We start from the raw sequence: 121,896 nt of genomic DNA, 5'->3' as shown, positions 1-121,896 counted from the left end.
TAGAATGTTTTACTCACTTTGCTCGTATTTGAGATTATCAATGCAATTATCTTGATTAGTTAGGAATTATACTTTGTTCAGCTTATCACTATGTTTATAATTAATCATGGATTTCATCTTTGCTTTGATCCTCTATGGCTATCAAGATTTTGAAGAGGTTGAACATACTAGTGTCAACAAAGTATTAGGACCCTGCTATGGAGGCCGATGGGGAGAGCCTGAATCCCCATCGTTGAATCAATTAGCCTTGTGCAATAGAAAAACTTGGAGAAACTGCAAGATGTTGACACCTCAATCGACACAAATTTTTTTCTCATGGAGGTAATGTGGCAAATGTTGTTCATTCAACACGTTACCATCATTCTCATGTCGTTGACGTGTTGCTCCCTCACATTGTCCAAGCTCCCTCTCTCCAACTAATCATGCTTGTATAAACATATACGGGTGTAGTATGTATTCATCCTTCTAAGTTAGAGACCCTAATAATTATAATTATTTAAACGAGCAAGCTCACGACTTAAAATTTCTTTCGTTCCAGAGGAGTAGAAGGCAAAGCCTTGCAGGTCGAGAAGCTATGGGGAACTCACGCTTGCAGAAAAATAAGCCTCACAAGACGCGCTTCTCGTCCAAATCCTCTCGCAACCTCCACAAGGAAAACGCAGGTGCTCTGTGTGCGCGTGTTTGTTTGTTTAAACCTTCTGTTTAGCTATTCACAGCATTCAACACGCTGTTTTTCTGTGAAAATGCTGCTGCTTTCCTGTCGCCGTAGCCAGATGCTGCGTTTATGGCATCTGGCTACGTCAGAGACATTAATTTTGGCCACTTTTCTTTGCCATTTCGTGGCTAAGTTCATGTATGTGATGTGCACATTACTTCCTTATTAATGATTCTGGTTTCGTGTGTTAATTTTCCTCAAAATTGGCCATCAGCATCTGCTGGCGGTGTGAGCAGGAGTCATCATGCCCCAATGGCACAGAAAGCACGTGTGGCGAGATTGCACCATAGCAAAAATGTGAGATTTTATCTCTTAATTGATGCCACCTCTGCATCCATAGTACTAGATGAGGACTCTCACTATGAAATTAATCAAATAGTTTAGTTTATTACACGTTGTTGTAATCAAATAGTTTAGTTTATTACACGTTGTTGTAATCGATATGTTAGTTTAAAGGTCAGCCATTCTAATCAAATGTTACACTACTAGCTAAATCAGTTAGTTTGTTAATTTGAATTGTAGCTGCCAGTTATGAAGACAAGCAGAAACAGTTTAGGTTATAGCAAAGTGGCTAGTAGAACCATATGTAAACACTAGCATTAACAAAGCGGAAACCATTTCTGTCCTCTGAACTATGCACTCTTGGATAGCTGTAGCAATAAAATCTTAGTTATTTTGCAGGTTCGGGACCAAAAAAGAGCAGCACTTTTGGCTGCGAAACGTTTGGGTGCAGAATCAAATCTTCCTCCATTTGTACTTGTAAGTGCTTGTGTATTTATTTATTTTTGTTTCCAAAGTGATGAAAATTTATTGTATTATCCTCCCACCAAGAGATTGTCCAAGTAGAGGGTATCTCACGGGAGGAGAGGATATGTAGAGTATGTACCATGGGAGTGTCATGTGCATGCACCTGGACATGCACATCCGAGACCTAATCCTTGAAATGTAGCAGTTAAAACAGATCATCTAGGGCTGGAGCAAGGCACAGAAGGACAACAGAAGAGACCCCAGGGATTAGAACTTGGGTGGCTAGGAGTGAGAACCCTTCTGGGCTGGTCAGCAGCTTTTAGTGGATTGTGTCTATTAAAGCTGGCCGACAGCAGTCGGCCAGGATGAACAAGTGTCCAATATGCCTATAAAAGGCTCAACCACGAGTTCTTTTGGTTCTCTCTTACCTTTGGGTGTTAGGTCATAGACTAGGACATAGATTAGGTGTTGCTACCTCTTTGCATAGTTGATCTCTATGGCGGCGTAGCTTAATGTGAGAAAGAAAGTGATATATTCGTCTACAAAAGGCGCAAAATGACCTATGAGACCGAAAGGATTACATCATTTCCAAAATGACCTATGAGATTGAAAAGATTACGTCATTTCCATGGAATACATCATCATGGGTACTAAAATGAAAGAAAATGACAAAGCTAAAATGCTAAAGCTGAGATGCTAGGGGTGATCCATGTACAAAGAGCAGAAGGCTCGCTTATCATCCTAAGATATCCTGCATGGGGCGCCGCAACATGGCACTCAGAGTGGTAAAGCTGAGCCGGCGTGAGGAAGTCCTGTGATGGTGTAAGATGATGGCCCTGATCCTCCTATGGTGGTGCAGGCATGGGGGGAACTTTGGGTCAAGGTTGTCGACCTTTGCATAGCTCGGTGGCTCTGTCTAGTGTCACTCCTTTGGGTTGGGCTCCTACATCAACTTGGGTTCAGGTAGGGTGGGTGGGTTTGCCCTTAGAGCTCGGGTCTAGAAGAAATCAATGAGCTTTGCGTTGGTCCTCGGGTAGGTGTCACTGGTCTGGGCCACAATAGTGACTACCTATGTTTGTGAATCTCTAGAGGGAAGAGCCCCAAACCCGTCTCGGAAGAGGGAATGGAACCTCCCCTTGATCTCATAGTGTACTGGACATCGGCATATGTAGTGCTCCTCCATCTTAGCCTCGGTATGGCAAAGTTGACACATCCTATCCTCTAGTGCAGCTGTCCTTGGCCCATATCTGGTTGTCTCCACTCTCAACTGGTGGGATAAGGTGCGGATTTGGCCAATCGCACATCTCACTCCAAATGATAGATGTGTGTCCTTCCTAATGACCTTGTTCAACTCTGTGCGGCTGAGATCAAAGGAGGGTGCCTCTATGTTGTAGTGAAACGGGGGAGTGCTTCCATCTACATGCCATGTATACTAAACCAAGTGCTCACCTGCACATACTAGCAGTGTGTCTCCACCTAGTGCCACCTGTCTCCTCGAGGACTCCAAAGTGAGCCAGGGGTATTTGTCTTGTGGGAGCTCCCATAACTTGTGCTAGTATGTCATTGTCTGGAGTAGAGCCTTTGTCACTATCGGTGTAGCCCCCATCTCCGCCTGGACAATCTCGTGTGGCACTGATGGCTTACTCCTAATCATGGGCACCAAGGGCCTGAGAGAGAGATATTAAACGTCTACTAAAGACCCAATGGGCCTATGAGACCAAAGTGGTACAATAATGTCCATGGCATATCTCATCATGGAATGGAAAATAAAACAGAATGAAAACTTAAATATAGGTATCTCACTGGGGTGATACAAAACTGTCCATGGAAACTTGTCATGGAAAACTAAGAACATAAAAACATGGGAGCAACATCAGCTCCGAGTAGATGGTATACCACTCTCCAAAATGTCAAGCATGGGGTTGATGAGTATGGCCGAGAGGTCTCCCTCAGCTATCTTACGTCTACTAAAGACCCAATGGGTGTTAGATATCATCCCCTAGTTGCTGGCTTCCTATTTGGTGTCCTATTTTAGCCTCTAGGGCTGACCATGTTAGTCTGAGGGGCTGGTCACCCCTCACATGTGAGGGGCTGGTCACCCCTCACATGTATTTTACCCATATTTATTCCCCATTTATGGTCTTGGGTATTTTTCCTAGTCGTGGAGATATTTATCACCAGTCGGTTGCCTTCATGTAGAGGTATATATAGCCGGCATGCCTCCCTCATATTTTATTGCTTGCCTGGCTTGTCTAGCTGCAGTCCCTCACTTACAAGGTTCTCTCCTCTTGCTTGGGACATGTATTCCTTTTGGTGATGATATTGAGGGCAAGTTCTCACTTGTGTTTCCCACTATTGTTATATGCTGATGATATTGTGTTGATCTCTGACTCTCCTGAGGGTATGCAGCGTCATCTGGATGCTTTACATGAGTTTGCACATGATAGTGGATTGTCTGTCAACCTTGGCAAAACCAAGGTTATGGTGTTTAACACCACGCCACAGTGGGTTAGGCGATCCGCTTCCACATTTACATATGGGCAGGAGATTGTGGAGTATACAGATGCATATACATATCTTGGGGTAGTATTCAGTGGGCCAGTGTTTTCGATGAGGAGAGCAGCAGAGACTAGATTGACTAGAGCACATGCAGCCCTGGGTGGTTTGGAGAGGATGTGTTCGCAGGTTCAGTTTCAGGAACCTCGAACGAAACTCTGGCTTTTTGACACTCTAGTGACATCAGCTATGCTTTATGGAGTGCAGATATGGGGACCTTCAGTGGGCCATCACAGCGCAGGCGGGTGGAGAGGTATGGAGAGGCCTTTGGTATCTATGATTGCTAGGCTTATTAGAGCCAAGGCTGTGGTACCTCATGAGATTATTCGAGCAGAGCTGGCGGCTGCCCCTCTGGTGATTGAGGCTCTTACGAGATCAGTCTCCTACATACATGGCTTGTGGGATCTCCCCCGAGACAGATATGCACGCCTCGCCCTGGAGTCCTCCCGACAGTTAGCTTTACAGGGAGACACGGCTTGTTGGTATGGACAGATGACATCTTGGTTCCAGGCACATGGTTTTAGCATGGACAGATTGCCTCCCTTCCAGTATTCTCTGGAGGCACCCTCTCTCACTCTTACACGGACAGAGATTACCAGACTCATCCGTCAGGATTTAGTTCAGCTGGACATTAGGAGGACATGGATACAACCGACTGAGGAGCTGGGCACGAAGATGGCTTTCTACAGAGAGCATTTTCTTCAGCTCACAATAGATGGTTTTGTGATCAGACCCAGTTACATGGATGTACACTTGTCTCATGCAGTACGATGTGCTATTGGTCAGATTTGCACATCCTCACACTAGCTTGAGATTGAGATTGGCCGATATAGAGGTATACCAGCTGAGGCCAGGATATGCCGAGTATGCCATGGGGAGCCAGAGACAGAGCTGCATTATATATGCCATTGTACTGCATACTATGAGATACGTGGTCGTTTCCACTGTTTATTCAGAGAGGGTTTTGGACCACTTTCCAGAGTCATGAGGTACCAGGACCAGAGGTGTTTGGGATTGTTCTTGCTTGAGCTGCGGAGACATAGAGATAGCCTGCTTAGGCGCACAGAGAGCCAGACTCAGAGGCACATTACAGACTTCTTTAGTCCGGCCATCACTGCGCCAGATGGACCACAGCAGCAGGACATGGATACCGCCCACACCAGGGGTACACTGATTGATCGTGCGATTGAGCTTGGGCGGTCCAGACGCCCACGACTACGGAGGAGGGCATCCCAGCATAGACGGAGGTTGCAGCGGCGGCAGATTCGGATTATTCTTGCGAGGCATGCAAGACACCCAGTCAGGGTGCTGACCACAGAGGATATTGAGGAGATCCGCCAGTGTTCGATGCGGCACATATTATGAGATGGAGGTACCTCCATAGTGTACCTTCCAGTTCCAGTTTCATTTTCTAGGTGCCAATAGTATCATCTTTATTTTTCATTTTTCTGGGGGTTTTTTTTTTTAAAATCCAGACATTGTATCAGATCCACCATGATGTAACTTTTGGTCTCATAGGTCATTATGGCCTTTTGAAGACGTTAATATAACATTTCATTTCATTTCATTTCATTTCTCTCTCTCTCTCTCTCTCTCTCTCTCTCTCCCCCTCGTGTTTCCACTTTCCCTTCTTCCGCTGCATATTCTATCATGGTATCAGAGCGACGGTGATTTTTAGCGTTGGATGCTCCCTCCTATACCTCTTCATATCTGCGTTTTTCTGCCCATGGATAGATTTGCATTTTTGTGTTCATGCGTTGAAGCTTGCGTTTCTTCAAGGGCTGATTGATACCCATTCAGTGGGCTGCAGTTTCCTCTCTTCAGGGCGTCAGATTTCAGCCTTCTTGGCAGCCTGACAAGGGTGCTTTTTCTCGACAGCATACCTGTTCTTCTTGGTGGCACCTTCCAGGGGTTCTCAAGCGTTTTTTTTTCAAGTCTGGACAGCAACATAGCTGTCCCAAACAGGCTGCATTTTTTGCCTGTTTGGGCTTGCTTTCCTAGCCCTGATCTCGGAGCTCTCTGGGCTCCCTTTTGCCTATCCTTTCTGGTTATCTTACTCCCCTGATTGTTCTGTGCAGCAGTTCTTGGTTTGAGGCTTTACCGTTTCCATATTCAACCGTTTATACCTCTGCGTTTTCAGATTTGCAGCCATGGTTGCTACGTTTTTCTGAATGGATTTCATGTGAAAGGATCACACCGCAAAAGGGCAAAACACCCTCCTTGTTCTGCAAATACTGCAAAGAACACAAGCTTGGACAAAATAAACTCTGCTCAGGATCTCTAAAAATATCACTGCTCTCCTCCAAATAACTGTAAACTCCTGTCAAAGAAGAAAGTCTCCACATATACAACACAGCTCCCGAAACTGATCCTCAAGTGAAGTAGCTGGAGAAAGGCTCCCTCTGAGTGTAGAAAACTCCTGTGGGAAGCAAAACGCAACCAAAACACTGCTATCCAGCAAAAAATAGCACTCCACCGCCAACAAAAGGCAAGGAACATGTAGAAACCGGGAAACCGTGTAGGCCAGGAACAAAACACACGTATAGATGCTCCAAAATCAGCAAAACGCTGACTGAAAACTGAAATTCAGAATCCTCCTCAAGTACCAAACTGCCTCCAAAGCCACAATCCAATCAAGAAACCCCCTCTGCAAGTGATCTGTGTCCACTGGAGAAGAAAACGCAGCCAAACAAGGGCTACAAACCTGAAAATTCAAGCCAACCAGTGTCCACACCTCCTATGAGGAAAAATGCTGAAGAGAAGGTACCTTTGGGTCCAACAGATGAAGTCCAAGTGAAGCTTTATTTGTTGCTGATTCTTGGGATCTGGTTCTACTTCTGGAACAGTCTTCTGCTAGCTGTGATACTTTTGAGGACTTTGTTACCACTGCAGTCTATATTCCTGCTTCCCTTCCTCATTGTGAGGAGTCTACCTCTGCCTCTCTTTGTGATGCTTCTGAGGATGCCCCTCCCCCTGCCAGTTCTGCTGGCTTGTTGTTTTGGAGGATGGTTTTTTGGACCACCCGGTGGGATGCTTTGGATCTTTGGTTGCTAACCGTGCTTGGGGCACAGTGGTACTTTTAGAGTTTTTTGGATTTGGATGAGAATCAGGTTGGACTTATATCAGTCCGACAATATTTTTTTTCAAAGGGGGATGTGGAGTCCTTTCATCTTGCGATGCCCACCTCAGTGGCGTGTACTTATGTACAGCATTGGGCAACTCATGTTATGGAGTTTGAGCAAATGGACCCCATCTTTTCTACAGAGTCTTTACATCTTGTGATGTCGACCTTTTCAGAGGATGCTTTTATATAACATTTGGCTACTCTTGGTACAGAGTTGGAGCAGATTGACTCTATTTCTTTTGAGGGTTCCAGTGAGGAGTAGTTTGCTTCTCCCAAGATTGATTATATAATCTGATCTTGGTTGGTTATGAGGTTTTTCATACCTTCTCCAGGCTGGATACACGACATTCGACTTCGGGGAGTGTTCTTACACTTGGGTTTGGAACCATTATTTGGAGCAGCACGTCACAGCCTATATGGTTGTTTTCTTCCAGAGGAGCGGTGTACCTGGCAGCTTGTTCTGTTGCTTTTGTAGCTGAGTTGCTGAGGAGATTGCTTGTGGAGGTTTCTTGGTACCTGTTTTTGCAGTCTTTCATCTTTGATCGAGGACGGCGTCTAGCTTTTTGGAGTTTGCTCAGCATCCGGTGCTGAGAGGGGGTGTAGATATCATCCCCTACTTGCTGGCTTCCTATTTGGTGTCCTATTTTAGCCTCTAGGGCTGACCATGTTAGTCTGAGGGGCTGGTCACCCCTCACATGTATTTTACCCATATTTATTCCCCATTTATGGTCTTGGGTATTTTTCCCAGTCGTGGAGATATTTATCACCAGTCGGCTGCCTTCATGCAGAGGTATATATAGCCGGCATGCCTCCCTCATATTTTATTGCTTGCCTAGCTTGTCTAGCTGCAGTCCCTCACTTACAAGGTTCTCCCCTCTTGCTCGGGACATGTATTCCTTTTGGTGATGGTATTGAGAGCAGGTTCTCACCTGTGTTTCCTCTCCATCTCTCTCTCTCTCTCTCTCTCTCTCTCTCTCTCTCTCTCTCTCGTGTTTCCACTTTCCCTTCTTCCGCTGCCAATGAGGCCAAAGTGATACAATAATGGCCATGGCATATCTCATCATGGAATGGAAAATAAAACAGAAAGAAAACATAAACATAGCTATCTCACTTGGGTGATCACTGATACAAAACTGTCCATGGAAACTCATCATGGAAATACTAAGAACATAGAAACATGAGAGCAGCATCAGCTTCGAGTAGATGGTATACCACTCTCCAAAATATCAAGCATGGGGCTAATGAGTATGGCCGAGAGGTCTTCCTCAAGTATGTCACATGGAAAGGTAGCTCTGTAACTATTTGGTCCTCCATGCTCTTTTCACACGATAGAACTCATGCCTGGACACATGGAAACACTTGGAAAAAAGCACGTGTTTGGGTCAGAAAGCAGGAAAAAGTAAAAGTGAAACTTTGTTGACCAAAAAGCCAAGGGCACCATTGGAAAGAGCTCCTTGAACTGAGTCAAAAAGCGCCGACGGCGGTGGCAAGCAGCTCTTGGCGGCGGCGCTTCTTCACAAGGGGTGGAAAGGTGGTGGTTGGTGCTGCAAAAGGTTGTAGAAGTAGCACACAAGAGGGTTGATGATGTTCTTGCTTTTCCCAAGGAGTTCTCCACGTGTTTCTTCTATGAGTCTCCAAGATTTCTTCAATGCTCCACCAAGAGGGTGCTTGGTTCTTTAAATACTTGAGGGGAGACCTGCTTTTACCATGCTTTGCTTTTTGTTTTTACCACTTGCCTTTTGCTTTTATTTTAATAATAATCAAAGTTCTTGGTTCTAACTTCAGGGCCGTGCTTTTTGGCCCTGGAGCTGCTTTTTGAAAAAGCCAGAGCTGCTGCTTGTCGCCTAGAGTTGCTGCTTGTCGCCTAGAACCGCCGTTGCCGCCTGCCGCCGGTGTCGCCGCCGCCTAGGGCTATTTTTGCCCATGCTGCCGCCTGCTGCCCCAGAGCCGCCTACCGCCGTCGGCATCTCTGCCGCTCCAAAAACAGAGTTTTTGCCTCCTGTTTTGCTGGACTTTTTGTCACATGTTGGTAGCTCCCATTAAAGAACCGCCACCTCTATTAGTGAAAGGATTGGATTGGGAAGAGAGAGTTTTTCTGTGGATACTTGAGAACATCAGTTGGATTCTTTGGATTTTGGTACTAACTTGGTATAAGCCTCTTGTGGGTCATTCTCGTGGTGAGCTCAGCATTAGTTATCTTGTGCCTCGACATTGACCCCGGCCTGATCTCGATATCGACACCTTTGTTTGATATTGTATTCATTTGTTGTATTGGTCTTGGCTTGGAAAAGCCCGTGGATTGTTCTTGAAATAAATTCCTGAAGAGGGGGTGGGGCCTGTTCCCCGCTCAGTGTGGTGTATTGTGTAAATCCCCAATTCCCATCTCTCTCTCCCCCTTCTCTTTCTCTATCTCTCGTATACATGGTTGCATCTGTCAACACTACACGCTTCATTGGGCTTACAGTGGTATCAGAGCAGGATTTCTCTTGAAGAAATCTTTTCTGGGGTGACACAACCATGTTGAGAGTTGAGGGAGACCAAGGGCCTCAAGAAGGGAATAACTTTGAAGACAACCCAGGACATCCAGAAGAGATCCAAGGCCATTAGTCTGTCTCTCATGAGACCGCAGTCATGACATCAGCCGAATATCGAGAATTTCAAAAGTTCAAAAGGTATCTTCAAGATGAAGAGTTCCTAGCGTGGAGAGCCAAAAAGGAACAAGACTACAGAAGAGCTCAGATGTTCAAAGATTTTATCAAAGATAAGACTATCGAAGCTGAAGGTGTGGAAGCCGCCAAAGCCTACCTACGAGGTAAAGGGGTTTCCTTTAAAGAAGAACCTAGAGTCACCCGATCCATCACTTATGGAGGACAGAGAGAAGCTTCCCCCAGACCCATTTCATCACATATAGCTTCTTCCGATCAAGCAAAAGAGAAGAAGGCAAAGGAACCTTCAACTGGCAAAGCAGACTTCAAGCCAGGAGAGAAAAGCGTAAAGTTTGATACCTTTGACGGAAAGCGGGACACTCAGAAAGCCCTATCCTTCATCAAACAGTTTGATGCCGCCTTTGGAGGAGAAGACTTCTCCGAAAAGTCCAAACTACGCACGGTTCATATGCATTTGAAAGATGCTGCCTTGAATTGGTGGCTAAAGGTAGTCCACGAAGGGATAGAGCCTACCTCATGGGCTGATTTCAAAACCATGTTTAACAAGAAGTTCCTTCCCGCTATCTTTGAGGCAAATGTACAGAAGGAATGGGATGAGGTAAAGCAAAAAGCGGGAGAAAGTGTGGCAACATATCTTAATAATTTTTCAGTCGTCTTATTGAAGTTTACCTCATATACTCCTATCCCACCATTGATGGAAATGCGAAAGTTTTTCAATGGATTGCAACCAAAGCTTTATCAAGCAGTCTATATGTTGGGACCTAAAACCTTGGAAGAAGCCCAAGACAAAGCTTTGCAAGCTGAAGCTCTATATATGCCTTGGATGGTGGATAAATCAAAGAATCAAAATTGAGACTCATCTCAAAGGAAGAAGTTTAGAGACCGATCCCCATCAAGAACTGAGTCACAAGAAAAGAACAATAGGAGTGAGGACAAACCTCCACCCTTTTGAAGAAAATTGTCTCTCAAGCAACTCGAAGAATATACCAAAGAAGGAAAGTGTTTCCAATGTGGAAAGAAGGGACACTTGGCTGCCAATTTTTGTCCCAATCTGACAGATCAAGAAGCTAAAGAGACTAGAAGATCATTAGATTGACATCCTGCCATGAAGTTTTTTGGAGCAATTTTGTATCATGAAGGCTATGTAATAGCTTATGACAGTTTTAGATGAGGATCTCTAGAACTATAATGGAACATATTTTTGTGACTTTTTGTTATCAAGAAAGATTTAAGAGGGAGGGATTGTATCTCTGAGCCCTCTTCATTGTATATATAGAATTGGAATTGATCTTATAATGGTTATTTGGACATGCTCTAGTTTGGGTGGCAACGATGCCAGAAAGCCCAAGGAACAAGATTTGTATATGGCAACGATGCTAGATATATTGGACTTCGCATTTGGACGGTCATTGTGACCAGATGGCCCAGATGACTGTATTGGATTTCGCGGTCGAGCGGACATTGCGACTAGATGGCCCTGATGACTTTGGATTTCATAGTCGGGCGGTCAATGCGACCAGATGGCCCAGATGACTATTGATGAACTCTCGGGCGGTCCCAGTGACCAGATGGCATTGAGGAAAAGTCTGAGCGGTCCTAGTGACCAGATGGCTAAAAACGGGTTCGATGAAACCAGACAGGACAATCCATGAACAGGAGGATCATTACTTGTGCATTGCATACTGATGTATGTTTGAATTTCTTTGACTTTGTGTGCTGTTTTTGATGCGTGGACAATGCTTGGATTTATGGCATGTGATAGTCCACTGGGCTCCAGACTACCTGGCTAGTACCTGGAATACCCAGTAGACGCGAATGATGCATACTTGTTTGTTGACTAGCTTGTGTCTAGTTTTTATAGAAGGTGAGTATACATTTATTTTCTAACCCCTGCTTCACACTATGAAGAACATGTACCATCAAGAACAAGGACATCAGTCAAAGAAAGGCATAAAGATGTTACCAAAGGAGCAGAAGACACCACACATGAGGAAAGACGAGATGCACAAGAGCACCAGATGGGGCTAGTACCATATCTATGCCACAATTGAGGACAACGGTGATATAAGAGGGAGGGAATGTAACTCTTTGGTCCTCCATGCTCTTTTCACACGATAGAACTCATGCCCAGACACATGGACAGGATGGACACATGGAAACAGGGTTCCTAAAGTTGGAATTGGAAAAAAGCACTTGTCTGGGTCAAAAAGCAGGAAAAAGTAAAAGTCAAACTTTGTTGACCAAAAAGATTAGGGCACCATTGGAAAGAGCTCGTTGAATTGAGTCAAAAAGCTATAAGCCGCTTTTTCAAAAAGCAGCTCCAGGGCCAAAAAGCAAGGCCCTAAAGTTAGAACCGAGAACTTTGATTATTATTAAAATAAAAGCAAAAGCCAAGTGGTAAAAACAAAAAGCAAAGCATGGTAAAAGCAGGCCTCCCCTCAAGTATTTAAAGAACCAAGCACCCTCTTTGTGGAGCATTGAAGAAATCTTGGAGACTCATAGAAGAAACACGTAGAGAACTCCTGCCTCCTGCCGCTTGCCGCCGGCGTTGCCCAGAACTGCTGCCTGCCGCCGCCGGTGTCGCCGCCGAGGGCTATTTTCGCCAGTGCCGCCCGCTGCCCCAGAGCCGCTTGCCACCCACCGGCATCTCCACCACTCCAAAAACAGAGTTTTTGCCTCCTGCTTGCTAGACTTTCTGTCACATGTTGGTAGCTTCCGTTTAAAGAACCGCCACCTCTATTAGTGAAAGGATTGGATTGGGAAGAGAGTTTTTTTGTGGATACTTGAGAACATCAGTTGGATTCTTTGGATTTTGGTACTAGCTGGTATAAGCCTCTTGTGGGTCATCCTCGTGGTGAGCTCGGCATCAGTTATCTTGTGCCTCGACATCGACCCCGACTTGATCTCGACATCGACACCTTTGTTTGATATTGTATTCATTTGTTGTATTGGTCTTGGCTTGGAAAAGCCCGTGGATTGTTCCTGAAATAAATTCCTTCTCTATCTCTCTCGTATACGTGGTTGCATCTGTCATTGCATTGTAGCAAACTCTACCTGGATAATCTGGTGTGGGACTGATGGTTTGCTGTGGATCATACGAAAGAACATCATGACTTGGGGCCTCTCAACTCGCTGCCAATCCTCATCGGATAAATTTGGCCCCTAGAAGGCTGCTCCATACATCAAGGCTGGTGTGACGAGGGTGTCAAAAAGCCAGCCCTTCGTCCTGGGCTCTTGGAAATGTGCCTGGAAGCACTGCCGCTCAAGTAAACTCAAGGCTACAGAACCCCCTGTCACTTTGGCATGTGCTGCGGGAAGCATGGTGAAGCGTGGGCCATTGAAAGTGACACCAAGGTAGACATAGCATGAGACAAACTCCACAAGATCCCCTCTATATGTGAAGCTTAATCTGGATGTGAAGGGGTGGGAGGTATTGGAGACCATTACCTTGGTTTTACCAAGGTTAACAGAGAGATCCCGCTGAGTACAAAAGTCCTGTAAGGCATCCAACTGTCTCTGAAGCCCCTTGGCTGAGTCTGAGAGGAGGACGATGTCATCTGCATAAAGTAGTATGGGGATCAATATGCTTGCCAGTGTGGGACGAGCCCCTCCCCCCCCCCCCCCCCCCCGCCCCCCCCCGCCTAATCGGTCAATGAAGCTCGAGATCTCATTAATGTAGAGGCCGAAAAGAGTGGGTGATAGAGGGCACCTTATTTCACCCCAATAGTGCTGGAAATCTCCTCTGATGTACCTCCTGGGGCTCCCGGTGACGGACTCATAGAGGGCGATGATGCTCCAAACCATGTCAGATGGGACTCCTATCTCCTGTAGACGGTGTAGGAAGCGGGCTCGGGGTACAATATTGTCACATGCACTCTGCACTGTAGTGCATGGTGACAAGATGGCTCGTCATCATTAGTGCAACATTGTATAATATAAGCACCCTTTAGGATGATATTTGTTGTATGCTGTGACCCCATTGTAATCTTCAGTCTAGGATATGTCAGGCACGAGCTACGTAGGTCATTCCTCAGCCATAGTAAGTCAGTTAGTCAGTTGAAGTCCCTTAACCCACTTGGAGAGAATCATTCATGCATGTAGAGTCAGTAGAAACCTTAGGGTTTGCAATAGAAAGCATTCTGCATATTGCATATCATTCATCCCATATGCACGTAGATCACATAGACCGTTGCAGAAGCCTTGAAATGTCATCTGGTATTTTTAGGATATTTATTAGCATATTTTACAGCATTATTTCAGCATTTAAATAGCATTATTGAGCTTATACAAGTCGTGTAGCAAGTTGGCTACAGCCGGCAGCTTCACAGCTAACCAACCAGACTTGTGAGCATATAAATAGCCTTGCTATTGCATCATTCTAATCATCCATGATCAAGCGTTGCAATCCTCAGCCCTGCAGCATCATCGCTTACATTCGCAGCAACGCATCAGCAAAATGCAGCATCCCTTGCAGCCGGCTAGCCTCAGAGCTTCATCAACCTTGCGTTTTTGGCATACACAGCAGCCGGCGAGCATTCATGCTTCATCCTCCTCGTGTTTTCAGCAGCTAGCAGCATTCAGCCCGCATACAACTCATCGTTTTGCTTCAGCCACTTTGGTGAAGGTAAAACTCAGCATTCTCATTCATTCATGGTTCATAACACAGCCTAGAAACAGTCCCAAACAGTCCATATCTCAGCCTTGGATTTGGAGCCTTGTCTCATTCCATTGGGAAGAGTGCATAGGCTCGAGATCGGTTATTATTGGTGCTTCTATAGCCGTGTATAGTTCAGCCCGACTCTTGGTCCTCCGAGATCTTGTGTTTGGCTTATCGTCAATCCAAAGTCATTCTCTTCAAAAAGTAATAAAGCAAATACTATTCCGGTAATGGGATAGGGGGCCCTTCAGCGGGTAATTCGGGACCCCATATGGTGTACAGTTTCTCTCTCTCTCTCTCTCTCTCTCTCTCTCTCTAAATCTCTTAAAGTTTGAAGTCATAAAAGTGGATTGCTAAACTCGCGAAACTCAGGATACAGAAGGTGGTGTGAGACTTGTGTGATAGGATCCTTAATTACGAATACTTCCACTGCATGTTACATCGGTATCAGATTAAGCTTGTCTACACACACCGCATCCTAGCCTGAGGGCATCCTTGGATGGTTAGATTGTGTTCTGGCACGACCACCGACTTCAGCATCATGTCTACAGAGGAGAGTACACATCCACAGGAAGACGTCTCCCCTGAAGGAGACCTTGCTCTTCCACCTACTCTTGATACCATTGCTCTACTACGAGCTCAGAACCAATTTCTCATGGAGCGTCTCCAACTCTTGGAGGCAACAATAGCAAAACCCACATCTCCAGTTACCTCCGACTTTGTCTGTCACGTGCATCCCGCACTTGGATGCCACGTAGACATTTCTGTACAGAAGGTGCAGGACCTGGGATGGTGAACTGGTCCCATGTGAGCCCAGTCCGGGACGAGTCAGCCAGGGATCCATCTCAGTCGTCCGAGGTCAGGTGTGCATTGTCCTGCACATGAGTCCAAGGTCAGGTGTGCATTGTCCTGCACATGAAGGAGTGCCAGTCCGCGCTGTGAGTCTCCCTCTGGAATGATGTCAGATGTGCTGTGTATCTGGTTTGCAACTGGATGCCAGGCCTCTGTAGGCATGTAGGTTTGCATGTAGAGATGGGGCCAGCCATAGGGCTACCCCAGTGTGAGGATTTGCACTTGCACTTGTAGAATGGGCATGGGGGAGGTGTAGAACCACCCCGAAGGGGCCAGGAGGGCCCACATTGTGCCCACCAGCCATGGCTTGGGCTGGAAGGGTAGTCGGCCAGCCCTAGGGCTGCTGGACAGGCAGCCGACAGGGTTAGAAACCCTGCCCAGCCAGTCGGCCAGGTGTGGGGGGCAGTCCCACACCCATGCGTAGCATGCCCAGCAGCCAGGGTGCTGCCCAGAAGCATGCGCAGAATGGCCAGATTATTGCATAAGTGTGAAAGCAGCAGTTATTAAAGTGTGAAAGTATTTTATTAAAATACTCAGTCGTGGAGCTTTCTGAAGCCAGCCGACTGCATGAAGGGAGGGGTATAAAAGCCCAGCCAAGATCTCATTGAATCCATCTCATAATTCACCAAGTGCTCCAAGCAACCAAGGGCCAGGACAGCCAAGAACATTGCTAAAGCAAAGGGGTGAAGGACTGAAGGTCAAGGGCAGGTTTTCCAGCCAAGAAAAGGTCAAGTTTCAGATTTTACATCATTCTAATAAAGCAAATACACCATCCGTGGTGGGGGCCTTACAGAGGGTAATTGGGACCCAATACTGTGTCCTTCTCCATCTCCCCTTTCTCTCTCTATTTTCTGCACATCGTCTTTCAGTTTGTGCGTTAATTCCGTCGCGAAAAGAGTGCTGATTTCTGAGTTTTGAAGTACCGATCCTTCTCCGAAGCTTCCGCATATTACAGTGGTATCAGAGCTCACTTCAAGGACAAAGATTCAGCAAGAAAACCAGAAAATTTTTTCGCTCGTGTGGTTGGTTTTTAGACACCGGTGGACTACCCCTTTCGGAGTGACTCCTGTCCCTCGAAGGACGGTTGGTTTTTAGCCTCCAGAAGCCTCCGGAAGTCTCCCACACAGATAGTGGATGGTCAGATTGCGTTCCGGAAAGGAATTGCATTTTCCCGCTATGGCGAACTTTGGCGACGAGAGAGAACCAGAACCATGGGACCAGAGTGCACTAGGCAGCCCAGCTAGGGCACCCGGCTTGAGTGTACAAGACATGTTCCAGCAGATGATGCGAGCAATCGCAGACCAGACAACCAAGTTGGATGAGCAGAAGGCGTGGATTTTGGCTCTGGAGGAGCGTTCTCGCTCTCCAGCGTCGCGTTTTCCATCTCCTCCTCCCTCTCCTTCCGTATCCCAGATACCAGATCCTCGTCACAGGGACCCTCTCGCAGGGTCACAGCCGCAGTCAAGCTCCTTGCTTGAGATGCAGATGCGCGCATTGGAGATTCGACAACGCGAAGATGACGCCATGCGACGAGTGGAACACGAGCGTTACCTCAGAGCTTTGGACGCCAGATTGACACCGGCGGCGCCCTCGAATCATTTTCCCGAGAAAATGAATTTCAGTAAGTATAATGGTAAACTCGATCCCACTACTCTGTATTCATGGTTACATCAATTTGAAGCTTACTTTGCCGCAGTTAGGAAATCAGATATTGACAAAGTGATCTTAGCCAGTTGGTACTTGGAAGGTGAGGCCATTCCTTGGTGGACTCAGTGGGCTCATGCCCACACCAGATCAGGTATGGCAGCTTATGGGTGGGACGAGTTCGTCCGTGACCTTAAGCAGCGGTTTTTACCGCCCCACTACCTTGAGCGACTCGAAGACGAGTTCAGGGGTGCGCGTCAGAATGCGCAACCAGTCCTTCAGTTTGCCAATAGAATTTCGACCTTGTGTCTACAATTAGGCTTATCTGATGCGGACAAGAAAGGGCAGTTTTTGTATGGCCTGGACACGCACATCCAATGGGAGGTGCGTATGTTTAGACCAGCCACCTTTGAGGACGCACTCTCGCTTGCGCAGAGTGCAGAAATGAAACACAATGGTGGCAAGCCCAAGACTTCCCAGCCGGCTTCTCCCAAGGCTAACGCCTCGGGGGGCAAAAGCCAGAACCAGACGGGGTCTTCCCCAGGATAGAGCCCGGGAGCCTCTGGCTCCAAGAACTCGAACAATGCGTCTAAGCTTACTCCAGACCAAAAAGCGGAGGCAGGCAAGACAGGTGGCAAGTTGAGTGCTGAGGAGCTTTCTCAGTACAGGAAGGAGGGTAGATGTTACTTTTGTCACACAAAAGGACATACTTCTCGGGATTGTCCGAAGAAGCCTCCAAAGGCCGCTGCCGCCTCAACAGCTTCCGTAGTGAGCACAGCTCCCCCATAGATCCCAGCGGCTACCCCTACTTCTTCAACCCCCGGTGCTTCAGTTGGAGCAATTATTAGCCGGGAGCTCGAAGATAAGCAGAAGGGCGCCCATGACCAGGAGTATGAGCGCAACGAATTGCTCAAGTCCTTTGGCTACATAGGTGGCCAGAGAGTCGTCGTCTTGTTTGACAGCGGCAGCACGGAGGATGTGATCACGGAAGAGGCCGCTAGGCGTGCCCGTTTCGAGCTAACTCCGGTGGACAAACAAGTTGAGGGTTTTAGCACAGGTATGACAACGAGCGTCAAGTATGAAGCTCTAGGTGCTAAATTAGTGATTCAGGGCATAGAGTTTGTGCGTGACTTTATGGTTGCCCCTCTTGTAGGAGCAGACATAATTTTGGGTATCCAGTGGTTTCACAAGTTTCTTCATGATGTCAAGTGGGACAAGCACACGTTCCAGATTGATCGGAATGTGTCAAACACCCCGGTGACCATTAAGTGTGAGCCAGGTATTCCAAACTTTCCGCTCATAAGCCACTTTGCAGGCTAAGCGAGCAGTCAGGAAAGGCGCACAGTGTGCGATGATTTACATCCAGACAGCCCAGACGGTGGCCAGTGCTTCCGAGAAGTACTCGGTTCTCCATGAAAAGTTCCAGAAGATTTTTCTTCGGGACAGTCTCCCTCCCCAGCTTCCCCCGTCCAGACCGGAGGATCACAAGATTGACCTTCTCCCAGGCTGGGAACCCCCGAGCAAGTTTCCGTATCGCCTTTCTAAGGCAATGGAATCGGAGTTGGACCGCCAACTCCAAGAATTGTTGCAAGCTGGCTTCATCCGCCCCAGCGTGTCGCCATTTGCAGCACCGATCTTATTTGTCAAGAAGAAAGATGGGTCTTCTCGGTTGTGTGTCGATTATCGTGCACTCAACAAGTTGACTATCAAGAGCAGATTCCCGATGCCTCGAATTGACTATATTCTCGAGAGGCTGAATGGAGCTAAGGTGTTCTCTAAATTGGATTTAAAGAGTGGGTACCACCAGGTTCGGATTGTTGAGGGGGACATCCCCAAGACAGCTTTCCGTACAGAACGGGCCCACTATGAATTTGTGGTTATGCCATTTGGATTGACGAACGCCCCAGCTACATTTAACCGCATGATGATGCGTATTTTCCGGGAGTTGATTGGAGTGTGTGTGTTCATATTTTTGGACGACATACTCATATTTACAGCTACAGTTGAGCAGCATGACATTGATGTGGAGAAAGTCCTTAAGTTGCTGGAAAGCAACGAGCTCTATGTCAATGAAAAGAAGTCAGAATTTTATCTGTTCCAGGTACATTACTTGGGATATATAATCAGTGCCGAAGGCATTCGACTTGATCCGGCTAAAGTGGCCGAGATTGTTAACTGGGAAGTACCTCAGACTGCTTATGACATTAGATCATTTGTGGGTATATGCCAGGCATATTCCACCCACATTGACAAGTTTTCTGATCTCTCGGCTGATCTCACCGATCTGCTAAAGGGAGTGAAAACAAGGAGGCAAAAGATTGGAATGACTCCACGAGCGTTGGAGGCATTCCAGAACCTCAAGGTGGCTTTATCAGAAGCGCCTTGTTTAGCCCTTGCCTCGTGGGACGAACCATTTCAGGTGATCACCGATGCGAGTAACATCGCAATTGGAGGTGTATTGCAACAGAATGGTCACCCAGTAGCTTACATGTCTCGTAAGTTACTGCCCGCCGAAAAGAACTACTCAGTCTATGATCGTGAACTCCTAGCAGTCATTCAGGCCTTGAAACATTGGAAACATTTCCTGTATGGCCGTGACTTCGAGGTCCGCACTGACCATCAGGCATTGCGCTGGATTCAGACGATGCCAAGTGCACAGTGGAGTGATCGACAACACCGCTGGAGTCAGATATTCCAGCAGTTCGGTGGCATGATTGAGTACCTTCCAGGAAAGGCCAATCCAGTGGCCGATGCTTTGAGCAGGAAGGGACAAGTATCTACGATTCAGACCACTAGACTAGACCTTGTTGGTACAGGACTAGAAGACATGAAGCACACGTACGCGGATTCCGAGGAATTCGGTACACAGTGGGAACAGGCATTGGATGCCACAGGACCATGCCATTTTCTGATACGCGATGGTTGGCTTTACTACAAAGGCCGACTGTGTGTCATGAAATCATTCCGGGCAGCTCTTCTCCATGATGCCCATGACGCCATTACAGGTGGTCATAGGGGCATGAATTCGACTCTGGAGAAATTAGAACGGCAATACTATTGGCCAAAGATGAGGCGTGATGTGTTTACATATGTACAACGCTGTGACATTTGTCAAAAGGTGAAAGCTCCTCGTGGAAAGAAGATAGGGTTGTTACAGCCTTTGCCGATTCCTGAGGATCCTTTCCAAGACATTTCAATGGACTTTGTCACAAATCTGCCTCCCAGTCCGAATAAGCGTAATACACAGTGTTTGACTATTGTTGACAGGTTCAGCAAATTTGTGATGCTTATTCCTTGTAGGGCCAATGTGACCGCCGAGGATGTTGCCCAGCTATTCATTCGGCATTGGTACCCGATTGGTGGGATTCCTAGGACCATAGTGTCAGACCGAGATGCCAAGTTTACCAGTCATTTTTGGAGGGCATTGTTTGATAATTTTGGTACTAAGTTGAATTTTTGGTACTAAGTTGAATTTTTCCAGTGCATTCCACCCACAGACAGATGGCCAGACAGAGATATACAACCAGTTGGCCTTTGATGTGCTGAAGTGTTATGTCCACGATCAGCAAGGTAAGTGGGAATCGTTTTTGCCTTTAGTTCAAGCTGTTTTGAATGACTCTTTTTCTTCAGCTATTGGCAGGACTCCATATGAGGCAGCGTTTGGAAGGCCTTTCCAGTCGTTGTTAACCAGGACTTCGTCTTCAGTACCGGAGGCGAACAGAGTGACGGAGTCTTACCAGGAGATCCTAGAGTCCGTTAAAGACAGATTGGCTAAAGCGCAAGAGGCCTACACTCGACAGGCCAATAAAGACCGAAGGGACATGAAGTTCTCGGAAGGAGATTGGGTATATCTTTGGATTATGAAGCAAAGATTAAAGCAGGTGGGCAAGCGATGCCCAAAGTTGTCTTTCAGGAGCTTCGGACCATTCCCCATCCGGAAAAAGATTAATGAGGTGTCTATGCAGTTAAAGCTTCCTCCGAGTTGGACTATGCACGATGTATTTCATGTCAGTTGGTTAAAGCCATATGCAGGTCCACCCCCTTCAGAGGTCAAAGACGAAGCGGAACCAGACATCATTGATGAAGCAGAAGTAATGGTTCCAGAACAGATCCTTCTGCACCGTTTCAAGCATGGCTCAGGCAGAAGACTACGACAGTTCCTCACGAAGTTTCAGGACCGAGGAACTCATGAAGCGGTATGGCTCGACAAAGAATTTTTCGAAGACTATCCGGCATTATTGACGGATTATTTGGAGGCTATGCAGCTTCCGTCAAGTTAAGCAGAAGGGGATGTCACGTGCATCCCGCACTTGGATGCCACGTAGACATTTCTGTACAGAAGGTGCAGGACCTGGGATGGTGAACTGGTCCCATGTGAGCCCAGTCCGGGACGAGTCAGCCAGGGATCCATCTCAGTCGTCCGAGGTCAGGTGTGCATTGTCCTGCACATGAGTCCAAGGTCAGGTGTGCATTGTCCTGCACATGAAGGAGTGCCAGTCCGCGCTGTGAGTCTCCCTCTGGAATGATGTCAGATGTGCTGTGTATCTGGTTTGCAACTGGATGCCAGGCCTCTGTAGGCATGTAGGTTTGCATGTAGAGATGGGGCCAGCCATAGGGCTACCCCAGTGTGAGGATTTGCACTTGCACTTGTAGAATGGGCATGGGGGAGGTGTAGAACCACCCCGAAGGGGCCAGGAGGGCCCACATTGTGCCCACTAGCCATGGCTTGGGCTGGAAGGGTAGTCGGCCAGCCCTAGGGCTGCTGGACAGGCAGCCGACAGGGTTAGAAACCCTGCCCAGCCAGTCGGCCAGGTGTGGGGGGCAGTCCCACACCCATGCGTAGCATGCCCAGCAGCCAGGGTGCTGCCCAGAAGCATGCGCAGAATGGCCAGATTATTGCATAAGTTTGAAAGCAGCAGTTATCAAAGTGTGAAAGTATTTTATTAAAATACTCAGTCGTGGAGCTTTCTGAAGCCAGCCGACTGCATGAAGGGAGGGGTATAAAAGCCCAGCCAAGATCTCATTGAATCCATCTCATAATTCACCAAGTGCTCCAAGCAACCAAGGGCCAGGACAGCCAAGAACATTGCTAAAGCAAAGGGGTGAAGGACTGAAGGTCAAGGGCAGGTTTTCCAGCCAAGAAAAGGTCAAGTACTTTGTATTTGTTTCAGATTTTACATCATTCTAATAAAGCAAATACACCATCCGTGGTGGGGGCCCTACAGAGGGTAATTGGGACCCAATACTGTGTCCTTCTCCATCTCCCCTTTCTCTCTCTATTTTCTGCACATCGTCTTTCAGTTTGTGCGTTAATTCCGTCGCGAAAAGAGTGCTGATTTCTGAGTTTTGAAGTACCGATCCTTCTTCAAAGCTTCCGCACATTGTCACTCTCTTCTTTCGGATGGAACAACAAGGACGAGAGGATGAGGCCAGTTGTGGCGAGAAGAAAAAGCAGATAGATGAGACTATGAGGAAGCCCAATGCAAGATCGACGAAGACCGGCGTCAGGCTGAACTCGCCGCTCGGGAGCACCAACGAGAGCTCGATCGAGAGTGCATGTTACTCGAACACCAAAGGGAAAAAGAGGCCATACATCTGAGGTATCAGCACCTCTCTTCAGTTTCCCCAGCCATAGGTGCCACCAGCCAGTAACCCGCGACATCGACTTCAGCTGTGTCCCTTGCTCTATGATTTTTGAGCCTTGTACTTGCCCTCTTAATCTCAACTATGAACCAAATATTAGGATCTAATCCACGAATAAATTGATCCATCTTGGCCTGCTCAGATAACCCTAACTGTTGTACTAAAGTTATAACCTTGCCGGAAAACTGAAGCACAGGTGACCCGTTCTGTCTGAGTCCATAGAACTCATGTGCCAAGCTAGTCAAATACTGGGGAGGGAGAAATCTGGTCTTTAGGTCATGGATAAATGTATCCCAGCTAAAAGTTGTGACACCTGTGGTCTAGTCTGTATGAAGACTAGACCAATGCTGTCACCAAGTGACTGCCTCACCCGTAAGGTGGAGAGCTGCTATGTGGACTCTATCTTGAAAGCAAGGTGGCTAGTTATTTTCTCCCTCTTCCTGCATGAAGAAAACTGATGTGCAGAGAGGTGTATGTACGGGAGGTGACTGAGGTGAGTGCGCAGAGAGAAGGGTGCTGATTAATGTATTTGTTAAACAACGTTATCTTCAAACGTCAAACGTTGCCCCCCTTTTTCTTTTTCTTTTTTAAAAAGGGACCTAAGTTTACACTGTCTACTTGTCGCTTATTAAAAACGGGACCCAACTCTATAATAAAAATGTTGCCCAGCTTGTAAAAAGGGGTGCTACCAATTGTAAGGTTTATGAAAATAAAGGGGGCACGTTGAAACGTGGCGCGCATCATGGAAACGGTGAAATGGCGTTTCTCTACTCTTTCGTGGCGTTCCTGCCATCGAGGTTTTCCTCACGTTTGCAAGGTGGGAAACGTGCACACCAGCCAAGAAGCGGGGAAACGGCGTTTCCCCGCTTCCAGCCCACGTTTCCTGCAACCAAGTTGTGCATCCTTCCTCGACGATACTGAGAATTTGTCGGAGATGGGATTCAAAAAGGACAGCTACCCCTCCTAATGCTCCTGATGTGCAGTTCTCGCCTTGGAAAGTTGACTCCCATTCATACTCGGCTATGTATGGTAAGCCCCTCTTAGGGCTCTGATGAGTCTATAGAAAATGACATCCTTGCATGTGAGAATCTTGCTCAAACCTCTTGGATTCAACCACAGGGTGCCATTCAGTTCCATATTGGTAATCTTAGGTGTTGGGTCTTATAGACTCCGTGTCCCTATTTGGGATGGCGCTCAGTGATAATGACCCTACCATCTCTATAGATAACCCATTTTCCCGCTCTACGGGCTTCATGAATTGTCACCATCGCCTCACACGTGTGTGCCACTTGTGCCAGGGTGAGATCATCCCCCATGTACACTTGTGCGCCCTTGAGGGCAGCCCGTCTGTCTAAGAAAGCGTGTCTGCTGGTGGCATCAGGGAATCTGATGATGAGTGGCCGCTCTTGTGTCATATCTTTGCTTGCCCTGCAGAGAGGGGGGGGGTGACCTGTTGGGACTCACTCACACACACACAACAGGGTTTCTTGTAGATTAGGGTCAGCTGCATAAACAAGCAGCTCACACAAAGAGAGAAAGAAAGAAAGAAAGAAAGAAAGGTCTTCCAAAAGACTGAACTCGGCCTATGAGACAAATTAGTGTACTTGTGTGGGGTATCCTCTGTCATGAGAGAGAGAGAGAGAGAGAGAGAGAGAGAGAGAGAGAGAGAAAGAGAGAGAGACAAAATGTGTGGTGATCACAAATGCAAGTCAACCCTTGCATGTGAGTCACATCCATATAATATAGAAGTACAAAAGTTATATGGATAGAGTGTCCTTTCACACTTGATATCCAAGGGGAAAAACCACATGGGAAAAAATGCCCTTGGTTAAGCCCTGGTCACACGTAGCACTACTATAAGTGAACATATGCCTACAAATCCCCCCTGTAGTGGAAGTGTGAACCTGTACAAGGTAGCAGATCACTCTCTGTATGAGAGTAAGTCCAAAGCTTTGCGGAAAGCTTCAAACTTCTCTCGAGGTAAAGCCTTTGTGAACAGATTTGCAACATTATCCTGTGTAGGGCAGTAAGATAAATTGATCTCCCCTGCATGTAACCTCTCTCTCGCACATGGTACGTGCATGAAATACAGGATTTCGTGCCACGGCCATAGCACTCTGGCTATCAGTGAGAATGGTGGTGGGTGTCTGCTGCTGACTCTCACGAAGATCAATCAATAATCTCCTCAACCATACACAATCTACTGTAGTTGTGAAGATTGCCCTGTACTAAGTCTCGCAAGTAGATGTGGCAACAGTGGGTGCTTTTTGCTCAACCAAGATATGCATGAATTGCCAAGAAAAAAACAATTCCCACTGGTGGATTGCCTGGAATCATAATCATTAGCCCAATCTGAATCATTGTATGCATAAAGCTGCAAGCTGCCCCCCTTGGGATAGAACAAACCAAGATCTAGGGTATCCTGAAGATAACGGAAAATGTGTTTGACTGCTAATGCTTTGTGTCTGGGCTGTGCATAAATTTGCTCAACAAAGACACCCCAAAAGATATGTTAGGCCTTGTGTTACACAAGTAAATGAGGCATCCCACTGCCTGGCTGTAAATGCCGGCCTCAAAAGGCTCACCAATATCATCAATAGTAAGCCGTACACCTGGTTCTACTGGAGTAGAAATTGGCTTACATTCTTCCATGTGAAACCTTTTTAGCAAACTGTTTATGTACTTAGTTTGCTGCATAACAATGCCATCATCTCTATGTATAAACTATAGGCTTAAATCTGACATATCAAATTCAGCTTTCAAATTAGCCTTGAAATCTGAAATTTGTTCTTTTCTAGTCCCTGTTATGAGCATGTCATCTACATACAAGATGACTATGAGAATATCAGCACCAGTTTTCTTGATATACAATGTTCTTTTAGCTAGACTATTCACATGACCTTGGCTGGTTAGATGAGCATGTATTTTATCATACCAAGCTCTTGGAGCTTGCTTTAACCCATACAATGCTTTGTGTAACTTGCATACTTTATGTTCCTCACCAGGAACTACAAAGCCAATGGGCTGATTTACATATACTTCCTCCTGTAAATCCCCATTTAAGAATGCAGTTTTGATGTCCAACTGATGCACTTTCCATCCTTTATGTGCAACCAAGGCAATCATTGATCGGATTGTAGTCATTCTTGAAGTAGGAGCAAAAATCTCCTCATAATCTATTCCCTTTTTCTGAGAATAGCCTTTAGCCACAAGTCTTGCTTTGTACTTGTCAACGGTACCGTTAGACTTCCTTTTGACTTTGTACACCCACTTAATTCCAATGACATTCTTGCGCTTTCGGCAAGTCCATAAGATCCCAAGTATTGTTCTTCATGATAGAAGAGATTTCATCCTGCATGGCTTGCACCTAGTGCTCAGTCTCCTGTGCTTCTTCATAAGAAGGCTCTTCTGAATCAAAGAGACCACCCATGGCTAATGCAGACTCCCCATGATGCATATTCAATGCATGGCTGGAACTAGCCCTTGTTCTACCTGTCGGTGGAGTTGCAAGTTTGCTATCTTGCAAAGTTTTCAGCAACCATCTTGGCATTGACTTGGCTGTGTCTATGGCTGTTTTCTCTTCCTTGACAAGCCTTTGTATCGTGTTTCGGAAGTGACTATTTCCATAACCCTTTGAAGGTCTTTCACCAAACACTTCCCATCTTCAAATTCAACCTTTAAACCTTGGTCGTTTATGTTAGAATACGCAGCGGAGATGATGACCAAATCTGGGAACACGAGAGCAAACGCAATGCAGAAAAACAGCACAAGAGAGAGAGAGAGAGATGTAGGCGTGTAACTCTGCTCTATATACACAAAGAAGATCCCGATTCTGCTTCCAAGTCAAAGAGGCATCACACTGCTCACAAGGATCAACACCTGTTACGGTGGAAAGCCAAATCCTGGAAACCTGTTGAAGACCACGCAAGGCCTTCTGAAACTTGTTAACCACCCCCTCTGAATCCGGAACCACAAAGCCTGGAGAGTGCGCAACATCCACCTCCTTTTGCAAGTAATCAATTGCCACCTGCCTGGCTTTCCAAGAGGTCCCCGTGGAAAGAACATCCTATCTACAGGAGTTTCTTTGTCCCAAATACTACGAGACATCAGAGCATAAGTTACCTATTCAGTTTCCTCTGACTGACGAACACAAGAACCACCAACATCAGTATTGGAAAGTTCCTGCCAACTGCTGCCATCAACTGGCAAGCTATCCACCATCTGGTCCCGGAAAGCCTGCACCTGCAGCATATCCACACTTAAGTGGCCACTAGACTGCCACTCATCACAAAATTGAGGACCTGGGAGAGAGAGTGTCATGTGCACAGTGTGTATCTACCGTGTGCTATACGCACGCAAGACTAGCTTCGAGGTTTGGGGGAAGCTTGGAGCTAGACAGGCTGATTGGCGAGCTGAGTTAGGGATAGACTAAGGCGGGCACCCAAGTATGGACGGGCGGGCGCCCAAGTGTGGACGCCCGATGACCGGCCAAGAGCCTATAAAAGGGTGGCCAAGGTTAGTCATAAGGATATAGAGAGTCTCGCGAGTTTGTGAGAGCTCTATGGTCTTGGAGCCTGGATCTAGTGCAGACGTGCAACTGCTTTACGCAGCTGAGGCCGGCAGCAATCTCGAGGCCCGCGAGGGTAGCTTCGTGGCAGTATGGGACGTCACGAGGAGGAGATTGGTCGGTACGTCAACCTAGTTAGCTCAGCTCGTGGATCGGTGGGGACAGCCAAGACTGTGGGCTTGCCCACGGCTGTCATGGTTGGGAGGTGAGTCAGGCCTGCACCCCCTTGTTGTTTGTTTGTTTGTTTGTTTGTTTGCAGGATTCGAGTCTAGTACCAGGAACGATCACGAGGAGATCCGGTGGGGATTTGACAGTGGTATCAGAGCATGCCTCGTGATCGAGCAAGTCGGTAGGTAGAGAAGATGAGGTCGAAGAAAGGTATGTGTTCAAAAAGCTTGCTGTTTTTTTTGTGCATACTGTTGTTTTCAGATTTAGTATGTGCTTTTTTCATCAAAGAAACCCATGATGATGGCGATGGTGGTCTAAGAAGGGTCGATTTGCTTTGCAAGAAGTAGGCTGAAGATTCGTTTGTGTAGTCACATGAACCGTTGGGAGAAATCAGGAAAAAAAGCACATTGCTTTTGGCTCGAGAGAGAGAGAAAGCACAAGAGGCGGTTGTGGCAGTGTTGGTCGAACCGGGCGAGGCTGGTGGGCAGGTGTTTAGCAGTCGTGCCTGTGCAGGTGGAAAGGCTGGCAGCCGGCCAGGTGTACGAAGGCGGCCCTGCTGGCGGGCGCCTAGGGCTATGTAGGCAGGCGCCTAGGCCTGCGTAGCCAGGCGGCCAGACGCCTGGGCCTATGCAGTCAGGCGGCCAAGCCTGGGTGCAAGCCAGCGCAGGCCGTCCTGGACGCCTGAGCATAGGCGGCACCAGCAGGACCGCGAGGTTGTAGCGAGGTGGCCGACGGCGCTAAATCCAGGAGGGAAGAGAAAAAAAAAACCCAAGAAAGCCTTCGCCGATTTGAGGCGCTTTTGGTTTTTTTTGATTAATTTTTTTTGTAAAGGTTTAAGGGTCCCCTCCAAGGTTTAAAAGGTGTTTTATTTTTATATTTTTATATTTTTATTAAGAAAATAGCATATATATATATATATATATATATATATATATATATATATATATATATATATATAAAACACAAAAGCAAAAGCTCAAGTAGCTTTTGGGGCTAGTTATATAAACCCCTTAAGTGGGCTTCTTGCCACACATCTCTCAAGTTTTCAAGCTCTCAAGCTCTCAAGTTCCCTTGCACTTTTATTGTGCAAAGATCGAATTTTCTCTCCACTTGTCCTCTTCACGATGTTGATCCAAGAATCGGAGTTGGAGCCCCTTGTCGAACGCGAAGGCTTGCCGGCTACGGAAGATACCGATGCCGATCTTTTTGACGATTATGTGGCAAAATCAGATTTCCAAGAGTTCAAAGTAGCTCTCGAAGCTTCTTCGGGTCGGAACGTCAGGCACAAATCGCAACTCAGATGCAAGCTTTGCAGAACTCCATCGCTCTCTTGACCACTACCCTCTCTCCTCTATCGGGTATGGATACCTTGGCCTCTGCTTAGGCCGCGAGCAAAAGCAGCGTATCAAGGAGATCGTGGACACATGGCTCTACATAAGTGGCAGGTCCATTTTCAGTTTCATCCATATGATGATGGAAAAAAGATCCAGCTAGCAGCAGGTTTCCTCTCCGGCAAAGCTTTGAAGGAACTCAACCCTAAGCCAATGACTTGGGCACAATTCAAAGACGTCTTCAAGAAGGAATTCCTCAAGAAAGAGGATAATTATGATGTTGTTGCCCGGTTTTCAGCTTTCACCATGACCTCACAGTACCTCACTTATGAGGTCTATCTCCAGAAGTTTAGGGACTTGCAGATGAAAGCCACAAAGATGGATCCCACTACTCTTTTGGGGTTCTTCGTAGCTGGTTTACCAGACTCATACCGTTTACAGGTTAAGAATAACAAATGCAAAACATTGGACGAAGCCATTCATTCAACTCGTATCTATGATGATACAATGGTTTCTTCCAAGTCTAAACCCGTTACCGAGCAAGGGAACAAGTATAAAAGAAAGTTCTCCGCACCTATGGCTAACACGACAGAAGGAAAGTCTTCGGACCAACCTTCGAAGAATTCAAGTTCGACACCAGCGAAGAAGAAACGACTCCTTAGGGCTTTAAAGCTCAAGAAGGAAGGACGTTGTTTTATCTGCGAAGAAAAAGGACACATGCGTAACGAGTGCCCAAAGCAAAAGGGTGCAAAGACCAACGTAGGACCCAAGCCAAAGGCAGCTAACCAGTTGTCTTTGACAGGTACGTCAATTACTGTACTTTCTCGCCCTAGTACTTGTTCTGATTGTCTGTTCAACTCTAAAGTATTTGGCTTGCATGATCTTCTCCGTGTTTATGGAGAAGTGAATGGCCATAAGATTCACATTCTTCTAGACCCTGGCAGCTCACATAATTTTGTTAACTACAAACTTGTGCAGAAATTGAGTCTTGATACGACACACAACGATCATACCTATGAGGTACGCCTACCTGCGGGAAGGCAAGTATGGGATCGAAAGGTGGAGATGCTTCCAATCCAGATTCAGGACTACAAAGATACTTTGGAATGCTATGTTATGCACCTAGAAAATGTAGACTTGTTATTAGGGATTGAGTGGTTTAAGACTCTTCAAGTCCAGATAGATTGGTCTAGTCATATTTTTTTTTTCAGCATAGGGACATCCAGTATAGTATTTTAGGTGATTGTATACATCTCTCTCAGGAACCTCTTGTAAATACAATTGATTTTGGAAATATAATGGATTCTTCTTTGTATACCGCTTTCCACTGTGTATTGATTCCACTTTCTTCATTTCTCATACCTTCCATGGATGTTAATGAAGTAAGTGTGTTTGAAAGCAAAGAATTACAGAAGATACTTGATTCGTTTCAAGACGTATTTCCTAAGGAACTGCATCGGGTTTACCACCTGAACGGGCAGTAGATCATCGTATTGACTTGATTCCTGGTGCTCATCGTGTCAGTATTCCACCTTACATTAAGAGCCAAGCTAAGGAAGATGAGTTGGTTAAACAACTCGAAGATGATTTGAGGAGGGGCCAGATCCGTCCAAGTAAATCACCTTGGGGTGCACCTGTGTTGCTTAGGAGAAAGAAGGACAACACCTGGAGAATGTGTATAGATTACAAGCGATTGAACAAGCTGACAATTAAGAACCGTTATCCTCTCCCTAGATCAGATGACCTGATTGACCGGTTAGGAGGAGCGAAATATTTCACGAAGATAGGCTATCACTAGATACGTATTCATGAAAGGCATGTCGAAAGAACCGCCTTTCGGACTAGGTATGGCCATTACGAGTTTCTCGTATTACCTTTTGGGTTAACCACTTTCCAGCAAATGATGAACGATCTTTTTCGTGAACATTTGGGGAAATTTGTGGTGGTGTTCGTGGATGATATTTTGATATATATTCGTACTCTTGAGGATCATGTTAGACACCTCACGATTGTCTTATCTATTTTAAGACAGAATCGACTATATGCTAAATTAAGTAAATGTGAGTTCTTTATGATAGAAATCATTTACTTGGGACACAAGATCACTAGAGATGGATTGAGCATTGACTATGACCGAGTTCAGAAGGTTCTGGATTGGCCTATACCGCGAACAGTGAAACAACTTCGTTCTTTTCTCGGTTTTGTAGTTTTCTGTACGGGAGTACTCTCAGCTCACACTACCGATGACCGACTTATTGAAACGTCGTGGACGTAAGTCAAATCAGCCTATCACTTGGAATAACGATTTGGATATGGCCTTCAGACTTTTGAAAGATAAAGTCAAGGAAGCACCTATCTTAGCATTACTCGATCCTAGTCGGCCTTATGTTCTTGAAATTGATGCCAGTGACTATGCCATCAGGGCTACTCTATTTCAAGATGGTAGACCGGTTGCTTTTGAAAGTAAAAAGCTAGACGACACTCAATCTCGTTGGCCAACCCTTGAGAAGGAGCTTTATGCTGTGATTCATGCTCTCAAGGTTTGGAGACATTATTTATATGGCTCCAAGTTTGTGGTATTGACTGATCATCAGTCAATCAAGTATGTGTGTGATGCGGATGATTTGAGAGGAAGGAAAGCTCGTTGGGCTGAGTTAATGCAAGATTTTGATTTTTGAGATCCGTTATCGAAAAGGGTCCATGAATAGTGTTGCAGATGCGCTTAGTCGAATTAGAGAGGTGAATACTTTGTCGTTCACCGAGATTTCTACTGACTTATTTCAGTCATTGAGAGGGCTTTGCAGGACTGATAGTTATTTTGGTCCATTTTGGTAGAAGATCCAGGACGGGAGCTCATTGATTGACCAAGACTCAATGACCGAGCAGTCTACCATTCAGGCCGCAGGAGGCCAGTGGATGATTACATTTGTTCAGCACGAACGTGAAAAGATTCTTGGATTTCGTGAAAGAAGATTGCGTAATATGCTTATCACGTCAGAGAGATTACCCTGGCTTTCTAGTGAGCTCAGGAGTGAGCTCTTAGAGGAAGGGGAGTATGTCGTGCACAGTGTGTATCTACCGTGTGCTACACGCACGCAAGACTAGCTTCGAGGTTTGGGGAAGCTTGGAGCTAGGTAGGCTGATTGGCGAGCTGAGTTAGGGATAGACTAACGGGCGGGTACCCAAGTATGGACGGGCGGGCGCCCAAGTGTGGACGCCCGATGACCGGCCAAGAGTCTATAAAAGGGTGGCCAAGGTTAGTCATAAGGATATAGAGAGTGTCACGAGTTTGTGAGAGCTCTATGGTCTTGGAGCCTGGATCTAGTACAGACGTGCACCTGCTAAGTGCTTTACGCAGCCGAGGCCGGTAGCAATCTCGAGGCCCGCGAGGGTAGCTTCGTGGCGGTATGGGACGTCACGAGGAGGAGATTGGTCGGTACGTCAACCTAGTTAGCTCAGCTCGTGGCTCGGTGGGGACAGCCAAGACTGTGGGCTTGCCCATGGTTGTCATGGTTGGGAGGTGAGTCAGGCCTGCACTCCCTTGTTGTTTGTTTGTTTGTTTGCAGGATTTGAGTCTAGTACCAGGAACGATCACGAGGAGATTCGGTGGGGATTTGACAGAGAGTGCTGAAAGCTTGTAAACTCCATTCTCCACTCCGCCTTCCCAAACTACCTGACCTGTTGCCTTGTCCCGGAGAGCAACAAAATGCTCATTAAACTCCACCCGTACGTCAGTCTTGCAAACCTGATGCACTGACAACAGATGAAAACCAAGTGACGGAACATACAACACCTGGGAGGAATGCTTCCCCCCTCTGCCATCGGGAACTATCTCCAACCTGCCCTCACTGTGAATTGGGATAGTGGATGTATCCCCAGTAAGAATGTGACGAGAATACCTGCAGAGATCTTGTAAATCTGAACGGGAAGGAGTCATGTGCCTGGAAGCACCACTGTCTAGAACCCACTCCCGAGTATGTGTAGCGGCAAGTCCTCCAACCTCCTCCCCGCCTGAAGAAAATGAAACATCGGTGTCCATCACCTCCAGGTGCACAAATGCTGGAGTCTTTACGATTGCTGCTGAGGATTCTTCACCCTTCTCGGTCTTCGGCTTGGGACACTGCCTCCAATAGTGGCCTTTCTCGCCACAATCTTTACAGGTCCTCTCTGCCTTCAGTTTCTCGCGGTCTGCGTCAGACTTCTTCTCAGAAGACTTCTCCGATGAAGTCTTCCTTTGCCCATGTTACGGCCTTTTGACCGTTGGCTAGTTAAGGCCTCCGAACCTCCACCCTGAGAGGAGGGTTCGAGAATCTTTCCCTATGGTCCAAGACCATGGGCACAAGCTCTTCCCAAGTAATGGTGCTGAGCCTACCACTGGTAATCAAAGATGAGTAGAATGCTGAGTACTGAGCAAATGCGACAGCAACGTTATGGCTATGTCCTCTGATGATATCTCCTTCCCAGCCTGGAGAACTTCCTGCTGAAGAGCCTGAAGCTTGTTAATATGCTCCCGCATTGTCGACGACTTTGCAGGGCTCATAACCCGCATCTGTACTTCCAAGGAAATCCTCTTCATGGGTGATACCCTGTTGTAAAGAGAAGCCAAATGCTGCCATATACCTGTGGCCAGCGTCATATGCTTTACATGATTGATTACTTGCGGTGTGCAGTTGAGGAAGATAAATGAACGGACCTTGGCGTTGACACGATCCCACAATTGTGCCTGTCTCTCCCGGTCCTTTCGGGTTGACGGTAACTCCCCTTCCTCTACTTCCGGCCGTGGAACCCCAACAACGATGAAATCAGCCAGGTCGTAAGACTCCAGAACAGATTCCATCATAACCTTCCATATGCCGTAGTTGTTCCTGTCCAACTAACGGTCCACCGGGAACGTGGGGAGTGTAGGGATCTTCACATGCCTCTCAACCATCTCTAACAAATCTGCCATTGCGGGGATGTACTATGAAAAAGGGTGGGTGGGTGGGAACAAAGAAGAACTTACACCTGCAAGTGGCTGTCCATCAAATCAGCCCGCTGTCCTCTTGCTTCTCCTCTTCCCGAACAGTCCCTAACAGTCCACCAATTAGCAACACAATAGTCCCCCTCTTGACCCTTATCCTTGGCTGTAAATGCCTTGTCTCCACCACGGTTGCTAGATAGGTTTGCTCTTGTTTGCTCTTCCTGTGCAAGAGTAAACCCACCAGCTCTTCAAAAATGACGGGATCAGCACCTCCTCTCATAGAGAGTTTGAGAGAGGTGTGAAAGCCCAAGTAGGAAATTGGTGAAGAATGAAGAGTGTTGGTGACTAGGTGTTTGTCTGGGATAACGTCATCAATGTTGAGGAATTGTTCCTGCAAATCTTTCACTTTGGTGAGATGCTTTGACATGGAGTCACCCTCATCCATAGAAAGAAGATCCAATTGCCTCTTCAAGTAGGCAACTCTTGCCTCGTTGCGTACGTGATATATTGCTTCCAATGTGTGCCATGCAAGCTTCAATGTCTTGCAAGACCGAATGTGTGGAATAATAGACCTTTTCACTGAAAGGGCTATCAAGGACATGGCCTGTGCATCCTTGGAGTCCCATCTCTTCTGCTCGTGTGGGAGCAGGTTCTACTTCAGGAACTCTTTGAGCACCTCCCCTTTGGCGTTGCTGGCTGTATGGTAAGTGTGTTGTCACCACACACAATGCCCCAAAGCCCTTTGGCTACCAGCAAATTACGGATCATGAAGCTCCAAAGGGAGTAGTTTGATCCATCCAACTTGTCCTCTTGGGTGAGCACGCCAAATACATCAATAGCATTTTGAGCCATGTAGACAAAATACACCTGCAAGGAAACCAAGCACCAATGTGCACTGCCAGGCAACCAAATGTCCTGTGCAAATTTTTGCCTGTAACTTGAAGCAAGTATAAACCTACAAAATTGTCCAAGTACACTCAATGTGTATACATATGTGACAAATCACTGCTGTAATCTCCTATTACATGCTCCAAACTGAAAAGCCCCAATTTTTATGCATTGCAACTGCTTCAATATGCAGTCAATTGCCCAATTTTCACAAAAGCCCCAAATTTCTGCAATTGGAAGAGGCTCAATTTGCTGATTTTGACCTCAATTTGAAAACCCCCCAAATTCTAAGCAAAGAAAAATGTTCAATTTTGGCAATTCTTCATCAAATTGAGAAGGGTTCGTGACCATAGCCTTCAAGTGTCCATGCAAAGGGGAATTTTGCCAAACCCTCAAAATTCTCCGTGTCCTGCACCCTAATGCTACCCTGCACTTGAATTTTGCAATGAAGCAATAAATTCACAAAAGTCCCATGGGCTGAAGCAAAAATCGATTACCTGTGTAGCTATTTCCCCCTAGTTGCTGCCTTGGGGACCTAAGCAGGGTGGCTGGGGTGATCGAGGCGGAGGGCACGCGTGCAGCGCGGACAGCAAAGAGGGCGAAGGTGGTGCAGCTGGGCACGCATGGCAGCACAAAGGGCGAAGCGGCACGGACAGTACAGATGGTGAAAAGCAGCGAGGCAGAGGGCGTGCATGCAGCACGCACAGCACAGAGGGTGAACACTAGCGCAGCTGGGAACATGTGACAACACAGGGCAGCGCAATGGGCAGGCACGCGTGCCAGCAAGGGGCGTGGGCACTGATGGGCAACGGGCGTGGGCACTGATGGGCAACAAGTGCTAATGCCAGCAGCGCGAAGTGCGAGCAGAGCAAGGTGCACAGGGTAAGGGAAGTGGAGGGCACACGTGCGGCGCGGACAGCAAAGAGGGCGAAGGCGGCACAGCTGGGCACGTGTGGCATCACAAAGGGCAAAGCGGCGTGGACAGCACCGATGGCGAACAGCAGCGAGGCAGAGGGTGCACATGCAGCGTGCACAATACAGAGGGCGAACACCAGCACAGCTGGGCATTCGCGACACCACAGAGGGCAGCGCAATGGGCAGGCACGCGCGGCAACAAGGGGCACGGGCAGTGATGGGAAACAAGTGCTAATGCCAATAGGGCAAGGTGCATAGGTTCCCGCCAGAGAGAGAGAGAGAGAGAGAGAGAGAGAGAGAGAGAGAGAGAGATTAACGTCTCTAAGAGGCCATAATGGCCTATGAGACCAAAACTGAGAGTACATCCGAAGTTGGTGTCTCATCAAAGAGAACAACCAAATGAAATTGAAAAGTACAATAAACTAACTGTTTTACAGTTATAAGAACTGTAAGTAAGACTCCTAGATGATACTGAGGAGAAAATACTGGAAAATGTATATCAAGTAGATCCAGGTATGCTGATTAGTTGAAGTGCTGCCCTCTCCTCAGATCAAATATCTCCACCGTGGGGCTGTCTAGAATGGAGAGGTCATAGAAGCGAGGTAGGTGCCTCTGATGCCGAGCAATAATGGCCCAATGGAGGAGGTATCAGTGGGTGTGTGGACAGGTCTGCTGGTGCTGGTGTTGGTGCTGAAGAAATCTATCAGGATCCTCTATCTAGGTACATCATGGCTCGGTCTCCTGCCTGCCAAGAGGGTGTCTCTGTGTCTCCTGACCTCAAGTAGGAACAATCCTAGGCATCTCTGATCCTCAAAACTCCATGACCCTGCGTAACGGCCCAAAACCCTCTCGGAAGAGGCAGTGATATCTCCCTTGGATCTCATAATAGACTGTACATTGGCAAATGTAGTGCTCCTCTATCTCTGCCTCCTGGTAGCGTAGCTAACAAATGCGGTCTCAATCCGCAGTTGGTGTGATGAGGTCCGGATCTGTCCAATGGCACAACGTATCCCATGTGATAGGTGTACATCCATGTACGCCGGGATTGGTGCGGCACCCAGCTCAGTCGGAACAATCTCATGTGGTACTGATGATTTGCTCCGAATCATGCGGGCAATCATCATAATCAGTGGTATCTCCATATGCCTCCATCCCTCATCAGCCCCTCTCTGAGATCTGTGATGTATGCTGGGCCCCCAAATTGGAGCTCTGTATAGGAGGGTCGGTGTGACAAGTGTGTCAAATAGCCACGATTTGGTGCGCTGTAACACACGGAAGCTCTGGGGGTCTTCTTTCAGCCCTAAAGACTACTGAGAACATGCTGATGCAAAAACGCAGACAGAAGGGAGAGTAGAGAGAGAGAGATATGCTGGAAATTCAGTATATTCATATGGTACAAAAAGGTACCTACAATCCACAGCCAAAGGCTGCCTTCTTGAAAAGGTGTAAATCACCAAAAGAGTCCTAAACTTGGACCCATTCCCTAGTGGAATGAATGACTCTATCCTTGAGCACATGTGCCCTTTTATAGCCCCTTTGGACACTTGGAGAATTGGCCGATTGCTGTCGGCCAGCTGACTGGACATTAAATTGAATATATTGATGCTCCTGCAGGCAGCTGGCAGTATCCTTGGTACAACCGACTCTCATGTGTGCAGCCGACAGCTCCTGTCTTGCAGCCGACAGCCCCTTCATGCACGACAGCATCCTCTTCATGTCCTTCTCCTAGTCCACTACTACCACATCTGCACTTTATGCTCCAACTTCTGGTTCTTATCATCTTTTTCTGGCTGCCCCCTTCTGGACTAGCATCAGGATATGTCCATGGGCAAACATGCACATGACATCCCCCTCTACTAAACTTGATGACGGGATTCCAACCTGTTCTTGGATGACTGTCATCATCCCATTCTTTTCCTGAAGTCCCTCTGTCATCCATCCATCTCTGGCAACCCTTTTCACTGAAAACCCGGCCCGGTCTCCAAAACCACTGTGACTCTGAATAATATCTATGCATCTGTTCCTTCCAGTCCCCGATCCCTTCCTGCCCTGACTCTGAACACTGTCTTGGTCTTCATTCCTGAGAAATGAGTCTGGCACTCTCACATCACCCCTTGGAGGATAATCCTCCCTTGGGACCGTTGCCCGAGAACATATCAGGCTCACAGGATTGCCATCCCCTTTGGCTTTGTGGAAGACCACCAACAAACCTCCTTGGAGCTCTTCCCGATCTTGTGTTCCTTGCCTTGGGCTTCGTACCAGTGCACTTTCCTATACCTTGGACCTGTACACCATCATATAGGACTGAATCAATGTTTAGCTTTGCTGAGCCGGATACTCTGATACCAATGTAACACACGGAAGCTCTAGGGGTCTTCTTTCAGCCCTAAACACTACTGAGAACATGCTGATGCAAAAGCAGACAGAAGGGAGGGTAGAGAGAGAGAGATATGCTGGAAATTCAGTATATTCATATGGTACAAAAAGGTACCTACAATCTACAGCCAAAGGCTGCCTTCTTGAAAAGGTGTAAATCACCAAAACAGTCCTAAACTTGGACCCATTCCCTAGTGGAATGAATGACTCTATCCTTGAGCACATGTGCCCTTTTATAGCCCCTTTGGACACTTGGAGAACTGGCCGACTGCTGTTGGCCAGCTGACTGGACATTAAATCGAATATATTGATGCTCTTGCAGAGCTGACAGTATCCCTGGTACAACCAACTCTCCTATGTGCAACCGACAGCTCCTGTCTTACAGCCGACAGCCCCTTCATGCACGACAGCATCCTCTTCATGTCCTTCTCCTAGTCCACTACTACCACATCTGCACTTTATGCTCCAACTTTTGGTTCTTATCATCTTTTTCTGGCTGCCCCCTTCTGGACTAGCATTAGGATATGTCCATGGGCAAACATGCACATGACACGCGGCTCCTGAAACTGTATGTGTGCACATTGCCTCTCAAGTGCCCCCAAGGCTGCATGCCCTCGAGCTAATCTAGCTGTTGCTTCCTCCTTTAGGGAGAAACGCGGTCCTGTGAAAGTAACTCCCAAGTAGACATATGACTTGGCGTACTCAACCGGCTCCCCTCAGAAAGTGAACTAAGGCTCTGATCTCATCACCTATGCCTGTGTAGTGTTAAACACCATAACGTTGGTTTTCCCAAGGTTCACTGTCAGATCTCTATCCACACAGAATGCCTGTAATGCATTGTCTCTGTAATCCCTCCGGAGAGTCTGAGATTAGAACAATATCATCAGCATATAACAAGATGGGTATCAACACCCCTGTCAGGCATGCCCCTAGGCCTCCCAATCTGTCTACATAATCAGAGACCACATCAATGTATAGTCCAAAGAGGGTGGGTGATAGCGGGCATCCCTGCTTCACCCCTATTGTGTTGGTCACCATATCGGATAGTCCACCTGGAGCTCGAACTCTGCCTGTCATCACAGACTCATACAAAGCATATATCCCCCACTACATATCCTCAGGTACCTCAATATCATGCAATCTGTGCATAAGCCTGGCACGTGGTACGGTATCGAAGGCTTTGCGGAAGTCCACAAAGCAGCAGTATATCCTTCTCTTCTGTGTCCTGCCCTCTTCAATAAGTGCCCGAAGTGTCAGTATGTGATCCAAGGTAGTAAATCCTCTCTTGAAGCCGGTTTGTCGCTGTGCTCGATGACCATGTCTCTCTGCCCAGCGGCTCATCTATAGAGCCATATAGTTTGGCAAAGTAATGACCAATCATGATCGTCCTGTAGTTGCCTGGTACCATGGGGTCCCCACTCTTAAAGAGTGGTACAATGATATGCTCTGTCCAGCTTACCGGGAAACCCTCACAAATGGCACGATTAAACACATGTACAATCAGCGGAGCCAAAGTATCACGCGCATAGGAGAAGTGCTCTCCAACTAGCCCATCATGATCTTGTGTCTTTCCATTATGTAACCTGTCTATCGCATCTAGCATCATCTGCATAGTAAAAAAGGTGCTGCTAGCTGGTCTATCTCCTAGTGGAGGGGGGTTGTCTTGGTGCATCATACAGTTCTCTAGCATAAGCATGCCATGCCTCAGGAGTCAGGTGCAGTAATTGGAGTACCAGGCTGTCTCTCCTGAAACATCTTCCATGCCCTCTTGCTGTCCTTCCCCAAGAAGAGTTGGTAGATCCCCTCCTCTAACTTAGCCAGGTAGGCTCGTTTCTTCCTGCGCACAAGGTGTCCAAAGATCATCCTGTCCCATCTGTGTGTGAGAGTCCCAATGGCAATCTCACGCTGTAGCTGTGCTTGTGTCTTGCGACACTCACCATACCAACTGTTTTGTGGGGCAGTGCTGCTGGGGGGGGGAGGGGGGGTGTTAGAAGCCATCTCCTGTCTACTTTTATACACCAAGGCCTTTGTTGTGGGTGTGTCCGCCCTTATGAGGTGTTTTATCATTTTTCCTCACTCCCCGTATTTTTTTCCTATTTTTCTCCATTCAGCAGTCGTGTGGCTGGCCGAGTGCCCAGACAGTAGTCGTGGAGTATTTTACTGCTGGCCGACTTGGTGTATGCAGTCGTGGACTTCTGTACTGCTGGCCGACTGCTGATGCAGTCGTGGAGTGCTTTTACAGGAGGCCGACTGCTCACATGGGGCATATAAATAGGCCCCATGCCCCCACCACTTTCTCATTCAGTCATTTGCAGGATCTTGTGTATAGAGAAGAGTTCACACACCTATCTCTCTGTGTTTCTTGTGCTGTCTATTTTCTGCATTCTACTTGCTCTTGTCTACCCAAGTTTGGTTATCATTTCCGCTGCATATTTTGACATGGAATCAGAGCCCTAGGCTCGTGATAGATCTTGGGAGTTTTTCTGAGCAAGAGGGGGAGCGTTAGGTTGCTGATTGGTGGACTGCTTTGGACTGAATGGGAAGAGAAGTTGCAAGAGGAAGGCGGGCTCCTGAAAGGGTGGGTGGGTGGGAAAAAAAAATCTGTAAAATCTGCAAGTGGTTGCCCTTTACGAGAAAGAGCCACATCTGAAGTGACCGATTTATCTGTACAATAACTGCTTATTTCTGTGTTCTACTTCACGATGAGAGTAAACTTGACTGCTGGAGTCAAGCCATGAGGAAACGCGAACACATAGACACTCTTACACAAACACACATGAAGACAAGGCAGGAGGAGGATCAGAAGCAGCAGATGCGGAAAAGAATCAACGGCTGTGCCTCTCGATGAGGAAAAAAGCGTTGGTCTCTATGATCCAAGTGCAAGTCTTTTCCTTGATCTGACCATGTGACTTACGGGTTCGGTCGGATCAGTTCAGTTAGTTAAGGTTCTTGACTACATTAGAATAAAAATATCTTGGAGTCAAAGAGGTCGTGGTAATTGGCAAAGGCAGCATAATGATACTCAAGGGTGTTTTTACTGTGGTAAGCCTGGACATGTGTGACAGATTGCTATAAGAAGAAAAGTGACATGCAAAATGGAAAAGTGCAGCAAAACAACTATGCATCCTCTAGCAGAAATAATGAGGATAATGAGAGGTTGTTTGTTATGCAACACGTGGTTAATGCTATTTTTGTTGAAATGATGCAGAAAGTTTGTGAAGCATTCAATTTGGAAAGCAAACAAAACATGTATTTCCACATGACATAAATGTGAGCAGGAATGTACTAGATGTTGTGCATTCAAATGTATGGAGTCCTGCAAAAAGACTATGTCTATGGGTGGCTGCAGGTACTACGTAACATTCATTGATGACCACATGAGGAAAGTGTGGATGTATTTCATGAAGGAGAAGAGTGAAGTATTCACTCATTCTCATTTTCAGAATTTCAGAGTGATGGCTGAAAAACAAACAAGAAAGCATGTGAAGTGCCTAAGATCAGATGGAGGGGGGTAATACTTCAATGAGTTCTTTGAATTGTGAAAGAACGGCATTCAGAGAAAATTTACATGTAGATACACTCCGGAGCAAAATGGAGTTGCTAAGTGGAAAAACAGGCACATTGCAGAGATAGCACGAGCATTGATGGCAGAGAAGAATATGGCGCATAGATATTGGGATGAGGTTGTGTCTACAGCAGTTGATATCATGAACAAGACTCCTATTGCAACCATACATGATGTAACGCCAGAGGAGAATTTTACTAGCAAGAAACCTGATTCGTCTCACTTGAAAGTTTTTGGATGTATTGCATATGTGCATGTGCCAGATGAGTTGCGTACTAAGCTGGATCCAAAAGCAAAAAAATGTGTATTTATTAGGTATTTCCTTGAGCAAAAGGGATATAGATGCTATAATCCTACTAGACACATGAATTGAGGGTAAGAAGGGATGTTGTATTTGATGAGATGAGTAGCTAGTATGCTACTAAAAAAGATGTTGGGGCTGATATGTAAGTGGAAATGTGGTTGCATAGAATGCAAGTCAGCAATCACAATCATTGATTGGACCAGGAGAGTCCTCATCCAGCGGTTATGTTGATAGACCATGGAGTGGAAGGCTGCATCATAATACCAATCTTGAAAATGTAGTTGGTACATCACATAAAGGTAAAGAGAAAGTGGTTGAGCCCCTTCGTATGGCTGATATTTTTGCAGGGCATTCTCTTGTTGGGGGGAGGTTTTTTGGCGAGCTTATTGAGGCAAGCACTCCTGAGCACAGGCAAGCTTGTACACTAAGATAATAAAAAGGGTGAGCTTCTATACCATACCCTTTTTAATATACGCGAGCGTGCATCTGCACACACACACACACATATTAAAGAAACTATAATGCATATAATTTGTTCATAATAAAAAGGGTGAGCTTATATACCATACCCTTTTTAATATACGCTAGCATGCAACTGCACACACACACACACACATATTAAAGAAACTATAATGCATATAATTTGTTCATAAGAATGTGTTAAATATATGACTGAAATTAGAGAAAGGGCTTTTTGTACAAGAAGCCTAACTTGAACTGAAGAAAATGCATTCATGTTTATGGAAGTTACAAAAAGGGCTTTTTTGTACAAGAAGCCCAACTTGAATCGATGAGCATGTCTTCAATAAGGAAAAAGGACTTTATGTATACGAAGAATGAATTGATCGAGTAAATTGATTTTTGCAGCCATATGGGAGTTGCAAAAAGTTTGTTTCTCCATGAAGCCTATGGGAGTTGCAAAATTTTTGTTTCTCCATGAAGCCTAAGGATAGGACCAGGCCAGGCTTTGTCAATGCAGAAGACAATTCAGACTGTCTCAATATAGGCTGGTGAATGTACATATGCACCTGCTCATCCAACCCAAAAACCCTCAAAAATACAAAGTATAAATGTTTACATGATGCGAGATATGGCTGGTTCTTGGACACCCTATTTTAAAAATCTGGACATGAACATGTTGGTTTCTCACAAATCTGAATCTCATACTGACCACCACTTTCTGCACCACATCCTATAGTTTCGATGTGAAAACTTTCATGCACACCTTTCTTTATGACCTGCTCCATTTTGACACTTGCATCCATCTGCATTGCACGGTTGATCCTTTGATGTGCTGCCTTGGACACCTTTGACCTATAATGGGTACATGGAGCATTTTGCATTGGTAATTGAACTTCTATGGTAGCTGTTGAACTAGTTCCTGTAGTTGAAATATCAACAACAGCGGGGGGAGGGATGGTCTCCAACTTGAAGCCAGCCAAATATTTAACTTTTTCGCCTCTTCCTGTGTGAGATTAGTGCCTTTCAGAATAGGCCAACTTTGTGGGTTGGCATTGGAAAAATGTTTTTGTCAACTTTCGAGGTGTGTGTACAATCTGTATTGCAAAACCGCATCATCTGTGATTTTGTGCACATACCATCATGATACTTATTCGTTTGCAAAGAAACTAGGGGATGCACATGCCTTCCTTGAATCAACAATTGGCTCATTGCACTTTCGGCCATCTTTCCTCCACCCAAGACATTTCACACGACTCCCAAGTGGAGTTCTTCGAATCACCCAATAGGTTTGATTCACCTCCCTCTCTACCACAAGTTGACCATCCTTTATCACAAGAATCCTAGTACTTGTGGAGGTAGAGTTTGCTATTGTGTCTTCATTAGCAGCACAATTTGGAGTATCATAAATCAACCTCCTAGCTTTTTTGCCACACAAGCTCTTGTTGTATAGTTATACTCTGTACGGTGACTGCTATCCTCTTCAATATCAAATCACTGTTTTAGGGCTCCTTTAGTAGAGATGGTTGAGAAGCACGTGAAGATTCCGACTCTCCCCACGTTCCCAGTGGATTGTCAGTTGGACGGGTCCAATTACGGCATCTGGAAGGTCATGATGGAGTCTGTACTGGAGTCATATGACCTTGCTGATTTCATCATCATCGGGGTTCCACGGCCGAAAGCAAAGGAAGGGGAGTTACTGTCGATGAGGAAGGACCGAGAGGCACAGGCACACGTGTGGGATCGTGTCAACGCCAGGGTCCGGTCATTTATTTTCCTCAACTGCACACCACAAGTGATCAATCATGTAAAGCACATGATGCTGGTGAGAGGCATATGGGAGCTCTTGGCTTCTCTTTACAACAAGATATCACCCATGAAACGGATCTCCTTGGAAGTGCAGATGCGGGTTATGAACCCTGCAAAGTCCTCGACGATGTGGGAACACATTAACAAGCTGCAGGCCCTTCAGCAGGAAGTCCTACAAGCTAGGAAAGAGATATCATCTGAAGACATGGCCATCACTTTGCTGTCCCACTTGCCTTCTCAGTATTCTGCTTTCTATTTCTCGTTGATTACGAGTGGCAGGCTCAGCACCATTACCTGGGAGGAGCTTGTGCCAATGGTCTTGGACCAGGAGGAACGTTTCACGAACCCTCCTCACAGCGGCGGTTCGGAGGCCTTAACTGGCCAACGGTCGAAAGGCCGGAATAACAACAAGGGCAAAGGGAAGGCTTCACCGGAGAAGTCTTTTGAGAAGAAGCCTGACTCAGAACGAGAGAAGCTGAAGGCCGAAAGATTCTGCAATGATTGTGGCGAGAAAGGCCACTACTGGAGGAAGCGTCCTAAGCGGACAGGGAAGAGTGATGATTCCTCAGCCTCAGCTGCTAAGACTCCAGCATTTGTGCACTTAGAGATGGTGGACTCCGACGCTTCATCATCTTCGAGCGAGGAGGCAGTTGGCTTCACCGCGCGAAGGATATCCGGGAATGGATTCTTGACAGTGGTGCTTCCAAGCACATGACTCCATCCTGTGACTTCTTTCTGGATCTGAAACGGTAGTCAGGTTGCATCTTTATTGGCGACAATTCCACTATTCTGATACACAGTGAGGGCCGGATGGAGATTATTCCCGACGGCAAGGGGGGCAAGCATGCTTCCCGTGTTCTTTATGTCCCTGCTCTGGGTTTTCATCTTCTGTCAGTGCATGAAGTATGCAAGATTGGCTTTCGGGTGGAATTTGAGGAGCATTCAGTTGCTCTACGGGACCGTGAGACTGGCCAAGTTGTTTGGGAAGGCGGTGTGGAGAATGGTATCTACAAGCTCTCTGCACTCTCCTCGTTGACAGGTCAGGTCGGAGATTTGTGGCACTTTCGTTTTGGCCACTTAAATGTGGATGCATTGAGGCGAGCTTTCCGAGACTAGATGGTGGTTGGCTTGCCAGATGTTGGTAGTAGGCAAGGGCGCTGCAGTTCTTGCATATGTGGTAAGCAGCACACGGAATCCTTTCCGAAGCAGGCTTCTAGGCGGGCTTCGAAACCATTGGAGTTGATTCACACTGACTTGTGTGGATTCACACTGACTTGTGTGGACCTCAACAGACACCATCTTTGGGAGGATCTCTCTACTTTATGCTGCTTGTTGATGATTGTACCAGATTCACGTGGGTCTACTTTCTTTCCCAGAAGGACCAAGCTTTTGCTCGGTTCAAGGATTGGCACGTGATGGTGGAGAAAGAGTCTGGATTTCAGGTCAAGACTCTCAGGGCTGATAAAGCAGGTGAATTCTCCTCGACTGTATTTCTCAGATTTTGTGCAGATCATGGCATCAAAAGGGAACTGGCCAATACTGGATTGCCTTCGGAGAATGGAGTTGTCGAACGCAAGAATAGGACTGTGGTGGAGATGGCGAGGACCATGCTGGAGCATCGTGATCTTCCTCGTCCACTTTGGGGAGAGGCTGTGGCAACGGCTGTCCATACCCTCAACTGATACCGGCCTAGTGCCTACCATAAAATCCTGAAAAGAGGGAATGAGACTGGGCTGAGCCATAACATAGTCCACTGTACTAGCACCATGCCGATGTGGAAAGCTAGTGAAACCGCCCGATGTCGGGAATCTCTGTAGGCCATTCAGGATGGCCAATCCATGTGCAGTCCCCATGTCTATCAAATACCGCCCATACATTGTATGTTCCTCATCCTGTGAGAGAGAGAGAGAGAGAGAGAGAGATTAAGCGTCTACTAAAGACCCAATGGGCCTACGAGACCAAAGTGATACAATAATGTACATGGCATATCTCATCATGGAATGGAAAATAAAACAGAAACAAAACATAAACATAGCTATCTCACTGGGGTGATGCAAAACTGTCCATGGAAACTCATCATGGAATAAGGAACATAGAAACATGATGGCAGCATCAGCTCCTAGTAGATGGTAGACCTCTCTCCAAAATATCAAGCATGGGGCTAATGAGTATGGCTGAGAGGTCTCTCTCAGCTATGTCACGTGGAAAGGTAGCTTGATGACGGTGGAGCATGTCCTGGATTTGGAGCGGATGAGGGGATCGTGGTCGTCGACGGCCGGGGGTGTCGGGCACGCTGGACTATGGAGGCAACTCCTCTTGGGCGAGGGGGGTCCGGAGCAGCTCGAGGTGAGAGAGAGAGAGAGAGTTTTGGTTGTGTGCCTTATATTCTCTCTTTAAAAAAATTCAAGCAATTCTAGTATATTATTTTTCTTAGAATGCTGTTTAAGATTAAAGGTAGGCCTGATGAGAATACTCCTACGTTTTTGTTTGTGATTGCTATTGGATCTCTATTTACATTTCTCATTAAATCATTTCTACTTTTTAATTTAATTTAGGCACTTATTTCACTTTCACCAAGGACAGACTTGAGGAAGGCAAAAATCGGTTTGTTGGAACAAATCAAGTCAGAAAACAGGTCTGATAATATATTGGAAATTGAGGACGTCAGCATTCAAGAGGGTGCAAAGAGCATGATGACCACACACTTATGTCACCGGCACAAGCTGAGATTAATGGTAATAAGTCCTTTTATCCCAGAATTTCTGTTGTGGTTGTATATACTTGTAAATGCTTATCGTTGCGTTGTCTGTGTGCTTATGAAGGTCATTGAAGCAAGCCACGAAGATCTTGAAGGTTGTTTGGTAGCTGCAAAGGTAATAAGATGAGAGCTTTACCCTACTCATAGTGTGACATTATATTCTTTTCTTCTTGTAATACAAGATTTTAGCCATACATCTCTCTGCTTCTTAAGTGAAAGGTTTCAACCCTACTATCATAGCATTTGTTATCATGCTGAGGTTGGAAGAAAAGAAAGCAGGAGGAAAAACATCAACCTTTTGGTGCCATCCTTTGAACAGGGTTGCATATGCACCTGATGGGTTTTATTTTCTAAGACAACTGCTATAGTGGACGAATTTTTGATTGAGAGATCACAAGTGAGGATCATTATCAGTGGTGGCTGTGACATGGACTCGATCAGGTGTTCTATAGTAAGGGAGCTATAGAGGAAATGGGGTTGGTGCCTCCCTTATGGGATATATTTGTCCGAGTTTATACAAGCTTCAGAGGTCTTGATACATCCCACCATTAAGCCTGTAAGTCCCTCGTTTAGCAGACACTTGCTGTCAAGCAATTCAGAGGAAACATAAAGACATTGTCATCTAGCTCACTGCCCAACCATAGAGTCAATCAGGTTCACCCTCGAGCATGGAGGTTGGAGGCATCAGAGGCACGGCTCCACGTGCAAAGCCTTGGCATCCCATACCACGAGGACACACCCCTCTGTTGTATGTATGGAGTAGTCTTACGGGTCGGGTCTGGAGTCCAGGTTTGAGGAGCTCTCCCTCAAACTAACTCCAAAGTCACTTATATAGGCCTCCTATAAACCAGGAGCCATAAATAACCCATGTCTCTAAAATACTCCTAACCTCCCCTTTTGGAAGCCAAACTCCCAATCTGTGGTAAACCTAACCTAAAGTTAGACTTGTTAATTACTTGGGATGTAGCAGAGCCTGGATCCAAATGATAAAAATTACAAAGAATTTGGTGTAGATTGTTTCTGTCAATTTTGCCAGGCAATCACCAAAGCTGCCATCCTTGATGCTTGAACAAGAGAGTCCACCGAGAAACCTTCGTGCACTAGAGGTGATGCTTGGAGCCACCATACATGCACATAGTAGACCTGAAGGGCATAGTAACAGGAAACGACCGTTTCCTAGCCCGGCAACATGCAAACTTCGTTTCCTGAGAGTCGTCGTTTCCATTTCCGTTTCTATTTCTGCGTTTCTTAATCTTCGATCAAGATATCACCCATTGATTTAGTGATTTTCTACAAAATTTTCTCACTATTTATTTCAAATTATGATGTTGTACTCCTCAAACCTTTCCCTAGATACTGATTTTCTCATTATTTTTATATTATGCATGATACACCCACCGTGTCCCAGCTGTTTCCATTTCCTAGTTTGTCAGCCCCGAAATCAACCATTCTGAAGAGCCCAAACTGCACCGTGTAAGTACCTTAGGGTTTCAACAGATTAATAAACAGGCTGTATTGTAACTTTCATACTCTGTGAGACTCATGAGCCTTTTCCAATCCAACATTGTGATTGAGGGGAGAAGAATCGCCTAGGTAGCCCACTGGATATGCGTGGCTGCTCCATGAGGTCTACCAAATTCATCCAAGATCAAGTCATTCTACACAATGGGCTGCTTGTAAGCCTCCTCAACTGACTGTGGAGGAATATGAACCAAGAAGCTCCTCATGCAATCCTAGGCTCGCAGAAGAGATCTCACCAAGGCTGAAGAAGGTGGTTGGTGCTCTACAGTCGAGTAGATAAAACGTGGGCTGTAAATACAATCACATCCCCTAATCGGAATGCACCTTGTAATTTGCTGCATAAGAAAGTCCTTCCAAGGTTCAGTGCTGGGAAGAAATCCTGTGACTACCAGCTTACAAAGTAAAGCCTTATATTGCACCTCCGGGTCAATGATGTTTAATCCTTCCTCTTGCTTAGGCATAATAATGGTATCCCAAGACACTCTCGCCATGGTGTGTACAATGCTATTAATCCTGACCAAAGGAAGTTCCGAATAAGTTGACGAAACTAACCAATGCATCCCTTATGAAACACCCAGCTTGACGTAACAAACCAAGCAGTCACCAGTAGCACTTGGTTAGCTATCAAGTCTCTAGAGGCCAAATCAAGCTTCCTGCTACTCCAATGCTGAAGTTTGCTCTTAATGCTCACGAGGACAGGGGCGAACTGTCGTGGAGGCGAGATGTGAATGCCAACCTGACAGCCAAGATATCTGGTAATGCATCCTCTCTCAATCCAGGTAAACCCCACATCCAAATCCCAATTTGTCTGTGGAGAGTCACTAATCCAAAATCCCACTGATTTGTGCCAATCAATGGAGGTGCCTGCTGCCAAACAAAGCATCTCCAAAGCAGTGCGGAAAGCACAGAGGCAAGCCTCCGAAGCCTCCAAAAACATAGCAGTTCTTGCTATTCAACCCGAATGCCATGTGTGTGCCCCTTGGGTGGCCTCTCTGAGTGAGAAACAATTTAAAATTCTTTTTTTTTTTGGCTTCCGGGTGGTGGGCCAAAGCCTGATTTATTGTACTCTCTTTCTGAACCAGCTCACTGCAGACATCTGTTTTTCTCCTTCAATGAAGCTCAACTGCCTCCGCCTCCCTTTTCCCACCCAGCCTTCCTCAGGTCCCCAAGGCAGCAACATAACTCTCTCTCTCTCCCTTGGGTGACCTCTCTAAGTTGGAGAAATTCAAAATATTTTGGCTTCGAGTAGGTGGGCCAATTCCCAAAGCCTCTTTTTTTGTACTCCTTTTCTGAACGAGTCCACTGCAGACATCTGTCTTTCTTCTTCAATGAAGCTTGACTGTCAGTGTGGCAGACTTCTGACAGTTCAGGATGGGTTTAGTTCTTGCTTTTCAACCCGAATGCCATGTGTGTGCCCCTTGGATGGCCTCTCTAAGTGGGAAACAATTTAAAAATTCAAAATTTTTTGGCTTCCAGTCAGTGGGCCAAAGCCTCATTTATTGTAGTCCCTTTCTGAACCAGCCCACTGCAGACATCTGTCTTTCTCAATGAGGAGGAAGACACGTCTCTGGGTTGACAAGATGTCCTGACCCTTGTAAACCCAGCTTTAGGCAAAGAATTTATGTAACTACATGTAATGAGTGACACTTAGGCATGAAGGTAACTTGTGTCATTGATCATCTTGTCACTTTTTGTATGCTTTGTGCTAGGTGGCAGATGTCATTGCTTTTGTAACAACAGCCACAAGTGAAAAAGACCAACTTGTAGACAAAAATGGAAAGCTTTGCTTATCTATGTTTAGAGCTCAGGGTCTGCCTACAGTCATTGGCTTGATGCAGGTAGCCGAGCTTTCAATTCTCATTTGTGGGTTTGTATTGCTTTACGTTGCTGGTCATAACTTATTTGATGGAAAAAAATCTGTAGATCAGGTTTCGAAAGCTTTATGGGAACGTTTTGCCGCAGAGTTACCCAGTACATGTAATCTATAAAGTAGCCTTTGCAGTATTTGATGTCTTTCTTGTGCGGGTAACTGTTAGGATCTTGTGGATATCCCTGTCAAGAAAAGGCCAGATGCTAAAAAAGCATCTGCCTCAGCATTAGGAGCAGAGTTTCCAGAAGGCTCAAAGATCTTTTTCACTGATGTTGCTGAAGATTATGAGCAGGTAATTTTGTTTGTTAACAAATATGTATGAAGCAGCTATCAAAGGTTAGATCTAAGTACCGGTGTGGAGCAGGTGCTGCGATACCTGTCCAGCCATAGGTTGTCAAGTCCACAATGGAAAAGTCAGCGGCCTTTTGTGATGGCACAAAAGGTAGGGCATGGATGCATACCTGTTTTGATGTGTAGAAGTAAATGCTCTGGTTGTAAAGAGTTTTCAGAGTAAAGATCTTAAAGCATTTAGCCTTTCTGTTTTTTTATCAGCTTGATTTCATACCAGACAACCAAACACCAGAAAGAGGCACTCTCCTGCTGTCAGGTTATGTCCGGGGGACGGGCCTTTCGGTGAATCAATTGGTACGTCAAATAACCTTTGAAAGATTTTTGTGTCTTTTTGTTTCAAAGCTGTTGTCTGATGTCAAGGAGACTGATGTGGCCTCTTGAATGAATATACAGGTACACTTAAGTGGACTCGGAGATTTTCTGTTGAAACAAATTGACATCCTTGAAGATCCATGCCCAATGCGACAAGATCACAAGGCCCTCAAGGCAGAGAAGATGCAGATAGAAAATTCTTCTGGTGAAGAAGTGAGAGCAAAGACTTCCTTAATTTATTGTCATTGGGTTCCAAACAGCCTTGGCATATTAATCAATAAAAGCTTATGATCGCAGGGGTCTCTTCTTCTTCCGGATCCAACATTGCAGGAACTCTTGATTGTGGAAAATACTCCAGATACTCTCGCTGGTGAACAGGTGAATATAGTGCATAACTGTTGGCTTGTTTGGTGGTCTTGTGTTTAGGGTGAAATCGACCTTGTGCATTCTTTGCGTGTCTTAGACTTGGCCAACTGAAGAGGAGCTTGCAAAAGCAGAGGAGGAGAAACACAAAAAGCTGAAAAAGAGACTGCTACCTAAGGGCACATCAGAATACCAAGTGAGAATCTCTTTTTGTGAAGGTTTTCTTTGGGCCATCTTTTCTCTGGGTGGGAGGTTTTTTGTAACCATGCTGGATAACTTAGTACACATCATAAGAAGACGAAAGGCACATCAAAATTTACTCCAAAGGTCCAATTCGGACTTCTTCTTGTTTTTTTTTTTTTTGGGTTTTGGTAAAAATGCTAACTATGTATCATCCTGTACAGGCTGCATGGATCCTGGATGAGGCAAGTGATGATGAGGTGAATGATGGCGAAACTGACGATGAGCCCATGGAAGGTGTGGATATAAATCAGGAAGGAGATGAAGAAGATGGGGTAGTTTCTGAGGAGAGAAACCATGAACAAGAAGGCTTTTTGTCAGAGGAGGATACATCCATAAGGGACGACGATGATAGTCACAGTGAAATGATGGTAAGAATGTCATTCCCTTTCCCAAATCATTTGTTCCTAGTTCTCTCCTGCAAGGCTTGAAAGTTTTGTAACTGGATGTTCGAAACTTGACGAGTCTTTTTAGTGCTTTTTTGTTGATATCGGTCGATTTGCTATCCTTAGGTTGAAGAAGAGTTGACAGCAGAAGACAGACGAGCAGAGCTTGAACGATTGAAGGCTGCCCATGCTGCTGATGAAGGTTGGCTGCTGTTTTACTTCATGTTTATTGTTTCTTTGCTGTCTTCTGGTTCTACCCTTGTGACAGCACAAAGAATGTGTGGTTTATTTAAAATCAAATTTTCCTTCCATATGAACATGCATCTAAGCAACAGAAAGTTTATGTTTGGTTTGAGACTCTTTTTTGAGTGTCCTATTTGTCTGTTCACAGTTGTGCTTAGTGTGCTCAGTTTTTTATCTAGTGGTATCAGAGCTGCCCTGCCTCCACCCCAAGATTAGTCTGATGTCAGAGGGCTAATGAGAAAAGGAAATGATAACCTGGCTCTAGCTTGAGATATGATGTAAGAATATTAGAAGGTTTTTGGGAGAAGGATTTGAAGCTGGGAAGCAGGCTGAACTATGCATGTGTGAAGAATTTGTTGACAGCTCTGTAAGCCATGCTGGTCTGCACAGAAATCAAACAGTGCCCATACAGCATTGCACAGGATCCTGTAGTGCTGCTGCAGCGGCATTGTAGGATCTTATTGTGCGGCTACAAAAATCCCACAGGGATCATGTGGCATTGCATGGGACCCTTGCCTACTTATTGGAGCACGTCTACACAAGACAGCTAAACATGTACACCGACATGGCCGAGTTTACGTGTTAGAGAGGAAAAAGACTTTGGGATTGCCCAAAGGTGCAGCAGATCTGGCGGAGGATCCTGTGCATGTGCACCTCCCAAGCCTAGCAGTTTATGGACCTTCACCTGTTGCTCCTGATGCCACCTCCATACGTTGTTGGCTCATCTCTCCTGACAACTTCTCTACCTGCAGATCCATATTAACAATCAAATTGGGGATTTTTTTGAAAATGGTAAAATTATCAAATTAAAGCTTCTGCATTCTCTAAAATTTGGGGCTTCTGCAAAAATTTAGTCTCCTACATCAAATTTAGGCCTCAACAATATCCAAAATTCAGGGCTTTTCCAAATTGAAGCCTTCTACTTTGAATTGAAGTTCCTACGGTGCCATGGAAGGCACAGTGGCATGGAAACATCACTGAAAGAGGTCATTCTTCACCGACGTATGAGGGGAAGTTAGTTAATTTCCAAATTTTTTATTTTCCCTGTTTTTTGTATTTGAGTCACGGGTTCTCTTCCCAGGTGCCCCCCAAAATTCATTGTAATAATTGTTGTGTGAGTGTGTTAAGTCTTTCATGAGTGTTCTATTTGTAATGCCTTGTTGTTATAAAAGGCTTCATCATTCCCGTCTTATCCCTACATAGAGCCAGGGGGGTTTGTCCTTGGGTAGACTGATGTAGGCATAGTCATGTGGTCAAGCTATTTGGCCTGACAGGAGGGTTTCAGGTGTTGGCACACACTGTGTTCTTTCGTATCACGTGCTGTAGTTTGGAGCCCAAATCACCATGGCTATTGAAGGTCTTCTCAAGCATCTCCACCTTCGCTCCAAAGGGGGGTTTGTTGGGATTCGGAGTGTCGTGTGTGTGAACCCTTGTTTATGTGTATATGTGTGTGTGTGTGAACAGCTCCTAAAAGGGTTATTGTTCTAGTAGTGTGCGAACACACTCTTTTTTTTTTTTCCGAGAAAAGATCCTTTCATTAGTTATGTAAAAAGAACGCCCGTAGGGCTACAAAAGAGATCTCTCCTGCTCCTAACATAGAGAAGAGCAGTGAATACATCATGGCAGCCCGGGAGACTCTCCCTAGGTGCTGCAAAATACAAGCATCAGTCTAAAGGACTGAGCGGCTAAATCATACAATGGGGGGGGGAAAGAGCCAAACAGGTGGCCTGTAGTGCCAACGGGGGGATCCCGTGTGTAGGGTGTAAAACGGGCCGCAGCGCCAAGTGGTATGAAAGGCCTGGCGCCGTAAGATCGCCTCATCCGAGTCTCCCCGGATGCGGTCGTACTGTCCTCGCAGGGTGTGGATCAACTCCTGCCAAATCCCCCGAACAGTCTCTGCTGGTGGCTCCAATCTCCCCTCAAAGGCCGTGAAGCACTGGGCCCTCCAGGTGAACCAGATGGTGAGGCTGCTGAGGAGCTCCCATCGTAAATCCCTCTCCTGTGTCCAGTTGGCGGACGAGAAATCCGGTGCCGGAACCAGGCGAGGCTGGCCCCTAATAAATCTGATGGCCTGACTGCCCTGCTCCATCTCATAGCCCATAGCAGGCCCTGACGAAGTCGACCAAGCAGCGGCACCCCACGTAAACATACCCTCTGGAGAGAGGGGGGCCAGAATACGCAGCATCCGCAGCCAAATCTGCTGTGCCTGAGGGCAGTCCCAAAGGCAATGTCTCTGTGTCTCCATAGGGTGGCCGCATCGGATGCAGGCCGCCGGAAGACCGCTGTAAACAAGCCAAGTGCCAACCGCTGAGCCCCTGTGGGCGACCAGCCACTGAAAAGCCGAGATCCTACGGGCCTGTCGACTAGGCCAGAGCTGAGCCCAGAAATCCTCCAGGAACTCGTGTGATAGTCCCTGCAATCGCCAATGCCCCGCTGCCGCTGGAGAAACCGTCCTCCTCGCCGTCAAGATATGCCGTCCCAGCCTAACAGTATACTGGAAAAATGTGATCTCTGTGGCCTCAAGGGATGCATAAGGATCATGCCACTCGTACTCTCCGGGGTCCCACTGCAGCCGGGCCAAGGGGCGCGCTGCATATGCCCATATGCGCCAATCCGGGAGCACGTCAGCAGGGTCGGGGTCAATATGCCACTTCCGAGAAGCGGCAGCCACCACCCGAATCCTCTGAAAGGTGCACTCTGAAACCAAAGGCGACTCCACCTCCACTCTCTGGAGTCTGCCCTCATCCTGAATCTCATAATAGAGGCATCTGCCATCCTCAGTGCTAGCTCTGACAGCAATCAGGATCTCCAACTGTGTAAAGGCTCCCATCCACCGTGGGGCCACTGGCTCGAGAGGTGTGAACCACTCCTCTGAAAGTGCCTCCTGAATATCATCCCTCATAATCAATCCCCCTCTGAAGTGACTCAGCCTCTCCACCTGGGTCTCCTCTGGTAGACTGCAAAAAGCCTGCCAGTCTCCAAAACTACGAGCTGGGCCCGCCGCTAAAGGTCCCCAGGCTAGACGAGGCCGAGAACCCAGCATATGACCCTGCTCTGTACGAACCGCTGGGCTCCAGATGAGCGGCTGTCTGGCCCGCTCCTGAACACAAGAAGGAGGCCGCTGAGAGAGCCCCGGTCTCAGCAGCTCCCAAGCTCTCAGGATACTCAAAGCAAATCTGTCCTCCCATCCTCTACTGAGGCCTGTCCTCCTCATCTCTATGAAGATCCAGCGAATCTCTGGTGCCCAAGTACCCCCTGCAGGAGGCGCCCGGGCCTGCAGTCGCTGCAAGAGGAGCTCTTTCCAAGGCTCAGCGCCTGGAAGCAACCCCCGAACAATAAGCTTCCCCAATAAGGCTCTACTCTGATCGACTGGATCTATAATGCCCAAACCGCCCTGAGCCAGCGGAAGTGTAATAACTGCCCATGCAACCTTTGCCCGAGCTGGCTGACCGTCCCGCCCAGACCACAGAAAGTTCCTGGTCAGCCTCTGTACCTGGCTGATGCAAGAGCTCGAGAAAATCCAGCAAGACGTAATGTACCACATAGTCGCTAACAGCACCTGATTTGCCACCACCACCCTCCCAGCCAAGGATAGTCGAGCTGTACTCCAATACAATAGCTTCTTCCGAATGCTCAGAAGAAGCGGGGCAATCTGCTGCTCAGGTGACAAATCGAGGCCAATCTGGCATCCCAAATACCGCACTGCTGTGCCGGGAGGAATCCATCTAAAACCGGGGTCCGGACTCCATGCCGGAGTGGGAGCACTACTGATCCAAAAGGCCACTGTCTTGCGCCAATTGATCAATGCTCCCGAAGCTGCACTAAAAACCTGGAGCGACTGCTCTGCCCGAATAAGATTGGCCTCTTGGCCATGCAAAAATAAGCCCGTGTCGTCTGCAAACTCAGCATCAAGCAAATCCTCCCCCCGGACTGGGAGCTGCAGTCCTCTCAAACCAACCTCCTCTGCCGACAAATACATACTCATGGCCTCCGCAAAGAAGAGAAAAAGGAAAGGGGCGAGAGGACACCCCTGACGGACTGATCTGGTCAGCTCAAAACTCGGCCCCCGACCTCCTGCAATCAGCACCTGGCTGCGAGCTGTGGAATACAAAGCTGCCACCCCTCTGATCCATCCTGGCTCAAAGCCCAGGCGTAGCATAGTGCCCTCTAAGAATCCCCAATCAACTCTATCGTATGCCTTCTCAAAATCGAGAAGCATCACGACCAAGTCCTCGCCAAGAAACCTAGCTCGGGCCGTCGCCTCCCAGAAAGTAAAGATGTTGTCAAGGATACTGCGCTCCTTGACAAATCCTGTCTGAGTAGCATGAATCAACTCCCCCAGGAAGGGCTGGATCCTCAAACTCAAGGCCTTTGCCAAGACCTTGTAGACAGTATTGAGGATCGTAATAGGCCTCCAATGCCGAATATCATCTGATACTCCCTCCCCCTTGGGGATGAGATAGATCAAGCCCTCTGAAAAGCTCTGCGGCATCACCCCAGTGTCCAAAACATGCTGAAAGCCCCTGCGGAGGCCTGGCCCCAAAAGGTCCCAATAGCGCATAAAAAAGGCCGGCGTCAGTCCGTCCTCCCCTGGGCAACTATGTCGCGGCAGGACCCTCAAGGCCTCGGCAAGCTCAGTCTCTGACAGAGGCGCACCTAAAACTGTGCGCATATGGTCTGTGACCCTCCTCTGCACATGGGCCCACACAGTCTGTCTGCATACATCTCGATCCTCAGTGGCTGGCTCCGCTGAAAGCAAGTCCCTATAAAAAGCAGTGGCAATGTCTCTGATCTCCCCGAGCTCAGTAGCTATCGATCCATCCGGTCTACCAAGCTGGCGAACCCCTGCTCGCGCATGACGGGGTCCAGTGATCTCAAAAAACTCCCCAGTCACTCTATCACCAAGCTGCGTCCACTGAGAGGCCTGACGACGATAGTAAAACTCATGTCTCTGCTCCTCTGCCTCTCTAACCTCCTGGCGGGCCTGGCTCAGCTGGGACGCCACCCACTCACATGCTGGCTGCTGCTCCTGAAGGCGCTGTAGCGAAGCAAGGCTGCGTCTCAGCCGTTGCTCCCGCTCTCGAATCTCTCCCAGTCGTGTCAAAGCTGCAGCGTGCAGAAAAGAGCTAAGATCAATGAGTCCCTGGGCACACTGGCCCGCTGCATCCTGGTCAGAGCACTGACTATCATGCCAGATCCTCTCAATGTCCTCAGCGAGACTGGGGTCTGCAAGTACCCGCTCTGGGATCCTCAACTGCAAGCTGGGCTCCCGTGTCCCCTCCTCCAAAGTCAATATAACTGGCGCATGATCTGAAAATGAGGTGCCAGCAAGAATGCCGACGGAGCCCCCTCGCTCCCCCAACCAATCGCCCACATAAAAGCGATCAATCCGAGATAGATTAGTCCCTCCCTGCCGGCGATCCGACCGAGAGAAACTAAGACTGTCCTGAGACCGGGAGAAAGCCCCATGCTGCCATGCATCAGTGATCCTCAGTGACATGCAAAACCGGTCCCAAGCTGCAAGCTCCGTGCCGTGCACTGTAACATGACTGCCTCCCACCCTATCTGCCGGGTCCTCAAGCATGTTGAAGTCTCCCCCAACACACCAATGTGCGGCCTCTGGCAATGCATCTGTAACCTGAGTCCAAAACTTTGCTCTGGCACTAGCATGATTGGGCGCATAGATGTTGAGCACACCCAATAGCTCATCATGCATCCTCAGAATGACATACTGTGCTCTACCAGGCACAATGATCCCTCGATCCACAATGGCCTGCCGCCATGCATCTGCAATAACCATGCATACTCCTCCCTGTCCACCCAAAGGACCAAACCCTGCAGACCAGAAAGTGTCCCATCTACCAGGCATCACCGAACCATATCTCCGGATCCTGCTCTCACCCAAGTGGTGCTCCTGCATCATCAGAATGTCAATGCTGCCACCAACCAGGCATCTCTGTAGCTCCTGCCTCAAGCAGCCTCGATAGCGTATAAAGTGTGCTCCGCCAAGGCCCTGTACATTCCATGAGATGATCCTCATGGATGTCCTACTGAGGTGGATGCTGTCTCAGCCGTGCGGCGAGCCTTCGCAAGCGGCTTGGATGGAGAGTAGTCCCCATCCGAACGGCTGCGAGTCTGCCCACCCGGTGTACTGCAAGAATCCCGGATCAGGCGCCAGTGGCTGTGACCCATGGCGACTGCCTCCTGCTCTGACATAGTAACCTCGTGTATACTCACATATCCTGGGTCGCGTGCCAAATCTGCAACTATGCGCACGACCAAATGCCGAATCCCGGATGTATCCACACTCCCGGGATCCAAGAAAAAATGAGCCAACTCCCAAAGTCGGCCTATCACATCTGTAACCTCCAAATCGCTCATGTGATGAGAAAACTCAACTGCCTGAGTCTTCAACGTGCTGAGAGCGAGCTCTAGAGTCCACTCCCGGTCACAAGGTCCACATAGAGGGAACGAGAAGGCCACCGCTGAGTCTAGTGCCTCCTCCCCGCGGGCCGGAGGTATCACTACATGCACTCGGATGGGTGCTGGCTCATGGGGGCCATCGGCTCCAAAAAGCCGTGTAAAGGTATAATCAAACGCCTCCGAGCGCTGACGAATGCCGAGGCGACTCAGCCGACTGCGGATAGATGAAATCCGTGAGGCCCTAATCGGCATAGGTCTCCTCTGTGACGCTCGAGCGAGGTCAGTGCTCAGCGCCCTCCGGACTGCAGGTGAGCGCCAGGGAACTGCCAGGACCTCCCGGGAAGGCGAGGCGGGCGAAGGGGAGGAGGGGGAGGCGAGGGAGGAGGAGAGGGAGCCGCTGCCGAGACCGGAGCGGGGGCGGGAGGAGGCGATGGTGGACGCGAGGCGGTGGGAGGGGGTGGGTGTGGGGGAGGTGAAGGAGGGGGAGCTGGCATCTCCTGGTCCTCGGACGCTGCAGGGGTCTCCTCCTGAAGGGGAGCAAATCTGTTCCTCACGGGAACCCAGTGAGGCTGAGACTGTGGCTGCTGCTGCAGCGGTATCTGGGCGCGCTGCTGTGGCTGTCTCCCTCGACGGCGCCCCTGTCCAGGCTGCCACTCCGAGGTCTCTGTGGCCTGAGCAGGTGTCCCTGAGGCTGCCTGCCGAGCCGAATCTGTGGGCGGGCCATCCGTGGCCTGCTGCTGTGGTGAGGGCCGAGGTCTCCTGCGAGGGCAGGCCTTGGCCAAATGACCGACCTGCCTGCAAATGAAGCACTGGTTCGGGAGCCCCGAGAACTCCACTCTCTGATCTATCCACCCCCCCCCTATCCTAGGTAGCTGAATGACCTTAGGAAGGGAGGAGATGTCAGATACCAACACTCTGACCGAAGGTAGCCCAGCTGCTCTGGCCACCACTGAAGCTGCTGAGGGGCCCGTCTCAAGAACCGAGCCCACCAATGCTCCGAGCCTGGAAAGGAGCGGAAGATACTCCCGGCGGAGACCAGGGAAACAAACTGTAATATGGAAGAGGCGCTCTCCCTGCTCCGCCGCTGCTGGGTCAAATCCATGCTGCCAAGGCCTGAAGAAAGCCCGAGCACCCCTGATATCCAGAGGACTCATGGCAAGGACCTTGGCAACGCTCTGGGCGGTCTCGAACTCGATCTGATAATGTCCCCGGCCCAAGAGCTGTACATCCAGGATCTTGCCCACATCTGCAAGAAGGCGGGCCTGAAGAAGATCCCTGATCTCCCCTCTGCTGGGGCGAGTGCCGACTATACGGCAGATGGTGGAGTGAGCCTGAAGGCGCTCCACCTCTGCGGTGAGGCTCGCTTCCTCTTCCGGCGAAAGAGAAAGCCTGATGGGGATGACCTCGGGGGCGGGCGAGGGGGCTGCAAAAGAGTCCCTCTGAGGCGAGGCGGGAGGAGTCTCCATCAGAGTCTGAAGCTCAAGCGAAGGCGAGGCGAAAGCGGAAAACCTGCAAGAAGCGGGCTGCACACCAAGAGGCGGAAGGACGGAAGACGATGAGGAAAAAAAAACAAAAACCCCTAAGGGAAGAAAAGCAGCACGACAGAGGAGGGAGGGGGGGGGGGGGGCGAAAAAACGGAGGAGAGGCCCAGAGGGGGGGGGGCGGCGATAACGCGAGAAGGAAGGGGGCGGGGCGCTGCTGAAGGGCGGCGGGAGTGAATAAGCGAAGAGGGGGGGGGGGGGGGGGGGCGAAATGGCGGCAGCGGGGAGGGAGGCGAACAGGCGGCAGCGGGGAGGGAGGGCGAAATGGCGAAGAGGGGAGGGGGGCGAACTGGCGAAGAGGGGGGGGGGAGGCGAACCAGCGAGGAAGGAGGGGGGGCGGCGCAGCAGCGAAGAATGAGGGGGGGGGGGCGCAGCGGCGAGCAGGGGGGACAAGCGGGGGGCGGAAGGAGAGAAGGAACGCGAGGATGGGGGGGGGGAGCGAAGGCGCGTAGCGCAGGGGGGGTCGGGAGCTTCAGCGAGCAGTTAGGTGCGAACACACTCTTATAAGTGGATAAGATAAGTATGCCATGTGGCATCCGCTTATTAGAGAGTGATTTTTGTAGCCTTCTGGGCTGAATTGAAGGGTCCAATCTTGAAGCTCATTAATGTAGCCTGGCAGCATCAAGATCTTCCCTCAGCTTGGAAGCATGGTCTGGTTAAGCTTGTGTCCAAAAAACCTCTATGTGAGACAATGGATGACTGGAGGCCTATCACTTTGATGCTTGTTATAAATAAACTTATTGCTAAAATGTTGGTACATCGGATAAAGGATATCCTTCATGATGGACATCATCCTAGGCAATATGGTTTTGTTCCAACAAGGCATATACATGATAATATCTCCAATACTCTCATCGCAATGGAATATGCAAAATATTCTGCTCAAGATGTCTTGGTCATTCAGGTGGATGTGGCAAAGGCATTTGATACGGTACAGTGGGATTATGTTTCTCAAATCATGTCTAAACTTGGTTTTGGGCCAAAGCTAGTTAATGTCATATATTGGCTTTACTCAGATTCCACTGCTCAATGCTTTATAGGGAATTATTTGTCTAAGTCTTGGACTCTAGAACGATCAGTTCGACAGGGATGCCCTCTCAGTGCTTTGTTCTATGCTATTGCTTCACATCCTTTGCTTCTTTATATGGATCATCTGGTTGATACTAGATAGTTAGAGGGGCTTCAGATTTCTAGTTCACGGCCTTTCATTGCACAGGCTTATGCAGATGATTCATTCTTCATGCCAAAGAACAGTCCTCTGGAGCTTCGCCTATTGATGGATACTCTTTCAGATTTCGGGTTGGCACAGCTGGTCTAAAAATTAATTTTCAGAAATCAAAACTCTTACCTCTCAAGCATTGTGACTGGCATGCTATCCTGTGGCCCGGCCAAATTATTTATCCGGAAAACATAGTAAGACATTTGGGTTATCCCATTGGCTGGAAAATCAGAAATAAGCAACAAATATCTTGGGTACTAAACAAAATTTAGGACAAATTAGAATATTGGAAGATCTCCACTTGGCCATTGCACGTTCGGCTTCGAATTGTCCAGTCCATTGTTCTAGCTTATGTCCAGTTCTACCTTCCTCTATTACATTGGTCATCTCGAGATCTTTCTTCTTTTATGTCTCAAGCCATGGAGATTTTTTGGAAAACTAAGCTTCATAAAAAAGCTTTAAGGTTGCTCAAAATGGACCTGCTTTGCTCACCAAGAATGCATGGTGGTTTGAATATTATTAACATCAAATTTCATGTGTTGGTAAGAAAGATCACTATGCTCAAAACCTTTTTTCAACAAGAGCAGCCTTGGTCTATCATGTTGGCAATTTTGTGTGGTCAGATGCGCACAAATGCTTATGGTCATTGGCTAGTTGATCCATCGGAAGTAGTACTTGGCAAATTTCAAGGTAAAATCCCTGGTTGTCCATTTTCTACTTCCTTGATTCAGGATTGGAAGAAAGTGCTCTCTCGCATCAAATGGTCTCCCCATCCTGCTTCTATAGCTTCCTCGCTTCGAATGGAAAGCCTACATTGGAATGCTGTTTTTTACTCTCCCCTTGCTGTACAACAACCAATCAGAGCTTACAATCTTATGAAGTTGGGCATCTGGTTCATTGACGACGTGGTAGATACTCAAGGGCATATTCTCTCTTTTCCGGCAGCATGCCAACAATACAATCTTGGGATGCATCATAGACCTATATGGAAAGCTATTGCAGATCTCTTACACCCTTTCATTCCGATTCCAACATTGGATGTAAGAGACAGGCTTCAAGATTGGCATCTTCAGTCTTCAAGTTCAAGATTATCCTCTCAGCCTTTGCATCTATTGACTTCCATACAGGCTTATCGATTGATATTACCTCCTCCATGGATTGCTCATCATGTTAATTCTCTTTGGCATCTGAATAAGTCTTTAGCTTGGTGGAAAGGAAAACTGACATTGATATGGAAGTTGAAAATGCCATTGAAGCAGAGACTCTTTCTTTGGAGATGCAATGTTGGTATTTTTCCAGTGGGAGTGAAATTGGCTCAAAGAAGGATTGCCTCTCCTCTTTGTCCAAGATGTCATCATACTACTGAGAGTATTCCGCATTTATTGTGGTTTTGTTCATATTCCAGAGACCTTCTGGACAAGATCTCCTATTTTTTCTCTCTCAGATTTCCTGCACACAGGTTCTACAGGTTTTTCTGGATGTTTGGCATGTTATCAGCTTCTTTGTCACAGTATTCTCTTTTCTTCCATTGGATCAGATACTGGGCCTTATGGGCCCTCTGGCTACAACAAAATCATGCATATCTGAATTCACTCCTTCAGCACCCTTATGAGTTCTTCCGAGCCTCATTGCGGCAGTCCTTATATGATGCCTTACATGAGGAAGATTTGGATATTCAGCTTTTCTTTTACTGTTTCTGATGGATAGGGCATAGGCTCTTTTCTTGAGCACTGCCCTGATGTAAAATGGATGTTTCATAATATAGTTTCTTCGTTTCACAAAAAAAAAAGTGTGTGTGTGTGTTTTTTTGTAATATATATATATATATATATATATATTCTGTTTTCTTAAAAAAAAACACTTACAAAGCAATACTTGGGTTTTTTACACCCTTCCACTAAGGTTCAACAAAAACAAAAGCAGTGTGGGTTTTGTTAAAAAAAAAAAATGAAAGCTAAAAAAAACACCGCGCGTATGTTGTTCGCATTTTTCTGCTGCGCCCGATTGCCTGCCACCCGTACGCCTGCATATGCTACATACCCGCCTGCACACGTACTTGCATATGCCCGATTACCCGCCTGCATATGCTGCCGCCAACGCACAAACCTGGCCAACTGCTGTTGCTTGTGTGTACCAGCCCTACGCTCCACTTGACTGTACAAGAGCAGTCGCTTGCGTGCGTATAGACACCAGTAAATTGGCCTGCGCGTAGCTGTGTGGCTGGATTCTTTGCACATAAGGCTGCGTAATAACCATACAAGCGTTACTTCTCTCTCTCTCTCTCTCTCTCTCTCTCTCTCTCTCTTGCATACAGCCGACTGGCTTTTTCTTTTGTCTCTCTCCAACTGTTCACACAGTTGCAAAAAACACATCCAGCCCTTCTTCTTGCAAAGCAAACAACCCATACAAGACCAAACCTTCATCACAGGTTCCTACAGTATACTCAGAAAAACAGAAATCTTCTCGAACTCATACCTTTTCTTTGACCTCTTTCTCTCTACCTACCGACTTGCTCGTTCACGAGGCTTGCTCTGATACCACTGTCAAATCCCCATGGGATCTCCTCATACAACGCTCCTCGTACAAGACTCGAAACGTGCAAACAAACCAAACAAACACGAAGGGGGTGCAAGCCTGACTCACCTCCCAACCTTGATAGCCGTGGGCAAGCCCACAAGTCTTGGTTGTCCCCACCGAGCCACGAGTTGAGCTAACTAGATGGACGTACCGACCAATCTCTACCTCGTGATATCCCATACCGCCACGAAGCTACCCTTGCAGGCCTCGAGACTGCTGCCGGCCTCGGCTACATAAAGCAGTTGCACGTCTGCACTAGATCTAGGCTCCTGACCATAGAGCTCTCACAAAGACACGCGAGACTCTATATGAACTAATGACTGGCCTTGGCGGCCCTTTTATAGGCTCTTGGCCAGTCATCTGGCGTCCACACTTGGACGCTCGCCCGTCCATACTTTGGTGCCCGCCCGTTAGTCTATCCCTAACTCAGCTTGCCAATCAGCCTGCCTAGCTCCAAGCTTCCCCAAACCTCGAAGCTAGTCTTGTGTGCGTGTAGCACACAGTAGATACACACTGTGCACATGACAGGGAGACACCCACCCCGGCCCTAGGCGACCATCACTCAGTTCTTTCGACCACGAGAGGATGCCCCACCAGCTATGGATGACATACCCACAGCCACATTTAGCCACACATTCTTGAGTGCTCCCCCCTCCCTCCTCCTCGCGAGACCCCACTTTGGCATGACTCTAGACCGGGCCACGACACTCTCGACGCCCCAGACTTCGTGGACCTTGCCAGCAACACAGACATCAGTCCCAGCTTGAGGAGATCTTGGAGAGGCACAGAGTCACCTTCCCACGTCCGGCGAATTTGCCGAGTCTTCTACCGGCTAGCCCCATGCTCAATATCCTTGATGCTCCTCTGTTGAAATATACAAGTGAATAGGGTGTATGCGGGAACAAGCCCTTAGCAAGAGGCTGTAAAAGAGAATCTGTAAATGTGAGAGAAGCTGTGAAAAGGTGAGAAGTATCTACTGGGAGAGAATAAAGGGTAGCATGAGAAGAATTAGGAGGTGTGGAGATATTCTGGGAAGAGGTGGAGAGAATCAAGCAAAAGAGGTGGAGTGAATCAAGGAGAAATGAGTGGGATTAGATGCTTGGATGTAAACCCTATAAATTGAGGCATTGGTCTAATGAGAATTTGTTGGTTTTTGATTATCCATGCTTACATCAAGCTATCAGTTAATTGCTCACTAATCACGTCTTAATTATCGTCTAATCTCTTTTCTAATGATATTGATTCTAGCATTTGATCCACCATAGCTCATCACATTGCTACAAATTTAACATGGTATCAGAGCCTAGCCTAGAATTCATCAAATTTATGAGCCTATTATTTGCTAATCATCTAGCTAATCAAGATTAGTAGGGATTTTCAAAGGTGCTCTACAAGCTGGTGAAGACAGTTTTTGATTTGGTCAAGTCTACAGTGAGATCCAAGCTCTTCATCAAATCTACAGGTGACTTTGGTAAAACAGAGATTAAGCATTCAATGTTTAGTCAAATCTTGTGTTTCTTGGCTTAATCCTCTACTAGACTAATTGCTATTGATGGCCTTGAAAGGATTTGAGCTCATTTGAACTCTAAGGCCCCAGATCTGGACTCCCCGCATACTCTGTTTTTTGTACACAAAACAGAGGATTAATTTGCTAATCAATGATTAATCAACACTAATCACTGAATTTTGGTGCAATTGAGGGTTCAAATTAACCATTGGGTATATGATATAGATCCCTATAACTTCAGATTGCAATTCGGAGATGGTTTGATACTCCAACCATTCCGTACAGATTTGTTACCCTTGGTTTAATGTAATTTCTGGTGAATTTATGCTGATAAATCTGTTGTAATTATCACCTAAACACCAGATTGAGTTGTAAAAGGGTAGATACTGCCCTTGAATCTTGAAATTGGATCAAGAGGTAAGACTCCCTTCACATCATCATGAGTACGGCACAAGAGATAACCAAATTTAATGGGGAGCAGTTTTACACATGGCAGGCAAAAACCATGTATCTGCTCATGAGGAAAAATCTGTGGGGGCTAGTTGAGGGAAGAGATGAATGCCCAGAGGTGAGGGGAAAATGAGTGAAAGAGCAGGAATGAGAAGCTCAGTTTAAATGATGAAATCATTCATCACATCACAGTGATACAATGGGCAAAAGATGCATGGGATGAACTCAATAAATTATTTGGCACTCAAGCAAAAAATTCAAAGATAAATCTGTTAATGCAATTCTACAAACTGGATATGAAGGAAAGTGAACCTTTAATCACACACTTGAACAAATATAAAAGCATTAAGCAACAACTGTCAGCCATTGGCAAAAAGGTAGAAGATGATGAGGCACTAGCAGTGCTTCTGACGAGTGTGGATAAAGGTGAATATGAAAACAATGTAGCAATATTAAAGAATGTACCTGAATTGAAGCTGCACGAGATAGAAGGAGCTCTACTAGAGCAAGAGACTAGAGTCAAAGAGAAGAAATGGCTGGACTCAACAACTGGAGAAGAAAAAGCATTTTTCACCCGAGGAGGATTCTCTCGAGGACGAGGACGAGGAAGAGGCAGAGTAGGAGGAAGGACCTTCACTTGCCACAACTGTGGAAAGCCAGGACACATGGCAAGAGATTGTTACAGCAAACCCAGTGGAGAAGGAACGACAACGGTAAACTTCATGCAGGCTCCTAAGGAAGTGGAGTTAGATCCTCTTTTCTGAGAGAGAGAGAGAGAGAGAGAGAGAGAGAGAGAGAGAGAGAGAGAGAGAGAAACCCCACAACCCAATGTAACCTGCCCCAACAGAGTAAAACCACCTCTGAGCCACCGATGTTGTAGGCCATGTGGTAGATGTATGTCAAGGTCGCGGGCACTTGTAGTAGTCTTGGACACATAGAGAGAGAGAGTGTCAAGGACTATGAGTTTAGGGACTTGAGGCACTGGTCGCGGACTATCAAGTAAGAGGTATAGGGTCCATGTGTGCTAGGATTATTCACTTGAGGGGAGGTGTTGAAATATACAAGTGAATAGGGTGTGTGCGGGAACAAGCCCTTAGCAAGAGGCTGTAAAAGAGAATCTGTAAATGTGAGAGAAGCTGTGAAAAGGTGAGAAGTATCTACTGGGAGAGAATAAAGGGTAGCATGAGAAGATTTAGGAGGTGTGGAGATATTCTGGGAAGAGGTGGAGAGAATCAAGCAAAAGAGGTGGAGTGAAGCAAGGAGAAATTAGTGGGATTAGATGCTTGGATGTAAATCCTATAAATTGAGGCATTGGTCTAATGAGAATTTGTTGGTTTTTGATTATCCATGCTTACATTAAGCTATCAGTTAATTGCTCACTAATCACGTCTTAATTATCGTCTAATCTCTTTTCTAATGATGTTGATTCTAGCATTTGATCCACCATAGCTCATCACATTGCTGCAAATTTAACACCCTCTCCCCCTACCAAGGGGTTACCTCCATAGGTCGTATGATGATGGTCCCACTTTGTATCATATGGCTTGGATTTGACATTCTCAACTCATAGCTCTCGTCTTTGTTTTCTTTTGTACCATGATGAGATTACATGGACACTATTGTATCACTTTTGGTCTCATAGACCCACTGGGTCTTTTGAAGATGTTTAATACAATTTTCTTTCTTTCTTTCTTTGTCTCTCTCTCTCTTCACACACTCAACACCATGGATCTCTTTGATCCTCCATAGCTTAGGCTTGCCGCTTGTGCTTTTGCAAACCTGCAAACCCTGACCCTAACCTACATGGTGCAGCGAGATCATCCAGGGTTTCGTCTCCTTGCCAACAAGACCATCTGCTTTATCTTGATATTCCTTGTGCTCTATTTGAATGTACCTCAATCACACCCTTTGCGGACGTTGAGAGTGGTTGACCAGCAGCTTGGACCAGATGCAGCAATGCGGAGTTGCTTTTCTTCTTACTTGGAGCCTTGGTCCTTTTCTCACTTGAGGGGACTCTGGTAGATTCAGCACTACAGTCCCGCCACACACACGCCCTCCCCAACACACGTGTGCGCACGCGCGTGCGCAGTTTTTTTTTTTTTTTTGGGGGGGGGGATAGAAAGCAAGTTAAAAGAAGACATTTTTTTATTAATGGTTTTCTTTGTTGTAAGAATGACACATTTACCAGAGCCTGCAAAAGTAGTAAAGTGAGCCTTGTTAGGACAAAAAAGTAATTTGCCACACTGTTGCCTACAGTTTATGCGCATTAGGGGGCCAATCCTTCTGCAGATAATTGCAATCGTAAAAAAATGGTGGGAATAATTGGTGTTTGGCACTTTATATCCCATAAACATGGGGCTATTGCAGAGCGTGAGCTTCTAAATTGAATTGCTATGCATGTAACTAGGTGACGAGTTCTACATAGATGCTGATGGATCTACGGGGTTGTATTAGTGTGGGGGCGTTGTGTGGCTTTGGTATTATACTTCTGTTTGTGCTTGTGCAGGATGGCGAGGGAGGAATTTTTGATTGAGACTGAGTGGAGGGCTTGGAGAGCCTTTTGGATTTGTGTGCATGTCGCAAGGGTTAGGGCAAGCGCGAGTGTGAGGGGTTGCGAGTATGAGTGCAAGCGTGAGGTGGAGTTATGAGTGTAGTGAAATGTTGTGCTTGTTCATCCAAGCTTGAGTAGTGTCCTTGAAATTCGTTCCAAGCAACTTGTTTATTTGGATAGGTTGGCTGGTGAGTTGTTAGTAGGTCATTAGTTCGCTGTGTGAGAGTTGTTCAAAAGAATGTAAGGTCCCCTTGGTGAGGGCAGGCAGATTTGGTCCTCTTAGTGTAGAGCGGTATACACAAGCTCAGACATGTCTTAATAGCGTATTTTCACGTCTGTTTTTTTGCACAACATTTTTTGTGCATTGTTTATTGGATTCCAAATTGTGAATTTGTGAATTAAGTTGGTTGCAAGTATGTATGGTTATGTTGAAGTGTGCATACTCTCACTTAAATTTTTTTAAACAAAAAAACAACTTTTGTGTATGAGATTGTACTCTTATAATATAATAGTTCAGAGCAAAACAACACAATCTGTCAGGGTTGCACTAATGGAAGTTTGGTTCTTGAGACTACTTTGAAACACTGAACGGAAAATATATGAAGAAGAGCGTAACAACGTGCACCCAACCTCTCGTAATAGTACAAGGTACTAATGCATTTTATGCATCTTGAAGCCTCTTTCAAGTCCTTCAAGATGCATTTTATGCATCTTGAAGCCTCTTTCAAGTCCTTTGATTTCATCACATGAACAATGATTTATGCTTGGTGTGTAGGAAAAGATGCCTTGTTTTATGCATATCCATTTAGGTTATTCTCTTTTTCTTTTAAGAAATTTCTTTATTGGATGTTCGTTCCGTCATGTCTTTCCCACCCTTTGCTTTATTTGAATTCCTAGAACCTTTCTTTTATACAATCTTCAGTTTAAATTTCAAGACATATAAATGTTAACATATACAAAGAACTCTTGATGTATATGTAATTGATTACTTACGTCTTGTGACAGATTAATTGTGCTTAGTCTTGGATTCCTTGTGGACCATTTGTTGAAAGGGCTACTTTTTGTGTTTAGTTTTGATTTTTTACTAACTGAAGTAAGGTTAATTCTTTGAAATTGTGTTTTTTAGAATTTCCGGATGAAGTGGACACACCATTGGATGTGCCTGCAAAGAAGCGTTTTGCCAAATACAGAGGGCTTAAATCTCTTCGCACTTCTACTTGGGATTCGAAGGTTACTTTATTCACATTGGGACTAATGTCAATTCAAGTTAAACTTGTATGCCGTTTGTATTTGTTGGGCTTTTTGTTTTGTTGAATCGCTTGTATTATAGGTGTCCAGGTCCAAACTCATGTCCCTTGCATGGCATTGTGTATGATAGCTACTTGGGCTAGAGTCTGTCAATAGTATTTATTGGCTCTCTTTAATATGCATAGAAAAACGTGATTGATGTGTTTTTTTCTGGAAAGTTGTTTTTGGCCTCCTTCAAAAGGGAGGCCATTGTGTTTTTAAGCATATTTTCTTCATTTATGGCAGGAAGAGTGATTTTTTCTTCTTAAAATTCATTATCTTGGACACATAGTTTCCAAGGAAGGCGGCTAGTACTTCAAATACACAGCTTTTTGGGATTATAGTTGTACCAAAGAGCATGGATCTTGGAACATTCAACCATTGGTTAAACACACAATTAACTATACGAATGAAATGTCACAAATCACCAAGGCCATCAACCCCGCATTGGGGGCTGAAGATGGGACGTTCCTCTCCCTTTAGGTAATTTAGACCAAAAGGAGTATTTGTACAAGCTTGTGTGTGTCCAGGACCATTGTTGTTCATAGCCTTACTATTGTACTAGGTTGTTCTTTCACAGTGTTACAAACTCCTACTATCCAATACAACATCAGAGGTGAGTTAGCCCTTGGCTTTCCAAGAATCTGCATATACAATGATGCAATCAAAGAAATGCCAATTTTTCTATTGAAACATCAAATTCTACTGCAATAGAAAAATAGAGTGGCTTCATTTTCAGAATCTATCTTATGCTACCCATGTAAAGAATTGCACGATGTGATGAAACCATGCCTAATAAGTGACCCCTAAGTTTTAAGAAACCAAACTTCATAAGATGATTAATACAGAGAAATCTTAAGGAGCATCAAATTCTCCTTTTATTGAAAAATATTGCGGCTTCAACTTTAAACTCTACCTTATGCTACCCATGTAAATAGCTCTCTATGGATGCATAGGGCTCTCTATGAGCTCTATGCATGCATAGAGCTCATAGAGAGCCCTCTATGCATGCATAGAGGGCTCTACCTTATGGATAGAGCTGTCTATGCATGCATAGAGCTTGCTATTTGTATGCATAGAGTACTCTCTATGCATGCATAGGGATCTCTATGACCTCTATGGATGTATAGAGTGCTCTCTATGCATACATAGGGCTCTTTATGTGAGTGTGCATACATAGGGCTCTCTATGAACTCTCTGGATATAGCTCTCTATGCATGCATAGGGCTCTTGTTATGCAAATAATATTCTCATGTTATCTTCTCTTTTCGTGCCAGCAAGTAGTAACAAGCACAATGTCTTTTGGGACGTCAATTTGCCCAATACCACATTCCCTATCACCTTCTCCGTCAATCTTGGGGCTACCATAAGTGCATAGGACTCAAAAACGACAAACCATGTTAGCTGGTGTCTAACTTGATAGTGACCGACATTCAGATAGGAGTGTGATTGTATCAAGACCAGGCCCATGAAGAAATTAATCAATCTAACTTGGGCTTATATGTCTAAAAGAGTTCTTATATGGAGTATATCATGGTTGTATGGGATGCTAGGATTTGCTATATGTAGGGTTTCTTGATGCATCTATACTTCTAGTTGGATGCTAGCTGTCCAAAGGTGAGAAGCGTTGAATTTTCGAATCAATTACAACGAATCAATGACAATTCTATTATACCACGAGAGAACATTAGGAAAGTCCACAAATTGGTGATGGATTGGTAGGAACGTATATGTGGCATATCTTGGTGGTATGGGACACTAGGAGCTACCACGTGTGCGGTTTTACTGGCCTTGATGTGGCAGATGTCTAGGACTATGTGGTAACGTGTTGATTGGTGGGGTTATTCTAGATCTACCTAGTCTCAGTAGAGCACTTGATGCTGTTTTGCACGACATTTACCTTGACATAGTGATTGAGAGGAACTCGAAGTTATTTTGATAATTCAGTATTAAGTTACATTCGTGCTCATGATGATTGCCCTCTATCTACCGGGTAGTAGCTTGCAGGTGTATTAGATCTTGGTGAAATGTTACAGGCATTTGGACACCAAGAGACCATTTGGTTGGTTGGAATTGCCTATGATTTATGCTGAGCATATGACTGTTTGTAGGTTATGTTTTGCATAGAATCTGGTAGTCCGGATTTTCTTGCAACTTTAGAACTTGAAGCTATCAATCTAGGAGCAGCCAACCCTTGAAAAGGGCCGATGATTTGTTGTATAGTCATTGCATGGATGTGCATTGGCATATATTGGCTCACACTAGAGGTTTTTATCAGTGGTGTTCTGATTTGAACACATGCCCAATATGCTTTATTAGAGGTCTTTTGTTTTGAACACGGTCGTGATGTGCTCATTCTCTCATGTTACTCATGATGATGAGAGTGCTGAGATACTTGAGGGTTATGCAATTCTCGGACAGGGAGGAATTTGTTGATCATCCTCAGTCGGATGGTTGGGTGACTAAAGAGGGTGAATCAGGTTTTGGAGGATATGCTTTGTGGATAGGTCTCAGGTGACCATTTGATTGGGAGAGGTACATCCAACAATCAAGTTGCCTACACCAATACTCAGCATTCAATGGTGGGTTACAATTCGCTTATGCCATGTATGGATATTAGATAGATCTTTGGTGGCATTGGGACTACAGGGTACTCAGATTGATGCAGTTAGAGATTTCTTTACGGATATGTAGGAGATGCTGGTCACTGCTAGAGATTTTTATCAGTAGTGTTGAGGATAGAGCACAACTTTACGTTGATAGGAAGCATTCATTTTGAGGAAGTCTTTTTCCAAGAGAATGCTTGTGTATTTGAGAGTATCTGAAAGTTTTAAGGCATTGCGGATGGGGAAGTATCCTCTAGGTATGATGAATTACCCAATCCTAGTGTGGATAGGTATTATGATCGACTACGAGAATTGTCTTTGCGATTTCAAGTTATTTGATTCCATGGGAATTGGAGATTGAGAGGTGGTTGGGTTCGTGATTTGGTTTTGATTTGGTCTTTTGTTCCTCCATTGAGACAGTCATGTAGGAACGATGGCTTGTGATTAAGCTGGTTCCAATATAAATTACCATGTGGAAAGACCGGACATGTGTGAACTTGATTTTGGAATCAGTTGTCCGATGTGGCTCGACTTTCCTAAACTCATTTCTAAGAGTGGAAATATTTGAGGTAGGGAAGTATGTTACGTACCTGATTCTAACCACATGGTTAGTTGGGCCTAAACTTGGGTCAGGGACCCTGAGCATTAGTGCAATATGCTGTGATTACAAGGTTTAAGGTGTTTATAAGTGTTATCCCATAAACTATAGCTATTTATGAGTGAGCGGCTATTTGTAGGTTGACTGAGGAGCACACACTCGCTTGAGTTGACCACGGAGAAGCCTGCTCCAAATTCTGTAGGGGAGTGCAAAGGGCCGCATAAACTAGGAATCTCTCAGTAGAGGACCTGCATATGACTGTCAGATCATGCGCCAGTTATTTTGACACTTGAGGAGAGGACACGGGAGCCCAGCTTGCAGTTGAGGATCCCAGAGACGGTACTTACAGATCCTAGTCTCGCCGAGAACATTGAGAGGATCTGGCATGATAGTCAATGCTCTGACCAGGATGCAGCAGGCTAGTGTGCCCAGGGACTCACAGAGCTTAGCCTTTTTCTGCACGCTGCAGCTTTGACACGGCTGGGAGAGATTCGCGAGCGGGAGCAGCGGCTGAGACGCAGCCTTGCTTCGCTTCAGCGCCTTCAGGAGCAGCAGCTTGCATGTGAGTGGGTGGCGTCCCAGCTGAGCCAGGCACGCCAGGAGGTTAGAGAGGCAGAGGAGCAGAGACATGAGTTTTACTATCGTCGCCAGGCCTCTCAGTGGACGCAGCTTGGGGATAGAGTGACTGGGGAGTTTTTTGAGATTACTGGACCCCGCCATGCTCGAGTAGGAGTCCGTCAGCTTGGGAGGCCGGACGGGTCTGTAGCTACCGAGCCCGGGGAGATCAGAGCCATTGCCACTGGGTTCTATAGAGACCTGCTTTCAGCGGAGCCAGCCACTGAGGCTCGGGATGCTTGCAGACAGACGGTGTGGGTCCATGTGCAGAGGAGGGTCACAGATCGTATGCGTACAGTCCTTGGTGCGCCTCTTTCAGAGGTTGAGCTTGCTGAGGCCTTGAGGGTCCTGCCGCGCCATAGTTGCCCAGGGGAGGACGGGCTGACGCCTGCCTTTTTTATGCGCTATTGGGACCTTTTGGGGCCAGGCCTCCGCAGGGGCTTTCAGTATGTTTTGGACAGTGGGGTAATGCCACAGAGCTTTTCAGAGGGCTTGATCTTTCTTATCCCCAAGGGGGAGGGAGTATCAGATGATATTCGGCATTGGAGATCTATTACGATCCTCAATACTGTCTACAAGGTTATAGCAAAGGCCTTGAGTTTGAGGATCCAGCCCTTCCTGGGGGAGTTGATTCATGCTACCCAGACAGTATTCGTCAAGGAGCGTAGTATCCTTGACAACATTTTCACCTTCTGGGAGGCGACGGCCCGAGCTAGATTTCTTGGTGAGGACTTGGTCGTGATGCTTCTCGATTTTGAGAAGGCATACGATAGAGTCGATTGGGGTTTCTTAGAGGGCACTATGCTTCGCTTGGGCTTTGAGCCAGGTTGGATTAGAGGGGTGGCGGCTCTGTATTCCACAGCTCGCAGCCATGTGTTGATTGCAGGAGGACGGGGGCCGAGTTTTGAGTTGACCAGATCAGTCCGTCAAAGGGGTGTCCCCTCGCCCCTTTTCTTTTTCTCTTCTTTGCGGAGGCTATGAGCATGTATTTGACGGCAGAGGAGGTTGGTTTGAGAGGACTCCAGCTCCCAGTTCGGGGGGAGGACCTGCTCGATGCTGAGTTTGCTGACGACACGGGCTTATTTTTGCATGGCCAGGAGGCCAATCTTCTTCGGGCAGAGCAGTCGCTCCAGGTTTTTAGTGCAGCTTCAGGAGCATTGATCAATTGGCGCAAGACAGTGGCCTTTTGGATCAGTAGCGCTCCCACTCCGGCATGGAGCCCGGACCCCGGACCCCGGACCCCGGACCCCGGTTTTAGATGGATTCCTCTTGGCACAGCAGTGCAGTATTTGGGATGCGAGATTGGACTAGATTTGTCACCTGAGCAGCAGATTGCCCCGCTTCTTCTGAGCATTCGGAAGAAGCTTTTGTATTGGAGTACAGCTCGACTATCCTTGGCCGGGAGGGTGGTGGTGGCAAATCAAGTGCTGTTAGCGACCATGTGGTACATTACGTCTTGCTGGATCTTCTCGGGCTCTTGCATCAGCCAGGTACAGAGACTGATCAGGAACTTTCTTTGGTCTAGGCAGGACGGTCAACCAGCTCGGGCAAAGGTTGCATGGGCAGTTATTACACTTCCGCTGGCTCAGGGAGGCTTGGGCATTATAGATCCAGTCGATCAGAGTAAAGCCTTATTGGGGAAGCTTATTGTTCGGGGGCTGCTTCCAGGCGCTGAGCCTTGGAAAGGGCTTCTCTTGCAGCGGCTGCAGGCTCGGGCTCCCCCAGCAGGGGGCACTTGGGCACCAGAGATTCGATGGATCTTCATAGAGATGAGGAGGACAGGCCTCAGTAGAGGATAGGAGGACAGATTTGCCTTGAGCATCCTGAGAGCTTGGGAGCTGCTGAGACCGGGGCTCTCTCAGCGACCTCCTCCTTGTGTTGAGGAGCAAGCCAGACAGCCGCTCATCTGGAGCCCAGCGATTCGCACAAAGCAGGGTCATATGCTGGGTTCTCGGCCTCGTCTAGCCTGGGGACCTTTGGCGGCAGGCCCAACACGTAGCTTTGGAGACTGGCAAGCCTTTTGCAGTCTACCAGAGGAGATCCAAGTGGAGAGGCTGAGTCACTTCAGAGGGGGGTTGATTATGAGGGATGACATTCAGGAGGCACTCACAGAGGAGTGGTTCACGCCTATCGAGCTAGTGGCCCCACGGTGGATGGGAGCCTTTACACAGTTGGATGCGAGAGCAGCTCTCGTGTGCTTCTTCTATATAACCATTGTATGTTGTTGTAGGAGAGTACTTTCCTTTTATGTATGTACTCTTATATTTTAGATACATGGTTATATAGAAGAAGCACACGAGAGCTGCTCTCGCATACCCACAAGCTTCCCTTTGTGCATATCCACAAGCATCTCTCTCTCTCTCTCTCTCTCTCTCTCTCTCATTTACATTTACATATGGGCAGGAGATTGTGGAGTATACAGATGCATATACATATCTTGGGGTAGTATTTAGTGGGCCAGTGTTTTCGATGAGGAGAGCAGCAGTGACTAGATTGACTAGAGCACATGCAGCCCTGGGTGGTTTGGAGAGGATGTGTTCGCAGGTTCAGTTTCAGGAACCTCGAACGAAACTTTGGCCTTTTGACACTCTAGTGACATCAGCTATGCTTTATGGAGTGCAGATATGGGGACCTTAAGTGGGCCATCACAGCGCAGGCGGGTGGAGAGGTATGGAGAGACCTTTGGTATCTATGATTGCTAGGATTATTAGAGCCAAGGCCGTGGTACCTCATGAGATTATTCGAGTAGAGCTGGCGGCTGCCCCTCTGGTGATTGAGGCTCTTACGAGATCAGTCTCCTACATACATGGCTTGTGGGATCTCCCCCGAGACAGATATGCACGCCTCGCCCTGGAGTCCTCCCGACAGTTAGCTTTACAGGGAGACACGGCTTGTTGGTATGGACAGATGACATCTTGGTTCCAGGCACATGGTTTTAGCATGGACAGATTGCCTCCCTTCCAGTATTCTCTGGAGGCACCCTCTCTCACTCTCACACGGACAGAGATTACCAGACTCATCCGTCAGGATTTAGTTCAGCTGGACATTAGGAGGACATGGATACAGCCGACTGAGGAGCTGGGCACGAAGATGGCTTTCTACAGAGAGCATTTTCTTCAGCTCACAGCAGATGGTTTTGTGATCAGACCCAGTTACATGGATGTACACTTGTCTCATGCAGTACGATGCGCTATTGGTCAGATTCGCACATCCTCACACCAGCTTGAGATTGAGATTGGCCGATATAGAGGTATACCAGCTGAGGCCAGGATATGCCGAGTATGCCATGGGGAGCCAGAGACAGAGCTGCATTATATATGCCATTGTACTGCATACTATGAGATACGTGGTCGTTTCCACTGTTTATTCAGAGAGGGTTTTGGACCACTTTCCAGAGTCATGGGGTACCAGGACCAGAGGTGTTTGGGATTGTTCTTGCTTGAGCTGCGGAGACATAGAGATAGCCTGCTTAGGCGCACAGAGAGCCAGACTCAGAGGCACATTACAGACTTCTTTAGTCCAGCCATCACTGAGCCAGATGGACCACAACAGCAGCAGGACATGGATACTGCCCACACCAGAGGTACACTGATTGATCGTGCGATTGAGCTTGGGTGGTCTAGACGCCCACGACTACGGAGGAGGGCATCCCAGCATAGACGGAGGTTGTAGCGGCGGATTCGGATTATTCTTGCGAGGCATGCGAGACACCCAGTCAGGGTGCTGACCATAGAGGATATTGAGGAGATCCGCCAGCGTCCGATGCGGCACATATTATGAGATGGAGGCACCTCCATAGTGTACCCCTCCGTCCCGCATGATATTGTATCCCCTCACTATATTCCACTCACCTCCATAGCGTACCCCCCCCCCCCCCCCCCCCCCGCCCCCCCTCACTATATTCACACCCTATAAGGGTTTCTGTTTACCTTCCATTTCCAGTTTCATTTTCTAGGTGCCAGTAGTATCATCTTTATTTTTCATTTTCTGGGTTTTTTTATCCAGACATTGTATCAGATCCACCATGATGTAACTTTTGGTCTCATAGGTCATTATGGCCTTTTGAAGACGTTAATATAACATTTCATTTCATTTCTCTCTCTATCTGCCTGTGATTCTGCCTGTGATTCAGCCCTGTGGACAGAGGATCAACTCACGTCACTCCTCCCTACGGCCTACACAAGGTTGAGCTGCCCACACATGGCTGTGGCCTTGGGCGCCATATTTCGCTGCTTGGTTTTGCTGCACTCTGCAGCTCCCATGGCTGGCCCGATCTGGCAGCCCTTGGCTAGAGCCCTAGACCCTGCTTTCCTTCCCTCAGAATTGGCCCGAACTGAGGCCCCTCTCCCCTACCGGCTGGCCTTCATCCATGCGCCCTCAGATCTACCCCTTGCTGCCCGCTTCTGTGGCGGCCTTCTATCACCCAAAGCCTTCTTCTCTGCTGGTTGACCTTTGCTGAAATGTTCCAGCCATGAAAAACTTGCTTTTGATGATTTTTCAGGCCTACTAGCCACTGCCTATTGGCTTGTAGGCATGTGGGGACAATCCTTGGGCAAAATTCAAGACCTCATGTGCATATTGAAGCTGCTGTCCAGCCTGTATGAGGGTTGCTTTTTAACCTTCTCTTGGATCCTCAGGCATCTGCGCGAGGGAGCTTTCCCGCACATCTATCTGGAGAAACCATGGCTTTCTTGCCAAAATAGCCCCCATGAGAGTACTGCCTTGTGCATCCTCCATGCCTCGGGTTCTAGCACTTGTTAGATCCATGGTCTGGTTCCGATGTCAAGTCTCCATAGACAAAGCTCAAGGATCTAACCTAGAACTGAAACCCTAATGAGGTTTCACGCATTGCGGCTTGTGACTCACCACCCAACTGTAAAGTCCTTCAGACTCACCCCTGAGCCTGAGGTTTGATTGCCGCAAGCCTGCTTGGTACTGATGGCCCCAATCTAGCGTCCCATACCACTAGGCCAAACCAGCCACCTTGCAGCCTTATGGCCATGAGGTCTTACACACCCTTGGTAGCCCTCCTGTCTACTGCATGGACGCTTCAATAACTCATAAGTGCCTTCAAGGTCACTAATATAGCAATAACCTAGCTATTTTTGGCCCTTGCTTTATTTATAAGCTTTTAGCCATTATTAGCCTTAGGCTATTAATTATAAGCCCTTAGCCAATCTAGACCTCATCCTGCTAGCGCCCTTAGCCAACGTGTGAATTCTCCAAGTCCCCATGCCCCAACCAAGCAAGGGTCAATTTTAGCGAGGTTATTGCTCTATAAGTGACCTTGGGGGCACTTATGAGTTATGGAGGTATCCACGTGGTATGGCTTGAAAGCCAAATCATATGTGTTTGCATCCTTCCATGCTTTTTTACCCTTGGCTGAAAATGCTTGTCGCCAAGCTTGTTCCTTTGTGTGCAGATCGAGGGAGGGAATATTTATCGGGTGAGTTCACAGCTTTTATGCAGTCTCGTGGCATATCTCATCGATGTGCTACACCTTATACTCCTCTGTAAAACGGTGCTGCTAAGAGACATAACGTACTCATGGAGATGGCTAAATGTATGCTTAAAAGCAAGGATTTACTCGGTAAATTTTGGCTTGAAGCAATCATGTGTGCCAACTACGTGCTGAACCGTTGTCCCATTAAAGCCTTGAAATCTATGACAGCTTATGAGGCTTGAAATGGCAGATTCCCAATGATTACTCATACAAGTCTTTGGTTGTCTGTCTTATGTGCATGTACCAGCACAACAAAGGCATAAACCATAGTTTTTTTCATACTCGTATGGAAAATATTCCATACTTCCATACCTATATGCGTATGGTCACGTATGGAAAAACTTTTCATACTCGAGCCAAAAAAGAAAATTTTTTGCATCTTTTCTAGACAGAGATTAATTGTCAATGTGTGAAAGTCATGACAGATGAAACATGGTCAATTTGTGAAAACCATGATAGACCATCTATCTTGGCTCACATACTTTAAGTCTCTCATGGTTCACTTCTTTGAAAATGGCATGTCTACCCTTTAATGATCAAGTATGAAATCCCACATATGGAATTTCTCCAAGGGGCAGTCTGAGATCACAAATACCATGTCTAAAAATGCAATGCTTCAAAAGGTTCGTGATTTGGCGGATTGTCCTGGGCCTAGTACACGGCCTTGTTGATTCCTTTTCTGGGAAGGCTTATGAAAATTGTACAATGGAATGTAAAGGGTGTTTCTTCGCGCCAAAAGCAGTTCAGGCTTTGGCGTACAACTTTTTGTCATGGTTGGGATGTTTTGTGTGCAGTTGAACATAAGCAGCATAAGTTGGCTGGCAAAGCCTATGTATACAAGGGGTTTCATGTTTTCTACAGCAGACATCCTGCTTCGCAGTCAGGTGTTATGTTTGCTGTTCGTTCGCAGTTTTAGCCTTCTCTTGTGATTCAAGATGTTCATGGAAGATTTCTAGTGATACAGATTGTTCGGGATGATACGCCTTTATGGTTGTTAGGGGTGTATGCTCCAAATAATGCTCGTGCACGCCGTTTGGTGTGGAATGACTTGTGTGCTCTTTCAATCTCTCATCGTGGCTTTGTGATGGGAGACTTTAATAGTGTGTGTCCAGGGAGCAAGCCACGTCGCCTCATTCTGTAATGGATGGCCTGGAGAGAATGGCGTGGGAAGCTTTTGCAGCAAGGTCGCTAAAACAAGACATGTGGTCTTGGTTGCATCCAAATGAAAGGGGTTACACTTATGCCTCACAACAGTTTCGGGGCACTTATGCTAGATTGGATAGGATGTATATTTTACATCAAGATCTCTTTTTGCCAGAGGTTCTCACTATGATGGTTGATCAGCAACAGGTTTTCTCGGATCATTGGCCGCTTGTGTTTGAAATGGTCTATCATCCTGTGGATGCATATAAAGGCTTGTTGGGACGCTTGCCTTTGCGCTTAAATCACACTTTTTTGGAGCATGAAGTTTTTGATGTTTATATGCGTCAGTTGATACGACATTTCTCCACAAGAGTGTCCATGGCTGATTATCATGCTTGGCCAGTGTTCCTTACCAACACTCGGAAATTATGCGCGGCATTGTGGTCTTGCTAATGCCTCTATACAAAAACAGCATGTGGCTCTTCTTGAGTTGCTTTTAAAGGACTTGCAGGCGTTCATGTTTACTGACTCTATGGATGCTGAAGTTGTGGATGCCATAGAATGGCTGAAAAAGGAGCTATCTACGATGCAGGAAGCACAATATGTTCGCTTTAAACTGCTTGCACGTCCTGATGCTTTGCGGGATGCTAATTGTCAATCTCATCGCTTCTATGATAAGTTGCATCAAAAACATATGCGTGAGAATATTGTTAGGCTGATGGATGCCCTAGGCAACCTTGTTACTCAACCTTCTGAGGTTATTCAACATTGCATCAGGTTTTATGAAGATTTGCTCGCCCCTCGAGAGGATGTCTCGCCGGCTGTCCTGGCTGCAAGGGAGTCATTGTTTTCTGAAGTATGATATCAAGTTGACCCTGATGTGGCGGTTCAGCTTGATGCTCCTGTTACTCAAGGGGAACTGGAAGCTGTTCTCTCTAAACTTCCCATGGGAAAGAGCCCTGGTTGGGATGGTTTGACAAATGAGTTTTTCCGAAAATATGTTTATTAGCTTGCAGAGCCTTTGACGCTTATTTGTCAAAGGGTTTGGGATGAGGGATATATGCCTGCCGATTGGAAGTTTGGTATACTTCGTTTGTTGCCCGAAGTCTCTTCGCCTACTTCATTGGCTCAATGGCGTCAGATCTCACTTATGGGTATTATGTATAAAATCTTTACAAAGATTTTTGCCAATCGCTTGCAGAAGGTGCTTCCTACTCTTATTCATCCATATCAATATGGATTTATGCATGGCAGGAATATTTTGCATAATATTCTTAATGTTCAAATTGGAGTGGATTATGCCAAGGCAAAGAAGCAAGAGATTGTGATGGTGCAGCTGGATCTTGAAAAAGCTTTTGATCATGTCAGCTGGTCTTTCCTTTCTCAGTTAATGACAGCCATGGGCTTTGGTCCCAAAATGGCTAATTTGGTGCATTTACTTGGCTCTGGCTCTATCACACGGATTATGCTCAATGGAGGACTTTCGGATGGTATTTCTCTCACCCGTTCTCTCCGGCAAGGCTGTCTTCTTAGCCCTCTTTTCTTTGCCATTACCACTCATCCTATGTTATCTCGCCTAGATGCTATGGCAGTGGTTGGTTTGCATCTCCCTCATGGCAAGCAATTGGTTGCTCAAGCCCTTGCGGATGCCACTTCTATGTTTCTCAGGGCCGAAAAAGCCAATATAGATCGAGCAATGGAAGCTTGGAATAATTTTGCATTCGCTTCTGGGCTGAAAATAAATTCAACAAAGTCAGCCCTCATTGTATGCACGGAATTTGATCTTGAGGCATTAGGGTGGCAAGGCCGTGTGGTGCATATAGGAGACATTGTTCGTCATCTTGGGTATCCGGTGGGTGTGGATGTGGACCCCCAAGCGCTTCTTGCTTGGATTTCTGCTCGGATCTCGGATAAATTTGTGTATTGGAAAGCTCAAGGGTGGCCTATGCACGTGAGGGTTAAGGTAGCTCAGGTTATTATGCTTAGCATGATTTCCTATTTTTTCCTTTGCTACCTTGGACGCACAAATCTCTTCTCCGTTTGGTTGGTCCCTTTCGGTTTATGCTGTGGAAGAGGCAAGGAAATATTATGGGCCAAACATGGATAGCTTCGAATCACATTAGATGCCCAAAAGAATGGGTGGGACTGCTTTACTGGATGTCCGCTTGCATATGGTCGCGCGTAGGTGGTCGCTTTTTCAGGATATGTGTTTGCAAGAGAGAGAGAGAGAGAGAGAGAGAGAGAGAGAGAGAGAGAGAGAGAGAGAGAGAGAGAGAGAAATGAAATGATATATTAACGTCTTCAAAAGGCCAAAATGACCTATGAGACCAAAAAGGTTACAACAATTGAGAGAGAGAGAGAGAGAGAGAGAGAGAGATACAGCCTACAGCCGACCAGTACCTGCAAAATCTGCAAAGTCACATGGGTAACATTTAAAGCTTTACATGTTTTGAAATTTAGGTGTTTTTTCTGTGAAAGCTTTTCTGGCAGATACAGGGAGGTTTTCCTGCAAAGAAACCTCTATAGGCTTTTGCAAGGCTTTGGGTGCAGAAATTTTGGGCATTTTGGCACAGTGAGCCACTTTTGTTGCTCTACTCAGTCAGTGGTGCATTGTTTTGCACATTCAGAGGATTGAGAGTGCAAGCATATTTGGGTCAGTTGTACTCAGTGGAGTATAGTTGCTTTCAGGGTTGTTGCTTTTGGGTTTTTTGATACACAGGTACAACATTGTGCACTGGCATAATGGCAAATCAACAGCAGAGTGATGTGTTCACATACTTGTCTAAGGAAGACAAGCTGGATGGCATGAATTACTCCTTGTGGAGTTTTATGCTGAGAAATGTGCTCGTGGCAAAAGGTCTTTGGGATTTTGTTAGTGGTGATGAACCACGTCCAGGTCCATTGGCTCCAGAGATTCCTCCTCAAGGGGGTGCTCGTGGAAGAGGACAACAGGCACAGGCACCGGTTCAGCCACAGCGTGTTCAAAGAACAAATGCCCAGAAGACATGGGATGCCAAAGATGCACAAGCCTTATCACTTATTGCATTGTCAGTACAGAGGTCTATTATACCTCATATTCGTTCAGCTGGCTCTTCACGGAATGCATGGGTGACTTTGGAGCAAATGTATGCTGCTCGTAATGAGGCACAGATCTCATTTTTGAAAAGAGAGCTGGAAAATCAGAAGATGCATGAAGGAGATGATATGTCTAGCCACTTGAACAAGCTGCAGGATTTGAGAGAGCAACTCATCAATGTGGATGAGATCCTTCCTAAGACACAGCTTCTATCCACCATCTTAAACTCTTTGCCTAGATCCTACATGGCTTTTCATACCTCTTTGAACCTTAGCATGAGGAATGCTATTGAGCCCCTAGAGTATCAGGAACTTGTTGCTCTCTTGTTACAGGAAGAGCAAATCAGGAAGAACATGAACATGAACACAAGTGCTGAACAAGCATTTGTGACAGGTCAAAAAGGGAAAGGCAACAAGTCTCAGCCAAAGAGTTCAAATCAGAATTCAGGTGATGGTGGTTCATCTCAGGATACCAAGAAAGGTGATGGACAGCCCAAGAAGAAGGGCAAATGCCATTACTGTAAGAAGCCAGGTCACTACATCACAGAGTGTAGGAAGAGGATTGCCAAAGAGAAGGAGAAGGAGTCTCTTTCCAGGCCTTTAGGACCCTCGGCATGCATGTTTTCCTGTGTTCTATCTGCATCCTTGTAAGGTCGTCATCCAAATAGATGGGATCCCTGTAACCCTCGTCATCCAAATAGATGGGATCTCCCTCTAATCCTCGTAGAATCACCCTCTCCCTCATGAAGGTGACCCTCTCCGTCTCTCCTGCAAACTGTAGGATGAGGGCTCGCTTGCGTGTTGAGTCTTTCCCGGCTCTCCATGCTTTGGTGAAGGGGAGAGGGTCCTCTTCCCTGTAGCCGAGTTTCATGCATAGAAGCTGTCCATCTTTCTCGGGAGTGGAGTCGGGTGTCTCGGCTATACCTGTGACTCGAATGTTGAGGCGGCGGGCATGCCTCATCTTCTCCTCCTCAATGGTGGTGTGAATGATTTAGAGAGAGAGAGAGAGAGAGAGAGAGAGAGAGAGAGAGAGAGAGAGAGAGAGAAATGAAATGATATATTAACGTCGTCAAAAGGCCAAAATGACCTATGAGCCCAAAAAGGTTACAACAATTGGTGGATCTGATACAATGTCTGTGTAAGAAAAGCTAAAACAACTAAACAACTAACTGAAACTGAAACAACAACTATGAGGAAAAGTAAGGTACTAGGAGCTCCTAATGGATAACATCTGGGAAGGAAAACTCCAGCAACAAAGGTAAGCATCATATACATCACTATCCAAAGTTGTACTTGATGATAATGAAATGAAAGTACAAAGTACAATATATGAGACCTAAGCCAAAAAGGCCAACACAATGGAGTGTGTTCCCATGGGGGAAAAACACCTCTCGAGTTAGGGTAAAAAGTACCCGTGGATAGATCCTGTTCACACCAGAGACTTCCCGAGAGTGTAGCTAACAAGAGGCACATATAACAGTGGTCCGAAAGTTGGTGAGTTGAAGGCTGCTGGACTCCTTGTAGAGTGGCATTGTGCTCGCGTCCTGACCCATGGGCTCAAAGGTGAACAATTGATGGATCCTCCACCAGATTTTCTGTGCCTTTGGACAATCCCAACGACAATGGCGCTAAGTGTTCTAGGGTGAGTTGCACCGATTGCAAGAAGCTAGCCCATCCGTTATGGTCAAACATGGGTCCACGTCAAGTCTCATGTGAGGTAGCAACCGAAGGAAGAGGGTGATCTGAAGATCTCCTAAGGACAATGCCAAAGATCCATGAGAAAAGCGGGGGAGATTTTGTGGTCCTACCAGTGAGTGGTAGCAGAAGATATGTTGTGGATCTCTGGAAGTAGAATGCGACAGCCTAACCAGGCTGAATATTGGAAGAAGGAGATGCTTTGGTGATGTGGTGGTGTTGTGGGTTCTCCATTGCCACTCTCTTTGGTCCCGCTGTAACTGGGGTGGTTCTCCCATCCTGTGATGGATAGTCCTCCCGTGAGAGCACTTTGTCTTGGGCTAAAGTCGACCTTGGCTGCTGGCAGCAAACACCAATGAGTCGAGAGCCTGCAGAGGGGTGGTGGGGGTGGGGCTGTAAGGACCTGCCATAGGCTCTGTGGAAATAACATGTGATACATTCTTATAAGGGTTCTTCATAGGGACTATTATCTTGGGTTTCACCTCTAAGATGGCAGCTGGAACCTGCCATCTCATTCTCTTGGGGGGTGGGTGGGATGGCAGCTGGGAACCTGCCACTTGTACTCGGGGGCAGAATTTTGCTGCTGCTTGTGGCTTGGGGGTACCACTAGTTTGGGAGGGGCTCAATGAAGAGGTGTGCCCTTGGCCCGGCTGGGTTGAAACTCTGGAGGCATTACTTGCAGTGGCCAGCACAGTTTGCCCTGCTCCCCCGCTTTTTTCTTCTTCTCCCCTCCCCCGTCTTTTCATTCCGCTAAGCCGAGAAAGTGTGGGCAGTTTTTGAGGGGGTCGGATTATCACATCTTTTCACTACCATGCATATGGGACCTTGTTGGCAGCACAAGGCACTTGATTGGTTGAGATTTCCCCCTTGTTTGGTTTGAAATCCCTTTTGTGTGTGTGTGTGTGTATATATATAAAATAGAATTTCTTGGGGAAAAAAGCATTTTCCAAAAAGCTGTGGAGGTTGTCTTTTCTCATCATTCATGTTGGATGGATGGATGTGTGGGGTGATAAGACCGACACCCCCCCCCCCTCCTTTTCCCCCGCCCAACCACCCTTTTTTAGATCCCTGCACCATAGACAAAGAGGTAATCTCCTCCTTCATAAGACCATTATTTGATCCTAGAGCTTTCCCCCCAAGTCATTCCTAACATTTGTTAACCAAAGGGTTCCTTTATTGGCTTTGTAATCCAGTGTGTCGTTCACAAATGAAGCTACCACTGCTCATCACTGGTACTGGTCACACTAGACGGTTTTCACTCCTGTTTTCAGTGGATGATCTTTGCAGTACTCATGATAAAAAATGAATACTGTATTATGACAAGCCTTATGGGCCATTTTGGACCACCTGGCAGATATTAACAAACCTCTCTCTTCCTCTCTGTCACTCAACTTTTTTCATAAAGATAAGGCAGGCTGAATGAGAACCCTTCACTTGTTGTTTTTTTGATCTCAATCATAAGAAGAAAGTCGGTAATTAAACTTCCACTCTCGAAGTTTGTATAGCGGGAAGAGCAGCCTGGCAATAGTATAGGCTAGCAATCTTACTAGCAGGAAAAGAGTCCAGCAGAAAAAAATATTGTGTATTGAAAAGCATTCTAAAAGCCTACATGACGGATGTTTTTCTTATTTCATGTTATAATGGATTTTTTCCAGGAGTCCTTGCCGCCAGAGTATGGCAGAATATTCTCTTTTGAAAATTTTCAGAGAACTCAAAAGAGTGTGTTTGCCAAAGCAAAAGAAGTGGGTGAAGGGAGGCTCAATGGTTGTGTTCGCTTGGGTACTTACGTGAGGCTTCATGTGAAAGACGTTCCTTTGAGTTCAGCCTTGAAACTACAGAGTACATACACACAAAGTCCTTCAGTTGTTTGCGGGTTGCTTCAACACGAGTCAAAAATGTCTGTTGTACACTTTAGGTATGCTTCTTGCTTACATAAATCATTCACTGGGAGTGTCAGAGAACATGATGGGTTACATGAAAGTTTGTACTATTGAAGTTCTTTGTGTGCTGTCCCCCACCACCCATTCTTCCTTTCTTCCTTTTCCCGGCTGCTCAGGCAAAAGGAAGGGATTCTGGGTATCCCCATGGGAGGCCCTAAATCCCTAGGGCCTTCATTTCTCTGGGGCACACACAAACATAAAACTGAAGAGAACCATGGAAAGCATTGTGTGATTTTGTCAGAACTAAGATGTATCTTTTGATTGTGTATTATAGCATCAAAAAACATGAAAGCTTTTCGGAGCCTTTGAAGTCAAAAGAATCCCTAGTTTTTCATACAGGTTTCCGAGTATACAAAACAAGGTAAGGGACTGTACTTTGTCAAGGCAATCTTTCAATTATCTGTTGAATTTTCCACTTCATGAATGTGGTAACTTGATATTAGGTTTTCTTGAATTCAAATTAATCCTGTGGTTTGATTTGGTATGTCAGGCCTATTTTCTCTACAGATGATATCAACATGGATAAGCATAAGTTGGAAAGATTTCTACATCCAGGCCGTTTCTCTGTTGCCTCAGTTTTTACACCCATCTGCTTTCCACCTCTTCCTTTGGTCGTTTTTAAGGAGATTGGCAGTGGAGAAAGATTGACACTTGCAGCTTCAGGGTCACTAAAGAGTGTGGATCCTGATCGCATTATTTTGAAGAAGATTATTCTCTCTGGGTAGGTATCCTGGTTTGATCGATTGTTTTTTAAAGGGGAGTTCTTGTGAATCTGCACACGTGCAGCAACATTAATGAGACCAATTCATTTTTTCAGGTATCCACAAAAGGTGCAAAAGCAAAAAGCAGTTGTGAGGTTCATGTTTCACAACCCGGAAGATGTGCGCTGGTTCAAGGTAGTCTGCAACAAGCACGCAACCACATCATTTTTATGCTTCTTGATGCTTGTTGTGTTGTTAGCACATTGTGCAATAGAGTGAACCAAAAAAAGGTTTTTCTAATGGAAGTTTTGAAGTTGCAGCCTCTTGAATTATGGACAAAATATGGGAGACGTGGCCGAATCAAAGAACCTGTTGGTACTCATGGTATCAGAGCTGCTCCTAAATCTTTATCATACACCATTTTACTGCTTTCTTCCAGGAAGTTTTTCCATAGGTTTTAGAGCTCCTGTTGAAACGTATTTGGGCAACTCGGTGATACCATTTCCTGCTTTGTTGTTCCTAGGTGCCATGAAGTGTATATTTGATGGTGTTCTACAACAAAGAGACGCTGTTTGTGTGAGCTTGTACAAGAGAGTCTACCCAAAATGGCCTGGATTTGCTGTTTAAGTTTGAAGTACAAAGATAAGGTGAACTTAAATGTGTTGCCATAGAAATTTTATGTTCTACTGGAGCACGTTTTTCTGTAGGACCACAAACCATTGATGAGCGGGTTAGATATTTGAGTTAATATGTACCTTTGACATTGGGATAAGGCTTTTATTTAGTAACAGGCTTACTCATTAATATCATTACACCTATGCTAGTCACCAGTAGTTTTAGTTTTGAAGCAACATTTGAGTATGTTGTATTGGCCTTGTCCTGTTTGCAAGGCCTATGCATTTTAGTATATACAGCTTTGAGCGCTATTATATTTGTTCTAAGGGGATATGCCATTGAAGAACTTTTTTGATCTTATTTAGGTCTATCCTCACATCATTAATTGTATTGGTGTGTCCTAGATTGAAAATTTCCTGTTTGATGAAGGTATGTTTTAATTCCTTTGCATACAACTCCTCTCAGAATCTTCAAGACAGTTATAGTCTTGACATGCTGAATGTGTTCTTCCAATGATCTATAAATAAGTATTTTCATCGAAAAAGACGACTATCCACTTTCCCAAATATGCATGGAGCAAGTCGCTTATCATTTGTTGTTGGAAAGTTGCTAGACTATTGGTTAAGCCAATGGGCAAAACGAAAAACTACATGCGGCATTTGGAATACAATCTTCGATACATTCTCTAGTTTAATCTTTATTTGATGTTATTTACACTATAGATCAATCTTAGTGAAATACTTTGCTTGACAATAAACTATGTCATTATTTCTCAGTGAAGGATACTATTTCTCAAAGTGAGATTATTGTAATCCACGCAAAAATGCATATTGCCATTTTTCTTCTTTGAAAGAAGAAACCGAGTGTCTCATGGAGACAACACACTCGGGTAAACTAACCCCTTTGTGAGATACTCTTGGAGCTGTCTTTGCATCACCGACAGGCTCACCCATTTTTGGCCTTCGGCTAGGATGGAGCTTGGAGGCTAAGCCCACCGAGACCAGGACGGGGAGATGGTGGCCTCGAGCCTGGAGGTGTTGCTTTTTGTATTCATGCATACTTCTGTCGTAGTATCTCTTCCCCCTTCTTACAGATACCTCCATTGTGATCGATGGAGTGCCGATTATGCATACGCTTGTGCTCGGACAGAGTGGCGTCACATGGAGGACAGGATCAGTGCCCACCTAGCACGCCTTTGACCCCAGACGGGTTGTGACTAGTCCCCGTCTTAACCCTCGCCCAAGACTCTTCGAGTGGAGGGCAGTTCCGCTAGTGACGCATCACACAGATTGATATGTGGATTGTCTCATGGAACATTCAGGGTTTAGGGGGGCCTCAGTGCTTTCAAAGACGAGGTGTCCTCAGAGCCGAGCTTCAGAGAGCCATAGTTGGGGGACCCATCGACATTCTATTCCTCAGGAGCATCACCTTTCTAAGGGGCGCACCCGCCGATGTGGGAAGATTATTCCAGACAGGAGTCGCACTTGTGTGTTTGTGTCAGTGAGCAGCGTTTGCTGGCAGTGACAAGCTCAGGAGTTGTAGTACCCGGGCGTGCATCGTGGATTACCATATTGATCGGAGAGGATAACCTGGGGTTCTGATACCATGTCGGAATGCACAGCGGACCACCTGGGGACTACGGGACATGGCTCTCACTAGGGCAGCAAGAGGCGGCAGGCTCCGAGAAGTGATGGATCAGTCTGCAGATGGAACCCGAATGGCCACTCCTCGCAGGGTCGGGGGTTGGCAATCGGTGAGAGTTCTCTAGAGAGTCCGCGTGCCCGCGCCGAGGAGGGGGGGGTGTTCTTGGGGAGAGGACGATGGCATCTGCTCCTGATCGTGAGAGGGCACCTGCTGCTGGCGGATCAGATTCTCTTTAGGGGGGTTGGGGTTGGGGGTGGGGAGGGGGAGTTGTCTTGGAAAATTGAGAAGAGTGGGACCGAACCACTATGTGGAGCCGGTCTCTAGGCTGAAGCTGACGTTGGCACCCTCTAGGGGGCGGGTGGGGCCTCCACTCGAAATGGGTGATCTTGAGATAAATGCTCAAATGGTTATTTGCCACGACTGTTTCTGTTTGGGTCCTATTGGGTTGTGTTGCTTGGTGGCAGCGTGCTACTCTGGCAAGGGATCGGTGCTATCTTTGCTCGGTTGTTTGCCACCTACCCCCATCTTGGTCCTCGGGGGTGGCGTGCTGGGGCTTTGTCTCGCTAGAGGGGCATTGGGGCGCTTGGTCCACTCTCTCCACTTTGCGCTGGGGGGACGGGGGGCTTGGATCGGTGTGTGGAGCTTGCCTAGATTGGCGACGAGGGTAAGCTCAGGCGAGGTGACCCATTTGATGACAAATGAAGCACTGGCTAGGAAGGCTTGAGTACTCAGCTCACTAAGGAGGCTGGCCTGGAGCAAGTCTCGAAGCCGGCTGCGCACTGGGTGGCAACCCACAATCTTGCATACAAGTGTTGAGGCTTCAAGGGAGGCTACTGTTGATGCGAGGAGCTAGAGGTCCACTTTGGGGAAAAGGCAAGGGGCAGCGGCCTTGGTCGGGGATGACATAGCGGCTGCCATAGAGTCCTCCTGAAGGGGTGAAGACCAAAGGGAGCCGACACTCGCTGAAGCTACTATGGGTGGAGCTCCCACAAATCAGGCTTGGCATGTGAGTTCTAGAATGTGGGTGCCATAGTCCCCTAGCTCGTTGAGTTTGCGTGCAACCATGCTTAGAGACATGGAGCCTCTGAGCCATGCTCATATGGAAGCATGTAGTGCTTGGATGAGTCTCTGAGCCATGCTCAGACTTAAGCCTCTGAGTTGGCATTGCAGAACATGTCCTTGTTGGGATATGATGCAGTCTGGAGGCCATCATAGATTATGTTGAAGTCCCAAGGAGGGTGATGGTTAAGTATGGAATATTTTCCATACGAGTACGAAAAAAACTATGATCTTATTGAAGGCAGCTTGAAGGCCGCCTTCCATGAGATCCCAGTGACCAAGAAAAAAGGAAACTGGAAGCCCATTTGCCCCCGAGCATTTGCCCCTAGGAAGAGCAGTCAAGGCCTCGGCCAGCTCCTTTGCTGTGAAGGGAGTCAATAGGAAGGTCCGGAGAGTGGGGGGAACCACCTTTATTGTGTGCTACCAAACCCTCTCACGCGCATCCACTACTTGTGAGGATAATGGGGCACCCGTGAGGAGGGATCCAAAAAAATCGATTGCAATGGCTCTCGCATGGGGAGGGTGGGGGCGGGGGGGGGGGGGGTGGGGCGGCGCAAGAAGCGATAGCTCCCCATCCTGGTCTCGCAGTCTGCGAATACCATTTCTCTGCTTGTGAGGGCCTACAATCTCAAAAAAAATCCCAGTGACTATTTCTCCGGCCTGGGTTCAGAAGGAAGCTCTGGCATGGTATCTATACTCCACCCTTCTCTCCTATAGATCTGATCTCTGTACGGGTGGCAGCTAGTTGACTCTCAATCCACGGGCTATCGGGGGAATTCCCTTGAAGACATTGGAGAGAAGCAAGATCCCATGGTTGTCACGGTATGAAAATACGATACCGTACGGGAATTTTTGGTAGGATATGAAATTTTCGGATACTGTACCATAAAATACGGTTTTTTTCTTTTTTACACTTACAAACTATGGAGCTTCAAGCTTGAATGTGAGGGAAGGTTGGGGGGGGGAGGAGTCTACAGTGCTTGAGGAACCAGAACATGGAGATGTGTCTCTCCAAGTTGGATCTCCCAATTGTCTCCAAAAAAAAACCTGCATGGGTAATGCAATACCAAAGGTCTCCCAGTGTAGCGTTTATGACTAAGGGACCGTCCTTGCACAAATACGAGTAGTGCATCTAGGGTGATAGGTTTAAGGACTCCTCTCTAGATCAAAATGGCTGTCCAAATCTTCTCCCTCGTACATAACTTGAGGATCTGACTATCTAGCCTACCTATACCAAGGATCTCCAAGTGATGTAGCAAGATTCTCTCATCCTACCAATCATGTGTAGTATGTACACTACCAGTCTACCTTGCCAGATGTTTTAGGTCTCTTAGCAACTCCATATGGAATACTCAGTGGACACGAAAGTTGCGAAGTATTGCGGGCATTTGGGATCTTCGTTAAGCAAGATTTGTATATTTTTTTAGCATTTGGAATTTTTTTCTCAAGGTGGGGGAAGAAAAAAGAAAAGAAAAAAAACTCGTACCATACGATATCGTACCGTATGAACCGTATGGTACGAATGGGCGTACTGGTATGAGAAACAACTGGTATGAATCTTTGTAGGAGGCGGAACTATCGGAACTGCCCTCCACTTGAAGAGTCTAGTCCTAGGACGAAGGCGTGTGAGGTGGGCATGGATCCTGTCCTCCATGTGTCGCCACTCTGTTCGAGTTGGAGAGTAAGCATACTCTGAACTCCATCGGTTGCAATGTAGCTATCTGGAAGAGGAGGGAAGGGGTAATGCAACTGAGATATGAAGGAACACAAAGAGACACTCCTCCAGGTTGGAGGAAACCACCTCTCCGTCCTGACCTCAATGGCTGAGCCTCCAAGCTCCATCCGAGCAGGGGCCATAGATGGGTGAGCACGTCGGTGATGCATAGATCATGAAGATGGTGCGAAACCTCCACTGCTTGCCCCTAGATGGCAGCAGCCACCCCACTGAGTCCTCGGGGCTGCACTCAAGGGAAAGGAGAAGATCATCGTGCCACTCTTTGGCGTGGATGGCCTGGAATGATGGAACACCACACAAATCTGAATTTGAGCTATTGTCTCCTCGAAAATATTAATTCCTTCGATATGGAGACATGGGAAGAAACTCTAATCTGCTGGCAGCCTCAAGATCTTGGGGGCCACCTGGCGACTCACATGGGAGAGCCCACAGTGGGGAGGTGGCGGTCATCATCTCTACCGGCTCTGAGAAGCGATGAATCAATCGGTGGACGGAACTCACCGGTTGCCTCCGCTCTGGATCAGGCACAGCCGAAGGGTGGCAGAAATGCTCAGGAGAGGCGGAGGGAGGGGGGATTGCGGGCTATAAGAAGAAGAAGGGGCAGGGGGGGCTGCTGCAGCCAGGAAGAGTCCGAGGCGAGGGTTGAGGATTAGGAGGGGGGGGATGGGGAAGCTGTGAAGAGGGAGATGGGAGCGGTTGGGAGTGATCCACCCGACTGGGAAGATGCGGGGAGGGGCTTGCTGAGGACTCCGTGGGACCAGTTGGCCTCACTGGAATATGAGAACTTGAGGAAGAATCTCGGCGAGGTAACAGCCTTCAGATCGGAGGGGCCGTAGGTGGGACCCTCCAAGTGACTTACGGGGTTTTTTTTTTTTTTGGGGGGGGGGGGGGGGCATTGCCGACGGGTGGCTGCTGCGATAAATGATCCTAACGGTTCTCCTCTAACAGAACCAAATCCTCTTGTGCTCTGCCAGCCTAGCGCGCTCGGCGATGCCGCTCAGCTCTGGAAGTTGGTTGGCAGCCCTAGCGTGGGCCGATGGTCTGCCACTCTTCGGTACTAAATAACGTCGTCCGTGGTTGAGTGCTGGTGCTCTGCTGCCGAGGGCTTGCAGCTCTCCTAGACCCTTGAGGATAATCTAAGCTGGGACTTGAGACGCGGGGGGGGGGGGGGGGGGGGGGGGGTGTGTTGAGACACCGGAGGCAGTCTCCTAGACCGGTGACGAGAACAAGCTCTAGTGAGATGTCCCAGCTTGCATATGAAACATTGGCCTGGGAGGCCCGAGTACTCTACTCTCTGTAGAATGGGGTCTCCCTAGAGGCAAGGAAGGGATTTGACGTGAGGCACTGTCTTCAGCGAGGCAATACATATTTGAAGGGATGGAATCCTGATTGCCCGTGCAAGGGCTGAAGCGGCGATAGGGGGGGAATTCCATCACTTGCCCAATAGCTCCACCAATCGCCGGGAGAGGAGGAATGAATGCCTGGGAAGTAGACTGTTACGGGAAAGTCTGAAACGCCATGACTCTACTTGATGCTGCTGGCGAGTCAAACTCAACCTGGTAGTAGCCGCGCCCAAAAGGATGAAAATCGGTAATCTTTATAGGTGCTCCAAGGAGTCTAGCCTGTAGAAGATCCCTGAGTTGTCCGTGTGCCGGGTGGCTACCATTAATCTTGCATACTAGAGTGGAGGCCTCTAGGGATGCAACTGTCGAAGCGAGGAGTTGGAGGACCGCTTCTGAGAAGGATAGGTAAGGGACGGTGGCCTCGATCGGGGATGATGGAGCCATTGCCATGGAGTCCTCTTGAGGGGTGTAGACTAAAAGAGGCCGAAGCTTGTCGAAGGATAAAATGCCCAAGAACTAGAAAAAACTGCCAGATGAGAACGGAGGGGATGAGTCGGGGTAGAGAGTCGGAGCTGAAAGGGGATGGGGGGAGGGACTTGGGGGGAAGGGGGGGGTAGGCGGGGGCAGAGCGAAGGGAGGAGAGGGGGTGCAGGCGGGGGCAGAGAGAGTGAGGGGGCGCAGGTGGGGGCAGAGCGAATGGAGGAGGGGGGGAGCGCAGGCGAGAAGAGGGGGCACAATGGGAGCAGGGGCAGCTAGCGGGGGCGCACTCGGGGGCGGTGTGGAAGAAGGGGAGAGAGAGGGGGGGGGTGTTGTGGCACTCACAGCTCTCTATTCTAGACTGCACCTTGGGAACTTATTATGCTTGAGGATTCTAGCTTTGCATGGATTTTTGTGCTAGATTTGGTACCGATTCCATCATCAAGTCTATTTATTCCAAGTCCATTATTGCCTCTAGTTACATGTTTTTGAACTCTGTTAATCAGTTCACCAAAAGAGGCCCAAGCTTGTCGAAGGATAAAATTCCCAAGAACTAGAAAAAACTGCCAGATGAGAACGGAGGGGACGAGTCGGGGTGGAGAGTTGGAGCTGAAGGGAGATGGGGGGGGGGGTGGGGGCAGAGCGAAGGGAGGAGAGGGGGTGCAGGGGGGGCAAGAGAGAGTGAGAGGGGGCAGAGCGAATGGAGGGGGGGAGCGCAGGCGAGAAGAGGGGGCACAGCGGGAGCAGGGGCAGCTAGCGGGGGCGCACTCGGGGAGAGTGCAGAAAGAGGGGGGGGGGGGGGGGGGGGGGGGACTCACAGCTCTCTATTCTAGACTGCACCTTGGGGAACTTGTTATGCTTGAGGATTCTAGGTTTGCATGGATTTTTGTGCTAGATTTGGTACCGATTCCATCATCAAGTCTATTTATTCAAAGTCACCCTGCTTATGTTCTACCCTTATTGCCTCTAGTGACATGTTTTTGAACTTTCTGTTAATCAGTTTCAGTGAGATCTGGTAGGTAAGGTGATGCCACAAGATGACGTTTTCCCTTGTCTCCACTGCTGATTTGATTTATAGATCTATGGAGGGAACATATACTGGTCAATATAGAAAGTTCTGTTCTCAATCATATTTAAATTTTGGAAACGGCTGACTATATTCTATTCCTAATGACCTCATTAAGTTTTGACTATTTGTTGCAGGTCTTCTGTCCAGGTTGTTCTGGAGTCTTCTGAAGTGTACAGAGCATTTTTGTAAAGACTGCCAAGGAAGCTGTTTGGTTTGAAATACTGTGTTCTTTTGGCAATAATGCTTTGATCCAATTTTAGCTGTAAGCTGTCATATTTTTTGGTCAAATTTTGGGTTTTCTTGTGGGTTTACCTTATTTTGTGTGTGCGAGTTTTTTTTGGGGTTGGAGGTTAGCAGGGGTTTTGATAATTTAAATTTGAATTTATAAAAATGGGGATTTTTTAAAGACCACTTAAATACAAGTGGGATGATCTAGGGATTTCATATAATCCCTCTCAAAGGTTTGGCCATGCAAGTGCCCTTCAAATTATCCTCTTATTTGCATGGGGATGCTGATGTGCATGTTCAATTGGTCGATCTTTGGTAGCATGTGTATCTCTTAGTTGCCTTATGGTTGTCAATCTGCATGTGGGTGTTGATGTGCATATTTACTTGGTGGTTTTTTGGTAGCTGCATATCTCCACTTATGGTGCGAGGAAGCGATGAATTGTTGTCCTTCCTGTTTAAGACATGTGCATGAAGAAACCTTTTTATCAAATTTAAGCTGGTCTCAAGTGGATGATTATCCTAATGATTTGTCATATCTCTATGCCTCCGCATGGGGGCGTCTCTCTCTCTCTCTCTCTCTCTCTCTCTCTCTCTACACACACACACACACACACACACACACACACACATATTCACACACACACTCACAAATCACTATACAACTTAGTCATATCATTGTCTATAATGACAAAGAAATGCTGAAAACATAGGGGATATGAAAATTTTTAAACATAGCGTAAGATCAATTTATGAAATTAAAGTGTTGCATAACTTACTTATTTGTTATATATAATGACAAATTGAAGCACTATGTAGTTGTTAAGCACTTCATAGGTTAGCATCGTTTCGCACGCCCAATCTATTGTAAGGTGCTTTGTTATCTTACCCACTCGAACAACACTTGTCTTAAAACGGTCTTGGAATATATAAAGTGGCCTTACCATGAGCTTAATATCAAATAGGAAAAGTCTAAGGACTCCATGCATGTACTTTCTCAAGACTAGTAATATTGGACTAATCAATTTGAAGTTTTGAAGCACTATGCAACTTAGCACCCATTATCTAAATTGTCATAAAGAAATTATGAATAATAAATATAAAGAGGGAGATTTTTTCTAACTTTTAGTATAAAGGCATTCGTTAATCACTTCGTATGATAGCATGGCTTCATTTGGCCAATCTTGATTGTGAGGTGCTTTGTTATCTTACCCACTCGAATGACATGTATCTTCTGTAAGCCTACTTTAGAATATATAAAGTGGCATTACCATGAGCTTAATGTTAAAAAGTAAAGTCTTGAGGACTTTATGTATATACTTGCTAAGACTAGTAATATTGGTCGGATCATATTGAAGTTTTGGTTAGCTTAGTGTGAACAATAGCTACTTGTATGTAAGTCGATTTTGACAATAAACAATACTTAGTCATTCCTTTATAATATGATGCTTCAAAAATCAAGCAAAACTATCTCTTGGTTTGGGAGACATGAGTCTAGCCAAATGTGAGCTTAGATAGTGGAGTCATGAGCTTGGACATGAGTCATGACCTGGCCTTGACTACTCATATTTGTAAAGGATTTTCTTATCATAGAATTAGTACAAGCTATAACTTTCAAGGAAAATTCTTGTGTTTTCTAATGAGCATTAAGTATTATTATTATCCAATAATTGATCACCAACCTTGTAGCATACACATTTCATAAAAATCCGTGTCCAAGGAGGTCTATGTCATAGAAATAAATTCATGGACCTAGTTTATATAGAAAACTGATATAGCTTACAAATACGGGTCTACAAGCATGATCCTATTTTTTACAAAAAAGATGTGAGCTTACAATCGTGAGTCTAAAGGCATGAGTCCATTGATGTAAGTCCACCTATAGGAGCTTATAGACGTGGAGAGGCAAGCCTATTAAAAAAAAAACTATCTTTGTAGCTTGAGCAGAACTAACATGTTTGAATTTATTTTTGGACTTACTTCAGGAAACAGTGTAGATCATTTCATCAAGGTGAAACCCTTTGATGCGAAATATTTGGACTAATTGTTAGAAACCCTTTGATGTGAATCCGATTTGGACTAATTGTTAGAAATGACTATAATCGATTGTATTGCATCGAGAACAACACTTTCTTAAACCCACTCAACCTTCGGTCCTAGCAAATAACCAACACGCAAGCGATTGCTTCCTTGCTAAGAAGGCAAGACTTCTGGGATCTATCTCGTAAGTGAGGAGATTCAAGATAAGTCAATTAAGTGCAGAAGTAAGTAGAGGAACAATGGAAGCAGTGGAAACAAGAGTCAGGACGGTCCTACAAGCCTTGTATTCACCAACAATTGGCTCTATAAACAATGTCATAAACTTCGTAAAAAGGGCATTAAATCATCCTACTTTTGGACGAAGCTTTGGTGTGAAGGAGTGGAAGCCAGGGTTAGGAACCTTAAGGTTTGCTCTCTCAGGTATCATATTGGACACTACAATGTTTTAAACATTTGGTATTGAACGATCGATCGATGTCCTAACGTTGATTATGACTAAGCGATCCAAAAACCATAGTTACAGCAATCAGGACATGTCTATTTTGTTGTACCATTAGTAATGAGCATTTCACAAAATACCAAACATTAGGCGCACATAGTGCAAGCAGAAGTTCCCTTTTCTACATGAGCTCATTATAGAAGGCTCTTCACCAGGAAACTAAGTTTGAGTATCTTTTTGCATTTGGACGAGGAACATGGAACATGGAACACTGGAAATGGTAAAGAGCTAGTGATTGAGACTACCTCAAACCCAAGGGATCCATAAGAGCAATCGAAATATATTTCTTTGACCACAACAAGCTTAAACCCAAGGGATCCATAAGAGCAATCACAATATATGTCTTTGACCATAACAAGCTTGTAGCCTTAGGATTAGGTCATCCAACTGTACAACCCATCCCCATGGAGCAAGCAATTTGAAACCCTACAACCTCAAAGCCAAGACAATGTAGGAGAAGTGTCATTGGAAACAACATACCATACCCCCACGAGGCAAGACATTTCAAACACTGGAATAGAGGGATTTATTCAATCTCTCCCTTTCACTACCACATGAATATACAAAAGATTTTCTTTGGATGGTTTTTGAAATGGGAAGGGAGATTGCCATAAGCATAACACCTAGAGGCTTAGAATTGGGCAAAATAAAATCAATGCACGTCAACAATAATGACCAAATTTTATGGAACTAGAGATCCCATTCAATACGCAGTGAAGTGCAATCAAGTTTGGGAGAACATTGAAAGGATCGACGATCCCACAAAGATTTGTTCATCCAAACTTTGCCTTGAAGACAAATCAGAACAGTGGTTTAGGTCTCTAGACCCAGTTGAAAAAGCTAGCTATGAGGTTTTCAGACACACTTTCATTGTGGGATTCTCACCCAATGAATCTAGATGGAGTCCCATAACACAAATCTATAAAGCAAGAGAAAGAAGAGAGATAATGTGGACTACATTGGTAGAATCACGTATCTCCATATGCGATGCAATCCCTGCAAAATGTTGGATGACTTATCGCTCATTGATTGATTTATGATCGGTCTTAAGTGCAAGAGGATTCATGACCATCACTACAGGTTTAGACACTACATCTTTGATGAGTGTTACTGCGCTGACGGTGTAGCCCTGGGAGCCGATGCCTGCTCTGATACCAATTGTTGGAATTAGGGTTGCAGGAAAGCACACAAAGCTTGGAGAAGAAGAAGCCAGAATGCACACAACACAAAGTGTATTAGATTGTGTCAATGTACAAAAGATTGGTTAGCCCTAGAAGGATGGGCGTATATACAAGCCGGGGGAAAAAACCTCCTAAAGAGGGAAAAAGTGCCCCGGCGGTCCTAAGTGTGTTCACACACATCACTGCCTATGTATATGGCAACAATCTTGCACAAGGACTACACCAATACTGGATCCACTAGCATTAGTGACACAACAAGGAAGAAAGGTTTAGAAAAATTAAGTAATTAGACATAGAAGACAATCTTCAAGATATAGGGATTTAGAGGTCGTCCATCTGAACAAAGCGATAGGGGATGCATCATCCAAATCCTTAGTGCCCAAGGGTTTCCAAACAACACCAACTAGAGTCCTAGTCAGGGACGAGAGCATGGACGAGTTGGCAAAAAATGTGCTCAAATGATTAGGTCAAGAGTGGCAGGGAGTTAGTCCCATTGGTGCCTCAAGCTAGATACCCACACTTATTTTCGTAAAGAAATATCATTTGGTGTAATTTTTCATCAGAGCCGTATCAAAGTATGGAGTATCCATTGCTAAGGTCTAGGTAGCAACAATATTGTGCTCATTGTTAGCAGAACGAAAACCATGACACATCTTATTTTTGATACTAAGGAAATGCGGGTGGACTCTAGTGTCATGCTCTTTCCAAAGAAAAGAATCCCATTGATTACAAAAAACTTTCAAGGAAACTTATAGAGTATCCCATTCCACTGTTAGATAAGGAACAAATGAAACAAGCCCATGACCTCGTAAAGGAAGGTGTAGGTTGAATTGGAGCCTATACTTAAACAAATGTGATTGAGTACGAATCACTAACCTTGTCTGAGTATATTTGACCCATTTCAATTCTAATTATAGAACCAATTAGGGAACCTTAGAGCGTACACCAAGGCCTTGACCCAACCCATTACCATTCTCAAGGAGCAACAAAAAGAGCAAATTCTAGAGTCTTTGCCTTTGGAACTAGTTCAACCAAACCCAAATTACTAGATGTAGTGAAGGAGGACTCAATGGGAGGAAAAAGTTGGCTTTCCCTGGGTCATCATGGTCATAACAACATTTTCGGTGAGTTGATTACTGATGACTTCATTTATTGATTGGTAATGAATTCATTTTGTCCCCTTCAGAGGCATCACTCCCTAGGGAAGGCTTAATACACATCCCTTACATATTCATAGGTCCAAGTCCACCTTAGAGGAACTGTTCCCTAGGGAAGGCTCAATACACATCCCTTACATATTCATAGGTCCAAGTCCACCTTAGAGGAACTGTTCCCTAGGGAAGGCTCAATACACATCCCTTACATAATGAAAGGACATGAGAGTGTGTACAAACAAAGCTAGTGCAAATATCGCCACAAGCCTCACAACCTCTTGTCCTTGGAAGTTCAAGTTTCGATAAGTTCTCTTTTGCAAAGGAAATTCTCAACTATGGAGAAACTTCCTTGATGAATGGGAACTTAAGGACCCACACACCTGAACCTAAACCTAGAGGGGAGGAGGATGAGCCATACGACATTGAGAACTATGATCTCTTTATAACCAAAACCAAAGAACAACCAAAAGTGCCCATGAACAAACTAGGGAACCATTTTAAAAGCGATAAAATAAATGCCGTGTTACTTGCAGTGTACAAAGGACTGACGGTCTCTGTGATTTTGGATGGTGGTAGTGGTGTCAACGTAATCATCAAGGATTGGAAGACTCGAGTAATCCCACCACTCGTATAGGCACAATCAAGGTCACGCTTACCGATGGGTCATGTAACATGCAAAGATTAAGACATTCGGACTAAGTTTCCACCACACATTTACGGTGATGAATTCCTACAAAGAAGAGAATGATACTCGGAAGGTCTTTCATGAGAGAAGAAAGACTAGTTCACAATTGGGAAACCAATTACATTTACATACTAAAAGGTAAAAAGTCCTTGAAAACATGGAAAACTTATCTTACAGGTCAGGGCGTTCTCGCCACAATGAGTTTGGCACAAGTGTCCTGTCCGAACCACTTCGGTCCAACATATGCAAATATTGCAATAAGGTGTTGGATAGTAAAGATAAAAACCAAGACTATGAGCCTCTTCAAGAGCTTGATGATAATGGTATTTAGGGTTTGTAGGGGAGTAATAGAGCTATGGAGGATGAAGGTCATCCATGGTGGAGATAGAGAGAAGAAAGGCTCAAAGAGATTATGTTGTTGCACATAGAATGATAATGATTAGGTTGAATGATAAACCTGCACTAAGTATGCTTAAACCTGCACTGAGTATGCTTTTTGTAGTCGTAAAGCCTTATGTTTTGAGTAACACACACACACACACACACACACACACACACACACACACACACACACAAAACATAAGGCTATGATATCATTGCTTATATACACACACTCATAATATCTACCTTAGAGGTTGTTCATGCACAAATACACACTGGTACACTCATAAGAAATGTTCACACACAATTACACACTTCGGCTATATGCTTATGCTTATGCTTTGGAGTGTATGCAATAATAAATGACAGGAGAACATATGTTAAACCCTCCTACAATACATGTTTGAATACCTAGGGATTGATACAATGCTGGATATATAGATGCTGTAAAGCAAGGGATACATATCTGGGTACCTCACAGATCTAATAACCATAGGATTGATACAAATCCTTGTTGGAGGTTGTTTATCAAATGTTAGGCCAAGAGATCCTTGGTAGCAAGAGCGGCCTAAAAGGACTAATTCAAGTCGGCCACCCACAAGGTTAGCCTCTTCTGCTACCTTTACTTTGTCTGCTTCTTCTTGATTATCTTTGACAATTAAAACTTTGGTCTTTTGATTTAGAAAACAGTTCTCTTTCCTATGATTCTTCTTACCATAGAATCCATGTTCATTATTGGTTTTGTTGGTTAAGCCCTTGGAAAAATTCTTGGTGTTGGAGTAGCCCTTCTGCTTTTGCTTCATGAAGTAAGCCTCTCTTCATTGAAGATTGAGTTCCTTGGCTTGATCTTTTTTTCCTCCTCTAAGAGAGAAGGTTTAATATCCACCAATTTTGATGTTGGTAGATTAGTAAAAGTGGTAACAATGTTATCATACTCTTAACTAGAAGACTTTTAAAGTAAGACACTACAATTGTAATTTCTTTGTTAATGGCAATCTTGATTCTTGTCAATTGTGTTAGCATGCTTTTCCTTAAGTTCAGATGTGATGGAACAATGTCCCTCCAGATTTATTTTTAGTTCAAAAAAACTTTAAACTTGGAGCACCAAACATAGTGATGTACCCAAGCCTCATTTTTAGTTCAAAAACTTTATTAGCAAGCTAAAGTTGGAGCACTTTCCTTGTGCACCAAACATAGTGATGTACCCAAGCCCCATGTGATAACACACCCATCAATGTGATGGATATATGAGTCACTCAATCCTAAGGCTATGATAGAAAGTGTCTTCTTATCTTTAACCAGCCAAGCAACTTCTCCTTCTTGAGTTGTTGGCTTCTTCTCTTTCTGTTTTGTCGCATTTCATATCTTTTAAGTAAGACACTTCAATTGTAATGTCTTTGTTAATGGCAATCGTGATTCTTGCCAATTATGTTAGCATGCTTTTCATTAAGTTGTGAAGGAAGAGTCTCCGGATTTATTTTTAGTTAAAAAAAACTTTATTAGCAAGCTAAACTTGTAGTACTTCCTTGTGATGTACCCAAGCCTCATTTTTAGTTCAAAAAACTTTATTAGCAAGCTAAAGTTGGAGCACTTTTCTTCTGCACCAAACATAGTGATGTACCGATGCCTCATGTGATGTGTCACACCCATCAATGTGATGGATATATAAGTCACTTAATCCTAAGGCTATGATAGTGGAAAGTACCTTCTTATCTTTGACTAGCCAAGCAACTTCTCCTTCTCGAGTTGTTGGCTTCTTTTCTTTTCTGTTTTTTCACATTCCATATCCTTTTCTCACAAGGGTAAATTTGATGTCTGTCTGCCAAGTGTGGAAGCCTTCTTCTAATTTATTTATTTTAGATTCCATACTGAAATGGGGATTCTTACTAGAGTGTGAGTGTGTGGTGTGTATTTAGTCACAAACATAGGAATTTTTCCCAATCTTTATCTCCATTCCCCTTCATTTCTTCTTCACGTGCTGTACGGTGTATTCTCACATACATGAGTCCTTTTTCTTACACAACCCTATCACTTAACTTTACGGTGTGTTCACACCACTAACACCCACACACAATTACATAATCACGGGGTTATATTATTTCAACACTCCCCCTCAAGCTCAACATGAGCTTGCACATCATCAAGGCCTAATGCTGCCTTGAAATACTGGAACTTGTCTCTACTCAATGCCTTTGTGAAAATATCAGCAACCTCCTCATTGGTCTTAACATAGACCAAGTCAATCTCTCATGCAACCACTTTCTCCCGAACGAAATGGTAATGCACCTCTATATTCTTGGTGCGTGCATGATATACTGGGTTCTTGGAAAGCATGATACTATTTATGTTGTCACAATATATGACAACCCTATCTTGTATATGGATCCCAAAATCTGCAAGAAGGATCCTTAGCCAAGCCTCCTTACATATGCGACAATGGCTGCTCCACGATACTCTGCCTCCATGCTCGACAAGGCTACGGTAGGCTGCTTCTTGCTACTCTAGCTTATCATAGCACTTCCCAATGAAAAAGCATAACCACTAGTAAATCTTTTGTCCATGACACTACCAGCCCAATCTGCATCTGTGAACCCATACATGCATAGCTCTCCACCTTTGTCATAACATAGGCCAAAACTTGTAGTTGCTTTCACATACCGTAGGATCCTTCTAACTGCATTAAGATGGCTCTTACACGGCCTTTGCATAAACTGACTAATCACCCCTACTGCATAACTCAAATCAGAGCATGTGATGGTTAGATAAATAAGACTACCCACCATCTTACGGTACATCGTGACATCCTATATATTCCTCTCATCATCAAACATCTTCAGATTCTGATCCAACGGTGTATCTCTTGGCTTGATCCAGTCATGCCATACTTCTCAAGCATACCCAAAGCAAGTATACTGCCTTTGTATCATCCAAATTCCTACAGGAGTATCTATGACCTCAATGCCTAAGAAGTACCGAAGTTCTCCTGGGTCTTTCATGTCAAATTCAACAGGCAACTTCTTCTTGATTGCTAAAATTTCAGCCACATGACTTCTAGTAATAAACAAGTCATCCACATATATGACCATCACAACCATCTTTCCATCAACATGCTTTACATAAAGTGAATAATCAGCCCTAGACTAGCTGAATTTCAAATACAGTATTGTCTTGCTAATGCGATGACACCATGCGTGAGGTGCCTGCTTCAACCCATACAAGGCTTTCCTCAACCTGCATACATATTGTGGATGTTTCGAGTGCATATACCTACTCGGCTGCATATAAACCTCTTCTTGAAGATCTCCATTCAAGAATGCATTTTTAACATCCATTTGCCATAGCTTCCAGCCATACATGGCTGTCAATGCAATCACCGTCTTGACCATAGTCATCTTTGCAACTGGACTAAATGTCTCATCATAGTCTAGACCATATGTCTGTGCATACCCCTTTGCAACCAGCCTTGCTCTATAGCATTCTACTGACCCGTTTGACTTACATTTCACCTTGAAAACCATTTACAACCAATGGCTTGCTTTCCTACCGGCGGCAACTTCACAAGATCACATGTCTTATTGTGAATTAACGTATCCATTTCCTCATGCACTGCTGCCTCCCACTCGGGCTTTCCAACTGCATCTTGAAAAAATATGTTGGCTCTTTGTGTTGTGCACGAGACACCATATATGCATAATGCATCCTCATGTAACCATTGTTTGTCAGCCTGTCCATTGGGTAACGGACTCTCTCTGATCTCCTCACTTGCGGTGCATTCTTCTCATCCACTCTTGAATGAGGTGGCACATACTTCTTTGCCTGTCTCTTGTACCTGGTGTCCTAACATGTGGCAAACCATGCTCTTCATCCATACTCTCCTCACTTGAGCTCTCTTCCACATCTACCTTCTTCTTGCCTTTTGCCAACAACTGGCTGTTAGCTAGGTAATCTCCCCCCTAGCCCTAGGCGCACAATCACTACCTTTAGATGAGTATTCTCCTCGACCTACATTATGATTGTCGCGCCCACGACCAAAACCACAACTACCTCGGCCTCGACTATGATAGAACACCTGATCCCTGTTGCTTCCACTGCTAGAAGCTCCGAGTCCCAACTTAACTTCTTCGGTCATGCATAAGGCAACTAATTCCTTAAAGTCCGGCATAGTATCTCGCACAGAAACTGATGTATCTAGTGACATATTGTGGCCCCAATCCATTCAAGGTGACCGATACAAGATCGTCATCATCCACTTGGAAATTGATACTAGCTAGATCCTCTGTAATTTTCCTAATCTTAACCACATAATCTGTAATGTTGCGGTTCTCTCGCCATATGCCATGTAATCACTGCTTCAACTAAATCTTCCGTGCTTCCGTACTTGTTCCATAAAGCTTATGGATGATCTCCCAGGCTTCCTGTGGCGTATTTGCCTTCTTGATATGTGGTATAAAGGACTCTGATATACAAAGCGAGATCCAATGGAAGACCTTCTGCGATCTCTCTATCCATTGCTTGTAGGCAAGCTTCTGCTGATCTGACGGATTAGATTCCAATAATCGCGGGCAACTATCATCACCCGTTTTACAAGCTCCCACATGCCTTTTCCTCCCAAAACATTTTCCATCCTGTAACTCCACACACTGTAGTCGTCTTTGGTGAGCTTTTCACTTACTATTTGCGTTACTTGGGTTGTCCCACCCATGATGCAAATCAACAAACAAAACCAGCAAAAAATTCAACAGAGTATCACCATAAAAAGGTCACAAATCTGACATACATCTGCCACCAAATCAGTCCCAACACATAGGCATTTACCAATCCACTTTATGCAGCAAACATCTCAGCCGTAATAATACAAGCTGTGATGAGCATCCAAGTGCTCAGATCTTTGTTTTCCTATGTATTCTGTTGTACATGTGTCCATACATCACTTGGCACCATCCATGCTTGCCACACAATACATCCAAAATGCATCCAAAGGATTCCGATGCATGAATAATTCTTTAAGCCTCTAGTTTCTCCAAAATAGGAAAGCTACCAAAACAAGACATGCTCAATCCTTCATGAATTTGCATGGGAGTTGCTCCAGGCATCAAGAGGGGTTCATGGGGTTGGGCCCGAGACAAGCTTGGCATAAGCACTTCAATCCTCTCTTTCAAGGAGATGGTGCCCCCTTGTGCACAGAAATGGCTTATCTGTCTCAGTGTCTCCTCTGATGGTTTTGAAGAGATTGAACAAGGCTATGGAGGATCAAAAGTAATTAGGCCCATGATTAAGACATGATTAGAAGAGAGCTTAATGCTAATCAAAGAGAGGCTAAACAAACATAATGTGGACTAATCAAAGAGAATAGTGTACTTCTTCATTAGGAGTGGCCTCTTATATAGGCAAGAGTACAAGATGTAGTTGACATGATCAATGATGTAAGACAGGCATAAGATGCCATCTCCCCCCCATGTGGGCTTCTCATAAATGAGCTAGATGCCCTCCTAGGCCATTTGAAATAGGTGCCCATTTGAAGATGCTTCTTGAGTAAAGTTGTCAAGGTAATACAGCCCCTTTTAACCTTTGAATGGATTTGGGTGATATTTCCAACAAACCCTCCTTCAACCAAATCCATGACAATGCTACCTTTATGATGGCAATTCTAGGCTCTAGTTACAACTTACAAAAACTAGTTATGATGACCATGCTAGTGCCCGTAGGTCTTATTCCAGTTAGGTTTACAATGCTAGCAATGATGGATGATGCTAGAATACCATAGTAAAGCTTACAATGAGATAGTTATGTTTAGGATGGAGAGGTTTTAAACATGGTACGGGCAATCCCTTGATTTTACTCAAAAGGCCCATTCATCTTGGATAAAATTGGCCTCTTTGAAGGCCTCTTCTTGAAGCTCTTCTTTGTCTTGACTTGCAAGGAATGCCTTTTGTGCCTTTTGTTTGAAGAAACAATTTTCTTCAATGTGATTGTCCTTGCCGCGCAGAATCCACAAGCCTTCTTCTTTCTTTTGTGTCGATGAAGTTCTTCTTCTTGAAGTGTGACTTGTTGTTGGAGAAGTATGCCCCTTCAATTATCCCTATCTTCTCTTGCTTCTTCTTGTACTCCTCAAGGAGTGCAGTTTCAATGGCTTCTAAAGTAGGGTCCGGAAGATTCATGAGAGTTGACACTAAATGTCCATACTCATCATAAGGCATGCTTTTCAACAAAATTGCAATGGCATCTTCCTCATCTATTGGTGCTCCTATTGTTGCAAGTTGTGACATTAGGCTTTTCATATAATTAAGATGAGAAGGTAAAGACTCAGAAGCTTTCATTTCAAGTTTAAAAAATTGGATTTTCAGCCCTATCTTGGAATGCTTCCCTTTTGCCCCAAATAATTTCTCTAGGATTTCCCATGCTTCAGCGGAGTTATTTGCATTAGAGATATGATGTATGTAGTTGTCACTTAGACCTAATGCAATTATGGCAAAAGCCTTCTCATCCTTAGGTACCCATCCTTGCTCACCATCTCTAGTGGTAGGTTTTTTCTCCTTTCCACTAGCAACCCCCCAAAGACCTTTCTTCATGAGAATAAATCTTACTCTAACTTGCCAGGTATGAAAGCCTACCCCATTAAACTTATCAACATGAAATGAGGATGTAGACATGATGATAAAGCAAGGTCTTACCACTTGAGTAATGCTTTTACAAGATTAGATACCTTCACCAAAAGATGAGGATTATTTATGAAAAATTCAGACCAGTCATACCCTCTTGAAACATTGTTTGCTCTTGGGTTGTAGACATTGTTTTTATCCATCTCCTCGGCTTTCTGCTTTTCTTCTTAGGCTTCAAATGTTGAATATTTGATGATTCAGCATCAGATGGTTCAGCCATTGTGATTGAACAATGATGTAAGTTATAACATCATCAACATAAAGTAATATCACCACATACATGATGCTCCAACAATTTCTGAAAATTGTGTCACTAGGTGTCCTTGAATGAAGTAGAAGCCTTGGTCTAAACACCAAATGCCTTAAGCACCTTCAATAGCAGTGACTTGAGGCCAGATCAAGCACAAAATATCAATGATTAAGTGGGCTAATCATTCATGCTTTTACTGTTATCAAATGAACTTGCAGAGGTTATGTCAGACTTGTAGCCACCAAACCACTGAACCATTCAAAAAATTGACTGCACAGGCATGTTTTCAGCTTGAGAAAACCCCCAAAGCCGAGAGGAATTAGTAAATCTTGCACAGATGGCATCGGTAGACTGATTTTCCCCAAAATAAGTAGCGCCGTTTTCTTCTGCAATGCCGGTGTCTGCGAGCGTTCTCCGCCTAATTCCGCCGAGCTGCCGCATCGTCAGTGTTGTGTTGAGAATCTGCAGATTGAAGCTCGTACGATTTCGTGGAGACAATGGTGAGCTGTGGATGCTCCAAGGCCAGCCTATATTTCAGGCTATGAAAGTGGAGGGGATAATATTAGGATTAAGCTAATTAAATATTAATAGTGGGACTAATGATAGCTTAATGATGGGGAATTAGGTTGTATTAACCTCAGTTGTGATACCAATTGATGGTTTTGAAGAGATTGAACAAGGCTATGGAGGATCAAAAGTAATTAGGCCCATGATTAAGACATGATTAGAAGAGAGCTTAATGCTAATCAAAAAGAGGCTAAACAAACATAATGTGGACTAATCAAACAGAATCGTGTACTTCTTCATTAGGAGTGGCCTCTTATATAGGCGAAGAGTACAAGATGTAGTTGACATGATCAATGATGTAAGACAGGCATAAGATGCCATCTCCCCCCCATGTGGGCTTCTCATAAATGAGCTAGATGCCCTCCTAGGCCATTTGAAATAGGCGCCCATTTGAAGATGCTTCTTGAGTAAAGTTGTCAAGGTAATACAGCCCCTTTTAACCTTTGAATGGATTTGGGTGATATTTCCAACATCCTCGTCCGCAGAGTTTCAACTGCTCTTTGGAACTCTTCAGCTTCGAAGGGGAACTTTAGAAACACAATGAAAGTGCATTAAATGTGATTGAAAATTATTTTGGAGATAATTATTTTGAATTGTAATAAAAAATATTTTTTGGGTCCCTATATGGACGAGATTGATGATGTTTCGAGAGTTCTAGTGACTAGAAAGAGAATCCTGTTTACGGCATTAACCGCACACCACAACCGCATTCTTGTAACCGCATTAGGTAAATTGTAATGCGCAATAGTCAGTTAGGGATTCCAGGGGATGTCATAGGAAGATATGTCTGTTCTTCCGATCACAGGATACTATTCCTATATATGGATGTAACTGTATGCACGAATCAATCAATCAAATCTGCTGTGATGTTCTGTGTAAATTTTCCATACTTGTCTTAAATCTGTCATGCTGTTATCTTAATTTTATCAATTTGTAAGATAAGTATGTTGTGTGTATGAAGGTAACCAATCCCGTAATCGCTTACTGTCTGCGCAAGAAGTAAATGCGATTACACTTGGCGACCAAGATCTTCATGAATGCGCACGCGTTCTCAGGGGCCTCATGAGTTGGTGGTCCAACAACTAGGTGGCGGAGCCACTATCTATTTGACAAAGCTCGTCATGGTTCGACGAGTAGCCCGCCTCTTTCCCCGGCACAGGGCCAGAGCCCGGGTTGCGGCAACGAAGCCATTCCTATCCTCCTATCCACACTCCAAATGCGGCTCGACACTTTGACACCCCCAACGGATGGTTGCGGGACAACTGTTTCCTTCACCACCGGTGGTTACACACCTGGTTACACACCCGCAACCTGTAGCACTTGATGGCCGCACCGCGCCAGCCCAACAACATCAAGTATTCTAAGTTTCGGGGGAAACAAGGAGAAGATTCGGATGCACATGTGCGACATTTTGACAACTCTTATGGCTTGAATGTGCCTCCACCCCTTGTTCCTCTGCATAAGAAATCAGTTTTCGAGTCTACCCTCAGCAGCAAGGCATCCAGATCCTGGCAGAGTACCCCGTCAGGGCATTTTCAGGATTATGATGCGGTACGTTTGTCATTTTTGCACAGGTTTCGTGTGGAGAAGACAGTAGCCCAAACTCTCGAGCGGCTATGGGTCCTCAAGAAAGGCAAGCGCACACAGCGAAGGATTATGCTGTGAAATTTCGAGTGCTATTGCAGCGGGTTCTGCTGGCGCAGTGGCCAGCCCAGGAGGTCTTGAATGATTATTTCTTGAAAGGGTTAGCAAAGGATTTGCGCACTGCCCTAGCCACCTGCTGTGGACAAAGTGAATACGCCGCTGGCGGATGTCATTGCTCAGTCTATTCTCGCAGGGGAGGATAATGATTCCACCACTATGAAGCGATCCAAGAAGAAATCTAGCAGCAGCACGTCACGGGGATGTCGTTCGACGACACAGTTTGAAGGGGAGGATTCGGACACGCGGAGCTCGGACAGTGAATCGGAGGATAGTAGCAATACAAATTCTGATGAGGCACCAGTGCGGGAGACCAGGAAATCTCACAAATGTGGGAAGGTCAGCACGGTTCCCACAGGAGGGGAGTCTTTGGCTGCTAAGTCCACAAAGGAAGTCTGGTGTTCTTGTATTGCCGTAATCCTGGCCATCCAGCAAACGGAATGTGCGATGAACGACAAGTGGTGTGCTATCTGTATCAGCAATTCCCATAACACATCGGAGTGTTACTACAACGGGAGGGGGCACAAGGCTCGCCCCGACAACCAGGTCACTAACATTAGAAAAGACAAGGAAATGCCAGAACTCTCCGCCACATGGGTGCAAGTTGGGAGCACGTCTGAGCAACCCTATAGCAACAACAATTACGGTAGGGGTGGCGGTCGTGGTCGTGGTCGTGGTCGTGGTCATGGAGGCTGGGCCATAGATTATCCAAAAATTTATCTTTTCTGCACAGAGGAAGGACATTGGCGCCAAGATTTCCTAGAAGCACAGGAGTATGATCGGAAGAAAGCTGAAAAACAGGCAAAAGTTTCAGGAAAACAACCGGTGGTGGCTATGGTTCAAATTGAGTCGATGGAGGAGACTGTGGATACGGAGGTGCGTGTAGTCACGCGTTCTAGTCACAAATTGAAGCCCCCCACTTCTGGACTGGCCAGCACAGGAAGCTATTCGCCCCAGCAAGTTACTTCCTGGGTGGACAAGAAGCAAACCCCGGAATGTGTTCCAGCACCAGGGCCTAGTAAAGTGCCAAGTAAAGTGTAGTTTTAGGATGCTGTGACTCTCATCGAGATGACATACCTCAGTCAGGGCAACCTCTACCCGCAAGTTCAGAAGGATCTTTCGGAACAACCGTCCCAACAGCCCAGTTCGGATGAGAGTGAAGGATGGGATGGATTGCTAGACGCCCCTCTACAAATCAAATTAGGTCAGCTTCTTAAATTGGTTCCGAATTTTCATAAAGCACTGCTTTCGTCAGAGAAGATGGGCAAGGCGATCACACCGGCTGCGGGGTTATCCTCCGTGCAAGCAGCACACCTAGAGCCCGTGGTGGCAATACCCATGGCTGATATAAGAATTCCTGAAATTTCCATAGGTTTTTCGAGGACTTACGATTGATCAAGTGCTAATCGATGGTGGATCTGGTGTCAATATTGCAACAGAGTCCACCTGTATAATAAGCGCATGGGTTGGCAAGCATGGGAACGTGCACCATTTCTAGTATGCATGGCTGATCAGAGGAGAGTCCAACCCTTGGACGTCTTGAAGGACGTCGTGATTGAAGTGGCTGGCATATCCTTCGTCATGTCCTAGCATGGAGGATTCTGCTGAGGAGTACAATTTGTTGCTGGGTCGTCCTTGGTTGTGCCGCCAGGCAAAGCCGGCATAATTGGGAGCATAATCTGACCATCCGTCTCGCAGGGGTCACAGGAAGGTTAAATTCGCTTTGAGGGAACGCCGTCAACTGAGCAATTTAGTTTGGCCCCTCATTGCGCGAAAACAGTGAATATGGCATATGGCTTGGATGAAGATGAAGAGGAAAAATTCTTACATGAAAATGAGGACTTGATTCCATTCTGCTGTTGGAATTAGGGTTGCAAGAAAGCACACAAAGCTTGGAGAAGAAGAAGCAAGAATGCACAAAGCTTGGAGAAGAAGAAGCAAGAATGCACACAACATAAAGTGTATTAGATTGTGTCAATGTACAAAAGATAAGTTAGCCCTAGAGTGATGGGTGTATATACAAGCCGGGGAAAAAAACCTCCTAAAGAGGGAAAAAGTGCCCCGACGGTCCTAAGTGTGTTCACACACATCACTGCCTATATATATATATATATGGCAACAAATCCCCCCTGGGAGTGATGGTGTGAACGAGAGCTGGCACTCATGTATAGGGGAGTGCCATGCCCGAAGTAGATCAGTCCACAAAGAGGAGCAAGCCCAAAGCTTTGCGGAAAGCTTCGAACTTCTCACGAGGAAGCGCCTTTGTGAAAAGATCGGAGAGGTTGTCCTGTGTTGGCACATAGGCCAAGCTGATCTCTCCTGCTCTGAGAGTCTCTCCCTGACATAGTGATAATGCACCTCAATGTGCTTTGTGCGAGCATGAAAAACTGGGTTTCTCGCAACTGCCAATGTGCTCTGACTGTCAGTGAAGATAGAGGTGGCAGACTCCTGTCCAACACCCAAGTCAGCCATAAGCCGTCTGAGCCACACACACTCAACCGTAGCTATGAAAGCTGCCCTGTACTCAGCTTCACAACTAGAAGTGGCCACAGTAGGTTGCTTCTTACTCAACCAAGATATGCATGAGCTACCGAGCATGAAACAAAAACCACTTGTGGACACTCTTGTGTCATAGCAACCAGCCCAATCTGAGTCCGAAAAAGCATGTAAATCTGACGGCAACGATCCCCCCTTGGGATAAAACAACCCAAGATGTATGGTGCCACTCAAGTAGCGAAAGATGCGTTTAACTGCCTTCCAATGCTGAGACCCTGGGCTATGCATAAACCTGCTCACCTGTGAGACTGCAAACTGAATGTCCGGCCTCGTAATGCATACATAAATGAGGCAACCAACAGTTGTCTGATAGAGTGTGACATCAAAGTGATCTCCAGCATCATGAAGACTCAACTTCAAACCTATCTCCATTGGAGTAGCAATAGGCTTGCAGTCTTCAAGGCCAACCGCAACAATGTCTCAATATACTTTGTCTGACACAAAGCAATACCTCCATCACACTGCTTAAATTGTATCCCCAAATAATGATACAAATGCCCCAAATCTGATATCTCAAAAGAGGCATTCAAGTCAGCCTTAAAATCAGCAATATGACTCTCATTTGGTCCTGTGAGCAGCATGTCATCGACATAGAGAGCAATGATTACATGTACATCATCCACACATTTAACATACAAAGTGCATTCTGTTGGACTATTCTGAAAACCATGTGCAGTCAAATCATTAGGAACTCAATGGAGTCTTCTTGGGCCCTTTTATTTGGCAGTTTAAGGGAGTCAAACCTTTTCTCTTAAGAAGATACGTTTTCTAATTTGAAGCTTCAAAACGGCTACTTTATTCGAATTTGAATTTTGGGGGGAAAATGGAATTTAAAATCTAGCGGATAAAACCATATCATGTAACATATCTATGGAAAGCTCTTGACGTGTAGATCACGGATCTGTAATCTCCGCTCAAATCGGAGCTTGTATGTAGAAGTTATGGAGGTCTAAAAATTGTAAAATTGCCCCCCCCTCCCCTTTTTGGGGGAAAAAGTGCACCCTTTGACCACTCTTACACCTCTCTTACAAACCCATGGTTTTTGCTTACATGGCGGGTTCCTATTTGTCAAAAAGTTAAACGTTTCCATAACCTCATGGCAAATTAAAGGGCCAAAAAAGACTCCATTGAGTTCCTAATGATGCATGTATCTTTTCATACCAAGCTCGTGGAGCTTGCTTTAAACCATATAAAGCCTTTTTCAACCTGCACAGTTTGTTTTCCTGCCCTTTTTGAACAAAACCACAAGGCTGCGATACATACACCTCCTCATGCAAATCTCCATTCAAGAATGCAATCTTTATGTCCAACTGATGTACATTTCAACCATTATGAGTTGCCAATGCACAAATGCTATGAATGGTAGTCATACAAGTGGGAGCAAAGGTCTCATCAAAATCAATGCCCTTTTCTTGAGCATAACCCTTTGCAACAAGTCTAGCCTTATAGCGATCAACACTGCCATTTGGCTTTCGTTTCAACTTAAAAACCCACTTACATCCAATGGCCTTTTACCAATAGGCAAATCACACAAAGACCATGTACCATTCTTCATTATAGCATCATATTCACTTTGCATTGCAGCCAACCAATTTTCTGAATTTTGTGCCTCATCAAATGAAAGAGGTTCTTCCTCTTCACACATACTAGACACAGCCAAAGCATAACAATCTGATGTATAAGAGGCATGCTGAAAACCTGAACGAGTACGACTAATAATAGGTGCATCAATCTTACTATCACGAAAGGTTTGCACCAGCCATTTTGGCATACCTCTAGCCTGCTCATTTTCAGCCCTATCCTCATGAATTACATCCTGTAAATCTACATCAGAAATAGGCTGATCTATGATGTCATTTGAAATCTGCATAGGCTGAATATTTGCCTCATTAGGACTTACATTTGAATTTCCACCTGTAAATAGAGGCAACAATGTATCAAATACATCCCGTGAGCTCACACCTGTCTCTTTGGTACATGATAACAAAGGCTGCACAGCATCTTCCACAAAAACAACATCTCGACTAATCAAGATACGCTTTGACTGTGGATGATACAATCTGTAACCCTTACTCTCAGCACTGTAACCAACAAAAATGCATTTGACAGCCTTATCATCCAATTTTCTGTGTTGTTGCACAGGCACTAAAGCATAGGCCAAGCAACCAAAGACACGTAAGTGACCAATAGAAGGCTTCCTGCAGCAGCCAAGCTTTGTATGGAGCAATAGACTGCAAGGCCTTAGTGGGACACCTATTGAGTACATATGCAGCACACATGACAGCCTCAAGCCAAAACGCATGTGGCAAAGCTTGGCTCTTGACCATACATCGTGCCATCTCCATAAGTGACCTGTTTTTCCTCTCAGCAACACCATTTTGCTGAGGGGTATATGGCACTGTACATTGGTGTTTTATCCCACGACTAGCCAGAAATGCATCAAACTCTTTAGACATGTACTCCCCCCCTCGATCAGAACGCAGGGTGCCCACAGTACAATTGGATACATTTTCAACCATAAGAAAAAATTGTTTGAAGCACAAAAACACTTCGGACTTTGCCTTTAGTGGATATACCCATGCATGCCTTGAGTAATCATCAATGAAAGTCACGAAGTACAAGTGTTTACCAAATGACGGAGTTTGCATAGGCCCACATACATCACTATGTACAAGTTGCAATTTGCGAGTGGCCCGCACAAAACCATCCTTTGGAAACGCAGAACGCTGCATTTTGCCCAAAAATACAGCCTTCACAAACATGTTTCAATGGTGCCTCAAGAGGAGGCAATGAAGCAACCATATCAAATTTCTGCAAACGCAGCAAACTAGCAAAGTTCAGATGACCAAAACGAGCATGCCATAGTTTTGCATCTGAAACTGCCTTTTCATCAGAAACTGCATTTGCTGAATCTTCCACACACTTGTCATAAAAATTGAGCCTATACAGCCCACGAAACAAGGTGCCAGATACGATAATCGTATCACCAGAAGTCAAATCATGAACAGTACATCTATCATCCACAAATTTGACTACAAGTCCAAGTCTAGCAAGCGCAGAGACAGACAATAGATTATTCTTTATCCCTGGCACATACAAAGCATCTGAAAGTGTGAAAGCACTGCCATTTGCAGCAGTAAGCATAATTTTACCAATGCCCTCACTGGGTAAGAAGCATTATTGGCACGTGACAGTATTCCCATTAGGGACAGCCTCAAGAGAAGTGAACATATCACGATGCGAGGTAATGTGCTTTGTAGCACCACTGTCAAAATACCATACATGAGAGTCAAAATACCATACATGAGAGTCAAGAGAAACTGCCAAACATGCATCATGTACAGATGGGTCATACTGGCAATACATGCTAAACGCCCATTCTGTATCCTGCACAACATTTGCAAAATCTGCATTTGTAGAAGCATCCGCTATTGTGGCTGCATTTGACTCTTTCTTCTTTGCCTCTTTAGCCTTTAGCTTAGGGCAATTCTTAATGACATGATCATTTGCCTTACAATAGTTGCACCTGGTCTTTTTCTTGCCTTTATCAAGAGCCTTCTCAGACTTATTGTTGCTACCTGTGGAAGGAGAAGAAGTTGCAGACCTACTAATAGGAGAAGAAACAGTGGAAGGGGCTGCCTTACCACTTCTTCTCTGCTCTGCTGGGCAACAATAAATGCTTGATCAACTGCACGCTGCCTGGCCCTGTTTTGCATGGACTGCGCTTCTTGCAAGAGCTTGTTGACTAAAGTATCATACTTGATAGCATCAAGTCTGTCCTCATTAAGAAGTCTCCACGTGGAAGCAAAAGTCTGATATGTCTCAGGTAAAGCATCAAGAACAGTCTGCACAAGAGAATGATCAGGAATAATCTCACCTGCAGAAATCAACTGTTCTTTGAGATCTTTAATCTCAGCAAGAAAAACATTCATGTCATCATCTTCTTGCATAATCTTCAATTCTAGCTCTTTACGCAGGTAAGCGATTTTTGCCTCGTTACGACCTGCATACAAACCAGCTAGAATATCCCAAGCCTGTTTTGCTGTTTTAGCTGAACGAATATGTGGGGTGATGTTACGTTTGACAGAAAGTGCAATCAAGGCATGAGCCTACGCATCTTTACCATCCCAACGAGCTTGTTCAGTAGTGGGTAAAACAGCAGCAACAGTAGAGCTGCTAGAACCTGCAACATCCTCAACAGATCCTATATCCACAGAACCTGGACGTACATCCATACCCTGCACAATGTTCCACACTGCTTTTGCAACCAAAACATGCTGCATCATGTATGCCCAAAGTGGGTAGTTGCTGTCTCCATCCATCATCAGCAAATAACATGCAAAATACATCATTGTTGTTATCAGCCATGGCCACTGACTGAAACTGATGCAAAAGCTACCTGTAAGCAAAGACTGAAAGAAGACAACTTGTGCTATGTAGCACGATCCACAATAGAACACGTATGCCTATTTTGCAGAAAACTGCACTGTCGAAATTTCTGCAGGAAATGACGAAAACACGTGTGCAGAACTTGAAATGCAAAAACGGAGCCCGAAACGACCTCAGATGCTAATTTTGAGAACGCAAAGCCCGACGGTCTTATTTGCAGAGTATGGGGACCTACAAGCGCTCGTGAAAACTCACCTCAATCGAAGAATGTGAGTCGGAGGGTGCTGGCAGCATAGCCCTGGGAGCCGATGCCTGCTCTGATACCAATTGTTGGAATTAGGGTTGCAGGAAAGCACATAAAGCTTGGAGAAGAAGAAGCAAGAATGCACACAACACAAAGTGTATTAGATTGTGTCAATGTACAAAAGATAAGTTAGCCCTAGAGTGATGGGCGTATATACAAGCCGAGGGAAAAAACCTCCTAAAGAGGGAAAAAGTGCCCCGGCGGTCCTAAGTGTGTTCACACACATCATTGCCTATATATATATGGCAACATCTGCTCAGTGGATGTGGCATGTATTGCTGCGGAATACCTCAGGCATGCACGTGCAGAAGTTTCGGCACTATCTTCTGGGCCGACAATATTTCTTTCATGTGGATCATTCTACTCTTCTTTACTTGGTGCGACAACAAAATTTGACGGGCAGATTGGCTCGATGGGTTCTATTGTTACAGGAATTGATTTTGAAGTCATTCATCACCCTGGTGCTCAGCATGTGGTGGTAGATTACCTTTCTCGATTGCATTCGGGAGAGCCAGCAGTTGGCATGGATGATGCATTTTTGGATGCTTCACTGTTTACGGTCCAACCAAATGCAGGGGGGTACAGTCTGAAGAGGAAGGAGCAACTCTCCCGAGCATCCCATGGACCTGGTATGAAGAAATGTTTTCTTTTATCTCTAGTGGTGAGATGCTTGCTCATTTAACTAGGGACCAGCGTAGGCGCCTTGCCTTGCAGAGCCGCTCGTTTAAAGGGGGAACTTTATTATCACAATATTGCAGACGCACTGTTGCGAGGATGTATCCTGCCCCATGAGCAGGAGACAGTGTTGTGGGAGGCCCATTGCTGCGGAGTTATTGGTGGGAATTTTTCAGGGAAAATCACAGCGAGGAAGGTCATACAAAGTGGTTTATGGTGGCCGTCTATTCATGCGGATGCACAGCAGTTTGTGAGGTAATGCGATGTTTGTCAGTGTATGGGACAACCTCCCCAGCGGGATCGCATGCCTCTCCATCAGATTCTTGGAACCATTTCAAAAATGGGGTGTGGATTTTATAGGCCCAATCAAACCCATAGCAGCTCTCACCAAGAATAGGTATATTCTTATTTTGCCATCCACGGATTACTATACGAAGTGGGTAGAAGCATGGGCTTTGTGGGATAATACTGCTTTCTCTGTGGCAAAGGGCCTCTTTAAGGATGTTTTTACCAGGTTTGGCTATTCGGTGGAGTTGGTCAGTAATCGAGGCGGTCATTTTATTAATAAAGTCATCAAACGAATGACGGGGTTTTACTTTGTGCTGCATCACAAACCGTCCCCTATTACCCTCAGGCCAATGGGCAGGTTGAATCTTCCAATAAGCAGATAATTCGCATTCTGACTAAAGTGGTCAGTCTTCATCGGACAGATTGGGACGTGAAGATCCTGACCGCACTCTGGGCTTACTGCACAAAGCGTTTAAAGTCGCAACTGGGTTGACACCATTCAAACTTGCTTTTGGCATGGAGGCTATCACACCTGTCGAATTTGTGGTTCCCAGTTTGCGCCTTGCGGGCAGTTAACGGCCAGATTGCTGCCAAAGGATTCCTTGGCATACAAACTATATGTCATCCAGGAATTAGATGAAGAGAGGATGAAAAGCTTTTATTGGGCGCAAGAAATTCAAAGTCGCAGAAAGGGGCAAGTGGATCGGCATTTGAAGAAGAAACTTTTCCAAAGAGGGCAATTGGTGCTAGTGTTTTCTTCGCGCATGTTCAAGAAACCCGCAAAACTGAAAGTGCGATAGACCGGGCTGTTTGGGTATATGCTTCTTGCGGTCCCACCTCTTATTTCCTCGTAAATCTTCATAGGGAAGTCCTTTCTTCTTCGGTCAATGGGTTTCAAATGTGTCATTATTTTACGGTGGTTCCTCTTCAATGCCCTTTTTTGGTTTTTGAGAAGAATACATTTTCTCTCATGATGGTTTCAGTCATTCCAAATCAAGGGCAGATTTCATCATTTTATTTTTCTTGGCTTTTTTTAGGTGTCATACAGTCATGCATCGATAAGCATTCGGCGTTCTGCATGCAACAACTCCCTCTCTTTTGTGGGAAGGCATTCTATCTTCCCTCTCATTTTTCCGCCTGCCTTCTATTTTTCCTTTTTGCACTCCTTTCTTCTGAAGAAACCATGATAGCCTCTCTTGCGCACTTCTTGCCTGTAATGCGCCGATCGTTGACCTGGAGCGGCCTGCTATTGATGCTTGGCTCACAGATAAGGGCATCCGCATTTATTCCAATTTTCATTGGGAGCGTGTGCTGGGACACCCACAGACATTGCCCTTGTTAAGGCAATTAGCTATCGGAGATGTGGTGGACATACAGGATGCCGCGTTGGTGCTCACCGTGGAATTTATTCAACAGAAGCTACACTTGCCCGCAGATGGAGCTATTACTGCTAGCAAAACAGTGGCGGTTCTTGCAGCAGAGATGGAGTCAGAATTTTGTCCTAGAATCAGTGGGGAATATAAACTCTCTGGCTGCACAGATTTGGCAGCAGCGAAGGAATGTTACAGATGGTTTTTAGAAGCTATTTGGCTCCAGGCAAAAACTTACACAATGTCAGTGAAAGTGAAATAGTTAATCAAAACCTCTGAGTTCAGACTTGTCTCGTGGGCTCACATTTTAAAAGACAGAATTAGATTTGAGGCTCATAGGGTGTGTTCACAGATGCAGAAAGGGCAAGTAGTGCACTCTAAGGTGGGGCAGATATACTGTAGATTCTGTTCCCTTAAAGAGGGATGCAGATGTGACTGGATATATAAAGCACTTAGTCCACCGTGCGTGCCAAGTGTTGCGGCATTAACCGCACACCGCAACCGCATTCTTGTAGCCGCATTCTTGTAGCCGCATTGGGTAAATTGTAATGCACAATAGTCAGTTAGGGATTCCAGGGGGGTGTCATAGGAAGATATGTCTGTTCGGATCATAGGATACTATTCCTATATATGGATGTAACTGTATGCACGTATCAATCAATCAAATCTACTGGGATGTTCTCTGTAAATTTTCCATACTTGTCTTAAATATGTCATGGTGTTATCTTAATCGTTATCAATTTGTAAGATAAGTATGCTATGTATGAAGGTAACCAGTCCCGTATTCGCTTACTGTCTGCGCAAGAAGTAAATGCGATTACAAATCCTAGAGTGAAAATCCTAGAGAGGGAAAAGTAGAGAGATCCCCTACTTTTAGGGCCAAAAGTAGGCATCATTATGAGGTTTGTCTCCTTAAGCCTCAATAAAATTAGTCTTAATTCCTTAAAATTAGGGATGCTTATAGGGCCCTTTTTATGTTCAAATGCCCCCTAATCTCTATAGCTAGGGTGTCTTCTTCCACCTCCATGAGCACCCTGCAAAGAAAGGTTTTGAATTTTAGGGGCAAGGAAACCTCCCATAGAAACTTGAATCTGCTTACCAAATTTGATTTTCCCAAAATAAGCTTCCACATCACGTTTAGATAACCCACACTAACATCCACATTGAGTATTTTCAAGTATGGCTTGAGGATAATGAGAGAGACACTAGCAACCCACTATACTAATAGGCAGTGGTGTTGATATACATACTGAAGCCCTTACAGTTTCTCTGAAACCGAATCAAGAAATCTCATATCAAAAGTGGCAACAATAAACATAATCTTGTTGGGGATCCCTCCTAATAAGAATGGGTCCATCTAAGTTAAGAATGGTGCTGTCTAAGCTAAGTATAGGGCTGTCCCAAAAATCACCAATATGAGAAAGCAATTTATTTTTCAACCTCGTGGGTGCTTTTCTATCTCCCAAGGCACTATGGGGAGAATAATTGAGACCACCAAATATGAAGGCCCATTAAAGTGATACCACTAATTCTATGAGATCCATATTCTTTGGGGAGTCACCCTATAGCAAATCTACATATCAGATGTGTTCAAAAGGGGTATATTTAA

General features: G+C 45.8%; 1 protein-coding gene across 1 annotated transcript; it reads left to right on the top strand.

The window, feature by feature from the left end:
• Positions 1-313: 313 nt before the first annotated feature.
• LOC147631259 (pre-rRNA-processing TSR1-like protein) lies at positions 314-95,853 on the top strand. Its single transcript, XM_086809605.1, has 22 exons — positions 314-662; positions 930-1,012; positions 1,397-1,474; positions 46,502-46,681; positions 46,769-46,819; positions 49,935-50,063; positions 50,262-50,387; positions 50,460-50,537; positions 50,648-50,740; positions 50,840-50,971; positions 51,056-51,136; positions 51,222-51,317; positions 51,526-51,732; positions 51,874-51,949; positions 69,385-69,488; positions 86,436-86,695; positions 86,995-87,081; positions 87,211-87,441; positions 87,538-87,616; positions 87,742-87,805; positions 87,945-88,068; positions 95,498-95,853. Exons 1-21 carry the CDS (start codon positions 575-577, stop codon positions 88,046-88,048), a joined length of 2,427 nt encoding a protein of 808 aa, XP_086665731.1. The 5' UTR covers positions 314-574; the 3' UTR covers positions 88,049-88,068; positions 95,498-95,853.
• Positions 95,854-121,896: the final 26,043 nt, after the last annotated feature.

The sequence above is a fragment of the Cibotium barometz genome, chromosome 15 (genome assembly GCF_041138505.1).
Source record: "Cibotium barometz isolate CiBa-2024 chromosome 15, ASM4113850v1, whole genome shotgun sequence".
NCBI lineage: Eukaryota > Viridiplantae > Streptophyta > Polypodiopsida > Cyatheales > Cibotiaceae > Cibotium > Cibotium barometz.
The sequence above is the reverse complement of the archived record's forward strand: the minus strand, read 5'-3'. Positions and strand labels throughout refer to the sequence as shown.

What these genes read in the sequence shown, in the direction of transcription:
- LOC147631259 (XM_086809605.1), top strand. Translation starts at nt 575, where the DNA reads ATGGGGAACTCACGCTTGCAGAAAAATAAGCCTCACAAGACGCGCTTC. An exon ending in GTTGTTTGGTAGCTGCAAAG is followed by an intron (nt 46,820 to 49,934) that starts GTAATAAGATGA and finishes GCTTTGTGCTAG; the next exon opens with GTGGCAGATGTCATTGCTTT. An exon ending in AGAACCTGTTGGTACTCATG is followed by an intron (nt 87,806 to 87,944) that starts GTATCAGAGCTG and finishes TGTTGTTCCTAG; the next exon opens with GTGCCATGAAGTGTATATTT.